Source organism: Mus caroli, unplaced genomic scaffold, assembly GCF_978045245.1.
Source record: "Mus caroli unplaced genomic scaffold, Mus_caroli_1 scaffold_10, whole genome shotgun sequence".
In the NCBI taxonomy this organism is placed as follows: Eukaryota; Metazoa; Chordata; class Mammalia; order Rodentia; family Muridae; genus Mus; species Mus caroli.
The window spans coordinates 4,391,332-4,531,805 of record NW_028227265.1 but is presented as its reverse complement, the minus strand read 5'-3'; the positions used below and the strand labels follow the sequence as shown (position 1 = coordinate 4,531,805).

The 140,474-nt window shown below is 49.0% G+C and overlaps 5 protein-coding genes, 2 long non-coding RNA genes and 2 pseudogenes across 9 annotated transcripts; 4 read left to right on the top strand and 5 right to left on the bottom strand.

Annotated features, from left to right (window-relative positions):
* Positions 1 to 7,682: 7,682 nt before the first annotated feature.
* Positions 7,683 to 9,420, bottom strand: LOC110300522 (muscleblind-like protein 3 pseudogene; annotated as a pseudogene).
* A 566-nt stretch (positions 9,421 to 9,986) lies between these two features.
* Positions 9,987 to 11,007, top strand: LOC110300925 (transcription initiation factor IIB pseudogene; annotated as a pseudogene).
* Positions 11,008 to 23,620: 12,613 nt separating this feature from the next.
* Positions 23,621 to 32,086, bottom strand: LOC147002186 (uncharacterized). The gene is made up of 3 exons (XR_015048707.1): positions 31,896 to 32,086; positions 31,625 to 31,741; positions 23,621 to 23,672 (listed from the first exon to the last, which is right to left on the bottom strand). It is a non-coding gene; the product is annotated as an uncharacterized LOC147002186 (long non-coding RNA).
* Positions 32,087 to 33,990: 1,904 nt separating this feature from the next.
* Positions 33,991 to 69,057, top strand: Trim67 (tripartite motif containing 67). The gene is made up of 10 exons (XM_021170322.2): positions 33,991 to 35,515; positions 54,564 to 54,659; positions 56,454 to 56,576; positions 58,198 to 58,308; positions 59,652 to 59,805; positions 62,726 to 62,871; positions 64,143 to 64,281; positions 65,360 to 65,663; positions 67,395 to 67,557; positions 68,350 to 69,057. The coding sequence occupies exons 1-10, from the start codon at positions 34,511 to 34,513 to the stop codon at positions 68,413 to 68,415; spliced, it is 2,307 nt and encodes a 768-aa protein (XP_021025981.1). The 5' UTR covers positions 33,991 to 34,510; the 3' UTR covers positions 68,416 to 69,057.
* A 78-nt stretch (positions 69,058 to 69,135) lies between these two features.
* On the bottom strand, positions 69,136 to 73,476 carry LOC115031738 (uncharacterized). Its single transcript, XR_003837394.2, has 4 exons — positions 72,791 to 73,476; positions 71,941 to 72,050; positions 71,695 to 71,827; positions 69,136 to 70,117 (listed from the first exon to the last, which is right to left on the bottom strand). It is a non-coding gene; the product is annotated as an uncharacterized LOC115031738 (long non-coding RNA).
* A 3,508-nt stretch (positions 73,477 to 76,984) lies between these two features.
* Positions 76,985 to 95,428, bottom strand: Fsaf1 (40S small subunit processome assembly factor 1). Its single transcript, XM_021169386.2, has 7 exons — positions 95,227 to 95,428; positions 93,228 to 93,553; positions 81,694 to 81,750; positions 81,005 to 81,100; positions 80,814 to 80,900; positions 79,933 to 79,991; positions 76,985 to 79,452 (listed from the first exon to the last, which is right to left on the bottom strand). Exons 1-7 carry the CDS (start codon positions 95,312 to 95,314, stop codon positions 79,320 to 79,322), a joined length of 846 nt encoding a protein of 281 aa, XP_021025045.1. The 5' UTR covers positions 95,315 to 95,428; the 3' UTR covers positions 76,985 to 79,319.
* On the top strand, positions 95,391 to 123,697 carry Gnpat (glyceronephosphate O-acyltransferase). Of its 2 annotated transcripts, none has more exons than XM_021169385.3 (16): positions 95,391 to 95,651; positions 103,625 to 103,807; positions 106,240 to 106,386; positions 107,128 to 107,257; positions 109,711 to 109,838; positions 110,669 to 110,744; positions 111,816 to 111,967; positions 112,088 to 112,218; positions 113,410 to 113,633; positions 116,874 to 117,116; positions 118,608 to 118,687; positions 119,455 to 119,595; positions 120,344 to 120,440; positions 120,516 to 120,609; positions 121,421 to 121,482; positions 122,918 to 123,697. In XM_021169385.3, the coding sequence occupies exons 1-16, from the start codon at positions 95,577 to 95,579 to the stop codon at positions 122,959 to 122,961; spliced, it is 2,007 nt and encodes a 668-aa protein (XP_021025044.1). In that variant the 5' UTR covers positions 95,391 to 95,576; the 3' UTR covers positions 122,962 to 123,697. The 2 variants fall into 2 exon arrangements, with proteins under 2 accessions (XP_021025044.1, XP_021025043.1); XM_021169384.2 differs by having other exon boundaries at positions 106,240 to 106,416.
* A 3,312-nt stretch (positions 123,698 to 127,009) lies between these two features.
* On the bottom strand, positions 127,010 to 131,603 carry Exoc8 (exocyst complex component 8). The gene has a single exon (XM_021169862.3). It carries the CDS (start codon positions 131,466 to 131,468, stop codon positions 129,318 to 129,320), a length of 2,151 nt encoding a protein of 716 aa, XP_021025521.1. The 5' UTR covers positions 131,469 to 131,603; the 3' UTR covers positions 127,010 to 129,317.
* Sprtn (SprT-like N-terminal domain) lies at positions 131,602 to 139,852 on the top strand. 2 transcript variants are annotated; one of them, XM_085843517.1, is made up of 5 exons: positions 131,602 to 132,224; positions 132,915 to 133,014; positions 134,025 to 134,153; positions 135,361 to 135,628; positions 136,426 to 139,852. In XM_085843517.1, the coding sequence occupies exons 1-5, from the start codon at positions 132,001 to 132,003 to the stop codon at positions 137,196 to 137,198; spliced, it is 1,494 nt and encodes a 497-aa protein (XP_085699643.1). In that variant the 5' UTR covers positions 131,602 to 132,000; the 3' UTR covers positions 137,199 to 139,852. The 2 variants fall into 2 exon arrangements, with proteins under 2 accessions (XP_085699643.1, XP_085699644.1); XM_085843518.1 differs by having other exon boundaries at positions 135,361 to 135,647; positions 136,431 to 136,802.
* Positions 139,853 to 140,474: the final 622 nt, after the last annotated feature.

The following is a 140,474-nucleotide window of genomic DNA, read 5'->3' as shown; positions in this document are numbered from 1 at the left end:
TGGCAAAGCAGAGGAAATGGTGCCCTGTGCAGTTCCACGGATTAGCCGGACTGGACTCTGCTGTCAATCCCCGGCCACAGCAAAGACCTGCGTGACTCGGCAAACAGGTCTCCGTCTTTTCTTCTCCCTAAAATCCCGTTAACCAGTGACCTGGCTAGTTTTATGTCGACTTGATACTAGAGTCATCAAAGAGGAGGAAACTTCAACAGAAAAAAATGCCTCGGGGCTGGAGAGATGGCTCAGCAGTCAAGAGCACTGGCTGCTCTTTCAGAGGATCCCTGGTTCAATTCCCAGCACCCACACAGCAGCTCACAGCTGTCTATAACTCCAGTTCCAGGGGATCTAATGCCCACCCCTGCACCAGTGCATCAAATAAAGTAATATAAATTGACACAGAGAGAGAGGGGGAGGGGGAGGGGAGGGATGGGGGAGGGACAGGGGGATGGGAAGGGAGAGGAGGGGGAGGGGGAGAGGGAGGGGGAGAGGGAGGGGAAGGGGGAGAGGGAGGGGGAGGGGGAGAGGGAGGAGGGGAAGAGGGAGGGAGAGGGAGAGAGAGAGAGGGAGGGGGATAGGGAGAGAATGCATCAATCAGACCAGGCTGCAGGCAAACCTGTGAGGCATTTTCTTAACTAGTAATCAATGGGGGAAGGCCCAGCCCATTGTGGGTGGTGCCATCCCTGGGCTGGTGGTCCTGGGTTCTTTATAAGAACCCAGCTTCAGGCTGAGCAAGCCATGAAGAACAATCAGTCAGCAGCACCCCTCTGTGACCTCTGTGACATCAGCTCCTGCCTCTAGCGTCCTGCCCTGCTTGAGTTCCTGCCCCAACTTCTTTGATGATGAACTGTTGTATGGAACTGTGAGTGAAATAAAGCTCACTATTTATAAACACACAAGTTGAATGTACATAATTGGTCCTTGTGATAGAAATAAGGGCAAATGTGTCCTGGTCCCTAGAGACAAAGGAAAGGCGTTGAACGTCAGCCAGGGAGCTCCGGGGTAGAGACAACCATGTCACCCACAGATTCCATACTTACAGGTTCTGCGTTTGTGAATTCACCTGCTTGCCGGTATTTGAGACCTAACAGTAGCCACATGCAGTGGCTTTTATCTGTGGACATGGATAGAGTGCTGGCCATTTTGAGTTTTCTGTTGCTCCTGTTCCCAGCCGAGCTCCTTTCCAGTGTTTTCATTCCCACATTTTCTGACTTTTGGGCTCTTTTGGTTGGTCCTTTTGCTGTTATTGTGTTCCCCAAGTGAAGGATTCATCGTCTGACGCTCCTGAGAGTCAGAACGCTGAGAGGATCCTTACAGAGAAGATGCATGCTGGAGATGTTCCTTCTTGGGCTGACTTGACCAAGCACTTGCCTCGTTTGCACAAAGCCCTGGGTTCAATTCCCACCACAGCATAACCTGCACAGTGCTTCATGGTTGAGCATTCACTGCTTCATGGTCCCAGCATTCAGGAGGCGAGAGCAGGAGGGCCGGGAGTCCGAGATCTTCCCCAGCTACATAGAGAGTTCAGTCCGCTGGGGCTACTTAAGACTGCCTTAAAGCACAAGTTTTGGACTGGAGAGATGGCTCAGGGGTTAAGAGACCTTAACTGTTCTTCTAGAAGACCTGAGATCAACTTCTAGCTTCCAGGTGGCAGCTGACAGCTATCTATAACCCCAGTTGCTACAGATCTGCTGCCCTCTTCTGGCCTCCTTGGGCACTGTATCCCCATGGTGCACAAACAGACATGCAAACCAAAACACTCAAACTCATAAAATAAAAATGAATAAGCCGAGAGGAGAGGAGGGAGGGGAAAGTATGGTCGGGATGTAAAGCAAATTAATTATTTAATTAATAAAATAACAAATGAATCTTTTTAAAAAACATGATCCTAAAAAAAAATTAAACTAGCAGTAAGTATTAAATAAGATATGTTTAGGGGCTGGAGAGATGGCTCAGAGGTGAAGAGCACTGACTGCTCTTCCGAAGGTCCAGAGTTCAAATCCCAGCAACCACATGGTGGCTCACAACCATCTGTAATGAGATCTGACGCCCTCTTATGGTGTGTCTGAAGACAGCGACAGTGTACTCACATACAATAATAAGTGAATCTTAAAAACAAAAAATATGTTTATACACATATTCAAAACAACGTTGTTACTGGAGTCTAATAGGAGGGAGCCTGGCCAAGGGATTATTCCCTAGAGCAACGGTCCTATATTCATGAATTCAGTGTTCACAGCAACTTTAGGGAATATGGCCGTCAGAGATGGCAGGGACAGAGACACAGCTCCACACTGTCCCCTGCAGTAGCCTGAGGCATTCCCTTAATTCTTTTCAGGACCTCAGCTCCAATAAAACCAGACCCTTGCCTTCAATACTGTAAAGAGTGTCAAACAAGTCACACCATTGCAGAGTTGAGGATTTACTGAAAGAGATTGTGAGGCAGATGTTCAGAACAAGGGTTAAGAGAAGGGAAGGCGCTCCAGAAGAAAGAAGACTTTCCCAAAGAAGAGCCAAGTCTCCACTGTCTCTATAGGAGTTGGACAGAGAATTTTGGTGGGTCTTGATGTTGTTATTCCCAATGGTTCTTAAGGAACCTAAATGCTATGACATGGGGTTCCTGAGGAGTACCTGACAGGTCTCCAGCTGATGTGGTCTAGACGGAGACGCTGGCAGGTGGGGGAATCCTCACAGTAAGTAAGGCTAACACTCTGGTCTGAGACTTCCAGAAAATGTCTAGGAGAAGGACGAGGCTCTACGCAAAGTCTTACACATTCAGACCTTAATCCTGGCTCATTGGTACTTTACCAAAAAATAGCCACATAGGGCTGGGCGTGGTGGCTCACACCTTTAATCCCAGCACTTGGGAGGCAGAGACAGGCGAATTTCTGAGTTCAAGGCCAGCCTGGTCTACGGAGTGAGTTCCAGGACAGCCAGGGGAACACAGAGAAACCCTGTCTCGAAAAATTAAAAAAAAAAAAATAGCCACATAGGAAAGGAATATTATATGTACGTCAGCAACTTTGGTGGTTTGGATGAGAATGGCCATGTATTTGAATGCTTGGCTCCCAGTTAGTGGAACTGTTTGGGAAGGACCTGGGAGGTATGGCCTTGTTGGAGGAGGTGTATCACTTTGGGTGAGCTTTTAGGTTTCAAAAGCTCATACCAGCCCCAGGCGCCCACTCCTCTCTGCTTGCTTCCTGCAGATCAGGGTGTGAGCTCTCAGCCCCATGCCTGCCTGCCTGCCTGCCTGCTGCCATGATGATCATGGACTAACGCTCTGAAGCTTTAACCAAGCCGTCAACTAAATGCTTTCTTTCCCACGAGTTGCCTTGGCCATGGTGTCTCTACACAGTAATAGAACAGTGACTAAGACAGCAGCCTTCACAGCAAGTGTTAACTGTGCTGCCATTCTTGTCTCTCAGCTGGTGAGAGGCTTCGATCATGGCCCAAGGGCGGGGCTTCTCTTTCACCCCATGTCCCCAAGATCTTCCCTGTTTATAATTTACCTCATGACTGTTTTAATTAATGTGTTCTGAGTATCACACCGAGGCCCATTGGGCAGAGCTGCTATCACTGGATGGTAGGACAGGTGTCATCAAATTCATGTAAACTATTGGTCAGTCCATGAGTGATGATGGAGCCTGACCAAGGTTGCAGCATGAGAACCTACCTGTGCATGCATACATTCCATGACCACCACCTAAGATACCTCAGGCTGTCGGAGGACAGGGCTCTCTACTAAGCGGGGCTGAGAACATGGGTTTCAACATGAGGGATGTTAACACTGAACTGACGGCCACTGGTGAGATGTGAGAGGGGAGAGGTCAAAGGTGAGCCCAGGCCTGGTTCAGGCAGCAGATGTCTGTGCTGATCCTCCATAGGTAACGGAACATAAGAGGAAGTGGATTAGTCAGGGTTCTCTAAAGGGACTGTAGGGATAATGTTTCTATGTGCTGTGTGAAGATGTGTCTCTGACCTTCCTTGCCTGCCTAGGGCACCCTGTGATTGGATAAAATAAAAAAGCTGAGGTCCTATGGCAAAGACAGGAAGTAGAAGATGGGAGTTCTGGGAGAGATAGGAACTCTTGGAAAAAAGTCAGATGTCAGATGTGGTGGAAGTTGGATGTGTGAAACTGAGGAGAGGTAACTAGCTATGCGGTAAAACTTAGAGTAACATAAACAGGTTAATATCCGTTAAGAGCTAGTCGGCAGCAAGCCTAAGCCAAGGCCGTAAGCATTGTGAATAAAAATAAGCCTCTGTGCCATTATTCAGGACACAGGGCAGACATAGAAAACCCCAAACACGATTAATAGAATGGCTACATCCGAGTGGCTTACAGGCTATTGTCGGAGTGGTCCAACAACAGCTACCTCCGGACAAAAAGGCCAGGAATATGGCAGCTGTGCAATCCATGAGACTGGATGTCTCAGTGGCCCCAATCTAGTGCTGGAACCCCGGAGGAGTCCCAGAGAGCTGCTGATCTTCAGTCTACATTGGAATCACATCGAAGTCAGTTCTAATGCCAGCAATGTCTCATCGACAGGATGGAGGAACTTGCCATTGAGAGGGAGGGCAAACGGGCAAAAAGCAAAAGCACCCGTCTTCCATGGCCGTTTATCAAGGCTGGTGCTGTAGCTCAGTGTACAGTGCTTACCTGTGATGTACCTACAAGTGAGAGCAAGACCCAGTGTTCTTTCCATAGAATAGAGGGAGGGAAGGAGGGAGGAGGTAGCAGGGAAGGGAGGGAAGAAGGGAGAGACAGAAACAGAGAGACAGACAGACAGGGAGGCGGAGGTGGGGGTGGGGGTGGAAGAGCGACGTGCACATGCTGTGCTGTGACAGGTGTAAAACTTTTGCCTTGGCCATGATGGGAACACCAGTGCTTCAGACTGGACAAAACATAGGAATTAAAGCCTTTCTATGGGAGATAAAAACCACAAGTGGCTGGGATCCCTGACAGGATAGGAACAGATAAAGTCCACCCCACCATCTGTGCTGACTTTTGGTCTGCTGACTCCCCCAGAATTCAGGCAGAGTTGGAGGGATCTTTACTGCACAAGCTGGGAGTGTCATTTGCGGGGCTGCCAGCCAGGGCCTGGAAGAGCATGGGAAGTCCAGATACCCATGGGACCCACACAGGGTGCCAGGCGAGGAACTGCTGAGGGGCAGCCTAAGCTCTCAGGGCAAGTAGCGTTCCCATCTCACATAGAAGAGGGGGAGATCTGGGCAAATAAATGCTCTATGAACCTTGGGAGAAGCCAGGCTCATTTCTTAGCAGGACCTAGCTGGCCCTGTTAAAGACCCATACTAAGTTTCCAGAAAATTTCTAGGCTTTCATGTCCACAAGAAGTCCCGCTACTATGTTACTATGTTTCCTACTTTTGAGTTCACAGCCCAGCAGCTCCTTTCCTTTCCTATTTTCTTTTTTGCCGCCCCCTCCTCCACTCCCAACCCCCCCAACACCCACCCCCTACCCACCCCCCACCCCCACCCCCAGCCCCCACCCCCGCCCCATACGGCCAAAGATGACTTTGAACTTCTGATCTTCCAGACTCTGTCTTCCCAGTGTTGGGGTTACAGGTGAGCTTTGTGACGCTAGGCATCAAACCCAGGCTTTCTGCATGCTAGGTAAACACTTTACCAACTGAGCTGCATCCCTGACCTCTAGACTGACTGTTTTCTCTGTGGTCAGATAGGCATTTTGACACCATCAGCTAGAGATATAAAATTAGCAACTTCTTGTATTTATTAGAAAAACTGATAAGATTAGGGCTTAACATAAAAATAAAACATTTACATATTTGTGTATTTATTTACTATTTATTTATTCATACACAGGGTCTACGTCTCTCTGGCTGATCTAGAAATGGCTTTGTTGGCTAGGCTGCCCTCAGCCTCGTGGAAGTTATCTCCTGCCTCTATTGCTCAGGAAAACAAGTCTGAGCCACCGTGCCCTGACAAAAGAAGATTTTAAAATGGCATCTGGGGGCTGGTGAGATGGCTCAGCAGGTAAGAGCACCCGACTGCTCTTCCAAAGGTCCTTAGTTCAAATCCCAGCAACCACATGGTGGTTCACAACCATCCATAACAAGATCTGACTCCCTCTTCTGGTGTGTCTGAAGACAGCTACAGTGTACTTACATATAATAAATAAATAAATCTTTTAAAAAAAAAATTAAAATGGCATCTGTTTGTTATTGCGTACATCCCTTTTAAAATATATGCCATTTTAAATTTTAAAATACTACACTTGCCAATTGTAGATAACACAGAGATGGAAAGCAAAGATGGCCGGCACGGTGTACTCGTAGATGACGGCTCCTTCTCAAGGCCCTCTCTAAGGGTGGCTTTCCCCGAGTTATCCTATTCGGCCATCACAGTAATGATTAACAAGGTGGAGCATGCTATTATCCACATCCCATAAGTGAAGTTATGTGGCCGTCTGAGGACACAAGATTTAATGGCTGGGAAACCAGATCTGGGGCCAGATACCCTGACTGCAGAAGCTTCCAGCCTCTGGCAGGCACAGTCCCCAGGGGAAGTAGCCTAGACTGTCTCCATTTAGCCATGCCCACGAGGCACAGAGAAGCCAAGAACCCTCCATCACAACAACTAGCAATGAAAACCTTCAAGGGCTCAGAGAGAATTCAGGATAATGAGAAGAGAACATTCTCAGGGAGCCATTGCTGGGGTTCGAGTCTGAAACAGACCCACAGGTGCATGTGTTGCTTCTTGGTCTCCAGCTGATGGTGCTTTTAGGGAAGGTTCTAGAAACTCCGGGGGGGGGGGGGACGTAGGTGAGTGGGGAGGGCTCCTGAGATCTCCCTGCTCACTTCCTGCCCTTTTTTTTCTGCGTCCTGACCCTCCCTGATGTGACTAACCTATCCCTCATGGTCCACATTGTGAACTGAACTGATATACTGTACTGCCCCCTCCACAACAGACTAAAGCCCTCTCAAAGTTCTGAGCCCAAATAAATATCCCCACCGTTCACTTAATTCAGTCACACGCTGTGGTCACAGTGACACAAAGGTAACTAGCACAGTCACATTTCTACAAGTTGAGGAGAGACTGAGACTCTATTCTGTACGGGAGATGCCCAAAAAGGCTGGAGGATGGTGAAGCTTTTTCTTTTTTTTTTTTTTTTTTACTTTTTTGTTTTGTTTTGTTTTTTGTTTTTGTTTTTTCGAGACAGGGTTTCTCTGTGTGTCCCTGGCAGTCCTGGAACTCACACTGTAGACCAGGCTGGCCTCGAACTCAGAAATCGCCCTGCCTCTGCCTCTGCCTCCCAAATTCTGGGATTAAAGGTGTGCGACACCACTGCCTGCCGAGGATGACGAAGCTTTTAGACCACTCAGGACAAAGCTGATTTCCAATCTGCAGAAAGCAAGGCTCTCCATGCCCTAAGAATTGCGCTAGGATGACCTGGGTGTAGCTCAGGGGAGAGTGCCTTCCAAGAAGGCCCTGAGTTGGGTCCCTTACACCCCAAAAATCTGAGATAATTTTGGGGGGGTGTAACAAGTTAAATGATAGAAGGTTCCTGATATGTAAATGAATTTTTAAAATCTAAGAGAACTAGAGAATCTCCCAAATTTCCAAAACAAAAACAAAAACAAACCTTTAAAAAACGTTTAAAACAATTTTCTTTTTTTTTTTTTTTATACATGCTAAGAAATTTATTGGAATGTGAACAATTGATTCTCAAATTATTTAAGAAGAATGGTTTGAGGTTAACATTTGAACTTTCCTATCACATGTAGGGAAGTTTTTTCTCTTTTAAAAATTTAGTATATTATTGACTATGCAAGGTCAGATCTACAGGTAAAATTCTATATATGAACAGATTTTGTGCACATTCAGAAGTGAGGCCTTTAAAATGTACGCCTCCAGAAACTTACAGAAATCTTTTAAAGAGGGCATATTACCATGAACCTGTCACATTTTTCAGTCACATATAGTTCTGTTCACCACTTATGACGCTTTAATTGAAATCAAATATCACATATAAACAAGAGAACACTATAGCATGAAAGAGCTAAGCAGAACCCAATTTAATACAATATACCAATGGAGGAAAATGGCGTGGGAAATATCAGTTACATTCTACATCAATCCTATAGACTATCTTGTAAACAAAACAGTAAGGTAACACTTCCAAAACAGAATTTATCCACCAAGAGTATACAGTAAGCCTGCCTACAGTACACTGTGGAAGTTCATTTACCATAAACCATTACTGGAAAGCAGTCACAACATCTTACGGTTATATTCAATATGGTAATTCATATCAGATGGAAAATTCATGTAATATGGATCTGATAATTCATATATATGACAAACTTGTATGGTTGTATTCTGTATGCTAATTCATATACAATGAATCCGTATAAGGTAACACATACTGGTTAATTTTCTATTTGCTTTAACATCCCCACAGATTTTTAAAATTTGAACTTGTCAACAGGTATATGCACTTGAGTATATTGACTGCACCATGCTTATTGTCGTGTTGGTACAAGAAGACATACGAGAATACATATAGAAAGGCCACACGGAGTTTCTTGTTGAGAGATTCGGATACTCTGTAACTCTGCTGCTCAATATTTCAACTGGTTGCCTGTAGTTGTTGGAACGTAGGGAACGTTGCTGGCAGGTGGTGTTGCTGTAGACACGGTGGAAGGTGTAGCACCGTGCATCATGGGCACTGTTGGGATAAAAGCCTGCTGTGGAATCTGCATGTTAGCCAGAGCCTGTTGGCAGTGGAAAACACTGGGGTTAAAGACTGGAGTGGCACCATTGGCCTTGTCAAGGGCTGACCTCTTTGGTATCAGTTGAAGTGCACCATGCGGCAGGGCCATTGCGTTGGCCGCAGAATGGTTCATCTGGTGATGAGCTGCCCTGAGTTTGGCCTGCAAGTGGGGAGGAGGATGAAAGTACTTGCATTTCTCCCGGGAGCATCGGCCTTTAATGTAATCCATGCAGATTGTCACAGAATTATCAGTGACTTCAATCATGGAAACATCCGTAGGGTGAGCATAGCGGCACTCGCTCTCCCCACGGGTACAATTTCCACGCTGAAATTCACGGCAAACCTCCAGTCTATCTGTACGAATTGGCTTTGGACCAGGAACTCCTGGCAGTGCAAGAGGAGGGTTTCCAGAAATCAGAACCGGACCATTTGGTAAAAGCTCAGCAGGAACCAGGCCCATGCCAGGATGAGTCATGTAAGGATTGAAAGCCATGGCAGGATTAGCTGCAAGTGATGGATTCATAGGAAAAGACGCAAGAGATGACATCTGAGCGTTCTGCAGCATGAGTTGCATGTGCTGGGCGAACATGGCTGCGGCAGTCTTCTGTTGAATCAGATTGTTTCTCCCATTAACTTCTAGCTGTGACTTTAAGTGGGGTGGAGGGTGGAGGTACTTGCAGTTCTCACGAGTGCACCGACCCTGACCAGCTGCAAGGATCTGAAGCTAAAACAATTTTCATGCACACCTGTAACATAATCTGGGCCTATTCTCTCACATTCTGTTACCCTCCCCCTCCCCTCCCCCTCCCCCTTTAGTCCCTCTGTTCCCCAGTCTCACGTCTACTTACAAATGCGGGTTTTTAAAGCTCTTCAAACTCTCTCTCTCCCCCCTCCTCCTTCTTCCTCTTTCTCTCTCTCTCTCTCTCTCTCTCTCTCTCTCTCTCTCTCTCTCTCTCTCTCTCTCTCTCTCTCTCTCTCTCTCTCTCCCTCCCTCCCCCCCCTCCTCCTGGATGTTCCGGAGCTCCCTGTGTAGCCCAGGCTTCCCCTAAAGTCACAGAGATCCTCCAGCCTCTGCCTCCTGAGATCAAAGGTGTGTGCTAACACTCCAGGCTTTGAAGTTTTGCCTACCAACCAGCAGCTGAGAGCCACTCAGCAAAGAAAACCAGGAAATACACAGCAGGCGTGGTCAAGGACCGAACAGTTTTTGGCCTTCCTCCCGACCCGTAGCCACGGAGTGGGCATGAGTGACTTGTGAGTAAAGACCCGGCTTGGGTATCTAAGAGCCAGTCCTGCTTCCTGCTTTGGGCTGAGCTGTTGGTGGAGGAGCCACGAAGATAACGTCGAGCAGCCTTTTGGATGCTCTCCCAACAGTTACGTGTCCGAATCATCCAGATGCAAATTTAGTCGAGGACTACAGAGCTGGCGATGTGATCTGTCCCGAATGGGGCCTAGTTGTAGGGGACCGAGTTATTGATGTGGGATCTGAATGGAGAACTTTCAGAATGACAACGCAACAAAAGACCCATCTCGAGTTGGAGACTCTCAGAATCCTCTTCTGAGCGATGGAGATTTGTCCACCATGATTGGCAAGGGTACAGGAGCTGTAAGCTTTGAGAGTTGGGCAGTTCTAAGTATCCGAACCAGAGAACAATGAGTAGTTCTGATAGAGCGTTGATGAACGCATTCAAGGAAATCACGACCATGGCGGACAGAATCAACCTCTCTCGCAATAGAGTTGATCGAACGGATAGTTTATTCAAGCAAGTGTATGAGCAGAAGAGCCTGAAGGGAAGAGCTGATGATATGATAGCTTCTGCTTGTCTGTACAGCACCTATAGAAAAGAAGGCGTTCCCAGGACATTTAAGAAATAATGTGCTGTGTCTTGAATCTCTAAGAAAGGAATTGGCCGCTGTTTTAAACAGATTTTGAAAGCTCTGGAAACCAGCGTGGATCTGATCACAACTGGGGACTTCATGTCCAGGTTCTGCTCCAACCTTTGCCTCCCCAAGCAAGTGCAGATGGCAGCTACACACATAGCCCGTAAGGCAGTGGAGCTGGACTTGGTTCCTGGCAGGAGCCCGATCTCTGTGGCCGCAGCGGCAGCTATTTACATGGCTTCCCAGGCTTCAGCTGAAAAGTGAACACAGGAGTCGAGGATATTGCTGGTGTTGATGATGTTACAACCAGACAGTCCTACAGACTGATCTACCCTCGGGCTCCAGATCTCTTCCCTTCAGTGGACAAATTACCCCAGCTTTAAGCTGAGGCAAGTGTCACACTCTTTTTTTTTTCTTTTTTTGGTTTTTTGAAACAGAGTTTCTCTGTGTAGCCCTGGCTGTCCTGGAACTCACTTTGTAGACCAGGCTGGCCTCCAACTTAGAAATCCACCTGCCTCTGCCTCCCGAGTGCTGGGATTGAAGGCGTGCGCCACCAAGCCCGGCTCAACTGTCACACTCTTTTTTTTTTTTTTAAGATTTATTTATTATATGTAAGTACACTGTAGCTGTCTTCAGACACTCCAGAAGAGGGAGTCAGATCTCATTACGGATGGTTGTGAGCCACCATGTGGTTGCTGGGATTTGAACTCTGGACCTTCGGAAGAGCAGTCGGGTGCTCTCACCCACTGAGCCATCTCACCAGCCCAACTGTCACACTCTAAATGTACATGGGATATGGAACTTTGTACATAGCCACACAGTGCTGGTTGAACCTTTAATGAGGCAAAAGGAGATGGTACACATTTCAGAGCTAAATATTATTGCTTAGTTTTCTGTATGTATATATTAATGCAACATATTTAATGACTTAAATTCCTTACTGAATCTGCTTTCTTTTTTAATGATTTAGGAAACAGTATTTTGGAAAATACTGAAATATGTAATTCTCAAAAATTAAAAAAAAACTCTTCAAGTATTTTTTGTTTGTTTGTGTTTGTTTGTATTTTTGTTTTTTCGAGATAGGGTTTTTCTGTGTATCCCTGGCTGTCCTGGAACTCACTTTGTAGACCAGGCTGGCCTCAAACTTAGAAATCAGCCTGCCTCTGCCTCCCAAGTGCTGGGATTAAAGGTGTGTGTCACCACTGCCTGGCTAAGTAGTTCTTTTAATAGTATTTTAAGTAGGAGTTTCATCTTGATGGCCTTTGTTTACAATATGGGGAATTCTGAACACCACAGGACCTTCCCAGGCTGTGGGTAACAACAACAAAAGATTTGTTTGTTTGCTTGTTAATTTATTTCAAGACAGGGTTTCTCTGTGAAGCTCTGACTGTCCTGGAACTTGCTCTGTAGACCAGGCTGACCTTAAACTCAGAGATCTGCCTACCTCTGCCCTTGAGTGCTGGGATTAAAGGCCTGTGCCTCTTCACTTGGAATATCCTGTGATATCTTAAACCCTCCCTGGCTAGCCCAAGCCAGACAGACACTGTGCAACAGATAGATATTTCTGGATGTATACTTCCTCCTGTTGATGGCAGGCTGTGTCTGAAGACCAGAACGGGAAGCTAGCCAGTCACAGACTGACTTTCTCTTTAGGACCTGAATCCAGACACAGCCAAGTCTGTCCAGAGGCTGAAAGTGGCTGTGATTGGCAGGATTTGTCTTCAGCTCAGAATGAGGATTAACATGGTAGATAGGAAGGGTGGAAGACGTGTTGGTTAATCTGTGGTTATAGAAGGTTGTGGGAATGAGGACAGCTCGTGTCCTGCCAAAAGCCTCTGTTAACAATGTTGAGCATATCAGGGAGGATAGAGGACTCTGGGATAACATGGAGACAGTGAACCCCAGCAGAGGGCCTATGTCGACTGTCCACCTCAGGCCTTTCTTTATGTGCAAATGTCAATCCTTATGTAAACCCCGGGGGGTATGAGATCCCTTGTTTATTATGCTTTGCTTCTAAAATATAATAGGAATAGGGGGGGGAAGAGACAGGAAATTTGAAACAGTTTGCTGAGAAACCAGAGTTGAGATTTCTGCTGCCTTTGTGAATCTGACTTACTCTGGCTGCCTGTGTGACCTCACCCGGTGAGAAAATAAATGTTCTAGGCTCTAAGTACTTATGAAGCCACACAGCCTGGAAACTGGAGAAATGGTTCCATAGTTGAGAATACTTAAGTACCAGAGTCCAGTTCCCAGCACCTGTCTAATGCCCTGATCTGGTCTCCACGTGCAACTGAACATGGCATACATTCACACAGATGTACACACACACTAATAAAAATGTATCATTTTTCATATTATAAAGGGCTAAGGTCAAAAGAAAGTTCAAACTTTCCTCAAGTTGGGGTTGGAATTCTACCTCCCCCATCAAATCCCTGCTGAGGTCATCGGCCTTTTCCTCAGCATGACACGGCGGCGTTGGGAGAAGGGATCTCCCAAGAGGTTATCAAGATGTGCACCGAGGGAGGGAACAAACGTCATCCAGTAGGACTAAATTCCTGTGAAGAGGAATTTGGATTTGAACTCAGGACCTCTGGAAGAGCAGTCAGTGCTCTTAACCACTGGGCTCATCTCTCCAGCCCAGACCATTTATTCTCAATGAATAAAAGGGAGACAGTGAGCTGAGCATCAGCTTTCATCTCCCTCTGCTTCCTGACTAAACATACAACGTAACCAGCTGTCTCCCGCCTCCGCTACCAGGATGGATTGCACAGGTAGAATCTGAACTGAAATAAACTTTCCTTCGCTTACATTGCTTCTGGCCAGGTGTTTGGTCACCATAACAGGAAAAATAGCTAACAAGGATTCTATCCCAGCCAGAGGCTGGAATGGGGGTGGGGTCTAGCCAGCTATGTTTTCACAGTGTGATCTATTCAAGGGGAGCCAGCTTGGAGATGGCTGCCTTCCATCCTTCTGTGCACAGGAAGTGGCTGCTTGGGTCAGGAGAAAGACAGAGCTGCCTTCAAGGACTGGCAGGCAGGCACCGTCATGTCATCTGTGGAAAGGCCCTGGACAGAGGAGGCTTGTGTTTGCAGTACACCTCTCCTCCTGCTCCAGTTCTCAGATTTCCTTCAGTGGAAGCTTGGTGACCTGTCACCTCAGAGTCTGAGCCTCAAGTAAACAGTGCATAGTGGTAGGGGAGGGTATGGAGTGGCCAGTGGGCAAGTGCCAACATATTTCCCATGTCTGCCCAGCCTGGAGGGAGACAGGGAATATCCAGCCTCTCTAATCAGTTTCTACTGAAAGCCGGCTCTGTCCATCATCCGACTGCTGTGATTAAGGCCCCTTCGGAAGCCGGAAGGAGCTTTAACTGCTGTTGCTGTCTTGAGTGTGTGTGTGCTGCAGGAAAACCCCGGAAGGAGCTTTAACTGCTGTTGCTGTCTTGAGTGTGTGTGTGCTGCAGGAAAACCCCGGGCTTTGATTTCCAAAGACTTGCACAGGTGTGGTGGTCTGGGAATGTAACATATTTTCTCCTCTGTATACTTCATGATTTTGGACTCCTTTCTCTTTCCCTTTTCCTTTCTTTTTCTATCTCCTTCCCTTCTCCCTTCTCCCTTCTCCCTTCTCCCTTCTCCCTTCTCCCTTCTCCCTTCTCCCTTCTCCCTTCTCCCTTCTCCCCACCCATTCCTTTTCCCTCTGGGCAATTACAACATTCTCATCCAGAGAAATAAAACACCCTCCTGCCTGGCTTCCTGCTACTCTGTCTGCTAATTCCCACATGCCCAGAGATGGAGCCCCTAAAGCAGCTTGAACCTGGTGAGGAGGGATCTTGGCATGTTGTCCCTTAACTAACCTGATGTCCCCAATTATTGACACAGCACCCTGAGATGCTAAGGGTGCTGGAAGGGGTGGCCACCAAGGGTCGATTGTCAAGTATTTCTTTCTGTGGTACTGGTCACTGGGTCACTTTGCTCTCTCTTCCTTTTCCTTTGATAGGAGTCTCACGTGGCCCAGACTGGCCTCAAACTCACTCTGTAGCCAAGAATGACTTTGAACTTCTGATCCTCCTGCCTCCACCTCCCAAGTGCTGGGATTGCAGACTGGGTTCAGACCCTGGACAAGGGACTGAGGTGCATATTTTATGTAAGCAGACCTGGCCTCCAGGTTCTCCCAGTATCCTTCAGTCCCTATCTGGTATATCCTTCCCCCCAGCCCTGAACTTTCCAGCACAGGGGCTGCTGCCCTTTCCCCGGAGGCTCTTCCCTATACAATCTAGACATTTGGGCTTCTCTCTCTCTCTCTCTCCTCTTCCTTCTTCTCCTTCTCTTTTTCCACCCTTTCTCTCCCCCCTACCCCCTCTCTCTATGGTTACTCCCCTGGCCTCAATCCAGCTTCTAGCGGGCCTGCTGCATGCTTCCCTGCTATGACGGTGATGGACTCTTATCCCCCCAGGAGCCATAAGCCCAAATAAACCCTTTTTGCTCAAAGTTCCCCTGGTCCTGGTGTTTTGTCACAGTAACCGAAAATCGACAAAGACAGCTTTGTTCTAGGTTTCAGGGGCTATGTGACCACCTTCTTTGGACTGTTGGAGAGCTGTGGTCTGCTATGATTATGATCGGCACAACAATATTAAGTCAGGCATAGGGATGGTGACTTTCAAAGGAACGAAAAATAGCCTCAGATGCTTTGGCTCTGGTTGGAAATATTGTAATCCCTGAAAATCCCTAAATTCAGTCATTTGGCCTTATAGAAACTTTGACACCAGTACAGCTCTTCTTCCCTTCTTTCCCTTCTTCCTACCTGTTTCTTCTGGACACTTCAGTTCATACTGTCCACTGAGCTAGATCCCTGGTCCAACTGTTTTCCTCTGATCTGGGCCAACACCCTTACCTGACTTCTGAAACTGAATGTCTGTTTACAGTAAGCCTTTTCCAGTATTTCCTGAACTATTCTTAAGGGCTTGTAGTAAAACTATGCAAAGGGACCAATTGTGGACCAAAAGCTCTCAGGAATGGGCCGCCACAAGCTCTTGGAGGAATGGCTATGCAAGATGAAACTTACCATAAGGGCATGCCCCACAGGACTCCAGGAGGAACCCAGGAGGGCAGGAATCTGGCCAGCCTCTGTACAGAGAAGAAGACCTCAGCTGCTCCTGCAGAAGCCCAGCCCAGCAGTCCCCGGAGCTTCCTAAGTCAATTATTGCTCTCTGCAAACACCTCCACAGCCGTACCCACACAACAGCTCGGATTCCTCTGCTGCTGGGCATGAGGAAGTCAGCCTTTCCCTGGAGATTGCTCAGTGGGTAAAGACACTTGCCACCAAGCAACACTACCTACGTTCAACCTCCAGACTCCGCAAGGTGGGAGAAAGAAAAACACTGAATCCTTAAAGATCTCTCGGACTTTATCCTTGCAGTGGCAAGCAGCCCCCTCCCGAACAAACAAACAAACAAACAAACAAACAAACGCCAGCCATTATCTCTGTCTCACAGCACTTAGTGACTATATAGAGTAGGGACAGACCTGTAGGGAGTCCAGGAACCCTCAGCATCCTGGTTGGAAAGGAAAGACCCTGGACAGTGCACACTTGCCCAGGCCAGTAGGCTAAAAACTTGGGCATAAACATCTTCCAAGCAGCTGCACATGTCCGGAATGTTGTGTTTATCAAAAGATAAGGAGGAATATGTTCTATGGAGGTGCCGTGAAGTATGGGGGAAGGGAGTGCTTCAGCGGGCCTATGCCAAGGCATCCCTTCCCCCTGAGAGACCAGCCACAGGACGGTATAGGATATAGTTTATTCAGAGCATGGGGAGGGTAGTCAAGAGGGTAGTAGAGGCAGAGAAAGGTAGAGAAGGAGAGGGAGAGGGAAGTAGAAGAATAGACGAGTAGAGGAGTAGAGGCAGGCCATGAACACATGGAGAGAGGATGGGGGAAGGGGTGAGGAGACAGAAAGGTAACAAGAAGACAAGAGGGCAAGAGAGGGAGGAGGGAGCAAGCAGTCCCTTTTTATAGTGGGTCAGGCCTACCAGGCTGTTGCCAGGTAACTGTGGGGCAGAGCATACCTGGCTGTTGCCAGGTAACTTTGGGGTGGAGTTTAGACAGAAGACACAGGAAAGTGACCTTCTCCCTATAGGATTTGAAAGTAACACTTGTGCTTGTGATTGGTGTCCAGGCACCCTGTTGGACAGCCCAGTGTTTTCTTGAGTCCAGGCAGTGCTGGGAGATTGGCCCTGAAGAGGTGAGGCAGACACAAAATCCTACACAGCGAAGAGCAGACGAGGCAAGGTCTTCAGGTCAACGCACAGTCCGAGCAACTGTCCTTGTCAGGCCGCGAGTCACCGTCACAAATGACCAGCACTTAACCCAAGGCAGCTGGCAGTTCATCAGATGGAGGAAGCCCTTGCTTTTCCGGTAGGTTGGTTGATCTTCCGCGTTGGAGTCAGTGAGGTCGGCTGGCTGCCTAGAGCTCGAGCAAGTGCTTGTGGGCGCCCCCTACTGGGCTCTTAGGAGGATGCTGCGCTCACAGCACAGATTCATAGCTCAGGGTCCCCAGATGCAAAATCTAGGTTTTCCCGTTGGAAAGTAAGAGAGGGGTTGAGATGGCTGTGTGTCTCCTCGCTATTTAGAAAGGCAGAGGGGCTTCATGTGAGCCAAAGCGTGTGCAGAAATGGGAAGTCAGACCTGGATGCTGTGTTGGTAAGAGAGGAAGAGGGTAGAGGGCAGGTAGGGACTGCCAGTTGACCTGGCTTCTCCGTAGCTCTATGAACCTAGGAGTTAACTCACTATAGCTTTACTGATCTGCCCTGCTTCCTCCAAATGTAAAACGGTGTCGGAAATGCTTAATTTATAGTTCTGAAAATTATCACCTGTAGGATTTGGGAATAACCAGGAAGATAATTGTCTCCATTGATTCCCCTGGAACTGGAGTCACAGACTGTTGGGGCCACACAACATGGATCCTGGGAACCAAACTCAGGTCCTTTACAAGAGCAGCAACCACTCTTAACCACTGACCATCTCTCTGGACCCAAAAGGGAATTTTTTTCATTCAATGTGATTCTTAAAGGATAAAGAGGCCGCAGTGGGACTTGGTGGTAGAGAACTTGCTTAGTGTGCAGAAAGCCCTAGGTTCCCTGTGGGGAGGTGCATTTTAAGTCACATGGTATGGATGAACATGCGGGCGTTCCCAGAAAGCTGGAATAGAATGGCCAGATATCCGGTGACCTCCCAGACAAAGGACCTTAAGTAAATCCTCCTATAGAACAATGTCACTGTGGCAGTTTGATTTAGAATGACCCCATAAGCTCATGTGTTCAAATACTTGGTCCCCAGTTGGTAAGGGTTAGAAGGTGTGGCCTTGTTGAAGGAAGTGTGTCACTGGGAGTGGGCTTGTAAGTTTCAGAAGTCCACACCAGGAGGACGCCCAGAGGCCTGCCCCCAACGTGGCCCACCCACCGTGGGAGCTACTGTGCAGCAGAGAGATGAGAGGAAGAGAAGTGAGGTTTGAGCACTATGAGGAGGGTCAGACTGGAGACACGGGGGTTGAGAGAATGCCTGAGGTGGTGAGTAGCTGGCCTTGCCACCTGGGGCCATAGTGAAGTCCTGGTTTGTGCTGCGGCTGCTGAGGGCCACGTCTGGGTCTGTGGTCATGCAGTGGCAGGGGTCTGTGTTGATGTCCATAGCTCATATTATCATCTAACGTCATGCAGACGTCCCTGGTCTGGGCTGTTGCCTGGGACTATGTTGCTGTTCAAAGGCTGTGCATAGCTGGCCCCTCCCATGCAGGCTCTACACTACACCTGGGCAGCACCGTAGATCTGGCCCTGGTGCTGAAGCTGAGGGTGTGCTAGCCAGAGGGAGCATGGGAGAGGTCTGCAGTGTGGTGGTAATGTGAGCAAGGGAGAGATGCCCTCACCCCTTCACTGCTTGCAGCAGGAAGGAGAGATGACCCGAAAGTCGTGAGAACAGGAGAGCTGGCCCTTCTCCTCACAGGCTGCAGCCCTTGAGAGAACAACCCATCACCTGGGTAGCTCAGTAAAGCCTGCCCTGGTAGCAAAGGCATGTGTGAGCTGGCCCTGTCCCTTGCAGGCTGCAGCAGTGGGTGAGCTAGCCAGCCAGGGCAATGCTGGAGAGCTCTTCATGGTTGTGTGGATGTAGGAAAGCTGACTGGCTGACCTCAGGCCCAGATTCAGGGTTTTGAGTTGATTTGCCTCAGTGTCTACCTCATCTGTGAACTGCCAGAGCACATGAAGGGGTGGGTCCTGCAGATCCAAAGCTGCAAGAGCTCCATGACACAGGGCAACAGCAGGACATCCAAGAGACATCCTGGTGAGGATCCAGTATTGATAGTGTAGCAAAAGCCAGAGACCTTGCAGCAGACCAGTGACTCTCAGAAGTGAACATATGCAAGTAAAAGACGTGGACAGAGTATTCCGCAAGGCACACTGTGACACACTACAGCTTCCATGATGAGATTTTTAAAAAAAGACTTATTTATTTATTTAATGTGAGTACACTGTCGCTGTCTTCAGACACACCAGAAGAGGGCATCAGATCCCATTACAGATGGTTGTGAGCCACTGTGTCATTGATGGGAATTGAACTCAGGACCTCTGGAAGAGCAGTCAGTGCTCTTAACTGCTTAGCCATCTCTCCAGCCCATGATGACATGATAAAATTGTTGCTTGTTTGTTTTCTTTTGTGGGAAGTTTCAAGGGCTGAGGGTATATACAACGGGACCTTGGTCATGGTGTCTCATCATAGCAAAAAAAGTAACATAGCATAGAAAAGTAACTAGTATTTTTTTTTTGTTAATTTATTTTCTCTCTCTCTCTCTCTCTCTCTCTGTGTGTGTGTGTGTGTGTGTGTGTGTGTGTGTGTGTGTGTAAGCCAGAGATCAAACTCATGTCATCTCTCACCAGCCGTTCACATAGGTTCTTTTTTGCTGGGACTCGGGACTTGTCAATTCCATTAGGCTGGATGGCCTGTGAGTCCCAGGGACCCTCCTATCTGCTGGGATGATCTCTGTCCAGTGCTGGGATTACAAGTGTACCTCACCATGCCCAACTTTTTATATCAGCGCTAGGGGCTGAGCTCAGGTCCTTGTGCCCTCATACAAGCTCTTTGCCAACTGATCCACTCCCCAGCCCTGCAGCTTAGTTTTGGGCAGTTCTAGAGATCAAAATCAAGATTCCAAAAATATGGGCAGGCATGCTTCCTGTGAGCCACACGCCCAGCCTGGGACAATTTTGCAGGATGCTGCTTTGCTGTAGCTCAATGCAGGGGTCACTTCTCACTGGTTTTCCCTCGTCCCAGAGGGGACTGCTACAGAAATGAAGTTGCTAAAAGCATCACATGGCTTCCTATACTTTTATCCCCAACTGGGTCATCTGACTCCCAGATCTAGGGGAAATGGTGGCCATTTTGTATCAGAGAGCCTTCCTCCAAGAACACCTTCACAGAAGACACAAAACATGCAAGAAGGGACACAAGAAGGGACAAGCTCCTCTCCACTGGCCAGAACTGGCTGCCATCTCCCAGGGGCTCTTCTAGGACAAGCTCAGCCAGTCCCTGCTCACTGCTCCTTCCTCTGCATGGTGACCCTTTGACAGAACCCTTTGGATCCTGAGGTTTCCTGAGATGCTGGGCAGGGAGGATAGGGCCTGGCTGGCAGGCACCATGCTGGCCTGAGGCTAGCTAGCATTCTGCAGCATGTTGATGGATCCCCAGATGGGAATATCAGACTCTAAAACTTAAAAACTGAGATTTCTTTGGAAAGGCAGTGGAGACAATCTGGTGGTGTGTGTATGCTGCTCAGTGTGCTGGACTAAGTGTGTGCGTGTGTATGGATGTACATGAGCATGGAGGAATGTGAGTGTGCATGTGAACATATATGTGTGTGCACATGCATTTGTGCAAGTGCTAATGTGCATGCACATGTGTGTGTGTTTGTGTGCACATATGTTCTTGCATGAGGGCTTTGCTCACACATGTGTAAGAATACATGCATATATATGTTTATGTGCTATGTGGGTATGTAAGTGCACACACATACATTGGTGTACATGTATGCTTCTGTGTATGAATGTGCATGACTGTGTGCCTTTGTGTGTGCACAACTATGTAAACATGTAAGCACCATGTTGTGCATGCTGGTGGTAAGCTGAGAGGACAACTCAGGGGAGCCAGTTCTCTCCTTCAACCTTGCTGGTCCTAGAATTGAACGTAGGTCATAAAGCTTCCCGCAAGAGACCTCAGAGGCTGCACTGGCTCCCAGACTCGGTCTTTTCTTTTGACCTTTGCAAGTGGCTCTTCAGAATTTCTCTTTTCCTATGGATATGGTATCAGTGGGTTTCAGTGAAGATAGGAGGTTGTTGAAAGTGATCCCTAAAGGAGAAGACACAGCTCGACAAGGGAACACCAAGGTTGGTGTGCATCTTGGAGCTCATGTGTGCATGTGTGCTTGCTTATGCGTGTGCGTGTGTGTGTTTAGCTAAGATGATATGCAGAGCCTTCTGTAGTCTCTCATCTCCATGTAACAACTACATCCCCTGGGTACTGTCTCAGGCAGAGAAGGGGAGTGGCTTGACAATCAAAGAGAGATTGGCTGCATATCTAGCCCCTGAATTGGGAAGCATGCTTGGCCTCCCTGGTGACACAGAGGCTGCGATTTGTCTCCCTGTCAGGAAGGTTCAGGCTCAGCTAAAAATAGCAGCCTGCCTCAGACAGCAGCTTCTCAATGAGGTCATTCCCCAGTCAGCAGCTTTCTACTCTTGGAGGCTCTGCCGCTCTCAATCCCGACTTGGTCCCTTTGTGATAATGAGGTTGCTCAGCGCAATCACCCAGACTTCTCCAGTCTGCCCCATCACTCTCCTGGGTTTGGCCTGCTGTCTCTAACTGTTTCTGCCTGCCTATGTATTTATCTCTTTGTCTACTTCTGTCTTTATCTTTGTCTCCATCTGCCTCTCTCTTTTTCTCTTTCTCTGTGTGTTTCTTTCTGTTTCTATGGCTTTGTAATGGAACTCAGACCCTTTGAGAGCTAGAGAAGTATCTAATGCTAGCCACACCTCGTCTCTTTCTAGTTCTCTCTTGGTTCCTCTCTCTTCGGTGTGTGCTTCTATTTCTGTCTTCACATTTATCTCCTTGTCTATATTTCTTTCTCTTTGCCTCTCTCTATTCTTCACTCTCTCCCTCTTTGTGTGTCTGTCTCATGGCCTCTGTGTGTCTGTCTCTCTCTGTCTCTGCTCCCCCCGACCCCCACTCCCCATCACCCTACCCTCTCATGCACTTTCTCTCCCTGTCTGCCTCTTTTCTTTGTCTTCATTTGTACATTTGCTCTCCAGTGATGTGGCCCTGAAGGTTTCCATCACGTGAGACCACAGATGGGGGGCCTTGCCTCAGGTTACAGGTACCTCAGGAGGAGCTGGCTTTCTGAGGACTTTGCACATCCTTCATGTACAAAGGTCAGGAGGACTGTGACAAGAACAGGGGGCAGCACAAAACAGTGTAGGAAACGCAGCTAAGCAGAGCGTGTGTGGCTTACATGGGGCAGTGCTCCAGCTCCACACTGGATCCCGAAGGCTCATGGGAGCCTTTTGATCTGTGTGACCTGTGTGGTTGGAGGAGGCTCCTCCCACCCCTTCCTCGTGCCCATCTTTTTGTTCTGTCTGTCTTTTTGCCAACACTCCTTTGTTTTGACTTACGTAGCTGTGTAGTAAGTTTCGAAGTTAGAAAATGTGAGACAGCAAGCTGTTCTTTTCCAAGATTGTTTTGACTGCTCAGAATTTCTTGAGATTTCATATGAATTTTAGATTATTTCTATTTATGTAAAAAATGCTGTTGGGCAGGGGGAGCCTGGAGAGATGACTCCATATGTAAGAGTGCTTTCAGCTCCTCTGAGGACCAGGTTCGCTTCCCAGTACTGAACTGGGCAGCTCACAACCATATGTAACTCTATTCCCACCCTCTTCTGGCCTCCAGGGACACTGTAGAGACACATGTGCGTACACATGCATGCTCTCTTCCTCTATAAATACATAAACAGATGCAAAAACAGTGTTTTAAAAAGTTGCCATCCCGTGCAACAATAAGGGAGCCCACTCAGTGGGTCTGATGTGCTGGATGCTGGCCAGGGAAGTACTCTGCACGTGAGGTACTATCTCCTTGAGCACCCATGGGAGGTTATGCCTGATCTTTACGTCTACAGAGACCCAGAGGAGATTGAGAAGGAGGAGCAGGCTGCTGCTGAGAAGGCTGTGGCCAGGGAGGAATTCCAGGTTGAATGGACCACACCAGCTCCTGAGTTCACTGCTGCTCAACCTGAGATGGCCGACTGGCCCGAGGGTGTGTGCCCATCCAGCAGTTCCCCAGGGAAGACTGGAGTGTGCAGTCAGTCACTGAAGATTGGTCAGCAGCTCCCACAGTGCAGGCAACTGAGTGGGTTGGAGCCATCACTGAGTGCTGAGTGGTCCTGAGCTGCTCTTCAGACATCTGAGAAAAGGGCAGGAGGGGGGGGGGGAGCGGGAAGGTGGAGAGAGAGAATGTTAACTGTGTTAGTTTGTATCTTGCATCTTTGGTTACTTTGTTTATTGGTTTTTACCCAGTTTTTAGTGGTTCTTTGGTGTTTTTGCATAGAGTGTATTTTCTTTGAGTGAAGAGAATTTTTTTTTTTTTGAGACAGGGTTTTTCTGTGTAGCCCTAGCTATCCTGGAACTCACTCTGTAGACCAGGCTGGCCTCAAACTCAGAAATCTGCCTGCCTCTGCCTCCCAAGTGCTGGGGTTAAAGGCGTGCGCCACCACTGCCCAGAGAGCAAAGAGAATCTTAACTTGGTCCTTTGCTGAGACAGGGAGGGAGCTACACTTAGCAGCTCTGAAGTCACACTTACAGACTCATCCAGGGCTCCAGGAGCTGAGGTTTGGCTGGTGTCCTCCGCCCAATGGTTAAAGCTAGAAGCCTTCACCCAAGCTGTAACCATAGACTCACATCAGTGATGAAATGTAGCTGGCTCTGACCTTGCTGAAACAGCCTTGAGCAGGGACACAGAATGCAACCCTGTGGGGAAAGACATCCTTGTAAGTTTGTCATTGAAGACCAAAGGAAATGTTGGGTGGAGTGTTTTCAAGTATTTAGAAGACATTATAGGCCGACTTGGGTAAACTGAAGGGTGGGGTTCTGAAGGACCAAGCTCCCATCTCTGCCTGGGTGTTGGCTTGAAGAGTCTCCCTTTGCCTGGTTCATGATGCAGGGGGATGTTATGCACCCCTGAATACCACTAGCCTTGGCATCTTCCTAAGTCCACCTTAATCTGTCTCTTGTGTTAAACAACTGCAGGGACCAGTGTTCCAGTCCCAAGCCGGGCCGGAGGGCGGAGCCTTCTCCTGACTTATCCACAGGAATGCCCTTGTTTACTTAGTCTCAGTGCCAAGGACCCACTCCTGTCCACACACTGCCTGAAACCACAGCCCAGCATAGCCTCTACTCTCCAAATGGCGTTTTCTTGTCAGGAGACAAATCACAGAAAAGCAAACCCTGGAAAGGCAGAACAGTGGGCTATGAAAAGTCCCTAAGGGATACAAGCATTTGCTGCTCCTCGCCTTATTAAGACAGCGAGAAAACAGCAGCAGGAGAAAGGAACTGAGCCCAGCACTCGGCTCCCACGGCGCATGCGGCAGGGCAGCAGTAGCACGAGGCAACTGAGGCAGCAGGTCACGTGACATCCACAGGCAGGAAGCAGTTGGTCACGTGACATCCACAGGGAGGAAGCGGAGATATGAATGCTGGTGCTCAGCCCACTGTCTCCTTTTTTATTTAGTCTAGAACTGAAGTGCATGTGATGGTGCTCCCACCTTTCGCCTCGGTCTTCCCTCCTCAGTTAAACCTCTCTGGACACTCTCTCTTACACATGCCTAGGTGTGTGTCTTCTAGATATTCCTAAATCCAGTCTCGATGGCTGAGCAGATTAGCCATCACAGTGTGAAGCACAGAAACAAAGGTAAGACGGGTGCTCAGGGAAGGCTGCTGCCCACCAGCCGGCACATGTCCTCACGGAGGTGGTAGAGGCTCTATGGACACGGAATTGTTGAGCCAAGGAACCTCAAGAATTAGGGCAGGTATTGGGAAAGTGCTTGGGTATCCTTGGAGTAGTAAGGTAGCCAGTGAGGCTGGACATCATGAGGAAGTGTGGTGTGTGTGTGTGTGTGTATATATATGTGTATGTGGCATGGTATGTGTGTGTGCACACATGTGCGTGCACACACACTGAGGTGGAATCAGGAAGGACTGAGGACCCTGGCGAGTATAACAAGAAAAGAGTCTGGGTTCAGTATAGACCCAGCTCTAGGGCAATGTTGTGCTGTCTAGGAAAACCCACTATGTGCAGAGCTCACCACTGCACTGTTTCAGTCCCACTGTGGGTCAAAATATGCCCCCATTAAATGAGGGATAATTATACCAAAATATTGTGTCATAAATAATACCATTTGTCAGTTTATAGAGAATAATTTAAGATTATTTAGGGCTGGTGGGATGGCTCAGCACATAGAGAGAGGTACTGGCTACCAACAACTTGAGTTGGATCCCTAGACTCACATGATGGAAGAAGAAAACTGGTTCCCTGAAGTTCCACACATGTGCAGCCACACACACACACACACACACACACACACACACAAATGCGCACACAACATGAATGTAATAATTTTTTAAGATATGCTAATCAGCCCCAGGGACCTAGGACAGGTAATTTTGTCCCCAGAGACCTCTCTAGGCAGGCGTGAGGAAAGGATCCCCATGCCCCTTCTCTCATGCACAGGAGACTGTCTTCTTCTCTGCACCAGAATTGTATTAAGCATGGGAAGGCTGGAAGCTGGATATTCACCCTCAAGTAGGGACCACTCTTGACCTCATGGCTGTCACCCACATTTCTGCGTCTCTTTCCTTTGTTGTTTTGGGGACAGAAATCCAGAGGTATCTGGCTTTGCATTCTGACCCTCCCCACAGCAATACGCATTGGATCTGTCCCTGGCTGGCTGGCTCCACTCCTCCCACATCCTGTAGATCAGCCGCCTCTGATGCTCCATATGTGTGAGATGTCTAGCATATGTCTGGTATGGCGGAGCCTTTCAAACTACGCTGGCCTGGTGCCTCCTCATTCCTGTGCCAATGTACAGCACAAAGCCACACTGCGCACACCCTTTGACAACAAGATATCTGGAACAGGTTTCGGTCCCAGTCCTCTCCACTTCCCAGAGCACTAGGGTTAGAGCTGTGCACCACCAAATCTGGCTTATGCCCAATCCAGGTATCGTCTGTGCTAAGAGAACACCCTGTTGTGAACTCCATCTCCAGCCTCTTCCTCTTCACCGGAGAGTTATATGAGGACTGGAATTGTTTCTGCCTCCATCAGAAACACACACATAGCTGGGCCACACACAGTTCCAGAGACAGAGAGGCGTGGAATCAGAGGTGTAGGTCACACTGCCTGCACTCAGGGTCACTTGCAGAAATCATGCAAATGTTCTTGACACTGAGGACCTACTGTCCCTCTGCTGGAGTGTGTGGTGGCGACTTCCTCACCATAAAGATGTGCTGTTGGCTAGTGGATTCTTCATAGACTCTACTATTCTAGCAGATGGCATAAGGGCTCTGTCCCTGTGGCAAAGCCTTGTAGAGGAAATGGCCGGGTAAAGTAGTTGCTCCACACTCTCGTCTGTTATCCCTACAAGAGAATGAGTAGCTGGCACCCTCCGGAATAGCCTCGACCCCCCCAGCTCACAGTCTCGGGGTTCGCTCTTTGCTTTAACGAAGGTGCCCAGATCCACAGACACTCCCAAATACATTCTAAGATCTCATTGATTTCCTGTCAACGAGGACACTGAGCAGAGGCCAGGGTATGATGAAGCCTGGCGCCTGGTATGGTCAGAGAGAGGAAGCCGGAAGCCAAGCAGAGCAAATGCTTTTCCATTAAAGTGAGAGGTCAGACGGGAGAAAAGGAGAGCCAGGAAGCTGTGGGCGGAAGACAGAGGTGTGCGGAAAGAGACAGGGCAAACCGTGCAAGAGTCAAAGTCAGAAACTAACAGACACAGCTTGAGCAGAGACATTCAGACCCAGGCAGCAAGCAGGGCACCCCTGGATTGCCTGAACAGGCAAGTGCACCACCAGGTATCCCTTCAAAAGACCTCGCCCTGGGTAGTTTTAGGAATGCAAGGGAAGAGAGGGAGAAGCAAGCGGGATAGAGGAGGCAAGCAGGGGACAGGGCAAGAGCCAAGGTGGGCACAGCAGAGGATAGATGAGCGTGGGGGGAGGCATCACAGAACCCGAGGACCCTTGATGGTTTCAGAGACCTTCAGGGAGAGGAAGCCCCTCCTTCCTCTCACTGACTTAGCTAGACTTGACTGGCCACTGAGCCCTGGGAATCTTCTAATCTTTGCTTCCAACATGCTTAGCTCACAGGCATGCTCTACCACGCTCTGCTTGTTACAAGAGTGCCCACAGATCTGAATGCAGACCCCCAGGCTCACACTTCCAACTATGCTGCCTCTCTAACCCCTCTGCTGTGCCTCTGTTGGCAAGGCTTGACACCGCAGCTCAGACCAGGCTAAAACGTGTGGCACTCCTCCCAGCTCAGCCATCCAAGTGCTGGGATTTTACAGCCATGCACCACCAAATCTGGACTTCTTCTGCATCCCGTCCCGACCCCAGACAGCAATTTTCTAACCCGGTGTGAGAGAGGATTCTGACCGGGCTACATGTTTCAGGTCCCTGCCCTTGACTGAAACCATCACCTTGCCTAGGTTGGTTGTCGGTTACATTTAGGTTGACTGGCAAGAACTTACCCAGGGTCAGGGCCCACCATCTCCCAGGCCAGGCTGTGTTGTGTGAAGATCAAACGAGAAATGAAGGAGCACCATGAAGACACAGGGGCTGCTGCAGCCCTTCCTGCCAACCTCTGAGGTTGGGAGAGCACTCAGAACCCAGACTATGCCAATACTCTGATGCTAGTAATGTTAGCTTTTATGCAGCAGAGAGATGCTCTGGGGGGGGGGGGGGGCATAAAGAGCCAGAAAACAGAAAATGTCCTTCTTTCCCCTGGCATATGGTTCCAGAGTGTCTCATTGCAGAAGATGCTGCAGGAGACTCAGGTGTCCTGAAGCCGGATCTCCAGGTTCACAAAGAATAAGGATCCCAGACTGGGGCATGGCTTAATAATGGATGGTCTGGGACTGGAGAGATGGCTCAATGGGTAAGAGCACTGACTGCTCTTCTGAAGGTCCTGAGTTCAAATCCCAGCAACCACATGGTGGCTCACAACCACCTGTAATGAGATCTGAAGCCCTCTTCTGGTGTCTGAAGTCAGCTACAGTGTAGTTTATGTATAATAATAAATAAATCTTTGGACTGGAGCAAATAGGGACTGAACGAACAGAGTTGACCGGAGCGAGTAGAGGTCCTAAAAATTCAATTGCCAACAACCACATCCATCTCACAACCATCTGTACAGCTACAGTGTCCTCACATACATAAAATAAATAAATCTAAAAAAAATTAATAAATGGTCGGAAGAGATGGTTGTATGGGTAAAACATTTTCCACATGAGCACGAGGACCTTAGTTTGATCCCCAGGACCCACATTTAAAAAGGAAAAAAAATCTAGGCATGATGACATGCTTATAACCCCACCACTGGGGAGGTAGAGACAGGAGGACCTCTGGAGCTAACTGCTCACAGGTGCCAGTGACTGATCTTGTCTAAAAAAAAAAAAAAAAAAATCAAGGTGAAGAACAACTGGAAAAGATACCTGTACTGGCTGGTTCTGTGTGTCAGCTTGACACAGATGGAGTTATCACAGAGAAAGGAGCCTCCCTTAAGGAAATGCCTCCAGGAGACCCAGCTGTAAGGCATTTTTTCAATTAGTGAACAAGGTGGGTGGGTGGTGCTATCTCTGGGCTGGTAGTCCTGGGTTCTATAAGAAAGCAAGCTAAGCAAGCCAGGGGAAGCAAGCCAGTAAGTAACATCCCTCCATGGCCTCTGCCTCAGCTCCTGCTTCCTGACCTGCTTGAGTTCCAGTCCTGACTTCCTTGGTGATGAACAGCAGTATGGAAGTGTAAGCTGAATAAACTCTTCCCTCCCCAACTTGCTGCTTGGTCTTGAAGTTTGTGCAGGAATAGAAACCCTGACTAAGATAATACCCGACTTAACCTCTGTCTCTGTGAGCACATCATGTGTCATCTCATACACTATGCACATGCATACACAAAATTAAACTATGGTTCTTGGGGCTAGAGGGATGGATCAGTGATTAAGAGTTATGTCTGCTCACCAACCCCAGCATTCAAGAGTCAGAGGCAGGTGACTATCTGTGAGTTTGAGAAGATCCTATTCTACAGAGTGAATCCCAGGACATCCAGGGCTACACAGAGAAACATTGTCTCAAAAAAAAAAAAAGCAGACAAACAAACAAACGGAATAGCTATTAAAAAAGAAAAGAGTGTGTTTATTCTTGTAGAGGAGTTGGGTTTGGTTCCCAGCATCAGGCAGCTCACAACTGTCTATAACTCCAGCTCCAGGGGAACCAATGGACTCCAGTGAGTACAGTTGCTGGCATCTACAAACAACCATATTCACCCAGGCAGAGACACACATGCATACACATAATTAGAAATTTAAAACTCTTAAAATACAATGCTTAGGCACTAGTCAACAATGTTTAGAGGTAGGTGGCTAAACTGTAAACTTACTAGAATCTGTTATCTGGAAAAGATGTTGGCTGCCCTCTGTGAAGCCAGTGTTGATGTAGGTCTGCTACATAGGAGCCGTTGTGACTTAAAAGGCACAAACAGGCACTCATGAAAAGCTTAGACGAACCACTGTAAGCCAGTGATTCCTGGGCTATCTAGGTCTCTAATTTACCTGAGTCCCCCCACTTTGCAACAAAACCAAACAATAACTGTAAAACTGAAATTCAAAAGAGTGAAACCACACATTTTCACTTAAAGTTTGTTTTGGAATTTAGTTGAGAATTTAGAGTCTATCGTTGAGGCCACAACATCAATTTCTACGAAGGAAGCCTTAAATTCTATCCAACTGCAACTTGAATTTGAAAAAATATTCTGAAGGCAACACAGCAGGACCACTTTATCTCTACCTGGCTGTGTTGGCTGGGGTACATTATTTAAGTTGTCTGTGCTATTTTTGTAGAGGAGGTAATGGGAACCTGTCTCTGGAGGGTTAGTGGGACACTTGAGAGTGAAAACTGTGCTATCGGAAGCGATCAGAGTCTACTTCCCTCTGCTGTGGTGGCCGTGGGTTGTGGAGTGTTAATTACTAATGTGATTTGCACAACCATTCACCGAGAAGTGCCCCAGATAAAGGTGGGAAGACAAGTGTGGGTCATTTGTTGAGTATTTCCTTTGTCAGCATCAATATGTAAAAATACACGAATCTGAATACTTTGGGAGGATGGAGGTGCCTACTCCCCATGTTGAAAGGACCAGACAGGGTTCTATGTGAGAATGCGGTTGAGAATTAGCCATGTGAATATTGTTACTTGCCCCAGCCGCTACAAAGCCCAGGTTTTAAAAACACACTAGAAAGATAGGTGGTGGCGGTTCACGCCTTTAACACCAGCACTCAGGAGGCAGAGGCAGGCAGATCTCCGAGTTTGAGGCCCTAGCCTGGTCTACAGAGTGAGTAACAGGATAGCCAGAGCTGGGCTGGAGAGATTGCTCAGTGACTTAGAGCACTGGCTACCCTTACAGAGGACCCAGGGTCAGTTCCCAGCTCCCACAAAGTGGCTCACAACCAACTCTAGCTTCAGTTCCAGGGCATCTGATATCCTTTTCTGGTCTCCATAGGCAGTGCATGCATATGGTAACACTTGAAGACATGCAGGAAAATCACTCATATGCATAAAATAAAAATCTTTTTAAAAACACACTGGTAGTGTAGTGACTTGGGAAATGGATTATAATACTAATACTGGGTGAAATTTCTTTGTAAAAGTAATTATTGTTGTTGGTATTTGAGATAGATTGGAATTCGTTGTGTAGACCAGACTGGCTTCGAATTCACAGCAACCCTACACCACCAGCCTCTTGCTTCCTGGGATTACAGGTGTGGTTAGCCTCTAACTTTGAGTTGAAAATAATTTTTTTCCCTCTCATTATGGATGGTTGTGAGCCACCATGTGGTTGCTGGTATTTGAACTCATGACCTCCGAAAGAGCAGTCAGTGCTCTTAACCACTGAGCCATCTCACCTGCCCTGAAAATAATTTTTAAAGCGGGACCAATCACTTTTTAAAAAAATATATGCATGGAGAGACTGGAGGTTCAGCTCTGTGAAGTTCTAGGCAGTTGTGAGCGATTCAGCCTGGGTGCTGGGAACTGAACCCGAGTCCCCTGCAGAAGCAGCAAATGCTTTTAACTCGTGTGTGTGTGCACATGTGTGTGCATGTGTGTGTGTCTGTGTCTGTGTGTGTAAGCACTTTCGTGGGAGTAAAAAGACAACTTTGTGGAGTTGGATCCCTCTGCCCATCTTTCCCTGGGTTCTAAGGCTCAAACTCGGGTTGCTAGGCTTACTCAGCAAAGGCTCCTCTCACTGGCCTCTAAAGTGCACTCTGAGTGTACACAGAGCACAGCTGCAGCAGATAGGACTTTTAATAGGTGACAGTGACAATCAACAGTGACTATGGCTATGTGTGAGAAGCACCAGAGCAGGTTGGAACAGAGACTCACAGGCTGAAGGGCAGGAAGCCTCCCTCCAAGAGGCAGAGCCCGGGTCCCAGCCGTTCACACAGCTGAGATGACTTGAGCTACAGAGCGGTGGGGACTGAGGATGTGGCGAGATGCCTGAGTGTTCTGTTTTGATGGAAAGCAAAAGAGGAGGTTTGCTTGTTTCTTTGTGGCTTGTCGTGGTTGGTTTGTTTGCTTGTGGAGCAAGGGTCCCACTTTGTGGCCCAGGCTGCCTTCTCATCACCACTTTGCAAGTCCTGAGATTTCACGTACCTGCTGCTTACTATAGGCCAAGCTAGGAGTGGTTTCACAGTATGTCTTGCTTGTGCAGAGACACACATGCTTGGCTAGAAGTGCCACCCTGTCCAAGCCTAAGTAGGCTACCTTGGTCTGAAAAAGACAAAGAGAAACAGAAGTCACTTACTGTGCTTGCTATAAAATCATGAGGTTTTTAAGAGATATGAATTCCAGTTGGTCCCAGGGAGGACTGAGCTGGGTAGCTGGGTTCAGCAGAAAGGATTTATTTATTTATTTACTTACTTACTTATTGAGATAGGGTTTCTCTGTATACCCTGGTTCTCCTGGAACTCGCTCTGTAGACCAGGCTGGCCTTGAACTCAGAGATTCACCTGCCTCTGACTCCTGAGTGCTTGGATTAAAGGCATGTACCACCACCTTCCAGCTTCTTGAAGAGCTTTCAATAATCCAAGCTGTGACTCTCCCAGACCTTAGGATCAATAGTGACTTTCTGAAGAATTTCTTTTTCTCAGTGTATTGCTGGCAGGACCAGGTGACTGAAGCCTCATCTACAGAGAGTGGATTAGGACAGTTGCTGCCTCCGTCCCCCCCCCACCCCCCTCACCCCTTGCAGCACTGCTTCCTGAAGCAGGGCTCATTGGGATGTCCGGTTTAGCAGGAGCCTACCTTTAAACATGTAGCCAGACTTCTGTAAGCCATTCAGCTGAACTGAGATGCTTAGAAAGTAGTCCAGAGCATTTACTGGAACAATTTGGCACGGACACACACATATATATTGTTATAGTATTTTCCAGACTGGACAGGTGGAAGCAAACTGCAGGACCCCAGGAGTCCTGTAAAGATATGGGCTTCACTGGGGTGCTTTGCCTTCCTGGTGACCTCCCTTCCGCCAGAGGTTCTATCCCTTAGGCACCAAGCCAGGCCAAGGCAGTAGCCTCATTAGTCTGTGGCTTCATTTCTCTCCTCCTACTAACTTTCCAAATGCTGACAGTGGCTGGGGCCCTGCATTCCTTCAGCAGGAGTCTGCGCCACGGTTGCTGTTTTTTGTTTGTTCAGGGGAGTCTTGCTATGTAACACCCAGACTAGCTTGGAAATTACTATGTAGCCCAAGCTGGCCTTGAACTCATAGCAGTCCTTCTGCCTCGGCCCCCCAAGCGCTAGAATTACAAGCATGAGCCAGCACGCTGGCTGACACATCCTTTCTAAATCGACAATTTCCGTGTCTGTTCCAAGCCAGCGTGAATCGAACAGGAAGAGAGGGCCGCGTGGTGCGCATTTCGCTCCACGCGCTCTTCCTTTCCAGGGCTCGCCCTTAGCTCTGTGCCCAGCGCGTACTTCCTTTCTCTGGGGCAGCCAGCACTACCCAGCACAGAACAGCCGGGCAGACGGCGGGAAGAGCCGGGCAGCCAGGCGCGCGGGCGGCGACGTTGCAGGAAGCTCCCATTCATAAAGCGAACACCTGCTCGCTGCCTCCCGCCTCTCCGCACTCGCGAGCAGCCTGGGGAGGTTGTATTTGGCAACCTTCACCGTGTCCTCGCCAAGTCCTCCGGCCCTCATCTTCCACGACTAGCCCCACTAGAACCAAGGAGACAAAAAAAAAAAAAAAAAAAAAGGCTTGTGAAAAGATGCGTAAATCAAACCTCGCCCTTTGGCGCGAGGCTGTCCGACATTTTGTGCCTTGAAAGCTTTTTGCGGGGAGGAAATAGATTTAGGAACCGACTGTCGCGCTGTGTTGCGAGGCCTTTTTCAAGCGACTGGCCTTTTAGGGACCGCTGTTTACGCTTTCATGGTGGCGGGGAGTGGGCAGGGCGGGAGCTGGCCAGGGTTGCTCTGGCAAGCGGGGCGGGGCGCCGTGCTAATTCACCGTGCAGTCTCCATCCGTATCGGAGCAGCTCTCCACAATGATCCTCCCCACGAAGCCCTCCGACCCGCCCCTGACTGCCAGCCGTGAGAGGCGAGCCCTCATTCGCTGAGCTGACGCCTGGCTCCCCGCCCCCCGCCCCGTTACTCTCGCTCTGGAAATTACAACTCCTGGGCGCGCGGCACGGCGGGCGGGCGGGCGGGCGGGCGGGCGCGGGAGGCGGCGGGGCCGGGAGGGGGAATTCCCGAGCCAGCGGGTGCTCGCCCCCCACCCGCCGCTGCAGCGTGGCGCGGCCAAGGTCAGGGGCGCTGCAGGAACCGGAGCCGGCGAGGCCAGCCTGGGACGCTGCTCAATACCGGCCTGCGAGGAGGCAGCTCCGAGAGCAGCGGTCCGAGCAGCGGTACGGCGACGGTCTCCGGGCCGGGGGATGCCGAGGTGGCCGCGGCGGCACAGCAGCCTGGCGGGGGATGCGCACGGGAGGGGGGGCGGGCGCGGACTCCCTGCACGTCCGCTCGCGGGCGCTGTCCGCCGTCTGGTGGTGCTGAACCAGCCCTGGCCCCGCCACTCGGGCACTGGCCAAGAGCTGGGTAGGGGCGGGGCGCTCGCAGAAAGAAGACTCGGGGCAGCGGCGCTGCGGAGTCGGGCTCAGTAGCCTTGCTGGCTCACAGCAGCGGGTCACTGGTACTTCGTGGAGTGGAGGCACGAGGTATCCCGGACGGTGCTGCTGCTGCCTATTCAACACCTGGACAACCTCGGAGGCCACCGCGAGGGCTCCCCGCCACCTTCAGACGGCTGACTCGGGTGAGGGAGCCTCGCCTTCAGGAGGTGAAGACCCCTCCTTTCTCTGGCGGCCAAGCGTCTTAGGGCGGTGGCCTGAGGACAGAGAGGGGGCGTGCCACCCTCGGGTGAAGACAGCATGCCCGTGTAATACCCCGGCCTCCTGACTCAAGAGCGCTGACATCGCCAGCCCAGCTGCGCTTGTCTTCGGAGCCTTGACCGTTCTTGGCTGGTCCCGAGCGGCTCCGGCCGCGGGCGCGGCGATGGAGGAGGAGCTGAAGTGCCCAGTGTGCGGATCCCTGTTCCGGGAACCCATCATCCTGCCCTGTTCTCACAATGTCTGCTTGCCGTGCGCCCGCACTATCGCGGTTCAGACCCCGGACGGCGAGCAGCACCTGCCCCCGCCGCTCCTTCTTTCGCGAGGTGCCGCCGCCGCCGCACCCCCTCCGGATCAGGACTCAGCCGCCGGCGCTACCAGCGGAGGCGCGGGAGCTAGCACAGCGGGAGGCCTAGGCGGCGGGGCGACCGGTGGCGGTGACCACGCGGACAAGCTGAGCTTGTACAGCGAGACTGACAGCGGCTATGGCTCCTACACCCCCAGCCTCAAGTCCCCCAATGGAGTTCGCGTGCTGCCCATGGTGCCTGCGCCCCCGGGCTCTTCGGCCGCCGCGGCCCGAGGCGCCGCCTGCTCCTCGCTCTGCTCGTCCTCCAGCTCCATCACCTGCCCGCAGTGCCACCGCAGCGCCTCCTTGGATCACCGCGGCCTGCGAGGCTTCCAGCGCAACCGGCTACTGGAGGGCATTGTGCAGCGGTACCAGCAGGGCCGTGGGGTTGTTGCGGGGGCGGCTGCAGCCCCAGCGGTGGCCATCTGCCAGCTGTGCGACCGCACCCCACCGGAGCCGGCAGCCACTCTCTGCGAGCAATGCGACGTGCTCTATTGCGCCACCTGCCAGCTCAAGTGCCACCCGTCCCGGGGCCCCTTCGCTAAGCATCGGCTAGTTCAGCCACCGCCGCCGCCCACACCCCCAGAGGCTACCCCTGCTGCTACAGGCACTTCCACTGCCTCCAGCGCAGGAGGATGCAGGAGCCCAGGGGGTGCCGGGGCCAGCGCGCCGCGAAAGTTCCCCACATGTCCCGAGCACGAGATGGAGAACTACAGCATGTACTGCGTGAGCTGTCGGAGCCCGGTGTGCTACATGTGCCTGGAGGAAGGCAGGCACAGCAAGCACGAGGTGAAGCCGCTGGGGGCAACGTGGAAGCAGCACAAGGTGAGCACCGGCTGTGCGGGAACGCCAGCCAGGGTGAAAGTCAGAGATTCTCTGAACCCCTTCTTGGTGGGCTTGAGGGCCAAACAGAAATCACTCCATCCATCCATCCATCCATCCATCCATCTGTTCGTCCATACACACACACACACACATCCGTCCTTCCATCTACCCACATGTTCATCATTCCATCGAGCTGTGTATGCATGCATCCATCTATCCATACACTGGGCATGGGTATCCACCCATGCTTCCATCCAATCCTTCGTGCATCTATACATTCATTCACCTATGCATGCATACATCTGTCTATCATGGATCTATATGTACATACATACATGCATGTATATATGCATGCATGCATCCATACATCCATACATCCATTCAAGGATCCCAGCAGTCACTATCTGACCAAGACTCAGTGGACCACGTGCTCTGCACTGGGTATCAGATTGGTGTGTTATGAAAACGACTTCTTAAGTTTCCTTTCTGAGGCAAAGGGTTGCCGAAGCACAGAGGCAGGGCTCTCACCCAAAGTCTAAGGCACACTGTCAGAGCTCCCTTCCCCCTTGTTAGTGAGAGACAGGTTTAAGAGTGAAACTGTTACCAGCTGGCCATAGGAACCCACCTGAAGTCTTCCTTAAATCCATTGCCAAGGCTGGGAGACAGCACCCCTGCTCAAGAACCCTAGAGCGTTGTCCTTCTTCCACCGTAGACTCCCATCAGCTTTGCCTCAATGAACAGATAAAGCTTTCCCCTTTTCAGCTTCCAGAGAACTGTCTCCTCTTTCACTTAGTCCCCAGCTAGTTCTATGCCCAGAATTCCTCTAAACCTGTAGATAAAGGCAGTGTCTCTTGGGCTGTGGAAGAGACTGGGGACATCAGGGGGTGTCCTTCCAGGAAAAGAGTGTGATTTTTCCCCAGAGCACTTCTCTTGCCTGAAGCTCTGCTACCGGAGCTGTGGAAGAGATGCAGACCAAAGAGACCAAGCACATCTGCCTACAGCCTACCCTCCTGGGCACTGGCTTCGGGTAGTGCTACAGTTAGCTACTTAGACCTAGTACTTTGCTGTCTTCTTCTTCCTCTTGAGCTGTGACAGTCTGCCTGGGCCCTTCACCAGCCCACAAGGCAAGGTCAGGGCAGTTCCTCACCTGACATTTTATCCAGCGCCCTTGTGCGACAGGCCTCGACGTCTCCTTAGACGAGCAGGTTAGAGTCACTTGTTCATGGTGCGTTTCACACACCCCTCCTTCAGAAACCCACCCTGGAAGGTGTAAGAGGTGCCAAGACTGCCCAACAAGAACTATTGCCTGCAGTTACACAGAGTAGAGCCGCAGGAAAATAAGGCAGCTTGCTAAGTGCATGCAAACAGCCCAGAGCAGCCAGATAGAGGTGTGGCTTTCCTGTGTTTACTTTATAGATTTTCATCTGCTACAATAAACATATGTTGCTATGATAATTTAATATTTAGGGGAGTTTTTGGTTTTTTTTTTTAAGATCCTCTTTTACTCACGGTATGGTTCGAGCTGGCATCGAACTCACTACCACCCTCCTTCTCAGCCGCTTGAGTGCTGAGGTTACAGATGTGAGCCGTAACACACGGCTATATTGTTCTAAATGAAAAGTATAGGGGGAAAAAGTAAGTAGAGAACTCTTTGCAACTCTATGTTGGAGAAGGAAACCTGTTCAATGTCCTAGTGTGGGGACTCTCAGCAGGGGTAATGTGCCTTCCACCCAGCTTCTCCCGGCACTCTGAAAGGTCTGGAGATTTGGCCGGCAACACTAGTGATCCTACAGTACAATTGAGAATCCATCTCCCTGCCATGAACTGCACCCCTGCAGAGAGGCTCTTCTGTAGGGTCCCATACCTCAGCCTTGCACCGTTACTAGCTGTGTGTGCTTAAGCTACTTTGAAAACTTTGAGCCCACCGTAAATAACATTGAACTTGGATTCTTGTGGGAAGGGGTAAGTATCGTCCTCTGCATAGTCCCCTGTGTGGGACTCAAGCCATTACGTGTTATTTACTGTTTTATGGTGTTTATGATTAACCCTTGGATTTGTGGAAGGCTACGGGGGCAGTGGGGGCAGCACCCTGTTCTTTCAAGCCTCGTTGACTTGGAGAAAGTAGTAGCTGGTGATTGTCAATATATTTTTCTGAATTTATTTCAGTTTAATTGGTATGCTTTTATAAGCTTACAGCTGTTATTCTGTGTGTGTGTGTGTGTGTGTGTGCACGTCTGTGTGCCATGGTGCGAGTGTGTTGGCATGAGAACAACTTTTAGGAGTTGATTCTCTCCTGCCATCTGGGTTCCTTGGATGGAGCTTAGTTAGGTCGTCAAGCTCGGCGGCAAATACCTTTACTCACCGAGCCAGTGGCCAGCATGCCGGCCTTCATGTGCTTCTTTTTGATTTTTGTTTCATTTGTTTTATTGAATGTACATGTGTGTGTGTGTGTGAGTGTGTGTGTTGTCCATGCATGTGCACATGTGTATGGGTGCATACCTCTGCATGCACTTGTAGAGGGCAAACGTTGATGTCCAGTGCTCTCCTCCCTAGAACTCCACCTCACATTCTGAGACAACGTCTTTTTTTTTTTTTTTTTGGTTTTTCGAGACAGGGTTTCTCTGTGTAGCCCTGGCTGTCCTGGCACTCACTTTGTAGACCAGGCTGGCCTCGAACTCAGAAATCCGCCTGCCTCTGCCTCCCAAGTGCTGGGATTAAAGGCGTGCGCCACCACGCCCGGCGAGACGACGTCTTTTACTGAATCTGGGGTTCACGGATGGGCCAAGATGGCTGGTCAGCGAGTCCCTGGGATCCTCCTGTCTCTGCCTGCCTAGCACTGGGATCACAGATGTGTAGTGACCTCGTACAGAGCCTGTAAAGGTTCTGGGGATTTACCTACTGAACCATCTCCTTAGCTCTTTGGGGTATTGTGTATACGTTAATGACTGAGAATATTTGCCCCAAATCACACCACATTCTATTGCACATTGCATGGTAGTTGTTGTTTCATCTCTTGAGTAGACATGATTGTATAAATTGAAAAAATCTGGGATGGACAGATGGTTCAGCTGTTTAGAACACCTGGTGCTCTTGCAGAGGCCCCAGAGATGGCTCAGCGGGTACGACTGTGGTGCTCTTGCAGAGGCCCCAGAGATGGCTCAGTGGGTGCGACTGTGGTGCTCTTGCAGAGGCCCCAGAGATGGCTCAGCGGGTACGACTGTGGTGCTCTTGCAGAGGCCCCAGAGTTAGGTTCCCAGCACCCACATCAGTCTCCAGCTCCTGGGAATCTAGAGCCCTCTTCTGGCTTTCTCTGCCACTAGCACTCACACACATATCCACATGCACCTGCCTGTGAGACACACATGCACCAATTTAAAAAATAAATAAATAAAAAGGAAGTTCAGACTTGAAATCTCCCATTCAGCTTCCATGAGCTGTTGTGGTCTCATGGACTAGAGGGCCAAGACTAATCTGGGGTCCTGTTACCCAAACATTTATAGTGTTAAAGATTGCAAACCAGAGAGCAGAGGTGAGAATTTGAATTCATGAGAGAGAAAGGAACGTCTTGCATACAAAAAAAAAAAAAAAAAAAAAAAAAAAGAAGTTTGATAATGGGCTAAGGTGTCAGGGTCCAAGGTCATGCAGGGAAAAATCAGCAGTCATCCCTGGCTTGGTGGCAACAGCAGTTTAATAAATGACTCTCTCGTCAACCTCAATGGCTCTGCTTGGTAATGAGAACACCAGAGAAACACACGGATCTCTGCCCTGCACCGTGGGCAGTGTCACCTGTGGGAATACAACTGTGCAGATCTTGAGTTTGAATCTTGTATCTAGTGCTCCAGCCTCTGGTAGCTAGGATATCCTCCTAAATCCAGAAGAGACAATGAGAGACAGAGACAGAGACAGAGACAGAGAGACAGACAGAGACAGATCGAGCAGGTTCTCCTTTCCAGCTTCAAGGGAAACTCGAGTGTGAAGCATCTCACTGGTGGAGCAAGAGTGACTGGAAAGATGGCTCAGTGGTCAAAGTGCTTGCCTTGAGACTATGAGGCCTGGATTTGATCCCTGGCATCCAACATAAAAAGCCAGGCATGGTGGTCCACACCTGTGATCCCAGCACTGGGGGAGAGGGAGGAAAGGTGGAAATAAGAAGAGCTTTGCAGCTCCCTGACCAACCAGCCTAGCATAAAACAGGGAGGAAGGCTCCTGAGAATGAAACCTGAGGTTGTCCTCTGGCCTCCAAGTACATGCACACACACATGTACATAGACCTCCACCTGCATGCACAAACACATGTACATCTATATCTCCTCTTCCACCTGCATGCCCACACATATGCATATATACCCCCCTTTCATGAACCTGTTAAAAAAAGAAAGATGCACAGCAGCAGACACCTGTATTCTCTGCACTAGGAAGGTAGAGATGGGAGGGTCCTAGGGCTGGATGGCCAGTTAACCTAGTCAAATCAGTTAATTCCAGACTATGTGGAGCATAGTCAAGGAAGACACCCAGTGTTGACCTCTGGCCTCCACACACTTTCACACACATCTGTATATACATGTATACACATTTGTCTGGAAACACGCACACTTCCAAATGAGAATCTTAATTTGGGCTGGGGGTGGGGAGGACTGAGAGAGACAGCTGAACCGTATGGTCCACCTTACTGAGACCACCAGGTGAACCGTTAAGAGGGCTGCTTTTGAAAGATAAACCAGGGCCTCCACTTCTGACTCCCACTGTGGTGTAAGTTTCCCAGTAAGCCTTTGCCACAGACCCTTTTTGGTCCCTGTCTGCGTAGAACGGGTCTCTAGTTGCAGGTGGACAAGGAGTCGGCAAATGACAGACAAAATCAACACAAGAGGTTGTGTAGAATGTGAATGTATTGTCACAAAGTGAACACCAGTTTTATATAATACAGAAAACAGAGAGGTAGGATGTCACAGCAGGCAAAGTACATTGAAGTTACCTGACACAAAACAAAGGAATGACTTCAAAAGGACTTACAGGAACCAGGTAATATTTACAGTAAAGATAAAACAGCTCTGCTTAGGGTCAGCTAATGACAGGTAAGGATTTCACACCCTAGTCACAATTTGTGCTACTCCTTTGAGCCTTGTGAAAGCTAGCACCAGGGGGTTCTGCTCTAGCAGACCTTCTCATGAATAATGCAATACCACAACCCCCCTATTTCCTAGGCCCTGATAAAGTCTTGTATGATTGTAACTTGGCTGTTCTTTTAAGAATCTGTGGAGAATCTCCATTTGTCAGAAGAATTCACCAACTTGCTTCTAATATGCAATGTAGCCTGATACACCTGGCAGTAGAGAAGATCTCTGTCTCGGTGGGATTCCCTAGCTCTATTTCATGGTAAACCCACCTATTCGCTAGGCCATTGTGTATTCCCTTGTTAGGGTGAGACTGGCTACTGTCCTAAGTAATCACTCTGCAGCTATTCTAGCTCCTTTCTTTGTAATGCCTAATTAGTTTCACCATCTCTACTAGAAGTAAATTTGAATGTTACTGAATAGGTAACATTCTTACTGAATTCCAAGTTTGTCAGCTTCAAGGATTTTCTGGGACATTGGTAGCTGTGTCAGAATTCAATCTTTAAAGGCACGTATAATAAAATAATACTAAAAGAGAGCACGTAGATCCATACACCAGACTAGCATGGGGATAGGGTATGAGTATATGGGTTATGAGAATGCCAAGGTTCCAGGAGGTTGAGTTTCCTTGAAACTCTTTGCCTCGTGAGTGCTTCCAGGCCTCTCGGCCTGCCAAGCAGACTTCACTAGAGTGTGCGTAGCAAGCCTTGGAGTCTAGGCTCTTTCCTGTTCTTGTCTAAACATCACAGAATCCATGTCCCAGCCTGGGTGGGCCGCCAAACATCACAGAATCCATATCCCAGACTGGGTGGGCCGCCAGAAATGTAACCCTGAGGTTCCGAGGCCAGAGATGCCTTCCGTGCAGCTGCGCTATTTTTTTCTGTGGCACCGCTGAAGCTTGTCATCTGATTAGTGATTCCCAAGGAAGGAGACTTTAGGTGACACTGAGATCTGCTGATTATCACCTTTTAAAAACAGCACGGGAACCTGTAGGTCTTGTCAAAACACATTTTTATATGGCTCTCCTGGGAGTCGATTAACCCTTTCAACGGACTTCTGTTGTGAAAGCATCCAACAGAGAGGGCTGTTGACCTTCAGTCTATTAGAGTAGAGCTTTACTCTGCACCACCATCCCACTTCAGCAAGAGGTGAAAGGTCGTTACGGGTCTCAATGCTTCCTAGCTGCATCTGAAATTCCTACTTCAAGGAGAACATTGTGCAGTGGGATGCAGGTGGTAAGCCCTGACTGAAAACACTGGATGGATGTGACAGGGTGCAGTGTCAGCCTAGGTTACATAGAGAGACCCTGGATAGAGATAGATAGATAAATAGATACATAGATACATAGACTTAGAGATAGATACATAGATAGATACATAGATACATAGATAGAGTTAGAGATAGATAGAGTTAGAGATAGATAGATAGATGATAGATAGATTAGGTAGGGTTAGAGATAGATAAAGACATATACAGACAGAGGCAGTGATAGAGACACAGAGCAGACTGGATCTATACTTCAGTCCATAGAGTTCTTGCTTACCACCCACAAGCCTCTGGGTTCCAGTCTGAGCACCACACAGCGGGTCATGTTAATGCAAGCCTGTAATCTCAGCATGTGGGAGGGGAGACAGAAGATCAGAAGTTCAAGGTCATCCTAGTATGTGAGACCTGTCTCAAAGGAGGAGGGAAAGGATAAATGTTGATTCCTGAGCTGAGATTGTAAGGCTGCAGGATGCTGGTGAGTCTGGTCAAGAGTTCTTGGATAGCCGCAGGACAGAATTGCAACAGGGAACACATTGGGATGCCCTCTGACCTGGCCCCCACAGAGCAAGGGACAGTGTGAGCTACAAACCTCAGGAAACACTAGACTTTATCCTCTCTGGCCTTGGGGCTCTTCCAAGGGCATGAGGTCTGATCAATGTAGTAAAAGAGATTAAAAGAGATTTACATACAGGGGAGGAGATGGCCAGCACTGTCAGGACAAGAAACAAAAGGCAAGCCCAGTCTGATTTTTCCAACTTGTGTCTATCCTCCTGCCTCAGCCTCTTGAGTGCTGAGATTATAGATGGATGCCACTACACCCAAGAACATTCTCTTACATTTCTGTCTGCGTGTTGATAATCCCCATTTGTTAAGATTATAAGCATGTGGCCACATGCTGTGTGTAATAATCTCTGCACTCTTATGGGCAAGAGGAGACACTTGAGACCCCGAGACCAACCAGTCTGGAGTGTGTAACACAGTGGCAGAAACAAGAGAGAGCTTACAAAAAAGCAATGGCCCTAGGGACCACCCCAGGCATTATGGGATATGGAACAATGACTCTGGAGACCACCCTTGGCATTATGGGATATGGAATAATGGCTCTGGGAACCACCCCAGGATCTTTGAGGTATGGAGCAATGGCTCTGGGGAGCACCCCAGGCATTATGGGGTGTGTAGCGATGGATCTGGGGGTCACCGCAGGCGTTATGGGGTGTGTAGCGATGGCTCTGGGGGCCACCCCAGGCATTATGGGGTGTGTAGCGATGGCTCTCGGGGCCACCCCAGGCATTATGGGGTGTGTAGCGATGGCTCTGGGGGCCACCCCAGGCATTATGGGGTGTGACCAGGCTTTTTGGAACAGCTATATACTTGTTGACCTTGACCTATGATCATTGGCTTTGGAAGGCTTGCATGGGGACAGTAGATGCCAGGTGGCCCAAGAAACTGGAAGTGGTCAGTGTGTGGGCTTTTCAGAAGAACACATCTCGACTTGCTATGGGTAATGCAGCCTGCAGCCCTGCACTGTTGTCTGTCTTGGAAACTTGATGGACACGCAAGGTTCTATTGAAGCCTGGCCCAGTCAGAACCCATGTTTCAGAAACCTCACTGGGACTTTAAAGTGTCTGATTTGTGACACTGTAATATGGGAAGTATGTCCTTTAGAAACTGGCTCCTTGGCAGCTGGGTTTCTGGGAGCTTTGACCCATTTTCAGCTGGCTCTGGGTGCTGGGAGACTGTAGGGAGTTCAGGGCCCCCTGGCTGGAGAGGGTGGGATGTGTCCCTGTGGGAGGGCACAGGGGAATCACTAATGGCCCAGTGACCTCTGCTGCCTTCCAGAGATCGAACGGAATCAGTTTGCTGTTGTGCTCGAATTTCCGTTCCCTTGTACCTCAGCTGTCTTAGAAAGCAACAGAGAAAGACTGCCCGTTCACCCTGAGAAGGCTTCCAAATGCTGGGAAATGCCTCAGAGGTCATAGCCTGGATCAGAAAAGAAGGTCGGAAAATTCTAACCGTGGAGAAGGGCACCTTGCTCTGCCCTACTTGGAAACCCTACCCGCACACAGACTTTACCACACAGACTGTGGACTGACAGCAGTGTGAGTGTCCCAGGCTGACCTCAAACTCGGTATATAGCTGAGCATGGCCTTGAACTCCTGACTCTCCCTCATCCACTTCCGAGTGCTGGAATAACAGGTCTGGGCTACCACACCTATTCTGGGGGATGCTAAGGCTTGAGCCCAGGTTTTTGTGTGCACTAGGCGAGCACTTTACCAACTAAGCTGCCTCTCTTTAGCAGTCTTCTCCAGTCAGCCCTTCCCAAACTCACAAGCCACAGCCTCTTCACTTTCAGACAAGGAAGCGCGAGGGGAAGGGGCTTAGCAAACTTGAATAGCAAATCATAAAACACGTTTATTTTAAAATGGCCCATTTTAACTGTTATAAATTATTTTTGATGACTTGAAAAAAATGTCAATGAGTTGTATATTTTAAAATAAATTTTGTTAGCTTAATAAAAAATAAAAATGGCCCATCAAGAAGCCAGGTGGTGGCAGCACACCCCTTTAATCGCAGAACCTGGAAGGCAGAGATGAGCCGATCTCTGTGAGTTTGAGGCCAGCCTGGTCTCCAGAGCTAGTTCCAGGACAGCCAGGGCTACTGGAGTAACAGCAACAGCAATGTAGATGTACTTGACAAGAAAATAGACATGTCTGATATCCCTGATGTCCCTGAATGGAGGAGAGGGATGAAGGACTAGCTGACAACCAACCTAACAAGTGGGAACAGGGATGAGCGCTCTCACCTTTATTCAGCAGAACAGGAGAGAGGAAGTGGTCATCACATACCTGTTCTCTGAAAGTCTGCCCAGATGGTGCATAGCTTTAAAAAAAAAAAAAAAAAAGGTCAAAGGGAATGGCTTAAAAAAATAGGTCAAAGGGCAGGAGATAGGGCTCAGAGATTAAGAGGTTCCCTCCCCCCCTCTGGCAGAGGAGCAGAGCTTGGTTCCCAGCATTTCCATTCAGTGGCTCACAAACATCTGTCAGTCGAGGACATCTGACAACTTCTTCTGGCCTCCTGGGCACCCACCCTCACACATAAACACATTCAGATACACATACTGCACATTAATAACAATAACCTCTTTAAAAAATAGGTCAAGGCTGTGCTAGGCAAATTCTTGGACTTAACCCAATCCTTCAATCTTTGATCCTAGTTGGTTAGGTAATGTCTACCAAGGTAAGAGATTAATGAAATATGATTCACCAGGAAGGGTTCCTAGCGCGAGATGGAAGCCTGCTTGTCACTCAGCAGATCCTCGACATCTAGAGGGTGACTTACTCACTGAGCTATCAGCCACTGCTGCCACTTCCTGTTTTAAGCCGAGCAGACTGTAGCTTTGCACCTCATGTCCTTCTCTGAGTTTATGCCTCTCAGGAGGTGCTATGCTACAATCTGCCTGTGAGAGAGTTGTGCCCTCCAGTGTCATGAGCACCAAGGCTTCAGGGGGAGTTGTTGGTCTCCCCTTGGCACACAGTCCAGAAGGTGGCTCAGTCAGTAAGGTGCTCACTTTGCAAGGGCAAGAACCTGAATTTAGTCTGCAGAATCCACAGTGCTAGCAGTTGTGAAGGGGGAGGCTGAGATAGGCAGGTCCCTTAGCCAGCCAGATGGGGACAAAGGTCCAGGCCAATAGGAGACTCTGTCTCAAATGAAGGAGTGGAAGGGAGGAAGGTACCTGAAGAATGACACTTGAGTTTGTCCTCTGATCTCTGTGTGCACACAAATGCACACACACACACACACAGAGACACACATACACACACATATACATATGCACACACACAGATACACATGCACACACATGCACATATGCACACTTACTCACATGCACATATGCACACACACATACACATAAACATACACATATACACATAAACATACACACATATACATATACACATTCATACAGACACACACATACACACAGATACACATACACACTCGGACAAACACATACACAGACACACATAACACACATAGACACAGACACATACACACATATACGTACACACACATACACACATACACATACATTTATACACACACACACACATCTATCACAACAAAAGCAAAATAAGCAGATAATCAAGTGGGTAAATACACGGGGCAGTTTTGGATGCATGACATGCCCTAAAGTGTGAATAAAATAATTCACCAACACCTCAGTGGACTTCTTCAGTGGAGAAGGTGGGGGAAAAAAATCATCCCAAGGATGCTGAATTTCAGGTAGGACCTGGGGTTTGAAGACAGAAGAAAAAGGAGTCCTGTCCACTAGGAAGCGGCAGGGATCTGGAAGCAAGAGCCAAACCAGAGGCAGGAAGATCAGGAAGATGTCTGCAGAGGATGTGAACAGGTAGCAGGGGCAGAGGGAGACAGGCAGGGGTCTGAAGCTGTGAGGTTGAGGGTCTGGCAGGTGAAGGACTCAGGTACAGGGTGATGGGGCTCACGGAAGCCGTTGGAGGGGCGTAAGCTGAGTAGTGATGTTTGCTTGTTTGTTTAGAACATTTATTTTATTCTCTGTCTCTCTGTCTCTGTCTCTCTGTCTCTCTGTCTCTCTGTCTCTCTCTCTGTGTGTGTGTGTGTGTGTGTGTGTGCCTGCGAGTGCACATGCAGGTGGGTGCCAGAAGAGGGCGTCAGGTTCCCTGAAGCAGGAGTTATAGATGTTTAGTAGCTACCAGAAGAGGGAGCTCCTAATAGAACAGGGTGGCGCACGCCTTTAATCCCAGCACTCGGGAGGCAGAGGCAGGCAGATTTCTGAGTTTGAGGCCAGCCTGGTCTACAGAGTGAGTTCCAGGACAGCCAGGGCTATACAGAGAAACCCTGTCTCGAAAAAAGAAAGGAAGGAAGGAAGGAAGGAAGGAAGAAAGAGAGAGAGAGAGAGAGAGAGAGAGAGAGAGAGAGAGAGAGAGAGAGAATAGCAAGTGCTCTTAACTGCTGAGCTCTCTCTCCAGCCCTGTGATGTTTATTAATAAGAAGGTCATTCTGATCTCTGGGGCTGTTGCAGTCATCGATGGAGCTGTAGGTGGGGGAGTGTGTCGGGAAAGGGCACAGATGGGGAAGCTTTTACATTTGCATTTGTTCCTGCTGGGGATGCCCTCGGCGTCTGGGGCTTGTGCTCTGGTGTCTAATTGTGTCGTAGTCCTGTTATCCACTACGTCTTCTGATTACTCTTCTACATTCTTATATTTCTGTCCCCACACCTCTCTCCTCCCTGTTGGATTCTTACGGCATCTGTATTAGATGGTTTGCTAGCGCCTTGTGTTCCTCAGATGCGCGCTTCTGTTTCTCCTGGTCTTTTGTTTGTTTGTTTGTTTGTTTTTCGAGACAGGGTTTCTCTGTGTAGCCCTGGCTGTCCTGGAACTCACTCTGTAGACCAGGCTGACCTCGAACTCAGAAATCCGCCTGCCTCTGCCTCCCAAGTGCTGGGATTAAAGGCGTGTGCCACCACCACGCCTGGCTGAGAGGTTGATTTTAAATAGCTGTTAGCTCTGGTCACTTAAGTGCCAAGAGGCTCATGTTACAGTGTGAACAAGAAATCAAGAACAGTAGCAAAACCAAGCAGGGTGGCACACGCCTTTAATCCAGCAATCTGTAGGCAGAGGCAGGCAGATCTCTGAGTTCAAGGCCAGCCTGGCCTACAGAGCAGTTCCAGGACAGTCAGGGCTACACAGAGAAACCCTGCCTCAACAAAACAAAAATAAATAAGTAAATAAGTAAGAATAATAGTAAGAAGAGGAGGAAGAAGGCGGAAAGAAAGATCCGCAGCATTCCACATACTACTGAGGAGGCATGGAGCCAGTGCTGGGGTAAAACAAGAGAGGAGGGGGGTAGGGGGGGAGGGGTTCAGTGGAGCAGGTGGTGAATTGTGAAGGATGGAGTTGTCTAGCAGATGCTATTTACTTATTTATTTATTTATTTATTTGGTTTTTCGAGACAGGGTTTCTCTGTATAGCCCTGGCTGTCCTGGAACTCACTCTGTAGACCAGGCTGGCCTCGAACTCAGAAATCCGCCTGCCTCTGCCTCCCAAGTGCTGGGATTAAAGGTGTGCGCCACCACGCCCGGCTTCTTTTTTTTTTTTTTTTTTTTTGGTACTTATTTATTTACCTAGGTAATTAGACCACAGCTATGAACTGCAACAAAGTCTCATTAGTCATTATTGTCACAGAAGCAATTCTATTACAGTTTCCAAGACTGGATCCAAGTGGGTATTTGGTTTTGGGATACCAAGACTTGAGCTAGCCCAACCACAGAGAGCTCATCTTGGTTTTAGAGCACTAAGACTATAACCTGCCTGGTCCTAGAGAAGGTGTTTTGGTTTGGGGGTGATGTGGACCCCACCTGACTCTGCTTGGTATGTGGTCTAGCTATGGCTAAGGTTGAGACTCTTATGGGGTTTGCACTAGGGCTGAGATTCTGGTATGTATGGAGTTTGTGCCGGATGCTCCCTCTCCAGGCTAGTTCTTGTTGCTGGTGGGGTATGACCTGAGCTACTCTCTGGTCTGCAAGTGTGACTTGCGTTCATTTTCACTTTGCTTTACCATCCATTGTTCGAATATTCTCAAGGTCTCCAGTGGGCATTTATTTTAACACTAGAACCAGCTTTAAAAATAGAATCCCATCTTAATTAGACTCTTATTATCCGCACCTGTTGATGATGCCACACAGTTAACAGAACCTGACATGATCTCTTCATTTCGGAGTCATCTTTATACACCGCACACGTAAATAACAGCGTAACTCAAGAATCCTGTGAGCAAGGATTCCGCCTTACTGTGTTTTCGTACTCCAGTACCCAGCAGGGCAGCCAGCCCTCGGGAGACCTCGAGAGCCTTTATTGAGTAGTGAATAAGATGTTACCCTGGAATGTATGCTAATGTCAATACCATAGATTATTATTTCAGAGCGGACGCTATTAGCTGCTCATTGACTCACAGAACAGAAAGACTTACAAAGGGAGTGTCATCACAGGCTGGGGTGTGGGAAGAAAAGGGGAACAGGGGAACATCTTTCCAGGTGCTAGTTTCAGTGTAGTGTGCACTCACTGCTGGCTTGCCCTCTCTCCCTGTTCCCTTCCCTCCCCTCCCCTTCCTCTGCCTCATATCCTCTTCTCCCCCCTCTCCTTCCCTCTTTCTACACCCTGCCCCTCTCTTTCTCCTCCTTCCTTTCCTGCCTGCCTGCCTCCCTCTGATTTTTTTTTTCCTGTGTCATAAGCAATCAGTTAATCTCACCAGAGGACAGGAGCCAGCTGGGAAATGCCGATGTGACTTTTCTGTCTTCTTGGCCCAGAGACTACACTGGGTGTAAGTTTGTGTACTGGAATGCCCCATGGATAGAGGAGGCTGGGGCAGGCAGAGGAAGCAGGTTACAGAGATGGTGATCCTGGAATGCAGTCACTTGCCATTTATATTAAACAAGATAATGTGCTTTTTCTTGCCTGCGCTTGTGCACCTGAGTACACTTTTATTGGGATGAGCAGAGAGACCAGAGGTCCACATCCTGTATCTTGCTCAACGGCTCTCCACTTTGTGTTTTTTGTTTTGTTTTGTTTTTATTTTTTGTTTGGTTGTTTGTTGAGACCACTGAGCCTGCAGCTTGTTGATGGGGCTGCTTGGCCAGTGAGATTCAGGGATCTGCCTTTCACTCCATAGATGCTGGGGGTCGAAACTCGAGGTCCCATGCTTGCACTGAGCCATCTCCCCAGCCCAGAGACAATGCACTTTCATGACTTAACACAATATCTGTCACAGGAAGGAAAGCCACGAAAGCCATGGCCACTGCCATTGTCACGATTATTATTACAAGTATAAAGGCTCAGATTGCTGGAGACTGCTTCCCTGCCCAGGTGCTGCAGGAGAGCACAATCTAGCCTCAGCACCCTCTGGTGGGGGGGCTTGGACTGGACATCTGTCATAACTGCCCTCTTGTGATGATTAGAAGCATGTTAGCTTGCCCTAGTTGTCCTGTCCCTCAGGCTGGCTAGGGGGGCCATTGTCACATTCAGTGAATATCTAGACCAGTGATTCTCAGATGACCCCCCCCCCCACCATGAACTTACTTTTGTTGCTACTCCGTTTTGCTACTGTTATGGATCGTAATGTAAGTATCTGTGTTTTCTGATGGTCTTCAGTGACCTCTGTGAAAACTGCTGGCCTAGAGAGAGCTGTTCCAACCTCAGGGTCTGCCACTGAACAATGTAATGGAAACAGTATCGGACCCAAAAGATCTGGTTCATTTGAAACTGTGTCTTCAAGTGAGTTTCTTAGCCTCCAGGTGCCTCAGGAAAGGCTAGTGTGTGTGGATTAATCAGAAAGAGTTGGCAGGGTGCCGTCAAAGGTGCTAGCACTTGGCCCACCTCTCCTCTGGAAAGCTCGATGTCTGTTTGTGTTATGAGGACAAAGTGTGTGTGTGTGTGTGTATGTGTGTGTGTGTGCGCACACACACACACACACACACACACACACACACACACGCGCGCTGTGATTCCATCTCATAAATATTCATGAAGGGCTAGTGCTAGAAGAAAAGACTGTACTTAGCAGGTTCATTGGCTGGAGTTGCCCTGATAAGTCAGTGCAAAATAGGTGGCTTAAAACAACAGATCCGTAGGCCACATAGAGACTACCCCACCTGGGGATCCATCCCATATATAGTCACCAAACCCGGATGCTATTGTGGATGCCAGAAAGTGCTTGCTGACGGGGGAACCTGATATGACTGTCTCCTGAGAGGCTCTGCCAGAGACTGACAAATACAGAGGCGGATGCTCACTCGCAGCCAACCATTGGACTGAACACAGGGTCCCCAATGGAGGAGTTAGAGAAGGGACTGAAGGAGTTGAGGGGGTTGCAGCCCCGTGTGTGTGGGGGAACAGTATCAAACAGTGTCAGAAGGCTAAGGACCACTCCAGACACATGGAACTCCCTGGGACTGGACCACCAACCAAAGAGTATACATGGAGGGACCATGGCTCTGGGCACATAGGTGACAGAGGATGGCTTTGTTGGACATCAGTAGGAGGAGTGACCCTTGGGCCTGAGGGGGATTTGATGCCCCGGTGTAGGGGAATACTGGGGCTAGAAGGTGGGAATAGGTGGATGGGTGGGGGAACACCCTCATAGAAGCAGGGGGGATAGGATAGGGGGTATCCAGAGGGGAAACCTGGAAAGGGGAAAACATTTGAAATGTAAAGAAAATATCCAATAATAATAAATACTAATAATAAAACAGATCCATCCTCCACAGTGCTGGGGCTGGAGGCCGAAACGGAGGTGTCAGCAGGGACGTGCCCCCTGAGGATCCAGGAAAGATCTGGTCCAGCAGTTCCGTGAATGATAGTTCTGCAACTCAGTCTTTACATGATTCCCCTGTGAGACTATGTCAGGCCTTTTTGTCACTGTGACAAATTCCTGAAAACAAAAAAAAAAAGGGAAAAGTTTGTGACTAGGGAGATGGCGGAGCAGGTGAAGCTCGCTGTGTGAGCAAGAGGACCTGAGCTGGAATCTCTGCCACCCAAGGAACAGCGTGGCCGCATGCATCTACGTTCTGGGCGGTTTTCTAGGCAGTTGGACTTTGCTTAAAATCTGTTTCTTTTGCTTCAGTGAAATGTGGCAAAGGCCTTTGGAGGCGAGTTCTCAGCCTGTGGGTCTCAACTCCTTTGGGGTCGAATGGCCCTTTCACAGGGTTAGCATATCGGATCTCCTGCATATCCGATATTCTACATTACAGTCATACCAGTAGCATAATTACAGTTATGAAGCAGCAATGAAGATAATTTTATGGTTGGGAGTCACCACCAAATGAGGACTGTACTAGAGGGTTGCAGCACTGGGAAGGCTAAGGACCACAGCTTTGAGCTATCAGCCCCTGTCAGGGCATATAGGCCTGATGATGGTTTCAGCAGGCTGAGGGCAAGTGAGGACCCTTGAGTAAGCTCCCTCAAACTGTCAAAAGTGCGACTCGGGGCCATCTTAATACTAATGCTGGCTGGAAAGCTGCTACAGAGCTCAGCTCCTTGCTGCTGGGTCTCTGTACAATTTAGAGACTTCCCTGACCTGTTGACCAAGCAAAATAAACCATTTGTTCAACAAACATTTCTTAGATGAGACAAGCAAGGTCTCCATCTCTCAAGACCAAACATTGTAGTCACAGGAAAAGTCAACACAGGACAGCGGAGTGAAGGTAAGAGCTGCGGAGATCAAAGTCCCCTCAATCAGGACAGAGGGAAAACCAGACCTAGAACCCAGAACAGGGAGAAAAGATGCTGTTTCAGGTAACAGCAGATCCTGGATACACATGGGCATATCAGACAGGGGCATGCAAAGCTGACTGTATTTGGTTGGTTTGTTGGTTGGTTGGTTGGTTGGTTGACTGTGTCTTATTCTATAGACCAGGCTGCCTGGAACTCATTATGTAACCTAGGCTAGCATTGAACTCACAGCTATTCTCCTGTCTCAGCTTCCTGAGTGGTAGGCTTACAGGTGTAAAGCTCTTTCCTGGGTCTTGGTTCCTATGGTGGCCCTCCAAAACACCTGTACTCAAACCTCAGAATTGGCCTCCCTCAAAGTCTGCCCTGTACCTGCCCAACCACTAACCCCTTGCAGTGGCCCAGTGGGTAACTAGTCTTGGGGCCACTGGACATGGGGTGGCTGCTCATGAGGACACAGTGTAAGGAAGGACACGGCAGACAGTTTTCAGACCAGATGTAGCTGATCTCAGTTAAATAACTAAAGAGCCATTTATCTCACTGATCATCAGTTTAGGGTGTTTGCCAAAGTTGTTCTACTTGGAGCCCTGGTCAGATGTTTTGCTTGTTTGTTTTTATCTTTGTTTTGTTTGAATGAACTTATGTTATTACTGAGACAGACTACCACAATATGGACCAGGCTTGCCTTGAAATTATCATCCTACTGAATACTAGGATTATAGGCATGGGTCACCATGTCCAGCTTGGTTTATATCTTGAAGGCAGCTTCCAGGATTCTCTGAGAAGGTCACAGCCCACACCTTCACTTGGCTTGAGCTCTTGTGACTAAGTGCTTCTGCTTTCTGTGCATTATCCTGTGTCTCTAGATCTGTTTCCAATGTTGCTTTATAAGAGGTTTCTTGAGGCCACAGCTGCATGGGCTGGTAAATCTCAGGCAGCAGCAGAAGTTGCTGAAGGGAGTGTTAGGCCCAGAATCTTGGGCTTCCCTCCAGTGTCTCTAGGGTGGAATCGAGGACTGTATTTCTAAGGAAGTTCCTGGATGCTGATCCTCTGTGCAGGGTCCTACATGGACTGCCCAAGTCACATTCATTGGCTTAGTTCTGCAGTGGATACTAATGTATCTCAATTCTGTATAGGAACTCAGCTGTGTGTCTCAGGCACCCTCGGAGGGAAACAGGGATGGCGAGCCTTCTAGGTTGGGCAGTTACAAAGGTGAAAGGTTATGAAGAACAGAGGAAGGAAGGGATGGGTTTGATTCCCTTGCCTTGACAAATAGGGTGGCTTTGGAGCTGACACAAGAATGGAGGGGGTGTGAAGAGGGGGTAGGTTCTAGCTTTTCTGGTTCAGTTTTGTTTTGTGTTCAATATTTTTACTTTGAAAAAATATGACACAAGTTAAATCATACATCTGGGCTTGTATGGGGGAGGGGTTTGTCCTGTCCTCAGTGACAGAAAAGGCAACTGTATGGGATGTAGGTAGGGGCTGGAGCCTGACTGGTGTCTGAAATATTCACAATACTACTGATTGGAGACAGATCTATGACAGGAAGAGAGGGGATTGGCCAGGCAAGGGCCCGTTTGCCTTCTCGTCCAGAGCACGGCAGCCATCAGGGGCCGGCTGTTAGTTTCCAACAATTAGCTCACTAGTCTTTAATGTAGCTTTGGGATCCACTGACAGAGTAGTCAACACTCAGGTGCTGGTTGGCTTTAAGTATCGACTTGACACACCTCGTATCACCCAGGAAGACAGTCTCTCAATGCGGGATTGCGGGATTGCTTATGTTGGGTTGGCTTCTGAGTATGTCTCTGTGTGTGTGATCGTGGTGGTGGTGATGTCATAACTTAACTAATTAATGTGGAGAGAGTTAGTCCACTGTGGGTGGCACCATTTCCTAGACAAGTCGTCCTGAGCTGTATAAAAGAGGAAGAAGCTAGCCAAAAGCAAGGGAGCACGGACCCATGCATTCATTACTCTGAGCTCCTAACTGTGGCCGTGCTGCTCTGAGTTCCTACCTAGTTCCCCAGAGTAACTAACAGGCTGTAACCTGGAATTGCCAAAGGCCATGCTTTCTTCCCATAAACTGCTTCCTGTCCGGTTATTTAATCACAGCAATAGAAATGAAACTAGAGTAACTCACCAGGGTCTGCTGGGAAACAGACACATGATGGTCAGGGCGTGTAACTCAAGGCTACAGAGTATCTACTAGCGGGTCTGAGGTCCCAGCTGCCCTCCCAATGTTGGTCAGGGCGTGTAGCTCTGAGATACAGAGTATCTACTAGCACATCTGAGGTCCCAGCGGCGTGTATTGTCTCCTCCTGAGTCAGTCCTGGCTGAGACCGTCTTGCTAGCTTGACTGAGGCAGGGGCATGCCTTCCACACTAACCAACATCTCCGCCATGTCTTTTCCAGGCGCAGCTGTCTCAGGCCTTAAACGGGGTTTCAGATAAGGCCAAAGAGGCCAAGGAGTTTCTGGTTCAGCTCAAGAACATATTGCAGCAGATCCAGGTGAGTGGGCTCTGGTGCTGGGCAGACAGTGTGGCTGTTTGTCTAACACAGAGAGACGGAGGGCAAGTCTTGGGACAAGTGGGTATCTGCTACGATTTCTTTTAGAGGGTTGACCTGTCTGGTTGTACCATTGTGGGCGCTGAAGGTGCCACTCTCAGCCTGTTTACATGCAGGTAACACTGGTGGTACTTAGGCAGGCCTGTGTATTCAAATCAAAATATAAACACCTCATTTCCTAAGTAAATGTGTTATCTGAGTGTCTACACGATGCCCCATGCTGAGCCCAACAAACACAGAAATCAGTGCATCTTGCTTCAGTGAGCCCGATGCAAGGGGTCGAGAATTCAAGCATGTGCACAAAGAGAGGATCCACCTGCACAGAGGGAGGCCCGGAGCATTTGCAGGCCTTGCTGGAGAAAAGAACTGAGAGCTCTGAACCTTTCTTCTTCTTTATCCTCTGTTCCTCCTGTACCTTTCCTCATCATATGTATACATGTGTATATATGTAATGTATACATACATATACATACACATATACATGGTCTCATTACAAAACCCAAGCTGGCCTCAGACTCTCGATCCCCCTGCCTCAGCCTCTCAAGGGCTAAGATGATAGCCATGTAATGCCCACCCACCCGATCCCCATGGGCAGTCTTAAGTCACAGGCTTGGACATCACTTAAGTCTGATGTTTCATGCACACAGATGTATCCATTTTCTCTGTATGCTACCACAAGAGATCCGAGATGGAGCAGAGGCAGCCACAGAAACGGATTCAGTTCAGAGGCTGCAAGCACAAGGTCACCGTCTGGCTCCTCCTGAGGCGCCTCTGCCTGGCTGGCAGATGGCAGTTCTCTGTGTCCTCGTGTGGTTGTCCCTCTGTGTGTATCTGTGCCCTGGTTTTTCTCTTCTTATAAGGACACCAGTCAGGTTGGACTGGAGCCACCCCGATGGCCTCATTTTAACTTCCAGATTCAGATGCAGTCACACTGTATGGTCCTGGGGCTTATGATTCAGAATGTATCCAGGGGGACAATTTAGCTCTTAACCAGAAGCCGTTATCTACCCAGATCCCATAGGCCTGGAAACTGAGGCAGGCAGGCAGACAGACAGACAGACACTACTTTGTTTGATTTGCCTTTTCTGATTACAAAAAGCAAAGTGTGTGCTACAGAGATTTTAGAGTCTGGAAGATAGAACTGAGAAGAAACCCACCAACGTCCCTCAGCTGAGGTGACCATGCTTGTCTCTCTCTCTCTCTCTCTCTCTCTCTCTCACACACACACACACACACACACACACACACATGCACACACATATACACACAGACACACATGCACACACATATACACAGACACTCATTTTATATGGGGTCATTCTGTGAACAATTTATGTCCTATTTTCTTTCTTTCTTCCTTTCTCTCTTCCTTCCTTCCTTCCTTCCTTCCTTCCTTCCTTCCTTCCTTTCTCTCCCTCCTCTTCCTCCTCCTTCTCCCCCTTCCTTTTCAAGACAAGATCTCTGGTCTAGCCTTCAGCTCATGATCCTCCTGCCTCAGGCTTTCGGGTGCTGGGATGACAGGTATGCCCAGCCTCACCCAGGCTTTTCCCTCATTATCCATCTCTCATGACTACTTTCCCATGGCATTCAGCATTCTATGAACAGACTGCAGACTGTCTCGCCATGTAGACGTGCCACGGTTCCTGGAAGCTTCCTTGGTATACAGTCATGGCTCACGCTGTCTCCTCTGGATCACAGAGGCTAGCAGCTGCTCATCATAGCCCTCTGCTTCCCTAGGAAAATGGACTGGACTATGAGGCTTGCCTGGTGGCTCAGTGTGACGCCCTGGTGGATGCCCTGACTCGGCAGAAAGCCAAGCTCCTCACCAAGGTGACCAAAGAGAGGGAGCACAAGCTGAAGGTGAGACCCAAGCGACCTCTTTCTCCATCCCTATAATGTCATTGGCGCCCAACATGGGATGGCACTGCCTTAAGCGCTGCTGCCTGGATGTGGCTCTGAGTTGGCTGGTCCAGTTACACTCAGGAGGCAGGGGAGCCTCAAGCAGTCTCCAAAGACAGGGGGCCTGCAGCTTCCTGCTGCCTTCAAATCAGCCTGTCCTCTCCCATTTGCTCTGACTCCTGGGTCTGTTGAGGGGTGGGATGGGAGGTTGGGGGAATCTTTGTTTGTCTTGCCTAATTCATGGGACAGTGACAGAAACAATCTGGCCTGGTTCGGGTCTCCACTCTGTCTCCTTCTTCAGACTCTGATATCTCATGCACCTATAGTTGGCAGTGAGTGTGGCCAGGTTCTGCCAAGGAACATTGAGTCCTGTTCTTTATCTGGCATTAAGTTACTGGCTCAGGCAAAGGCTCAGAATGCTCTGGAGTGGTTCCAAGGAGTTCTGTGCTAGAGGCATCTAACTCAATTAGCAAACACTATTTTTTTTTATTTTAGAGAGGGTCTCAGGTTGTCCGTGCTGGCCTCAAACAAGTATCCCAGGCTGGCTCAAACTGAGGATGACCTTGAACTGCTGAAACTGCTGCTCACACACACACATATACACGCACACAGACACACATACACACACACACATACATACATACACACACACAGACACACATACATACACAGACACACACACATACACACACACACACATACATACATACACACACATAGACACACAGACACACATACATACACAGACAGACACACACACACAGACACACACACAGACACACACACAGACACACATACATACATACACACACACACATACATACACACACACAGACACAGACACACAGACACATACAGATACCCAGACACACATACATACACACACAGATACACACATACACACACACACACTCACACACATATACACACACACAGACTCACACACAGACACACACTCACACACACAGACACATACACACACACACCCCACCCCCCAAGTGCTGGGATTCTAGGCACATACCATGGGTTTATTTGGTGCTTCGGACATGCTAAACTAAGCACTTCGCCAACTGAGCTACATCCCCATCTCAGAAAACACTATTTTAGTGTATCTGTCTTTTGAGGTGGGGACTTGCTGAAAACTATTAAACTCAGTATACATCCCAGCCTTCCTGAATACCACACCTGGCTCACAAAGCAGCACTTTAAAGAGAAAAGGTCGTATGTTGGAAAGGAACCGTGGGTACCGGGAAGGGGGTATAGACAACTCCCCAAGCTATTCCTGATCAGTGGTAAGTCTGAGACAGACAGGACACTGGCTGCATCATGGGGGCCACCATGCCCTTTGTGTGCCTGGCTGCTCAGAGCTCAGGAAGCTGAGTGGGCCTGGCTGGAAGTGGACCTGTTAATTCCCCAACGATGACTATAAAATGGAGGAGCAGAGTAGAGTGGCAGCTGTGCCTGGGGCAGCTCAACACTGCCCTTCCGAGCTCAGGCACCCACTCACGAGCTGTTGTAAGCTGGCAGTTTTTTCTCACAAGTGGACTCTTCAGTGCTCTCTTTCTCTCTGTCTCCATTGCAGATGGTTTGGGACCAGATCAATCACTGCACCCTGAAGCTACGCCAGTCCACGGGCCTAATGGAGTACTGCCTGGAGGTGATCAAGGAGGACGACCCCTCTGGGTTCCTGCAGGTGAGCATCCCCTGGGAGTCTACCACAGACCACGCCTCTTATTCCAACACTCCCTGTTCTTTCCAAACCAGCTCGTGCTCTAGGCTCTCTCTGTTCCTCCTAGGTTGGGACTTGAATCGCTTCTCCTCTGCTCTACGAGGACAGAAGGCTTGGGCTGTCATCATGGCTCTGACCTTCCCTAGAAGGAACCCTAATTTTGCATTAGCCATAAGGGAGAAGCAGACAGGCATCATCTCTGGGGACTAAGTGCCATGCTTCAGTATTCCTCCCAGGGGTGGGAATACAGTTTGTGCCTAATGAGCTGGGCAGACTGCAGAGAGGCAAGGGGCGGAATCCACTCTCCCACAGAGAGGGTGCAGCTTTGTTGGGGCCATTGCTCCAGCATTTAGGCTAACCTGAGGACATGCATTCCTAGAAACATGGTCATGTGTCAGTCTACCTGTGGGAGAGTGATGGGCCCCATTGCTTACTCTCTAGATGGGCACATGAGGGGCTGGAGAGACAGCTCGGCATTTGAGAAGACTTGTTGCCCTTGCAGAGGATCTGGGTTTGGTTCCTAGCATCCACATGGTGAAACACAAGGATCCATAACTCCATTTTCAGGAGACCTCATGCCCTTGGGCACTAGGCACACACTCGCTGCACAGACATACATGCAGGCAAAGCATCCATATGTGTAGAAAAAGTAAATCTAAAAAGAAAAGGAGGAATAGGAAGAGAAAAAGAAGCAGAAGATGCAGAGCACCATGGCTCTTTGGCGATACCTGTGCAGGTCTCAGAAGCAGGATTTCACAGCAAAGGAAGACAAAGCCACAGGTGTGACACAGGAAGTCAGGCAAGGACTTGCAGAGGGAGCTGTGGAATAGCTGAGGGGAGGAAAGACATGGGCTCCAGAACTTGGGGACGTGGGAAGGACTTCCTTCACACTCAGGAACAAATGACTAGCATATTTCACTTTGCAAAGTGAGAGCCTTGGCCAGACAGATGTATGATGGATATGTTTGCATGTCTGAAAAGCCACCATGACTTCATAATATAGCTTGCCAACTCTAACACACACACAGAGAGAGAGAGAGAGAGACAGACAGACAGACAGACACACACACACACACACACACACACACACACACACACACCATGCCTGTGTGGATGAACTGTGGCTGAAACAACCCAGCTTGTCTAGATGGTCAGGGTTTACTTAAACCTGGCTGTTGCTCAATGGTCCAGGCTCAGTTTGCCTCCTCTTCCCTTCACTGAGCCATAGACAAAGCTGAGCCCTTCCCCAAAAAGGCTGGCAGCTCTTCATCTGCAGACCCAACCCTTCTGTCTATGCTCCCTTTAAGATTTCAGATGCCCTGATCAAGCGCGTGCAGACCTCGCAAGAGCAGTGGGTCAAAGGTGCCCTGGAGCCCAAAGTATCTGCGGAATTTGACCTGACTCTGGACAGCGAGCCGCTGCTGCAAGCCATCCACCAGCTGGATTTCGTCCAGATGAAATGTAGGGGTGAGCCGTGATCGGACCCATTTAGTGGTGCTGCCTCCCCAAGGGGCACACAGGCTAAGGGCAGCTGGATGGTGGTGACAGAGGCCGGTCATGCAAGGCGGCAGAGGGAAGGATAAAGATCCTAGGTCCTAACCAGGCTGGGTGAGCGGCAGCTGAACTTGAGCTGCCTTTCAAAGACCAAGGATCAAGGATAGGAAGCAGAATGAACAGGAGCAGCATCCTCCTGTAGTCTGAGTAAGAGAAGAGAAAGAGGAGGGAGAAAAAGAGAAAGGGGGAGGAGAGGAGTAAAGAGGAGGGAGAAAAAAAGGAGAGGGGGGAGAGGAAGTAGGGGAGGAGGGGAGGGAGGAGGGAGGAAGAGGAGGAAGGAGAGGAGAGAAGAAGAGGAGGGAGGGGAGGAGAGGAGAGGAAGGAAGAGGGAAGGAGGAAAGAAGGGAGGGGAGGAGGAAAGAGGAGAGGAAGGAAGAGGGAGAGGGAAGGAGGAAAGAAGGGAGGGGAGGAGGAAAGAGGAGGGAGGGGAGGAGGGAAGAAGAAGGAAGAACAGGAGAGGGAAGGAGGAAAGAAGAGAGGGGAGGGGAGGAGGGAAGAAGAAGGAAGAACAGGAGAGGGAAGGAGGAAAGAAGAGAGGGGAGGGGAGGAGGGAAGAAGAAGGAAGAACAGGAGAGGGAAGGAGGAAAGAAGAGAGGGGAGGGGAGGAGGGAAGAGGAGGAAGGAGGGGAGAAGGGAGCAGGAAGGAAGCAAAGGATGAAGGGAAGAGGGTAGGAGAAGCTACAGGGAAGAGCTTTGCAGGTGGCAGAGGGCAGGGCTGCCAGGGCCCCAGGACAGGAAGAGACTTCTGTTCTGAGGTCAGGGAGAGCAGGGTGGACAAGTGGAGGACGGAGGTCGGGGAGAGCAGGGAGGACAAGTGGAGGACGGTGGGAACTGGGTTCTGGGAGCTGACAGTGACCCACAGTCAAGGTCATTGATGTTCCAGCAACTTGGCTAGTCTAGAGCTTACAACGGATGGCCAGAACTGGGCTCCTGTCCTAGGCACCATCTTCCCCAAGATGCCCAGGGCTGTTTCAGAAGGGAAGGCAGGCAGTGCTGTGTGTGGGAGCCATGTTGCCACATCCTGAGGCTCGCTCCCATTCTAGTTGCCCCTGGGTAAGGCTTGGAAGTTCCACCTGCCCAGGAGTAAATGAGACACAGTTGCAAGGGGCAGGTGCCTGGCATGGAGTGGGGGTGGGAGGGTGGGGTGGGGGTAAGGGGGGAGCTGTGGCTGGGGAAGGTAGTCCTGGGAACTGGGGGCTCCAAGGCAAGAAACTTGTGGGTGTAGGTCTGAATTTTAGGGTAGGAATAAGCGGGTGGCAAAAGTCTCCTTCAGCCCAAAGAGGGAGAGATAGGCTGAATCACTGACACAGACTCACCTTGCTGGGCATCAGCTAGCCCCGAAGAGAATAATAAGTTAATTCTGAGTGAAGAAGAGACTCGCAGGTTTATAGAACAAGTCTTGCCGTTTTTCCCTTCTAAATCAGGCTGGAGTGGTCTGTGTGTCCGTCTAGACCCCTTGAGCCTGAGCAGAGCCGGGAGTTGTTCAGGTTCTCCTGTTTGGCTTTAGAGAGCTCAGAGCATGCCCGATTCAGTTCCTCGGTCCATGGGTTGGCTACCCAGCCCTCTGAGGTCATACCTGGCGCTATGGTCTAGTCCCCTGCCCTTGCAAAGCAGGGCTCCAACCATCAAGGTTCCAACTGCCTGTGCACTTTATTTCTCTCCTGTATCACTGACACACCTGGTATTTCTGTCACACCTGAGAAGATCAACTTATACAAGATGAAAGATTTGGGGGGGAGGGGTTTGTCTGTGATTGGCCTGTTGTTTTGAACCTGTGGCAAGCATGTCACGGTAGAGCCCAACCCTGCACCGAAGAGGAAAGAGGAAAGAGCCAGGGTCTCACCATCTCCTTCATGTGCACACCACCAAGGTGACCATTTGTCCCCACCTCTTAAAGGCTTTACCATCTCCCTGTAGTACCATCCTGGGGAGCAAGCACAGGGGTGTAGCTGATTGTATTCTGGTGCTAATTGTTTCCTCCCAAAACTGTTTGCACCTAGCTTCTGGGAACCCGCCCCCAGCTAATTCTGATTGGTAAATAAAGACGCCAGCAGCCAGTAGCTGTAGAGGAGAGACAGAGGCATGATTTAGGGTTCCCAGGCTTGGGACAGAGAGGAAGAGGAGAGAGGAGACAACATGTCTTAGGAGTGTGTGCAGGATAGGAGAAGAGAGAGCGGCCATGGAAGGGTAAGAATGTGCAGGAGGGAGAGGCAGAGCCGCCATGTAAAGGGGCCAAGAGAACACAGCCCACAGGGCTGCTCAACTGGGTCAAGAGCAGCCAAGATGGAATGTGAGAATGAGTAAATAGTGACCCTGAGTTATCGGTGGGAGAGAGACTCTAACAGCTTGGCAGTTAGGTAATTGCCCAGCTGAAATATAAAGGCTGAGTGTGTGTCTTTCATCCAGGAACATAAATGGTCTAAGGCGGGCAGGAACCCACACCATTATAGAAATACCATACACACACACACACACACACACACACACACACACACGCCTTTGAGGGTCATTAAACTCGAGCCACAGCACCTCCGTTCCCAGCTCAAGTGTGAGTCACGGGCTGACTCTCACTTGGTTTCCTGCCATCTGCCATCTGAGCCCACACAGGTGACCATACAACATGTAACATGCGCGGTACGGACCGTGCTGAGGTCACTTGGTGTGCCACATGACTCGGGAGCCAACCCCGGAGCTCTTGGTGGGCAGACGGAAAAGAGGACTTCCTTCCTCGGGCCACAGGTCCCAAGGGTTTGCATGGGTCGGGGTGGCGCTGGCGCGGGGCCTGCAGGAGGGTTCTGTGTGCTGACCAGAATGATCCCCGTCACAGTGCCACCTGTACCCCTGCTGCAGCTGGAGAAGTGCTGCACCCGCAACAACAGCGTCACCCTGGCCTGGAGGACTCCACCCTTCACCCACAGCCCTGCCGACGGCTACATCCTGGAGCTGGATGACGGGGATGGAGGGCAGTTCCGGGTAAGCTAGCTGCTGCCAATCAAGGGCAGTTTCCAGGGAGGCCTGTGCTGTCTGAGAACTCTGCAGGACGGGCCTGTGAGGCCGCTGCCCTAAGACAAGCACCTTGACTACAAAGACAAAGAGAGTCTGCCAGCCTGGGCCCTTGGGAGAGAGCATTTCCTGGGGAGATAGCGGTGGTTGTGGCCACAGCCTCAGGGAGAAGTGTATGTCAGAGAATTCCAGAAGGATCCATACAGGTGTGGGCTGACAACTCAGAGAAAGCACTGCCTACACGTGCACTCTTTTGCACAGGCTAGCCCGCACCACACCAGCTTCCCACACAATTCTTGGCTGAGCTTTCTTTTCTTTTTTCTTTTTTGTAAAGATTTATTAATTATGTATACAGTGTTCTGCCTGCATGTATGCCTGCAGGCCAGAAGAGGGCACCAGATATCACTATAGATGGTTATGAGCCGCCATGTGGTTGCAGGGAATTGAACTTGGGACCTCTGGAAGAACAACCAGTGCTCTCAACCGCTGAGCCATCTCTCCAACCCCGGGCTTTCTTTTTTTTAATCTGCCTTTCTGGCTATGATATCAGGGTTTAGGCAGGTTCCTACCATGGCAGCATGTTTCTGCAATGGAAGGTGGTCTCTTTCAAAACATGGCAAGCTTCTGGTTCATGAAGACGCATGAAAAGGGACACTAGACAGGTGTGGTGGCTCCTGCCTGGAATCCAAGCTCTGAGAGGCTAAGGCAGGAGAATTGAGGGTCTGAGGCCAGCCTGGGCTGCAGAGTAACAATCTTGTTAAAACAAGTCCGCACATATTGAGGCTTAGTAGGACAGACAGAGTCCAGAAGTGAATGTGGAATGAAGTAAAACCCTAGAAAGTGAAAATCAAGATCTGGTGCAAGGAAGCTCACCATCTTAGAGCACCCGAACCCAGCAGAGGCAGGGTCACAGAGAAGAAGATGCTGATCTCAGGGGCAGGAAGCTTTGCAGGCATCCCCTTGGCTTCTAGCAGTCTGATAGTGGAGGCAGAGAGCAGTCTGATGGTGGAGGCAGAGCGCAGTCTGATGGTGGAGGCAGAGTGCTTTTGGGGACCATCCTAGGATAGTTTCACCCCTGCAGCCATGTCTTGCTGATGCCCTGAGACAGAGGGGCTAGCAATTTGAGAGGCCCCAATGAAGGTAAACAGCACAGGTTGGAACTTCTCTCATCTGGTACTCCAGTTGGTGTAAGGGGAACTTCTGGAAGCTCTGTGGCCGAGTGAATGTCCTTGCTCTTTCAGGAGGTGTATGTTGGCAAGGAAACCCTGTGCACCATTGACGGGCTGCACTTTAACAGCACCTACAATGCCAGAGTCAAAGCCTTCAACTCCTCTGGTGTTGGGCCCTACAGCAAGACTGTGGTCCTGCAGACCTCTGACGGTGAGCACCCCTCAGCCGTGCATTCTGCCTCACTGCCCATATCCTGGGGGTGGGGGCAGGGCAGGAGCAGGAAGAAGCCAGTGTCCCCATTTTAATGGGGCTTAAGAGTTTGACCTTGGCCACATCTTGTCTCCTCTTTGTGTTTCAATCTCCTACCTACAGGGTGGGCCATGGATAGACACTTCCTCTGTCACCTCTAACAGTGCCTGGGTCATTTGAGGAGATGATAGGAGTCAGAGCTCCAGGAAATAGACCTGGCTGTGGGGCCAATTGGCCTGCGTGTCTGTGCTGCCTAGTGAGGCTGGATCTGTGGAAGGGAAACTTGGGCAACACAGAGACACAGAGCAGGGAAGGGAGAGGGGTGGATTCTATTGCTGTGACAAAGTCTATGACCAAAATCAACCTGGGGAGGAGAGGATTTATTTCATCTTACAACTGTAGAAGTCAGGGCAGGAACTGAAACAGAGGCCATGGAGGGCTGCTGCTTGCTGGCTTGCTAAGCCTGCTTTCTAATATAGCTCCGAACCACCTGCCTAGGGGTGGCACCGCCCACAGTGGACTGGGCCCTCCCCTGTCAATTTTGAGTCAGGACAATACTCCCATAGACTTATTTATTTATTATATGTAAGTATAGTGTAGCTGTCTTCAGACACCCTAGAAGAGAGCATCAGATCTCATTAAGGATGGTTGTGAGCCACCACGTGGTTGCTGGGACTTGAACTCAGGACCTTTGGTAGAGCAGTCAGTGCTCTTAACCACTGAGCCATCTCTCCAGCCCCTGGGCAAATCTTATAGAGGCATTTTCTGAATCTAGGTTCCCTCTTCCCAGATAATCTAGATTTCTGTCAAGTTGACAAAAGCCAATCAGCACAGAGTGTGACTGTGAATGTGTGAGTGTGTATGCATCCCACATAGACCACTGGCGGCAATGAATCGACTCTGTTAGAAGCAAATAAGTCCATCAGTCACCTTGGCTGTACAGAAAAAATTTGTGTTGTGTTGGGGGAAAGATGGGGGGATAAGAGGGGCAGGAAACAGAGATTCTTGTGCCTGCTCTACCTGCCTTCTTCCTTTCCAGTGGCCTGGTTCACCTTTGACCCCAACTCTGGCCATCGGGACATCATCTTATCCAACGACAACCAGACGGCTACTTGCAGCAGCTATGATGACCGGGTGGTGCTAGGCACGGCTGCCTTCTCCAAAGGTGTGCACTACTGGGAGCTGCACGTGGACCGCTATGACAACCACCCAGACCCAGCCTTCGGGGTGGCCAGGGCCAGCGTGGTCAAGGATATGATGCTAGGCAAGGATGACAAGGCCTGGGCCATGTACGTGGACAACAACCGCAGCTGGTTCATGCACTGTAACTCCCACACCAACAGGTGCGTGCTCCCTGAACCCCCACCCAGCCCGCAGATTCAGGGGCGGGGACAAGGTTCTCTGATTGTCCCAGGTGTTGGGGGAGGAGCTGTCTTCTAAAAAGTTTTCTTTCTTTCTTTCTTTCTTTCTTTCTTTCTTTCTTTCTTTCTTTCTTTCATACATATGAGTACACTGTAGCTGTACAGATGGGTGAGCCATCATGTGGTTGCTGGGAACTGAATTCAGGACCTCTGCTCGCTCTGGTCGGTCAGCGGGAGGAGCCATTTTTATGCACTTTGTTCTGTAGTTCCAGGGGTTTGGAGAAAGACTGGGTGAAGTGTGAACCATTTGCCTGTGTCACAACTGAAAGTACTTGATGGTGTGGGGTAGAGGAGGCAGTTCTAGCTCAGTGGCTCTCCGTCCCCCAGCTGGCCTCACAGTGGTGCCTTTCCACTGAGAGCGTTAATTTGCGGTTTTCTTACTGGTCTTGCTCCAGTTTTTTTCTGCAACCATCTTGCTAAGCCTGAGTCACTGCGCAACACTAATGGGATACTTGTTTCCCGCAGAGGGAGGAGGAGTCATTGCCAGGGCTACTGCTTTGCCTGGAATGACCCTGACACTGCCGCAGGAAAAGCATAAAGAAGCCAATCCCAAGGAGCTGACCTCACTGGGCTCCTGGCAGGGTAGGGCTGCCACCAGGGCTCCTGGGTTCTCGCTGCTCTTCCAAGCAGCTCTGACCACTCTCTTCACAATGAGTAACCCAGCTTCTCTCCCAGGAAAACCAGGTCTAGTTTGGCCAGGAACTTGCCTGAGGACCCTCAGGCCCCCCTAGCTGATCACTATCTTTTCACTGGTAATGTCCTCTGCTCCAAAGGATTATGGGAAGGGCAGCAGCTAGACTCTCAAGCTGGGCCGTGGAACTTAACAGGCACTGCAGGTTAACCAAGTAAATCAGTCTGGCCCGATACTGCAGACTAAGCGATGAGGCCGACCAGGTGATATCGGTTTACCAGGTGACCTCCCTCCACCTCTAACCCACAAAGGGGCCAAGACCACCCTGGCCTACCAGTTCCATGCCTGTGTGCTTGAGCAATCCCAGTACCTAGACATTCTGATGGTGGCAGTAATGAATTCAAGCATGCATTGGGTGCTTTTGCGGGGTAAAAGCTTTCTCAGAAGCCAGACCCTGCTCCCAGACCTGACCTTGATCATAGGGGGTGGGTTCATGGAAAACTGACAGGTCAGACTTGTTACTACTGCCATCTGGTGGCCATAATTAGAATCGCACTGGCTGCCCAGTTGGACGCTTCTCCACCAGTCCCTAAGGCACCTCCAGGACACCTGCTCTTCCTACCAGGTCCTTGTAAAGAATTCATGTCAGGGTCTCTTCTCACTTCTCACTTCTGCCCCTGGCTCAATCCTAACCGAGGACTCAGTTTCCTCCCAGGGCTGAACAAGGTCATGTCAAGGGAACCCTTAGTTAATGAAGGGCGTGTCTGCTGAAGGGCACAGAGGGTTCTAGGCAAAGTCTTCCAGGTCTATTACTTAAAGTTCCTCCCTACTCAAAGGCGTGTAGGTCTCAGACGCTGTGGATAGGAAGGGGCTGAGTAGCTTTGGTCCCTTAGCGCTGTGTTCTCTTGTGGCTGACACACACACACACACTTGGTGGCTAGGTTTGAATGAAGCTGTCCTGAGTGTTACTGTCACATCGTGACCTAGGTGTGGTGACAGGTTTTCCTGGTTTATCTTCCCAGGACTGAAGGCGGTGTGTGCAAGGGGGCCACTGTGGGTGTGCTGCTGGACCTAAACAAACACACTCTGACCTTCTTCATCAATGGGCAACAGCAGGGCCCCACAGCCTTCAGCCACGTGGATGGGGTCTTCATGCCTGCCCTCAGCCTCAACCGAAACGTGCAGGTACCCTTAGAGACACAGCTGGCTCTCCCAGTCCAGCCCACTTCTCTGCTTCCTGAACAATGAGTACTGTGATGAGAATGGGCCACCTCGCTCATCAGATAGGCAGTCTTCTGCTAGCCTCTATGAGCATCGTTGGGGCTGGGGGTGGGGCCTAAGGACTGTACTTACGACCGAGCAAACAAGTTCCGTGGGGCTCCAGGAAAGAGCAGGGGCTCAGTGCCCCAGGGGATCGGGTGGTACAGGAGCTCCTAACACAGGTTAGATGGGGGCATCCTTTGCTTCTAACAGACTCCCTCTGTCCCTGGAGCTATCAAGGGACCTGCCATGTGTCTATTGCCCTGCAAGTGTTTCCACAACAGTCCGGTGTTGGTTACTTAAAGAGGCAATTTGAGGGTCACAGTGTGAGCTGGAAGAGACAGCAGCAGGCTCAAAGACTCAGCTGCGAGAAGCAGAGCCTCTTTGCCGCAGGGCTCTGCGACTCAAGCCAGTGAACCCATCTGCTCGTCACTGTAGCTCCAGTTATGAGGCAGGAAGCACAAAGTGGCATGGGCCTTAGCCATATGGGGAAGACAGATGAGTGATAAAATCCATAGCATGAGTTCTCAGGCACGTGGTCACAGTGCTACGTCAGGTGCTCCGTGCTACGGACAGCCTCTCCTGCCCCTCTTTCCACTCCTCTATCTCCTTTGTCTCCTGCCTTCCTCCTGTGTTAGGGCTAGGACCCAGGGTCTTGTACGTACTGTGCAAGTACTCTGCCACCCAACCAACTCCTGCTGGTTTCATCTCTTCCAGGTCACCCTGCACACAGGACTGGAGGTGCCAACAAACCTGGGACGGCCGAAGCTGCCAGGCAACTAGCCTGGTGGCCCCCGCTGCCTAGCTGGCCGTGATGGAGGGCTTCACGGAGGACCAGGGCATAACAGAAGGTCCTGGGTGCCAGCAGCCAGCGGACATCTGAAGACGCTTTTCTGGGGGAGCTGAGAATGAATCAGATGCGAGCCCCACGACCATACTGTGGCCGCCTATATCAGGAGTGGCCTTTCACCTCAATGCCACAGGGCTATGGCCCCCCAGGGTGCCCTCAAGATGGACACCTTTTTGTTTCCGGCTTTATGTTTTCTAACATCTGTTTTAAAACTTTGATTTCCTCTTAAGTTTTTGTTTTTGTTTTCCTGGAGGGAGAGAAGAAGGCAGACTCTGAGACTGGTATCCCAGGATGGATCAGCCCCGTGATGTTACTCCATGCCTGCGTGTAACCCATTGCTAGGACTCTGTTACTTCTGGAGTCCCAGGCTGACAGTTTGTCACCTCTACGGGAAGAAACTCACCATGAGCCTCTGGGATATGCAGTTTTCAATACACTGCAAACTAATTTGAAAGGGTCATTAGTCATTCACGAACTGCTAGGACCCTTCAGAAAGGCTTCCTTAGGGTCTGTATCATTACCCATGTGCTGTTGACTCTCTCTCTCTCTCTCTCTCTCTCTCACACACACACACATACACACACACACACCACACTCACACACACTCTCTCACACACACACACACACGTGTGTGTGTGTAACAATCTATTTTATTTTATTCATTCAGTTCTTAGTTATGAGTAGAAACACTGGAATCCAAGACAGTGACACGTCTTTGCACAGTGGTGGCTTTTTCTAGAACCTGCTTCCACAGAAATTGATGGACATTTATCTGCACCGCCTTCCTGGGCTGGGCCTTGAGCACAGAGGCAGCAGACCCTGGGAAGACAGACCGTGCATCGCAGTAAGCTCTTACGGCTTCACCCAGTGCCCTCTTTGAAGCATCATGAACTCTAGAAGCGACCCTGGTGGCGACAGGGGTGGCTCTGTCACGATGAGACAGATACGACCCCAGAGAAAGGCTGAAACTAGATGGCGACACCCTACAACTTCTCTTTTCACATGAGCCCGGGTTCCCTGGGATGCGGCCGAGTCTTCCTTCTTCCGAGGAGCACTACCCTTGCTGGGGAGTTCCACATGGAGTCATCCTGCCTTCCGGCCCTGTGTGCTCACTTCCTGTCTCTCTCCTGCAGTCACCAGCTCTGCCTGGTAGCAACCTTGCTCAATCCCTTGCAAAGAACTCATCTCATCATCTCATCGGGCGTCACATTCTACACAGAGAAATGACTTGCCTGTCAGCGGGGCTGTTTTTATCAGACGTACCTGCACGCCGACCCCAACTGTGCTTCCTCGCCGATTCTGTGCTCAGGCCCTGCGCCGGTTCCCAAGTACCCACTACTGGGCTGCACAGACCCGCCAGTCCTACCTCAGAATTCTTTCTCTTGGTCCTTCTTTCCTCAAACACTCCACCATCACCAGGAGCCCTTCAACACTGTCCAGCCTCCGCACTGGGCCCCGGGGCCATCTTCATTGCATAGGCATAGCCTTGGCCTCTCTGGACCCTCTTCCTGCTAAGTGGCTCACGGCTCCATCTCAAGCCCTCGGGGCAGCCGCAGGACCCCGGCCGCTGCGCATCCTCAGTTGCTCTGCAGCTTCCGTTGTCCCTTTCCTACAGCCTTGGCCACAGCCACAGCTCTGAAAGGGAGGCACAGATACTTCAAAGGGAAGAACATGGAGGAACCTCTGCCTTCCTGGCCCAGGAAGCTGTGGTCAGGGGTGATCCAGGGATTTGGGTGTCTTGTGGCAGAGAAACCAGAAACCCTGGAGTAAGAACGGGGCAGAAAGGCTGGCCACAGAGAATCTTTACAGTCTCAAAGCCTGGGCCAATCACCTTCCTGGGAAGCAGGAGTCACTTGAGCCTATCTGCACCTGTGGGTGGCTTTGGGGAGATGAGAAAGTGACCACAATCCCAGGTGACTTTTTCTTCTTCCTTTCTTTTCTTCCTTTCTTTCTTTCTTTCTTTCTTTCTTTCTTTCTTTCTTTCTTTCTTTCTTTCTTTCTTTCTTTTTTTTTGGTGCTGGAGAACCCAAGCCTTGGCCTTGCACTGAGCCTCCAACTCTTCAGGAGGCCACTTTCCTCCTCCTCCTCTTCCTCCCCCTCCTCCTCTTCCTCCCCCTCCCCCTCCTCCTCCTCCCCCTCCCCCTCCTCTTGTTCTTCTTTCACCTCCTCTTACTCCTCCTCTTCCTCTTCTTCCTCCTCCTCCCCTCCTTCTCTCCTCCGTCTTCCTTCTCCTCTTCCCCCTCCCCCTCCTCTTCCTCTTCCTCCTCTTTCCCCTTCTCCTCTTCCTCTTCTTCCTCCTCCTCCTTCTCTCTTCCTCTTCTACCTCTTCCTCTTCTTTCTCCTTCTCCTCTTTTTTCTTCTTGTTTTGTTTGAGACATGGTCTCACACTGTAGCCCAGGCTGGCCTGGAATTCACTATACAGCTCAGGCTAGCCTTGAACTCACAGCAATCCTCCTGCCTCAGCCTCCTGAGTACTGGGATTACAGAGGTGAGCACCACATCCAACTCAGGTGACCTCTTTAAGGAGGTTCCCTGGGGTTGACCACAGCAGAGCCAGCTCCCTGCCCCCCACAGGAGTATGAGTGGGCGGGGCTAGCTGCCTCCCACAGGAGTATAACTGGGCGGGGCTAGCTGCCTCCCACGGGAGTATAAGTGGGCGGGGCTAGTTGTCTCCCTTTGCTCACTGGAGCCCAGAAGCAATATGCTGGTGCCAGGGTCAGCCCAGGCAGCCCTGCACAGCCACCTCTCCCCTGCCTTCTGCACAGGGCTCCTTTCAGGGACAAGAACGCATGGAGGAGAGTAGGGTAAGACGGGGTCTCATGATTCGGGTTTGAGGCAACTGGAAAAGTGGCAAGGCCCTGGGATCATGGGGTTCTATCCCATGGAGTCCTTAGCAGCTGGCACTGAAGTTCCACTGCTATATATGAATGATACCAGTGTAAGGCCTTCCTTTGTGAGCCACTGGGAAGGACCTTGGGGTTAGTCTGTCAAAAGTCCGCGAGAAGGAACTTCAGCTCCTGAGCCTGTTCTCCGGGTGGGTCAGTGGACGCCAATTCCTTTTGAATGAGTGTCCTTGATGAGTACCCACTGGCACCCACCCTACACACAGCACCTCTTCCCTCTCAGCAGAACAGCAACGCCCACAGAGCAGGTTTTTCCTTCTCTGTCCTGGTCTGGGAACGCAGCCCCAGTTTTAGGAGACAGGCACCAACCTTGGCAGTCTCACACCGTGTGTGGTCCAGGTTGTACCTTCAGATCTTTATGTGGTTCCAAAATGTCCTTAGCTGCCCTGTGGCCCGAAAGAATCCAGAGCCAGGGAGCAATATGCTGATAGCAGGGTGGGCCCTGAAACATGGACAAGCTCTGTGAGAGAAGGGGTAGGGTGCCCACTTTACTGAGCCCTGTCTTCTGTGAAAGGTACCCTAACCCCTCTCAGGTCAGTGACCATGTGCACGTACCTTCCCCAGGAGCATCATGCCAGCCTTCATTCTGCGAGTGAAAGGCTTGCTCCTTGAGTCTGAGACATGATTCAGTGCTGCTGGCCCGGGTTTGCTTTTCATCCTGTGGCCTGTTGCAGAGGTGAAGGGGGTGGATGAAACCATTTGGGGGTCTCAAAGAAGAACACCATCACAGGACTGTGGGGGTGAACCCAGGGCTTTGTTTCTCTCCTGGTTTTGGGGATGGGACCTGGGTGCCGGAGAGCATTAAGCACCTTTTGTCTCTACTCTCCAGATGCCAAGAGCACCCCCAGTTAGTGTGACAACCCCCAATACCTAAGGGCATCCAGATGCCCCCTTGGGGCTGACCCGGATCTGGATCATGCTGATTCGTTGGATGTTGACATTCATAGCGTTGGTGGGTACCCCTTCCTGTGTCACATAGGTCTGTCCCAAAGCCATTGGCCTAGTGTTAACCCAACCTAAGAATTCTTCACAGGTCTTCAGTGAGGAACAAAGGGCTCACATTTCCCCCCAACTCCCATCTCCATTCTTGCAAAGGAAAACTTCCCTTTTCTTGGCCACAGTTTACTGGTAGGAGCAGGGACATCTTAATGGATCTAGGGCCCTCAAGGGGTTAAAGAATTCTTACCTATATTGTTAAAAGACTTTCAAAACCCACACTAGTCCTGGGAACTCTGGTAAACCCAGGAAAAGCCAGTTGTCACTGACAGTCTAGTATGAGCTCCTGGCTGAAGGGGGTCCTGACAGCTGAGGGGAAGAGGTGGGTGAAGGAAAGGGCAAGCTGAGGTAAACAGGAGGCTTGAGGCACCACCAAAGGCCAGAGCGCAGAGTATCCCTCACCGCTTACCTCTTAAGCTGGCTTTGGTGTTGGCTCATGGCATGTGTGGGATGAATCTCCTAACTGTTCTGGGCTTCGGTATCCCTCCCTCCCTGCAACAGGACTGGTCCTACCAACCTACCTCCTCTCTACTGTGTGGATCACGGGACAGTCTCAACAATAAGGTTTGGGCTAAAGGGCTCATTTAGTGGATGTAACCTGGGTGGTTGTTGTTATGTCCTCTAACCACAATATCTTCACGTTAGCGTCCCGTGACCAGGGCAGCACTTGTCACACGGCTGCCTGGCATTTCAGACAGCTCACATGACCACGGCAAGCACATTCCTTTAGTGGAGAGCCTGGGTTAGTGAAATGTTCCAGGGCCTTGACCAGGCCAAACCCTGAGTGCTAAAGACATCTGCATGTGCTATCCCCGAAGCCAAGAACATATATTAGCCAGACTTTTGCTTCCCGTTCCTTCAGTTCTGGTTTCTAGGACTCCCCCAACCCCATGGCATTTGGCTTTTGTTTTCCAACAGTGTCGGGATGACTTTGGAAGTCACCTGAGAGTGTTATACAGCTGAACTAGGACCTCGAGGGGATGGCTGGTTCCAAGTGAATTTTAGACAACTGACCGCTGCCAGGATTTCCTGGCATAAACTAAGAAGGGTGGGAGCCTGACCTTTTCCACGAACGAGCGGGGCTGAACTCGGTGGGAGGAGCTGGGACCCGACTCTAGGCGAAATGTCTCCCTCTAGTGGTGATGCTCACTGAGAACCCCGTTGTCAACTCGGCTATGGGAAAGTTCGCAGAGTGGGAGGGCTAGAACGGGGGCCCTGGGAACCATTGGGCACAGCTGTGTGCAGAGGCTACACAGGCTCCGAGACAGCTGCTGGAGATTCGGGAGTGGCCTGCGGTGGCCGTTCCAAGCCCCAGGAGACTGGACTTCCTAAGCACCCCGCCGTCTCAGCACCAGTGGAGAGTGGGGTGTAGACACAACCGAAAACGTGAATGCATGATATAGAACCGCCGCCTTTGCACTGCGCGGCGCACTGAGCATGAACGGTGTTTGTATAATGTTGGCGAAGGAATTTAACAGAAACAGAAAGCTGTGTACCGTTGTTTGGCCCCGTTTTCCCGCCTTTCCTTGCCTTCTCTTACCCCACTCTCCCTACTGATTCTGTCCCCAGTGGTTGGTATTTGGTGGCAGCTCTTGGTCCTGTGGCTGTTTATGTCTCACTGAAAACACGGAGGGGTGGGCAGTGGTAAGGAAAGTAATTGTTTTCTAATTTTGTATCCTTGCTATCCACAAGCGTTTGTATTTTTTGAATTGCAAACACTGTTTTCTGGTCCTTGGGAGTTGGTTAAACTTCCTGTATTACTTTTTGGAAAACTTGAGTTTTACCACATTCTTAAACAGATTTGAAATAAATTCTTTTGACACTGCCAACAACTGGAAGACGGGTGTGCTCTGTGGTCACTAGTGAGGGGTCACTTCCGAATTCCCACGGGCTGACCCTGGCTGAGTACTGGTCAGCGCCTAAGTCTCAAAGTAAAGGTGTAGTTTCAAATTACAAAGCACAACTTCTACAGTGAAATTATAGCTCCATTTAAAAATGTGTGTGTGCATGCGTGTGTGTGAGTGTGTGGTGTGTGTGTGAGTGTGTGGTGTGTATGACTGTGTGTGGTGTGTATGAGTGTGTGGTGTGTGTGTTGTATATATGTGTGTGTGTGTGGTGTATGTGTGAGTGTGATGTGTGTGGTATGTATGAGTGTGTGTTGTATATATGTGTGTGAGTGTGGTGTGTGTGAGTGTGTGGTGTGTGTGTGGTGTATGTGTGAGTGTGATGTGTGTGGTGTATGTGTGAGTGTGATGTGTGTGGTATGTATGAGTGTGTGTTGTATATATGTGAGTGTGGTGTGTGTGAGTGTGGTGTGTGTGCGTGTGTGTGCACATGAATATATGTGGAGGTTGCAGGTCACCTCAAGTGCTCTTCTGATGCTGTCCACTTTTCCTTTTCGAGACAGGTTCTTTTTAAAAAAATTTTTTTTTCCAAGACAGGGTTTCTCTGTGTAGCCCTGGGTGTCCTGGAACTCACTCTGTAGACCAGGCTGGCCTTGAGCTCACAGAGATCCGTCTGCTTCTGCCTCCCAAGAGTTGGAATTAAAGGCACGCACACACCACCACCGCCCAAGACAGGTTCTTTTATGGGCCTAGCACTTGCAAATCCAGCTAGACTGGCTGACCAGCAAGCCCCAAGACTACCTGCCTGTCTCCACGCTTCTGGAATCCTTAGTACATACACCTTGTTCTCTATGTAGGTCCCGTGGCTCACAGTAAGGTGTTCGTGCTTAAGTGGGAAGCTCTACCAACTGAGCCAGCTCTAATCACAGACTCATTTTTGCAGAAGGCAAGCAGACTGGGGATATGTAAGAGTCCAGATCGGGTTAAGCCAGGTGCAGTGGCTCACACTTGTAATCTCAGCACTAGGGAGGCTGACGCAGGAGCAAGCTCAAGACTGTTCTATATGGTGACACCCAGCCTTGGAAACAAGAGATAAATCCATGGGTTTCTGACCTGGACTCCAGGACAGCTCCGAGCAAGCATCCCAAACTGAGCATCAGGAATAACATATACCCCTTGGCAGTGTGGCCCAGAGCTTCACTTCTGTCCTTCCTTGAGCTATGATACTTTAAATTTTTACTTTTTTGAGACAAGGTCTCACTGTGTAGCCCTTGATGATCTGGAATCCACTGTGTACACTTGACTGGCTTTGAGCTCATGGCGATCTGCCTGCCTTGGCCTCCTGAGTGCTGGGATTAAAGGCCTGTACCACCTTTAAGTAGCTCTTCTCTGTCCAAGCTACATGCTAATTAAAAAAAATTTCCCTTTATCTCTAAGGGCTGAGATTTAATCATCGAGGAAAGCTGGACCCCCTCAACAAATTCAGTCTTTCAGCACTGCCGTGTCTTACTTACGTATGTCCACGTACTCACAGGGACTACTAGCTTTGGACACAGGGACACCGCCACATGCCTTCTGACTACTAAGAGGTGACCAGAAGAGGCTGAGGTAATAGCTCAGACAATGTGCGTGCGGTGCAAGAATAAGAACCACAGCTCTGCCGGGCGTGGTGGCGCACGCCTTTAATCCCAGCACTCGGGAGGCAGAGGCAGTCGGATTTCTGAGTTTGAGGCCAGCCTGGTCTACAGAGTGAGTTTCAGGACAGCCAGGGCTATACAGAGAAACCCTGTCTCGAAAAACCAGAAAAAAACAAAACAAACAAGCAAACAAACAAACAAAAACAAAAACCACAGTTCTAGTCCTTAAAACTCCCATTTAAAACCACGATGGGGCAGCTGCTTGGGGTTCTTCACTGTTTAGCTTGCCCCTTTGGGTTCTAACTCAAGAAATGTGATGCCAGTCAAAATCTTAAGCATGCTAAAACCCTCTGGGCTTTCTCACCCTCTGAAGGACCCACTACCCTGCCCCACGGGGCTGCCTGCTTTCTGGGACCCTAACTCAAAAGACATGGCTCTCTCTCCCCCTCTGATCCATAGCCCTGCTCCCAGCAGCAGCCAAGATTCTCAGTCTAGCTGCCCTACTGGTTTTCCTCTTAAACTCGTAATAAAGTGATCTTCCAGGAAGAGGAAGGGAAGCCAGTGGCCAGAGCTTGAATGCCGGTGCTGGAGAGCCACAGGTAGGTCCCTGGGCCTCTCACTAGCTTGCCGGCCTATTCTACTCCCTTAGCTCCAGGTCACCGAGAGACAGTCTCAAAATGCAAGGTGGCGAACGGGGGAGAACTCAGAGGTGAAAGCGCACTAGAGGCCGAGTTCCATTCTTGGCACCCACATAGCGGCTCACAACCATCTGTGTTCCATCACCCTCTTCTGCCCTCCCTGGACACCAGGCACTCAGGTGGTACACAGACATGTGGCAGGTAGGAACAGCTATACACAAATTTAAAACCAAACGGCAAGGTAGATAGCACCTAAGGGATGGCAGCTGAGGCTATCCTCTAGTCTCCTCCACACACGTGCACACAAACCTGAACACATATATGCACACGCACATACGTGAACATGCAATGGTGGTCATGAGCTGGTATAGGGCAGGATACAAGAGGAGTACTGTGGAGGGGTTTGTTATTCAAGGCTGTGGTGGACACAAAAACTTGCTTAGTGTTTTACTGCTGTCAACAGACACCATGACCAAGGCAACTCTTAAATGGACAATATTTAATTGGGTCTGGCTTATAGGTTCAGTCCATTATCATCAAGGTGAAGTTATGGCAGCATCCAGGCAGGCATGGTGCAGGAAGAGCTGAGTCCTACATCTTCATTTGAAGGCTGCCAACAGAGTACTCGCTTCCAGGCAGCTAGGATGAGAGTCTTATAGCCCACACACACCCAGTCCAACAGAGCCACACCTTCTAACAGTGCCACTCCCTGGGCCCAGCACATACAAACCATAACAGGGTGGATTATGGGGTTGGATAGTGGGATACGAGAGGGGTGTGGATTCCAGAAAAGACCTGAGCTGAGGAGACAGGTGGATTATGCAGAGAGGGAGGGAGAAGTCACAGCAGTTAAGGGGGCAGGCACAGGACTCCCACCAAGCACTGGGGCCAGGTGGCGTTAGGGCGGTGTCAGCTTCCCACCAATCTGAGGATTCAGTATCAGGGCTTCTTCGCTTCCTTGATCCAAGTCAGTGCTGGCTAAGACAGTATTAGCCGATGGCACCTGAGCTCTTCCTGGGGGCTCAGTCAGGACTCATGTTGCAGTCCTTTCCTGGCCACAGGGAGTTTCCTGTGCAGGCCACTTCCCTCCTAGCAAGCCCTGCTTGCGTCATGTGTCCTCCACAACTGCATGGGCCCGAGGCGACTGAAGCCAGGTCCTGTACCATGGCTAGAGCAAGAACTCAGGCATGACCCTGTTTCCCTAAGGATGGCTTTCCCATAGAGCAGTGGTTCTCAACCTTCCTAATGCTGTGACCCTTTAATACAGTTCCTCATGGCGTGCTGATCCCAGCCATAAAATTATTTCATTGTTATTTCATAACTGTAACTTTCCCATTGTTATAAACTGTGGTGTAAATATCTGGTAAGTGCCACCCACGGGCAGAGAACCAATGCTGTAGTTAATTTGCTGGAGGCCTCATCAGGATCTTCATCCAGAGCCGACTTTAGCTTGATCCCCTGTACTCAGAGCACAGAGCTGTTTTTTGTCCTCTGAAATGTTTTTAGAATACTTAGTGGTCGGTATACTGAGCTTCAGGTATTTACACAGTAGACTTCTCTGCCTTCCTTAAGGACTGAGCATAAACATTTACACAATACATCAAAAGGCAGAAACCAAAGCCAGTTATTTAGACTGGGACTCTGGTCCAAGCTGGCAGTCCTTAGCTGTCTAAGCCCTGATGGTTCCTGGCGGTGGTTACTCCTCGCTCCCCAGGTTCCCCTTGGGAAGATGGGATCAGCTGATGCAGTGACCTTCCATAGCTCCTGTCGCGCCCTGAGATTTCTCCCCCCAGTGCTGTCCTGTTAAGACCTTCTAAGTTGGGCTGGTGTGTGTGTGTGTGTGTGTGTGTGTGTGAGAGAGTGTGTGGTGAGCAAGTGAAAGTGCTTGCTGCCAAGCCAGACACTCAAATCCAATTCCTGGGACCCACACGCTGGGAGAACCAGACCCTGTGACTTCCACACAAACACTGTGGCACATGTGCCCTTACTTACAAATAAATAAACCTAAAAAAAATCATTTAAAATTATCTAGCACATTGGATTCCATCTTGTGAGGTGTTTCGCAATGCTCTCAGAGAATCCTTACATCCTAACAGCTGGCCACAGCCTGAAGGTTCTCAGGCCTGTCTACACTGCTTGCCAGACAAGGAACTCCCAGGGTGGGAAATGCCAGCATTGCCCCTGTCACTGGACACTTTCCTTCAATGCGCCTCAGTCTCTGAGGAGATGCTGACTTCGAGGCAGGGGTAACATCACTATAAAAGGGCCTTGTGAGGTTACAGTTCCAAGTAGGTGTGGGGAGCCAGTTAGAATTGCCTGTGTGCTACTTAACAGTCAGAAACTCATACTATAGAGGTGTATTTTTAGAAATCCTTACAAAGTGGATTTACACTCGTGGCAGGCTGACAACAGAACCGCTTTCCCACAGAACCAGTGGATAACAAGTGCGCTCAGTGTCTTCACGAATCCAAAAGGCACTTCAGTGTCATTCACAGACACTTAGAGACAATAACATTATGAAACAGTGGACTGTGACCAATGTGCTGACACCAGCAACCTGCAACAGGAGGGGAGCCCGCACAGCCCAGCACTCAGCAGGGCCACTGCCTGCTGTATGCACAGGTAGCCATGTGTGTGCATCCCCCTCTGCAGCACGGGGGAGGGGAGCCCAGCGCTCAGCAGGGCCACCGCCAGCCTCCAAACTCACTGTTCAAATGACAAAGACCCTGTGGAACAAGAAAGGGCAGGCACAGGGTTCACGGGTCCTGTGTCCCACGCACTGCCACTGTTCCTGCTCCTCTCTGGAGCTGACAAGGACTTCATTTAGCTACCCTGGAAGAGTTGATTTTCTTGATATCAGTGGGGCTTAGAATCAATGTTCCATTTCTGAATTTTCCAACTTGTCCAACTTGTCCACTTGACAAGATGCTGGGAGCCGACTTCTTGGATCTCCTGCATTGAAAGGGAGAGAAAGGTGCCAAGCGATTAGGCAAGGAGCAGGACCAGAGCCTGGAGCTTCCCCGCCTTGTGTGGGCCCCGCCACAGCTGCACAGGTCTCTTGCAGGCTCTTCCTCCCCTTGTATGAGCCCCACCACAGCCACACGGGTCTCTTGCTTCAGGAATGTGTGGAACACTATATCCAGGGTGACCCTTCCTCTGCACTCCGATCCTGACAGATGTCACTGCACTGAAATGGCCCCCGGCTCACCCCGCAGTGTTCTCCAAGCTCCTCTTGACAGGACTCCCCAGCACCCAACAGCAATCTGTTCTCACAGGTGGGGCCTCCCTCACTGCCCCTTGGGGACAAGGCTTCCTTGGGGTGACCACACCCGCTGGGCTGGGGGCTCTGGTGCTGCCCACACTCAAGGAACCGTGAGGGAACCAAGCACAAGGTGTGGCCAGTGACCACCCAGACACGGTGCCACTACTCACCTGTCCTCCTGCCCTCTCCCTTTCTTCTTCTTTTTCTTGAAAATGTCTGTCTCCCGGGCCTACAATTCAGGATAGTATGTCAGCAATGGATAGTGACTATTCAAAATCAGAGCAATGGGCTTGTGACAAAAAGTCATATGAGTGCCATGTATTTAAAACATTTCCAAGTTGGTATATTAAACATAAACCAGGGGCTGGAGAGATGGCTTACCAGTTAAGTACACTGGCTGCTCTTCTAGAGGTCCTGAATTCAATTCCCAGCACCCACACTGTGGCTCACAACCATCTGTAACTGTATTCCCATGGGATCTGTGTTCTTTTTTTTTTTTTTTTGTCTGATACCCTCTTCTGTCATGCAGGCTTATATGCAAATACAACACTCATATACATAAAATACATACATTAAAAAAAAGTCTCACCCTGAACCTTGTGACAGGGTTTGGTGGTACATACATGTGAACTCTACTCAGAAGGCAGAGGTACAAGACTGACAATTTTAAGCCAGCCAGGGCTACACAGACTCTTTTACAAAACCCAAGGACTTGGTTGTAGCATCCCTCACTGCCATGACCCCTAGACGACAGGGCTTCCTTAGGGCAGCCATAGCTCGGCGAGACACTGTGGCGATGCCAATGACTCACTGCCCCAAGATTGACAGACACTGTGGCGATGCCAATGACCTGAAGGCCAGCTTTGCCTTACCCATGACTGGGCCGGATGCCTCAGCAGGCCGGATGCCTCAGCAAGCTGGATGCAGCTTGCTGAGATAATGGGGGTGGGGAGGGCACCTATGGGGCAATGCTGGTATCCTGACTGCTCAGCAAGCTGTGAGGGAGTGCCAGCAAGCAGCCCCTGAGCTGAGGCAGCCAGGCCACACCTACCGCTCTCTTTTCTTCTTCCACTGCGATCTTCTTCTCTTTGATTTGTTTCTGCAAAACCTTGTAGTTCACATAAGTGTTCTTGGGAGGCTGAGAGGAAGGAATAAAGACACCATCAGTGTCTACTCTGCAATAAGGAGAGAGCAGTCCCAGCCCCACCCCTGCCTCGTCACAGCAGCAGCCCCCCTACTCACCTTAGCCCCCAGCATGATAGCCCGCTCTCGCTCCAGGACTCTTTCTTTTCCTTTGCCATAGCCCGTGATCCCAAAGCGGTGTACTTCCAGACGAGCCTGTGGATCACAGTGGTCAGACCCAGACTGTCAGTCAGCCCCGCAGCCTCTCAGCCACTCGGGCCCACAGAAACACAGCCAGGCTCTTGAACTGCCGCCGCTCAGTGCTGCCTCCTTGTTCCCTCTCACAGCTGAAGAAATGGACTATCTCTGCATGAGCTATGACAGAGCAAGGAGGCAGGCGGCATCCTGTACTCTGACCGGATGCTCCTGGATGCTCTCCACCAGCCCAGTGCCAGAGGGGCAGCCACTTGGAAGAAAGCACCTCTCTAAACGTGCTGCCCACAGCAGTTCCGACTCTCAGTGGCTGACACCCTCCTGCCCTTTTCTCAGACATCTTGATAACCTGGGGCACCGTGGACACATGTTCCCGCCTTTCTAACTTAACACTGTGTTACCGAATTGCACTGAATGACCCTGGAGCTGGGAAGTGAATAGCAGTCAGTCACATGAGCACTGCAAGACCAGGTTTGCCATTTCCCTAGCCTGGGGACAAGACTCTGCAGAAGGCTAGTGTTGCATTAAAGCTGTCAGCTCATAATGAACTCTAATGAAAGCCTTAAGAGGAACTAAATGCTACCTCAAATGCTTACCTTCTCTAGGTTAAACTCCTGAATATCCACCTCTTTTTCAAGGACCTTTGTTTTATTCTGCAAAGAAAACAAATTCATATTAGAAACTACCAATTACCCAGGAACAGGAGCACACGCCTGTAATCCCAGGAACAGGAGCACACGCCTGCAATCCCAGGAACAGGAGCACACGCCTGCAATCCCAGGAACAGGAGCACACGCCTGCAATCCCAGGAACAGGAGCACACGCCTGCAATCCCAGGAACAGGAGCACACGCCTGCAATCCCAGGAACAGGAGCACACGCCTGTAATCCCAGGAGAAAAGAGGCAGGGAACTGGCTTCTCCTTTGAGGCCAGTCTGGGCCACACCATGAAACTCTGTCTCAAAATAAACAACCCAACACCTATATGTGTATGTGTATGAAATAAAAAATAGAAAAAAAAATGCCCACCTCTCAAAAAACAAAACAGAAAATATTAAGTATTGGAGAAGATGCTGAGAAACTGAAGCACTTATACTATAGGCACAAGTGCTAAAAGGGCAGCCGCCATGAGCAAAGAGTGTCACCTCCTCAGAACAGCAAGGACAAAAAGTATGCACACAACTGAGCTGTTCACTCCACCAGGGGCTTGCACAGTTATCTGTACAGCTATGTTCACAACAGCTACGAGGGCAACCCAGATGTGCGCTGACCGATGAACAGGTTAAAATGTGGTTTACACCCAGCTTTAAGAGGGGAATCCCTGGGTTAAGGTGTAGTTCAGTGGCAGAGTGCTAACCTCATAAACATGAGGTCAGCACTAAATAAGGTGCTGACACACAATAAAGAAAACAGCAGACAGAACATGACATATACCGGGTCAGGAAGAACCCAAGGGCACTGGGAAAGAGACCAGTCACAGAGGGCAAGTAGTAGCCCCATCCACAGGGGAGTTGGCATTTAGGAGAAAGCACAAGACTCTCCAGATGTGTGAGACCAAGGAGACAACTGCTAAAGACAAAAACATTTGCCCAACAATAGCCACCATCTAGTCCCAGGGCCCATCTGCCAGAGCAGCAAGAGCTGCAAACTCCACGCAGCCTCTAGGAAAGATGTTGGCCCCTGTGGTGGACAATGGGGCCAGCCAAAGGGGCTGTCCTGCTTTCTCAGGGCACAGTCCCTGCCCTGCATAGGCAGGATATCCAATGACAATGCAAACCCCATGTTCCTTGCTTTCTTCTCCACATGGGAGCTGAGCTCCTGGCTCAATGAACCTGTCTGTGGCCCGCTGACTTGCCCCAGATCATTTTCTTCTGTGTGGCTTTGACTTTAAAAAGACAAAATTGCCAGCTGTAACTGCAAGCCTTTAATCCCAGCACTTGGGAGGCAGAGGCAGGAGGATCTCTGGGAGTTTAAGACTAGTTGGTCTATACAATGAGTTCTAAGATAGTCAGAGGTACATAGTGAGACTGCCTTGGAAACAACACAAAGCAAAACAACCCTCCAGTCCCCAAGAAAAAAGTATCAGTGGAGTAAAGAGCTGACTGGGCTTTGAGTAACGTACTTCCCACAGAGCCCAGTGACCTGGGTTTATTCCCCAGAGTCTGACACTGTGAAAGGGGAGAGCTGTCTCCTGAGTTGCCCTCTGACCTCCATATATGAGCACTGTAGTACCCACTACCACCTGCACAAATAAATAATACGTAATAAGAATCAGGATAAGACTTGCTCACATTGGCCAGTGCATCAATCAGGTGACTTCCTAAAATCTGACCCCAAGGAAGCTCAGAAGGAAGCGGGTGCATCGGATAAGCACTCTGCTGTCAGGACCTTTTAGCAATGACCTAGGGAGGTGTCTTCAGGTCTTGTGATGCCCCCGACTCCTCTCACTGGTCTTATCAAAGGCCAAAGAACCCATATAGCCTGTATTCCAACTCCCAAGTAGCAACCAAGTACACAGCCTGGAAGCCAGGGATCCTGGGGTCACATCTACAATCCTTTCTCTAAATAGCCAGGGTCAGGTTCTGCATACAGTGCTGTACACTGAGAAGCACAGGCCCCATGAGCACACACCTCCATGACTGCAGGGGCACATGCAGAGGGACATGCCTGGTGTGTGAAAGGGGGGCAGGGGGATTCAGTGAGGCAAGAGGGGTCTGGATGGGAGCAAGCACGGGCACGTGGGGAGCAATGCCAATAGCAGGGCAGCCCCTAGAGCAGAGTCTGGGAAAGCGCACACAACATGCCCCGCTTTGCCCGTTTCATCTAGGCCATCAAGGGGCCTCTAATTCCTAGGGGAGTAACGGGGGAAACCAAGCAGCTTGAGAGGAGTGTGGGGGACAACCTGGGGACAACCCCATGGACTCTGCCCTCCCTCTCAGGAAGCTGCACTCCCATTAAAGGACAGCTTTTTTCATTTTTCCTTAAGCTCCAGTCCAGGCCACTGACTGCTGAGTGGAACCCATCACTCACTTTGTGGGTTATATTCATTTGCCACCCAGGATCAGCATCCTAAAAACATGAATCACACCAACTCCTGCCTGGTCTTTGCTACTTTGTGGGTTCTTCTTTTTCCTACCCTTAACACCCTGGTTTTACCCTCTAACTCCTCTAAGAGATTGGAGAGAAAGAAATATAAAGGAGGGAGAGAGGGAGAGAGAGCGCGCAAAAGTGCTCTGAATCTAATTTATTTCCCAACTGTTCTTCCCAGTTTCCAGCCCAGGCCCTTCAAACTTTTCTCCCAACCATTCCTCCCTCAGTTCCCCAACAGTCCCTTCTCCCAGTTTTCCCAATACCAACAGCTCCAAACTATAACGTCTGTTGTAGCTCAGCTCAGCTTTCCTGGCTGAACCGTCTCCTAACAATATTTTCTGCACAGACTGCCTTCTCCTCTCACTTGGCTAATTCAACCCCCTTTCGAAACCTCGGCTCGCTTTTTTGAGGCAACCAACACTGTAGGTCATAGGGTCAAGCAGTTCTAAGAGCTAAGAACTCTTAAAGAGCCAGTTGGCTAGCAACTGGGGAACCTTAAAAAGCCCAGGCACACCAGATAAATCCCACTACACTCCCCATTTGCTGTGGCTTCTAAGTCTGCAGCCTTGAAGCTGCCCCGGGTGTCCCGGTAGCCCTGTTACTACCGTTGTCAGATTGCTACTCCATTCTTTCCAGGGTTCACAGATGTCTGCTGGGATCTTTCTGGTCTCTCAGGAGCATATTTACAACTGAGATAGAACCTAACAGCAACGCTTCTCTTCTTCCCTGTAATGTGAACCTTTTATATTTCCTCGATAAAGTTGCTTAATCTCTACCCCAGCTCTGTGCTTGTAGCCCCGACATGGGCATGCAGGATTCAGTATTTAACATGGTCTGTTTTACAAGTCCTGTTCAAAGGCCCACTGTCGCTCTGCACTGTGGATGGCTCAGTGTCACATGAGAACAAAGTCCTCCTCATAGGCCGGTTAGCGCTTAGGTGCTGTTTCTTGTCCAGGCTTTTGGGTTGGCAGAGGTCAGTGGCTGGTCCAATGTTTTCAGAAGACCTCTCCTGCTCAACTCTGAGCTTTATTAGTTTTGGTGGTATCCACACCTTTTCATTCCCCATGGAAATACAAACAAATCCACATGCCCAACACAAAACATTTGCCGACTTTCATTCTGATGTCAACACATCCTTATAGTAGACAAACTGATTTGATTCCAGTTTTTCTTTTACTCAGTGTCTCTCAGATGCTGCCGTTCCTTTCTTGTTAATGTTTAGAGAACTGAAAGTTAACAGAGCACTCCTGGTCTATTCTGGGGAAGGGGAGGTCTTTACTCTTTACTGAAAGTTAACATGGCACTATTAGTCTACCCTGGGGTCTTGACTCTTTATAGCTCACACCATCCTTCTTTAAAACCTATTCGGCCAACCCTTTAAAACCTTTTGGGTTTTTTCCAAAAGTAGCCAAATGAGGTCAGAAAAAGCAGGCTCTCTTGCTCTTATGATTAAGTCAGAAACCCTTTCTATATATCTTTAATTTTTTACTTTGTTTGTATGCTAATAAGATTCATTTTAAAATACTATCTTTCCTTTGCATAATGAGCCCAGTAGAAGAATGACTTGAAGGCAAAATAACCAAAATACAGTCTCCAATTTGGTTTCTATGCGATCCACACATGAATCCTGAAGTCTCTTTTCTACTGAAGTTGACTCTTTCTCTGCTTCCTTTGTTAGCTGTCTTGGACTGTCTAAGTCTGAATCTCCTTGTAATGTTTGAAACAAATTATTTAGCTCTTGAGTAATTAATCCAATGGTGGGCTGTAGCCAATTAACATCTCCCATTCTGTACCTTCTGTGGTTAAATTTTTTGTTAGACTTATTTTATAACCTAGATAGTGGATAGATCTCCTTTCTGTACTTTTTCAAAAGCAATCTGCAAACCCCAACAAGGCAAAATTCTTTGTTTTACCAAACATTTTCTCTCAAGCATCAGAACCAGCCAACAAAATATCATGTATGTAATGGTAAATGATGGTTTGAGGAAATTGCCTACAAATGATTCCTGGTGGTTGTTGCACAAAATATTGACTATTTAACATTCCTCGTGGAAGAAGTGTCCACTGATCCCCTTTACAGCTTGAACATTATTATATGTAGGCACTGTGAAGGCAATTTCTTCCTTATCCTGCTCTTGCAAAGGAATAGTAAAAAAGTAGTTTTTTAAATCAATTTTCATAGGCCATGTCATAGGTAATAGAGAAAGTAAAGGAATTCCAGGTTGCAATGGACTCATTGGTTGGAATACTCTATTCACAGCTCTCAAATCTGCTAACATTCTCCATTTCCTCAATTTATTTTTTCATAACAAATACAGAGGAATGCCACGGGCTGGTAAACTCTCCCATGTGCTCAGCCTCCAGCTGCACTTTGTACCAATTGCTCAAGTGCTGTAATCTCTCCTTTCCTCAGAGACACGTTCTGCCCACGCAGGCTCGTTAGTTTTAAATTGTATTTATCTGTGTTACTTCACGTATACGAATGCTCCGTCTCTGTGCACACTGGAAGATGGAATCAGATCCCATTACAGATGGTTGTGAGCTATCATGTGGTTGCTGGGAATTGAACTTAGGGCCTCCGGGAGAGCAGTCAAGTGCTATTAACCGCTGAGCCATTTCACCAACCCATTAGTCAACCATTTTAAGGATAAGGCTACTGGTATAATTTCAGCAATATCAGGCCCCCTTATAAATTTGAAAACTCAGTCCCTGTTGTGTCCTGTTTCTTGACCACCTGCACACTTTGTGTTTGTTCTGGGTGATATTTTTCAATACTGTTCCCAGAGCATCTTCCATTTCAACCCTTGTTTTAGGCTTTGTCACTGGTATTGAGGGCATGTTAATCTGAGTTCCCCACTGCTGTAATAAGTCTCATTTCCCATAAGTTAATGGCTATGTCAACCACATGAGGCCTCAATGTTCTCTCCTGGCCCCACATACTTGGCTCATCACAAACTTTGTTTTACTTGAGATAACTTTTTCAATTCCTAGAAACTGGGTATAAACTATGTGAAGTGGCCATTCTGAATTAATTCCAAGGTTTTTGTGAAATGATAATATAATACAGCTCATACCCACCCAACTTTCTATTTCAACGTTATTCACTTGCAATTTTAATTTTGGCCTTCCTATCATTAACAATTTTTCACCAAAATACACATTTTCCTGTATTTCCAAACCGTCTCGATCTTACCTCTGAGCAGCTTTGCCCTGATATAGGGAGACTAACAGCTGAGCAGCCCTACCACCTGTGTTAGCTAGCATCTCTCTTTTTACATAAGCCATTACTTCAATTTCTCCTTTGAAATCTTCATCTATAATTCCTGGATGCACAATGAATCCTTGTGAAGTTAAACTCTTCCTTCCCAAGATCATCCTTACTGTCCCTGAGGGCAAAGGACCATAAACTCCAGTGGCTATTTTATAACTCTGAATTTTTGGGGAGAGTGTTAAGATGTTTATTCTTGGCCAAGTCTAGAGCAGTGCTGTCTGCATCAGCATGCATTAGATCTGCAATACTTGGCTGAGGTGTTTTTCTTGGCTTGTACATTTTACTGTAGGACCTTGAGCTAGCCAACCCCTCCTCCCCCATTTTGTCCATTTTTCCCCCCAACAGCAATTAATTGCCTTGGCTATCTCTTATGGATTAACTGGTTCAATGGCAGCCCTTGCTACACCATCTGCACACCCCTGGAAGCCTAGGACTTCTTTTTGGTTTATATCTAGAAAAACTATTGCCCTTAGAGATGCCTTGTTCACAATTTTGTTGCAAATGATTCTATTTCCCACAACTAAAGCTCTGTACACTTTGAGATCTGAGACCTTTACCAGCTTGTTCATGATTTTGTTGTAAATGAATATATATCCCATAGTTAAAATACTGGATTTTGAGATCATGAACCTTTAGCTACAGCTTGCCCAGTCATGGTGGCATTATACACACTAGAATCAAGAGTGGTGGTCTCCTGGATCCACTCTTCCATAGGTGCTGCCCTCACCTTTAATGGCCCAACAATCTTTGTGAATTCTATATTTGCATTTTCCAATCCCAAGGCCTCAACCAGCACTTGTTTCACATCAGGGTCTGATATGGCTTTGTTCACAGCTGAAAGTAATCTTTGTTTAAAAAAAAAATCATTGAAGGCTTCCCTGAGCCTTGTATAATTTTTGTAAATGATATAGACTTCTTTCCTGGGTCCTCAACTTTGTCTTAAGCTTTTAAAGCTACTAAACGGCACTGTCCTATGACTGCGTATTCAAATCGAACCTGTTCTTGTATATCACCGGAGCAGTGTTCACCGATCAACTCGTCCCTCCCTCACTACAATGTGCTGTGCCCAATTCCTAGCATCTTCTTGTTGGGAGCCATCTAGAAGCTAAAACCTAGCAGGTGATTTTCCTGAGATGGTTCTGCCATGGACTGTAAAGCTGTGACTTTCACTTCTTTAGGCAAGGCCGAGAAGATTACATGTTAGGAAAGATTCCTGCTTAATAGTAATATGCTTTTCCTATATATATAACTTAAGTCACAAAAATTATGGTTTTTAACTTTCACTGAACCTGTTGAAGTAGTGACAGATAGTGAATGTTTAGCCAGGTAGTTACTCCTAGTGGATATGTAGGTACACAGTCTCTGTTGTAAACTTCTTACTCAATGTATGATTTCAATTTATGTTTGAACTTCTAGTGAACTTTTGTATTAAAAAAGGGGGGGGGGAATGCTTGGATAAACCATGTGATCTATTCTCCTTAAAAAGGTACAAAAGGAAGCCGGGCGTTGTGGCGCACGCCTTTAATTCCAACACTCTGGAGACAGAGGCAGGCAGATTTCTGAGTTTGAGGCCAGCCTGGTCTACAAAGTGAGTTCCAGGACAACCAGGTCTATACAGACAAACCCTGTCTCGAAAAAACCAAAAACCAAAAAAAAACAAAAAACAAAAGGTACAAAAGATTACATTGGCGGCCGCAGCATTGGCAGTAGGGCACTGAGAAGAAGAACATTCTACTGTTACATTAGAACAGGAGGAGAAAGCAAGATTAGAAGAAGAGAGCTGAGAGAACTTTTTAGAGAGAATTTTTGTAGAAACTTTTTGGAGAACTGAACTTAGAAATAAAGGCTAAAATCACTTTTCAAAGTGTCCCTTTTCTTCCTGTAGCTTCAACTAGCAGGCTATAAGTTAGAGCCATGCAGTTCCTGCAGACCGAACAAAGGCTACTTTACTTAATCCCCCACTGTTTTACTCTGAGGTACTAAACACCAGAGACTGAAGTTTTCTGGCCTTAGAGGAACTCAAACAGGTCAGCTACCAGAGCAAAGTGACTTAGACTTAAGATAGGTAAGTTTTATTATTAAACAGCAACCCCAAATATCTCTCAAGACCAAGTCTTACTCCCAACTACGCTCTTCCCCCTCAGCTACCTTCAAGAGAGAACCAGAAAGAAGGAGTGTCCGAGTTGGTGCCCCTGGCAACTTCTCTCCACCATGACAACTGCAACTGAGGACCAGCCTCTAGCACAGTTGTTACCAGTCTCCTCTGTCTTGTGGAATAATTCTATTTTGGGCAGCCCAATTATTTAGACTTTCTTTCCCAAAAGGGGGGGGGTGCACCCCATAAGACGTCATTGCCTCTTTAAGAAGTTTTCGGTCCCTCATTTCTGCAGGCCACCATCCTACTTCACCTTAACCTGTGGGTTATCTCCATTAGCGGGCATAGGCTGTGCAACTACGAGAAATGCTGTTGGTGAGTTTGTGAACCACGACTACCTGTTGTCTAACACTGTCCCCTGAAAAGGGCTATCTCATCTGACCACCCTCCTGCTTTTCCATCTCTGTGACTTGACTGCCCTTTGACACAGTTCCTTTTCTCTTTCTTTCCAGAAGAAACCCCATCTCTCTGGTTCAGTCACTGGAATGAACCCATTTGTTCTCCTATTTCTTGCCATTTTTTTCTTCCATTTTTTGATTCCCAAGCTTCTCCATTTCCATCCCTAATTTTTCCAGTTGCTCAACCTTTTAAAAAATGAAATAGCCCACAAATTCGGGAAAACAAAACACTGCTGCTGAAAACCACAGGGGTATATCCCAACAGCAGCCTCAGCAAACACCAAGCATCCATCCCTCCTTGACCTCCCTTTGCTCTAAGGAACCTGAAATCAAACCCCATTCTGCACAGCTCTACACCGAGCTCACTTGTAGCTGCTCTTTGCTACTTTGTGGGTTCTTTTCTTTTTCCCCCAAGCTTTTATTCCCCCAATCCCCAGCCCATTTCACCTAACATTAGAAAGGGGGATAGAGGATAGAGGAAGAGGGAGACAGAGAGAAAGAGAGAGAGACACCAGACTTATTTTTTTTCCCTATCTGTGCCTCCCAGTTTCCAGCCCAGCCCCTTCAAACATTTCTTCCAACCGTTCCTCCCTCAGTTTCCCAATAGTCTGCCGAAACAGCCCCCTTTCCCAGTTTCACCAACACTAACAGCTCCAGCTAAAATAATGATTATTAGCCTATCTATCTGCTTAGCTTAGCTTCTCCTGGCTCAACTGTCTTTAACAATCTTCCACACCAATCTTTGGGCCACCCCATTTTAAACCAGAACGCTGAACACTGGTTACAGTTCATTTGTCATCCAGGGTCAGTATCCTGAAAACGTGAATCAAATCACCTCCTGCCCCTGCTGGAATTCTGTCATAGTTTTCCACATGTTGGATTTGTACTGTGCTGTGCTTTGCTTTGGTTTGAAGGACCTCATCACGCAGTTAAGGCTGGCCTGGAATTCTTTTGATTTTGTTTGTAACCCTGGCTATTCTAGGCCTTGCTATGTAAGTAAGGCTGAATTCACTTCACGATGATCCTTCTGAGTTCAGGGAAGAGGGTGTAAGCTATCACACCTGGCTGTCTTCATGGACTTTATAAAGTACAAAGTCCCATGGCTGCCTCTAAGACCTGGGAAGGGAGGGCTTCCCAGCTTCTGTATGTCATCTCAGGTCACTGTCCCTCTGTCCTACTCCTGCTGGCCTTCCAGTTCTTTGAATCAGTCAGGCAGGCAACAGGGTTGGCAAGGCTGTTTCTTCACCTGCTTATGTGGCCCGCCTCTCCCCCTAAGCACCTTCAATACTGAGCATTACCTGCCTGGGCCTCACTTCCCTGACCTCAATACCCAGAGCAGGCTCTGCCTGTTCCCCTCAGCATCCTACCTGTTTTGTCTTTGTTCACAACTCTTTACCTTAATAACCACAGGAGACAGGATAGCATCCACACACTCCACTGCTGGTCTCTAGGGACAGTAGCAGGCACACAATCACTTGTGGGATAAGGGATTGCACATCTGAGTTTCCTGTGCAATGACTTCTGAAGTCACCATACCACAAGTAGGGAAGCCTGGGATGAGCATTGGAGGCTAAGACATGCAGAGCAGAGCAGCACTGAGATGGTGCCATGCACCCAAATAAGTCTCTTAGTCCTGTAAGGACGAACGGCACCGCTCATCATGGAATTCATGACTTCCGTCTAAGTTCTGGGGGGAATGGTCAGACAGCTGGACTACTGTCCAAAATGTACCATTGGCTCTTTGTTCTTCAAGTTCTCTAATTCCAGGACCGTGTAATGGAGTTCATTATCAGTCATCGTCTCTGCCACCATCAGCCAGGGGGTGCATAGAGCCTCCCTGGACAGAGGCAGGAAAGCTTCTCTAGTCCTAGAATCCTGGAAGGGAACACAGCCCCTGCCATGCCATGCTTGGGGTGGGATTTCTGGCCTCTACAACTGTAAGACTGGTGGTGATTCTCTGTTGCTTTGGAGCACTATGTGGTAATCTAACAGCTGCCTTAAGACAATGAGACAAATCCCCTTTTCTTTTCTTTTTATTTTCTCTTCTCCTCTCCCCTCCCCTCCCCTCCCCCTCCCCCTCCCTCTCTTTCTAAGGTTTTTTCGAGACAGGGTTTCTCTGTGTAGCCCTGGCTGTCCTGGAACTCACTCTGTAGACCAGGCTGGCCTCAAACTCAGAAATCACCATACCACAAGTAGGGTGGCTTGTGGTATGGTGATTTCTGAGTTTCCCAGGCTTCCCTACTTGTGGTATGGTGACTTCTGCCTCCCAAGTGCTAGGATTAAAGGCCTGCACCACCACCTCCCAGCTCTTTTTTTTTTTTTTTTCCTTCTTTTGATAAATAAAGGTTTATGGGACATGAAGGTTAAAGAATGGCTAAATCTCTGGATTTTTAGCAATGGATTTAAAATTTCCATTAGTATATTCTTGTTGCAAGGAAATGGGAGGCAGAGAAGCCCATTTGTGGGAGTAACCACCTCATCCTAACAAACTGAATTTGAGGTAAGATGTACAAGTTATCAGAAGGAGAGAGCTGCACAGGAAGTCAGATTGTGAGTTCATGGAGCAAGGGCTGGTGTACATTTTGGTCAGCACTGGTTCTGTCCTAGAATAGCTGTGACAATGCTATGTCCTAAAATAGCTGCTGGCACACAGCAGGAGTGGCAGAGAGAACTGGTTTTCTTCTGAGCACTGATAACCAAAGGCTTATTAGGTAGGAGGGTAGCTAAGCAGGCCTGGCTTTATCAAAGCCTGAAGCCTTTCCTTTTGGGGAGGTCAGGGTTTCACTAAGTAGACCAGGCTGGCCCTGAATTCATAGAGACCCATCTGCTTCTGTCTCCTCCCAAGTGCTGGGACCAGAACTGTAGTCATCTGCCTGGCAAGCCCTGCAACTGTTAAGACAGCCTTGGCTCCTTGATTTGCAGATGGCTATCTCCCAAGTCCTGAGCAATCAATACTAAGCTGATGAGAGTGTTTCCATATACCTATGGCCTGGAGGTATTAACATCATAAATTTATCTACTGAGCACAAACACTAACGAGATTTATAGTGCCCACTTTCCTCTGGGGAAGATTCGGGTTTGGCAACCTTAGTCAGTTGGCCCACATGATGGGAAAGAACCAGATGCTCAGTCCTGAAGGAAGCCCTGGGGCCCCAGGTTCAGTCTAAGGCCACTGAAGCACCCTTACCACACAGGCATAAGCCAGCTGATCCATTACCTTTGCCGGCTCATCTTCATCTGACTTTAGTTTTCTCTTCTTACTTTTGCTTTGAAACTCTACCACTTCCACTAGCTTGCTGCCGTTCTTTGGGGGAGAGAGGGAGACTGCAGTAGTGACAGGGACTTCTGAAGGGGCAGCGGGAGCAGACTGCAGTTCTTCTCTGAGCTTCTGGAAAAAGCTGGAAGCACTCTTCTTGTGGCCTGGTACAGGAGATCCAGGCAGGGGAAGCGGCTCTGCTGCCACATCTTCTATCGTCTCCGAGTCTCTCTTCTTTGCTTTCTTCTTTCTGATCCTTTTCTGCTCTGTTTCACTTTCCGTCTCTCCTGTTCGTTTCAACATTAAAAAAAAAAAAAAAATTAAAAATCATCTTAGTTTTAATTAATGCCAATACTGAAGGAATGCCACTTTGCATGGGGCCCAGACACAGGCATCCATTCATGTACACAAAGAAACGAAGTGCTTAGGGCCAGATCTCATGACTTCATGATCTCCAGGACCCACACGGTGGAAGGAGAGAACTCACTCCTGTAGGAGGTGTTTTCTCACTGCACATGGTGGGGTTGACACACACCCACACATACATAAATAAATAAAGTAACCGGAAAACACAAACACATGCAACACTTTTAGAAATCAAAATCCTGCCTTCCTTCCCAGATAGCTGTATACACCTCTGACCCTTAGTAATACAATTACGCTAGCCCTCACACCCGGTGCTGTCAACGTCATAGTTCCCAGGACCCTATTAAAAGCATCGGCCTCTATACTAGCATGTCTTTTTATCACACTGCAGGGTTACAGGTACACGTCCGGGTTCTTCCTATTTTCCTTCGGTTTTGGATTTAAAGGGAATCCAGCTAAACTTTAATTGCTTTAATTTGAATACTTTTACTTTCTACTCTATTTCTCAGCTTCAGTTTGTTTCTTCTGCTCAGACTCTCAACAGTGACCTGAAATTGTAACCAGGAGTCTAAGCCTCAGTACTGACTCAGTATGGGCACAGGAGCGTTCTGAATACTAGCTGTGTACTTGTGGCCAATGTAACTCTGCCAGAATAGATATAAAAATGAATAGGTAGAGTCCAGGTAGCTGGAAGTAACTACCGTAATGGATCCCTGCATGTGTGACTATCAACTGTATCTAGGATTTTAAAAATTAGTCTTAAAACTTGTAAAAGTCAGCCGGGCGGTGGTGGTGGTGCACGACTTTAATCCCAGAACTTGGGAGGCAGAGGCAGGCGGATTTCTGAGTACGAGGCCAGCCTGGTCTACAGAGTGAGTTCCAGGACAGCTAGGGCTATACAGAGAAACCCTGTCTCGGGAAAAAACAAAACAAAACTTGTGAAAGTCGGAGGCCAAGTGTTGTCTGTCCTCCACTCCGTGGACACAGAGAACCTAACACGGCACAGAATGTGACATCAGGCCCTAGACCTTGAGACTCGAGCTCTTAAGGAGGACCTTTATGAAGATGTGTGTGTGTATATATATATATACACACACTATATCTATCTATCTATCTATGTGTGTATACATACACACACACACACACACATACATATATGGGTTGCTCTGACAGTTAATGAGGGAAACACACAAAATGCATGTACATGTACACCTGGTACGTTCTTCCAAGTTCTAAGCTTGCTTTTGTTTTTTAATCGTGTAAGTGAGCTTGGAATTTTGAGCAACAGCTCCATAATAAACACAATACAGCGTTTGTTACGTGTCTGGTTCTAAAAGTCAGGCAATCAACGTGAGCTCTTCTGCCTGCCAGTGCCTGTCCTTCTGCGAGTGGCCTGCCTTTAGTAACCAGCTCTGATTTTATTTTCCTGCACAGTGAGAAGGAGAGCAAAAGGTCGGCCAACAAGTTGGGGAGAAGGTCCTGGAGAGGGTAGAGCCTGCCGGCACGGCTCCAAGAAATCACGTGGGCCGTGGTCCTATCACCTCGGGATGCGTTTCACTGCCTTTGGCCATCTCCTCCCAGGAGCTACGCTCACCCAGGTCGTAGAGGGTCCGTAGCACGGCGTCCAGGAGCGCCTCCGACTCAGGAGGCTCAACGGAGTCCGAATCGTGCTCCGCCGCCATGGGAATCAGCACGGACGCCCCAGATCCGGCCCACTGCCCACCACTTCCGCTTCCGGCGCGGCTTCTGCGCGTGCGTCACGGCCCCTGCGCGGCCTCGGGCCTGGTTAAGATGGCGGTGCCCGGGGTCCCGTGCAGTGGCTGTACGGAGTGCCACTGTCCTGGGCGAACGGGAGCCGCCCCGTGCGAAAGAACCGCCCCCAGCGGCTGCACCAGAGCCGCGTAGCAGACCAGCCCAGGCCCCGCCCGGGACGGCAGCCGCGCCATGGACGTTCCTAGCTCCTCCAGCTCCCGATTCTCGGTCGGCTCTGCCAGCCCTAGCAGTGTGCTCCTCTATGCGGTAGGCGCCTGGTGGACCAAGGCCCAGGGCGACGTCCCGGGAAGGACAATCCCTCCCCGATCCCTATGTCCCCAGCCCATGACCCTTGCTTGTCTCAAAGAGCGGGTCCTAACCCAGGAATGAACAGGGGTTGGGTACATGGTTTGGTATCCACGGCAACCATGTGTCTGCGCCTCGGTTAACGCGTCTGCTTTTACGAGTTTGTATCGATGGCGGTCCCTCTGTCCCTTCTCCCCGTCAGGCCGGGAACCCCCGCACACTACATGAGGGGAGCACAGTATTAGAGGCTCCCGAGTTCTGCCTGTTGAGTAGTAACCTTAAGTCCTGACCTAGCCCGAGAAGACTTTTGGGTCTCCACCTCCCGCCTTCCCCCCAGCCCCCTACCTTAAGTATTCCTGAGAGAGAAAAATATTCGGCTACAATATGCGCGTAGAGTTTTTTTTTTTAAACTCTAAATTTAGGAAGACTTGGAACCTCAGGAAATTACTGTCTTCTATTCGTTATGTTTGCACAAGTTTCTGAATAGGATCCCCATTGCCACTGGTTTCTGTCCAACTTGCCGTCTACACTCCCCCCTCCCGCCCCCCACTTCCTTCCTCTTCTGGTTTTAACTGGTGGTTTGCCCGGTTTGGTTTCCAACAGAGTGTTGGTCACTTACAATATTCACGAGCAGTTATCAAGGTGTGCTTTCACTCCGTGGGTTTGCACGATTACGGGTGGGGTGGGGTGAGAATTTGCCTATCTTTATGTGTATGAGTGTACCTGCATGTGTGTATGTGCACCACGTGGTGTGTGGTGCATCAGAGGCCAGCTCTGGGAATTGAATTACAAATTGTGAGCTGCCTCAATGTGGGTGCTGTAAGGAATGACCCTTAACCCTTACGGCATCTCTCCATCCTCAGGGGAGATTTTAAAAAAATCTTAATTACTTTTGAAGCAAGATCTTCTTGGTTTGTTCTCTGGCTTGGCACTAGCTGTGAAGCTCCAGGCTTTCTGGATCTTGCATTCCTCATGCCCTCACCTCCAGAAAGCCAGGATTATAGTCTACACCACCACTCTTGACAAATAGTGCCTTTCGAAGGGTATTTCCATGCTATGCCGGTTAACACCATTTTCTCTTCTCTTCTCTTCTTGTTTTTTTTTTTTTTTTTTTTTTAAAGATTTATTTATTTATTATATGTAAGTACACTGTAGCTGACTTCAGACACTCCAGAAGAGGGCGCCAGATCTCGTTATGGATGGTTGTGAGCCACCATGTGGTTGCTGGGATTTGAACTCTGGACCTTCGGAAGAGCAGTCGGGTGCTCTTACCCACTGAGCCATCTCACCAGTCCCCTCTTCTCTTCTTTTCTTTTCTTTCTTTCTGTGTAGCCCTGGCTGTCCTGAAACTCACTCTGTAGACCAGACTGGCCTGGAACTCGGAAATCGCCTGCCTCTGCCTCTGCCTCTGCCTCCCAAGTATGGGCATTAAAGGCATGCACTACTACTGCCCGGCTTTTGGTTTGGTTTGGTTTGGTTTGGTTTAACACCATTTTCTGATTTGAGTCCAGTGTAGCGTTAGCTTGTGTAGAAAGGTCAAAGAGGAAAAACCACAAGAGAGCAAATTAAACAACCCCCAAAGAGAGTATCCCTACCTTGAGATTAGCACAACAACATTTGGAATGTGGGCAAACTTCTTTTTTTTTTTTTTTTTTTAAGATTTATTTATTTATTATATGTAAGTACACTGTAGCTGTCTTCAGACACTCCAGGAGAGGGCACCAGATCTCGTTACGGATGGTTGTGAGCCACCATGTGGTTGCTGGGATTTGAACTCTGGACCTTCGGAAGAGCAGTCGGGTGCTCTTACCCACTGAGCCATCTCACCAGCCCCGAGGGCAAACTTCTTAAGTTCCATAAAAAATTTAGATTTATGATTAATCTGAACTGTAGCCTTAAAGCCTATGGCCGGAACCTCTCTCATTGACTTCACCACTCAGTCCTTCACCATCTTTAGCTTGTTATTCTAAAGCAGGCACATTGGAGAAGAAGAGTGTTCTGATAGCTCTAACTCAAGCTTCGTGGCCTTTAAATGGGTTTGTGCGTTGATTGGAACTTTCCTTGTATGTGTTTATAAAAGGAGTTGGTTTTTTTTTTTTTTTTTTTAAAGATTTATTTATTTATTATATGTAAGTACACTGTAGCTGTCCTCAGACACTCCAGAAGAGGGTGCCAGATCTCGTTACGGATGGTTGTGAGCCACCATGTGGTTGCTGGGATTTGAACTCTGGACCTTCGGAAGAGCAGTTGGGTGCTCTTACCCACTGAGCCATCTCACCAGCCCGGTTTTTTTTTTTTTTTATGATGAAATTGTTATCAGCTTTCTGTGTGAATATGTAAGGTGACTGGTCATGAACATTTCCACTTTGGAGGCTGGACAGCAGCTTTTTTTTTTCCCCTGAGACAGAGCTGAGGGTGCCTGGAACGTGCTCTGTACACCAGTTTGGCCTCAGACTCTGCTAAGAGATCTGCCTGCCTCTGAGGGCTGGGATTAAAGGTGTGTGCCACCATGTGGTGGTACACTCATGGCTCAGCAGCCCTTTACAGTGGGCCTGGCTAATGTTTGTGACTGCTCAGCTGGTGACCATGGTAGGTGACTTCAGGCTGCCTAACTTCCTCCACCACACTCTGTCTGTCTGTCTGTGCAATCTGTAGTTCTTCAGTGACCTTAAGGTATTGCTAATGTTGCAAACATGAGGAGTACCTGCAGTCTCCCAGGTTTTAATCTCAGTTCCTCTAAGCGCACAGGAAATAGTAAATGTCAGCACAAAGTCAAGTCAAGTGGGGTAAATCAGGGCAGTGATTAAAGCATGCACTAAATGTTGTTGGTGTCGAGGGAAGAGACATCTGGTTGGTTTGGGCACTGGGGAAGGCTCCTAAAAGATGACACCAAATCTGAGTTTCTGGGAGGTGAGGACTGCTGCAGTGTTAGGTAAGAAAATCACAGCCTTGTGTGCCGGGAAACTGATTAGAGAGTGATGAAGAAGGCAGGAGACAAAATCAAGAACATAAGCAAAAGGTATTGTCTAAAAGAATTTCATGCTGGCGGTGTTGCACGCCAGTAGGCTGAAGGAGGCAGAGGCAGGAGGATCATGAGTTTGAGGCCAGCCTGGGCTACACATTTTGGGGATAGAGAGATGACTCAGCAGTTAAGAGCATTGACCGCTCTTCCAGAGGACCTGAGTTCAGTTCCCAGCAACCATATGGCGGCTCACAACCATCTACAATGGGATCCCATACCCTCTTCTGGTATATTTGAAGACAACTACAGTTCTCAGATACATAAAATGAATAAGTCTTATTTCACATACCATGGGTATTCATGGATTTTATAGAGGACTAATTTTCTCTGCGTTTATGGTCTAGAAAGTCTAAGAAAACTACTGGGTTTCTGGCGCGATTGTCTGCATTAGTGAGATCTTTCACGCTAAAGAAACTCAGGGTGGGGAGGATGTGATCCATAGGCATAGGGGTCAGTCAGGACGAGCGTCTGGCCTAGGGCACAGAGTCTGGGAAGCACAAAGCATGAGGATTTTATGCACAGATATTTGGGGCAGAAGGCCTTGGCACGGGGAACCAGTCGTATCTAGGACCTAAGGAAAGTGGGGGCAGTCTGAAGTCTGGGTTCCTGTGGTTTGGCAACTGGGCAGATGCTGATCTCTCAATGATAGGAAATACAGGGGAGGAGCAGGTCTAGTCAGGTAGAAAAACAGTTTCGGTCTAGGATGTAAAATTGTCAGCTGTGGATTATCATGATCCGGATCAGTTACATCCTAAATGTCTGGGAGGCATCCAAGTAGAGTTAGGTATGTGGTACCCAAGCAAAAGAGGAGAGTGTGACTGAGAATGTGGATTCGCCAAGTCCTTGGCAGGTAGGATGCATCTGAAGCTAGCTAGGTGTGCACTCTTCCAAAGAGACTGTGTATGTGTAAACATGTGCGTGTGCGTCCATATCTGTGCCCTAAATGCACAATCCAGATCCATGGTCCCATGTTAAGACCGCCCAGTGAACGGCCCAGGCTCTTGTATATTCCATCTCAGACTGACCTGGCCTGGCAAGGGGTCCTGCTCTGATTCACTGTTCAGTCTTGCTTTATGTGTTTCACTACCATGGCTTTATATCTCACAGGAAGGAAGTGTGCTATCTCTTCAGAATGTTCATGGCCACCTCTGTGTGGCAGGACTTTGCATTGCTAACTCTTTTTTAATATCAAGGACCCAACGCAAACATTGCCTGAACCACTCAGTATGAAGTACTTCCTCATTAACAGCCTGCTTTATCTCCTCGAGTTCATTCTGTGGTGGATCACAGCAGTCATTGTACTGGCTGGCCAAGGCTGATGGTTAAAGGTTCATGGCATTTGTAAGTCTATTGGTAAGACAGCCATTAATAAAAACCAAAGTTTAAGTTACTTAAAATTACACTTACACATTTTCTACAAAATAAAGATAAGTATTACCAAGCACCATTTCCTAAGTATTTACTGAACACCACTGTTATCTCTTTTTGAGAGGTTGTTCTCTTAGAGAAAGGTTGTACTCCTCTATCATCTGGTCCTGCTGTGCATCTTGGCCAGTGCTGGAGAAGTATGAGCTGCCCTTGATGGGAGTACATTTGTCACAGAGTGCCAAAGCCTGGGCCCCACTGCAGGTCACTGACCAGCACACTGCCTCAGTGGAGTCCCTCCCAGCTGAGCTTGTCTGTCTTTGCTGAAGGGCATGTTTCTCTCTGTGCAGTGTCTGCTTGCCCTATTTTTGCTGCATTCCCAACTTATAGCAAAGGGCCTGGTGCAGAGAGCTCTGAGGGGCCACTTGTTGAAGGCAAGCAGTGGGGAGGGAGGCTCTGGGAGGGCACAAGGGACAACCTGAGGTGGGGAACACGCTTCAGCCAGACCTTCCTACTGGATTATCATTTGTACTGTGTTCTTGGTAAGTAGCCATTCAAATGTGTTTGCTTGCTGGCAGTAATTACGGCTCCTGCATGCTATAATCCTTTGCATAGGAGGGGCAGGTGGTAGGTGTCATGCTGACTTGAGTGCATAAAAAGATGTGCCTTGATATTACAGACTAGGGAACAAGGGGGTACGGGCAGAGGGATGGGAGAGTTGTCATACCTCCTTGTCAAGCCTGCCATCCATCCATCTATCAGTCATCATCTGCCTGCTCCCCTGGATTTGGGTTCATAGTTGTCCTGGATTCCACCCTCAACAAGTTTCCCAATAATGATGACATTGTCCTTTTACCTCCTAAGGTCAAGAGTAGGAAAGGAAGTTTCTAAGCTCTTCCTTGCCCTTACATTATGTAATAGTAGTTTCTTGAGTCCCAAGTTTGAGCGCTGTTACTTTATTAAGGAGAACTGTAAAGTTTAAGAAGGCTTTCGAGTCTAACAAGCAAAAAGCATGTGTTATGTTAGGATGGCTGCTGTGTCTTAAGAGACGGGGAGGGGTGGGGGGTGGCAGGCATAGCAGGCCCTACCCTGACTCTGAAAATGACCTTGGCCTTATTCTAAGTAGATGGAACTCATGTAAGTATTTTAAAAAGCAAAGAACAACCTGTGTTTTGAGTATGTGATGGCAGGCAGGAGGATGAACTAGGGCACCATTTAGGCAAGGATGTCCTTGTGTTTGTTGTGCAGGCTGTTGGGTAGCCTCACTGAGAGTGGGGCCTGTGGATGTTGAATAGATGCTCTACAGTCTCTAAGGCCACAGTAAGGAGGTTGGGAGGAATGATGCCTAAGGTGTAGGTGAGATGACAGTTGATAGCTAAGATTTCAAGAGAATAATCAGGTTGTAGAACCAAGCCAAACAGTGGGCAGGCTTTGGAGAAGTGTGGTGGGAGAAGCACCAGCCGTGGGGTTGGAAGTACGTGACCATTCTCAGCTGTGGCGGGGCAGGGGAGTGACCCAGGGGCGTGCGTTTGTCTAGCCTGCATGCAGTAGCACCACAAAACCAACCAAACCAAATGCCCAGCGTTTGTGGAAGGCCAAGAGGTGAGGACTGGAGGAGGTGAGCCAGTATAGTTTGTTTTTTGTTTTGGGTTTTTTTTTTGGGGGGGGGGGTTGGAGGGAACGTCTCAGTTTAAACGTCAGTGAATTGGAGGAAGGTGGTAGACTTGTTATTGCTGTTGATGAGAGAGCACTGAATTCAATACCAAAGTCAGGACATTTCAGAACCATTGGATGAGGGGAAAGAAGACTAGCAGATGCTGGCCCAGCCAAAGCAGGCTCACACTGAATCCTCTGTGGTTGTCTTTAAAAACAGTTGTGCCTTTTCATATAATTCCAAGTAGTGGAATACAACCCGAGTGTGCCACAGTGAGATTAATAAAATTAAAACAGAGGAAGACAAAATAATGGAAGAAGTGTAAATGACAAAAATCAGGTTGACAGCCTCAGTGTGCATCTGGTGGAGAGACAGGTCTCCGTGCTTAGGAACAAGCATTCCTTAGAGTAGTCTTCACTTTAGGGCATTACACATAAAATTAGATTTTTTTTGTTTTTGGTTTTTTGTTTGTACTTTGCCTGCATTTTCTGAATTTTTAAGCGAGCTCAAAGTCACTTTGGTAATTGAAAAAAAATGAAGATGTTATGAAACATGGTAATAATGTAACAAGTTGTTTTAGAACAGTATTTACTCTAAAGGGATAGGGAGAAACAGGAGAGAGAAATTACACATGGCATGACCCGTGTTTTTAATAAGACACACGTGTTTCGGTAGTGCTGTGGGTACCTCATGTTGACATGGTGCCATACACATGCATGGCAGTCAATGTGGAAGCCACAGGTCCCACTGAGCTGTGTCTCTGCTGCTTGGGAGCTGAGGGCCCGCCAGCAGGCAGGTGACCCTGCGTCTTGAGATTCCTGTGGATGGACAACAGCTGCTCAGAGTTTGCAGTGGAACTTGTTCTTCAGCATGTCAAGCTCTCAGAATAGCCCGGGCATTTAGCAGCTGGCCGAGCTCACTGTAGTCATCATACCTACCACTGTTAATTAGTTGGTCAGGAAAGCATTGTTGTAAGAGGACCCTGTACTCTCTGAAGGGAGAACAAGGATTTGGTGGATGGCAACGAGCTGGGCTCACAAATGTTGAACAGGGGGAGGTGGAGTAAACTCCTTGTTTTATTTGACTCTGTTTTTTCTTGTGTAGGCTGGGCTGGCCTTGAACCATGCCGGTTTTTACCCACCTCTGAAGGGCAGGGACTACAGAGGCTTGTACCAACACACCCAGCTTTGTTTGGGGTTTCTTTTTTTTTTTTTAGTTTGGGGTTTCTAATATGTGTTTTTATTTATTTATTTATTTTATTTTTTTTTTTTTTTTTGGTTTTTTTGGTTTTTTGAGACAGGGTTTCTCTGTGTTGCCTTGACTGTCCTGGAACTCACTCTGTAGACCAGGCTGGCCTCGAACTCAGAAATCCGCCTGCCTCTGCCTCCCGAGTGCTGGGATTAAAGGCATGCGCTACCACGCCCGGCGTGTTTTTATTTTTTTAAAGCTAAATAGAGGCAGACAAAATGAATTGTAGGTGTGGTACTGAGTTTACAGGACAGAAATACAGCGGTCAGTAGGCCGTCTGCTCAGTGCGGTGGTGCTTGTGAAGTCCTGAAAGGCCTTAGGTTCAATCCCTGGTCCAACAAAGCAAAACCACCAGCTCACCATTCGTGCTGGGTAAGATGCGGAGATGAAGATTGAGTTCAAGGTTGTCTTTTGGTACAGAGAGTTTGAGCCCAGGCGGGGCTACATAAAGCCCTGTCTAATAATAATTAGTAATAATAATTGAGTGCCAATTACAGATGGTGTTGGCGCCAACTTTCCTTTGTCTAAGCCTAGCATTAGAACACTTGTAGTTGTTGCTCAGGTGTCACGTTGGGGCAGAGGGAAGCCGTGGTAATTCTTCCTTTCCACTGGGCTCCTTACTTTCCTTCATTTCCTGCCTCACAGAAAGACCTCAAAAAGTGGGACGAGTTTGAAGATCTGTTAGAGGAGAGGAGACACATCAGTGACTTCAAATTTGCAATGAAGTGCTACACCCCGCCCTTGTATAGGGGGATCACCCCCTGCAAGCCAGGGGACATCAAGTCCATTGTCCTCGGTTCTGAAGAGATCAACTATGTCATTAAGCAGGTAAGAGCAGAGTTCTTCAGGCATAGCCAGCCGCCTCTAATATAAGTGGGTTCGTCCGCTGGTTCTCTGAATTTATTTTATCATCTCAAGTTTAGCTGCATGGCACGCAAACGCGTGCTATCATTTTGTTAAAACACTGGAAGGCCAGCAGAGAAGTAACATGGTGCCAAATGCATGGTATGTTATGAATCACAACTTGTACTGAAGAGCCCACAGCTTGAGGGGCCGGTTAGTTACAAGCAAAGCTAATTTGGTGTAGGGAGTGAGAGGTGGGGGGGGGGGGGGCAGTTAACTCTACCTGACAAAGATCCAGGTTTCCCTAGTGAAGAGGGTAAAGAGAGTTTCTAGCCGGATAGATCATGTCACACCTCCACATGAAAGCTGTATGAGAATCTCGGAGGAATCCTGTGCCTCTGTCTCACCCCTGTGTCAGCTGCATTCAAATGTTGGCTGTAGGATCTTGGATCGGTAGCTTTTCAAGAAGCCCGGAACTCTGGAGCTGCAGTTTATTTTCAGAACAGGAGGTCAGAGCGAAGGTTCACGTAGAATGCTGCATAGATTCAGTCTGACCAGTATGGAGGACAGAAACTGTGGGGAAATGCAGGGAACTCCAGGGCGAGTGGGGCTCAGTGGGGCTGGGAAGCTCTGATGCTCACTTGGGGTGTGCTGTGTAGATGGGGTGTAGGAGCACTGCTCAGGTTTTACTTTAATGTGGACCTTGACCCACGCCCTTAATCCCTGTGCTTTGCTCTGCCCTTATTACCATGGAAATGTTGTTCTCTGTGGTTAGGCCTGTTTCATGAAGAAAGACAAGTTTCCTCACCGCTGCATACTCAGGGACAGTACTAGAGCACCCAAGGCATGTTTTGCAGAAAGTTAACTCCAGTTGGGTGTGGCTGTTTTGGGATGGGGTGGGTTCCGAGAGACACATCATGATGTGGAAGCCCCATGGCATCCTGATGTGAAACTAGGAACCAGAGGGCTCCACAGGCCAGGGGTCTAGGCTAGGTGGTTGGTACGCACGTATAGTGGAACTATTGCTTCTTGATCCAAGGTGAACAAAATGTAAGATTAAAATCAGTGAGAAAGACAGTGATTCTGTCTGACCCTGAGAGTGTCCCTAGGGAAGCAGCGTACTGCATGTTTTGTTTTGATTGGGTTTCTTTGCCATGCTAGGAATGAAATTCAGGGTCCTGCACATGGTAGGCAGATGCCCTACAACCTTGCTGCATCTCCAGCAGCATGCACGTGGTGTTACAGTGATGGTGTTCCCTCTGCATGAGAAGGGGCTGCAGAGGCTCATGGGGCTCAGACAGGTCTCTAGTCCTCTTGTTTCCACTCCTCAGTGCTGAGATTACACGGGCGCACCCTAGTGGGACTTATAATAACCTTCTCCTCCATGCATAAGAAGGCATACACACACAGTACACACAGTATGTACATACGCCTTAGCATGGCGGTTCATCATTCTGAAGCATTGCATGCTGGGATGATTACCGGGTTCTGTCCTCACAGGCTGGTGATCCTGAGGGTTGCCACCCATTTGAATCAGGTGAGCTAGGAGTCCACGGCAGCTCTGGTGGCGCTGAGTGGTGGGAAGTTTTCAACACTGTTGTCATCGTGCAGAATCACTCTCGTCAGTGTATGTGGTCAGCCACTGACAAAAGCACTGTACACTATGTGACGCCTGGCTTCTGTGGTGCCCACAAGTCACTCATTGGTAGCTCAGGTTGGCCTCAAGGTCTGGCTGGGTTCTTCAAGTGTTGGGATTTCAGACTTGAAAGCGTTTTTTGTCGGTCGGTCAGTCGGTTGGTTTTTTGCTTGAACTTTCATCTCCCCATTGTTGTTCCTGCCTTGCAGTTACTCTGGCTTCTCTTTTTCCCTGGCTCCTGCTTACTTTTCCTTAGGTGGCTTGGGTTAATGTGGTTGGTTGCTGGGTCACTGTTTGAGATAAGCTGTGAGGAAATGAAGGAGTGCACTGAGAGGTAGTGCTATCCAGTCCTCCTTCCTGGATTAGGTTAGGGCAGATAAGTAGTAGATGAAGGGTCTGGCAACACTGCTCTCTGTGTGCATGAGTAATGTGCCAGAGGTCAACCTTGGTTGCCATTTCTCAAGAGCCACGTGGATTCTTTTTTAGTTTCTAGCCTTTAAACCTTCTTAAATTGAATCCTTTTTCACAGAACATGGTGCTGTGCCCTTATGGTCCTGGCAGTCAGTAGGCTGAGGTGGGGTGGGAGGACAGTGAGTTCAAGGTCAGCCTGTGCCACAGAGGACCTTTGCCTAACAAAGGAAAAGAAGTGCCATGCATCATTCACTGGGTTAGTGAATCAGGTCAGGCTTGTCCCAGAAAGCACGTGCTGTCTCAGACTTCCATCACAGGTCGCTTTGCAGTCTGTGTGTCAGAACTCATCTCCGCTTTGCCTTCTTTTCAGCTTTCTAGGGAGTCGCTGACAGGTGTGGATGTCCTCCGAGAGGAAGCCAGTGAGATCCTCGAGGAAATGAGCCACAAACTGCGCATAGGAGCCATTCGGTTCTTTGCCTTTGTTCTGAGCAAAATCTTTAAACAGATCTTCTCAAAGGTGTGTGTGAATGAAGAAGGCATTCAAAAGGTGAGGATGGCTGGTACTGACGTTCTTGGCTTATCCTGTGGTATAATCCATTCTAGGATGTTCCTTCCACTTGGACTGAATGTTGAGGGTGGGTTGTTAGGCACCCACTATGGCCCTAGGGGACATGTTGTCTGTGGCTTGTCCTTCTTAATGTCAGACTTACAGACTTACAGCTTAGTCAAGTAAGACTTACAGACACTTAGTGTCACACATTCACAGGTTACAAAGTGATAGAGGGATTTTCTCTGTGCTCATGCAGATTCCTAGCAAACGTTTCCGTTATCCATCGCCTATGCTGGTGTGATTTTTATGTAAGCATATTCTCTTAGGATTTGGTGGTCAAGGTCAGTTAACTTGGTTTATAACACAAGCAATAGACCTGATTGCCAGCTTTCCACTTGCCACAGCTATATCCTTATGTGTTGCTTCTCTGCTTTAGAGACAGGATCTCTAGCCTATACTGGCCTTGAACTACCCAAGTGACCAAGGAGGACCTTATTTCTGATTCTCCTGCCTTCATCCTCCCAAATGTCCCAAATGCTGAGCTGACAGGCATGAGCTCCCCCGGCCTCTCAGGTGTGAGCTCCCTCGGCCTCTCAGGTGTGAGCCTCCGTGCTCAGCCATAATTTACTTCTCTGTTTTCTGATTTAACTTGTGTCACTTCAGTGACGTGAGAACTGAAGTTTTTGAAAATCTGACTTTTTTTCCAAGCTACAACGCGCTGTCCAGGAGCACCCTGTGGTCCTGCTGCCCAGTCACCGCAGCTACATTGACTTCCTCATGCTGTCCTTCATTCTCTACAGCTATGACCTGCCTGTGCCGGTGATCGCAGCAGGAATGGGTAGGTGCATCGTCTTCATCTGTGCTTCTCCCTGTGCAGACTTAGCACGCACTGCAGTAATGATGCGAGTACTAGAGAATCTGAAGGGTCCCTATCTGCCATGCTGTGGTGGACCAGTTCCACTGTGAATGATGGCCTCAGTGTTGTAGCGACTGTGTCTGGATTCCCTTCCCTTTTAAAGCTCAGTGATAGTCCTGTGTGTGGATGGACCACACTCATTTTATCCTTCAACTTTCCTGTCTGTGAACACTTTGCCTGCTTCTGTCATTTGGTTGTTTCAGGTGGCACAGGGTCTCAGTCAGGTCACTGCTGGTGCGAATAGACGAGAGCAGCTAGGGAGGAAAGGGCTCTTGTCACTCAGAACGCTATGTAAGAGTTCACTGTCACAATCAGTGAGGGAGGGACCTGGAGCAGGAGCTGATGCAGGGGCTATGGAGGGTGCTGCTTACTGGCTTGCCCAAACCCTCTCCCCCAATGGCTTGTTCAGCCTGCTTTCTTACAGAACTCAGGACCACCAGCCCAGGGATGGCACCACCCATAATGTGTTGGGCCCTCCCACATCCATTATTAATCAAGAAAATGGCCCTACAGACCCGCCCACAGGCAATCTGATGGAAGTGTTTTCTCAACTCAATCTTCTCTTCCCAGAAGTCTCTTGTGTCAAGGTGACAGAAAACATCTGGGCAGTACCTGACCCTCAGCAAGCATGCCTCTGGTCTCACGGAAACCTAGCTTTACTTGTTTGAGGCCCATCATCCTGTTGTGTGTTGTGTCCACGCTGCTCTGCTCCCAGCAGTGGCGCAGAGGAGTGGGACTTACTTATGTCCCTGTGAGTGTTCGCAGTGCACATACTTTTCTTTCTTTAGTAGCAACTATCTCCGTGCTGTGACGTGGTTATTGTTTGGTTGTTTGAGTTTTGAGATGGGATCTATATGACCCTGGTTGGCCTTGACTTTCTCAGCTCTCCAGGTGTGGGGTATACTGGCCCCGGTGTCGATGTGTCTTTGTGGGTCTGTGTCCCATCTTTTGGGTTATTCACCTTTTTGCCATTGAGTTAATGGGAGTCCTCTGTGTCCTGGGCACTTACCTACAGATACAGGATCGGCCTGTTTATCTCTACCCTGCCGTTCTGTTGACTTTGTCCTTTGATACACGGACTCATATGTTTCCAGACAATCTGTTTGTCCTGGGTATTTACTGTCAAAACCAAGAAGCTGTTATCAAATTGGGTATCAGGAAGTTTTTCTCTGATACTCATTTGAGAGTTATAGATCGAGGCCTTCCACTTGGTTCTTTGAGCCACACAGTTGGCTTTTGTGCTATAGAATTCATGTGTCATGTTGCCTTGACACTGTGGGTGTAGACTGTGCAAGCATTGTCCCTCCAAGCCATGCTGCTTTGTTAGTGTGTCTGCTTTTATAGAATTCATCTGCAGAGTCTGTGTTGCACTGGTTCCCTTACAAGGTCTCCAGGGAAGTAGAGATTCTAGTATTTAAGAGTAGTGAATCAGTAGACAGCTGCAGGACTTACACTCCTTAAAATGTACATCCTTCTGCATAGACAGGTGAGGAAGTGACTTAAACGCTAGGGAAAACGAAACTATTTAAAACTGTTGGGAGAACCTTGCCTTTTCTTGTAGCCCTGCTTTATTTAATTCATTTCATTAAAAGTAGGTTGATATTTTTATCTGGTTGTGGAGAGATTCAAGTAGGTTATCATGGGTCTCTAGGTTAGGAATGGCACGTGCTGCCCTGTTTCAGAGCATGGCTGAGGATATTGACCTCTGACATTTTTGTCATGTTGCCTTGCCATTGCCTCTGTCCCTGGTGGCCTGAAAATACCATGGAGCCAAGAGAGATACAGGGTACTCTCCCAGAAGGGATCTGGCCACAGTCTCTTATAAAATTCCATTAGATGTCTTCTGTTTAGATGCTTCCTTTGTGAGTGTGTGTTTTATATGCATGTATGTACACGTGTGAGGATACATATTCATATGTGTGCACCTGTGTGTGTATGTGTGGTGTGTGTGTGGTGTGTGTGGTGTGTGTGTGTGTGTGTGTGTGTGTGTGTGTGTAGGCCAGAGGTTGGCACTGAGTATCTCTTTCTGTTGGTCAACACCTTATTTTAAGAGACAGGGTCTCACTGAACCTGGAGCTCATTGGCTCGGCTAAACTGACTGGCCAGTCAGCTCCAGACATCCCGCTGCCATTGCCTCCCACACAGCACTGCAGCACAGGTGTGTGCTTCCACCCTTGGTGTCACGTGGGTCCTCATGCTTGTGTGGTGGACACTCACACTGAGCCTTCTCTCTGGCTCTTTTCTGCTCTTTTTTTCTAGAGTTGATCTCAGAAGTGTAAGTATTGCTGTCACAGGGCACATGTCACATCCATGAACTTGTCAGTGGTGTTTACATTCAGGTCTTTGTTCACATACTGTCCCTCCCTGTGTTTTAGACTTCCTGGGAATGAGAGTGGTCAGTGAGCTGCTCAGGATGTCTGGGGCCTTCTTCATGCGACGCACTTTTGGAGGAAATAAACTCTACTGGGCCGTATTCTCTGAATATGTGAAGACCATGCTACGGGTAAGCAGGTGCTTCAGGGACCTGGAGCTGCCTTCACTCTGGATAGACCTCTGGCTGCCTTTCCCCTCAGGAAGCGCACCCGCTCCTTACCAGCGGCCCCTCATCTGAGATGTGCCCTTTTAAGTCTTGCTGTGAGCAAGGGGCAGGGGGCACTTGGAATAAGGATCAGAAGCCATTTATGTATAAGGTTGGGGATGTGGCTTGGTACAGTGCATGCCTAGGATATGGGAGGTTCTGGGTGTTTCTTCCCCCAACGCCCCACCCCCCCTTCTCTCACAGACACTCTCTCTCTCTCTCTCTCTCTCTCTCTCTCTCACACACACACACACACACACACACATACCATGGGACATGTGGAGGAAACAAAAGAGGCCTGTGTTATTTTGAGAGTAGGTGTACTAGCTATTTTTGTGTCAACTTGACACAGCTGAGTTATCACAGAGAAAGGCGCTTCAGTTGAGGAAATGCCTCCATGAGATCCAACTGTAAGGCATTTTCTCAATTAGTGATCAAGGGGGAAAGGCCCCTTGTGGGTGGGACCATCCCTGGGCTGGTAGTCTTGGGTTCTATAAGAGAGTAGGCTGAGCAAGCCAGGGGAGGCAAGCCAGTAAGAAACATCCCTCCATGGCCTCTGCATTAGCTCCTGCTTTCTGACCTGCTTGAGTTCCAGTCCTGACTTCCTTTGGTGATGAACAGCAGTATGGAAGTGTAAGCCGAATAAACCCTTTCCTCCCCAACTTGCTTCTTGGTCATGATGTTTGTGCAGGAATAGAAACCCTGACTAAAACAGTAGGCAATGGGTTTTGTGTATTTGTTGTGTTTTCTTTTAGTGTGGTTATGCTCCTGTTGAATTTTTCCTCGAAGGGACAAGGAGCCGAGCTGCCAAGACCCTGACTCCTAAGTTTGGTGAGTCTCTTATGTACTAGAAGCATCAGACCCCAGGCCTCAGGTGTGTACTGCTGTGACTGCCAAACAGAACTCAATGTTCTTTTACTTCTCTAAGAAGATTAGAACTGTTTCCTTAAGTGTAGCTGGTTTGGGGCACTTTGGAGGTCTTTTTTTCCCTCTGGCTGGGAATGGGATAGGGCAGAAGCTTAGAGAACCGAAGTACCAGGCACAAACAGTAAGAGAAGACACTGCACGTCATCACTAAAGGATTTGGGCTCCCTGGGAACATGGAACATGGACTGCTGTTGTAATCTTCATGTATAAACATGCACGTGTGAACATACACATATATACACACATGTATATATATACACACATGTATACACACACACATATACACACATATATACACACACGTGTATATACACACGTGTATGTATGTATGTATATACACACATATATATACACATATATACACACATATATACACACGTATATATACACACACACGCGTATATATACACACACACGCGTATATATACACACGTACATATATACACACACGTATATACACAGGCATATGCATACACACACACACACACACACACACACACACGGCGTGATTTGTTTCTGACTTAGAAGTGCAGGCTGGCCTGGAACTCACTGTTTAGCTTCCGCTGGCCTCAGACTTGGTGTCATCCTCCTCCTTCAGCTTCCAGAGTGCTGAGAAGATAAGTGTGAACTCTCATGCCGAGTTTGTGTTAGTTTGGGGTGAGTTAGGGAGAGGCAGCAGCTCAGCTGTGGGTGTGGAAGGCTGGCTGTGTAACTGCTGCTGGATTGACATCCACACCGGGCCATTTCTCCTTTCACTGCTGCCAGAACAGCCTGACTGGCTGGGCGGGGACAGAGATTATATTAATAGCCAACAATGGGAGATGCTGGACACAGACTTAGGATTCACTTTTCAGCTCTGAGTGTGGGAGGCTGTGGGTACAGAGAAGGAAAGAGGGAGGCTGGTGTATTATTTATGAGCCCTGTGTGCCCTGATCTTCAGTATACATGGTAAAACATTTCTCCCTGTGTTTACAGGTCTCCTGAATATTGTGATGGAACCATTTTTTAAAAGAGAAGTCTTTGATACCTACTTTGTCCCAATTAGCATCAGTTATGATAAAATATTGGAAGAAAGTCTTTATGCTTATGAGATCCTAGGAATTCCTAAGCCAAAGGAATCCACCACTGTACGTGAGGATAGTCAACTTTGATTTTCTTTGAGTATAGAGAATGCCTTGGCTTATACGTCCACTACTAACTTATAAATATACTCCTGGTTTTTTTTCCCCATCTCGTGATGCCACCAGGGGTTGTTGAAAGCTAGACGGATTCTCTCTGAGAACTTTGGAAGCATCCATGTGTACTTCGGAGACCCTGTATCACTGCGTTCTCTAGCTGCAGGACGGCTCAGTCGGAACACGTATAACTTGGTGCCAAGGTGCAAGGCCAGTGTTTTAATACCTGACACAGATGAGAAGTAAATTCCACAAGTGTGAATGGAGACTCTTGAGGTGACGGCCTCTGATCAAACCTTGGCTTGCCTGTGCTCTCCATCAACTGCTAGGGCAGCCCCGGCTTACACGTTCATCAGCGGAAAGCTTCAGTTACAGAGCCTCGTGTTTGAAGCCAGCATGGTGGGGCATGTCTGTAATCAGCCCTCAGCAGTTCTATTAGAGGCAGTAGGAGCAGGAATTCAAGGTTATCCTCAGCTACATAGTTTGAGACCAACCTGGTTTACACAAGGCCCTGTCTCAAAATAATAACAAGCAAATGTAAAGGATTATCTGCCCCCCCCCACCCCCAAAGTGCTTTCCCTAAAACAAAGATAAGCTGTGTGTTTTGGCATGTAGCCAGAAGATTTATCATCCTCCTCGGCCACCAGCTTAACAGCACCCTGGTTTAGAAGCACACACACAGAGACTGTGGATGTTATTTATGAGCAGGCGAGCTCCTGTCCAGAGCAGAGCCTTAGACCTTAGGAAGGAGAACAGAGTAGCAACGTTCAGGATAGTACTCTGTTCTCAGACACACTGGGGCCTTTAAGCGTTCAGGGCAAGCCCCTTTTCCTCGTGAGCCAGCCTAGCAGCCCAAGCAAGCATTTGTGTTTTCTTAACTTAGAAGAGTCCTCCTGGGGAAGAAAGGCAGACACAGCCAGCCCTCAAGTGGCACTGGAGTAGTGCTTCCCTGGCTGTGAGGTGCCTGGCATGCAACCTCACTTGTTACTCCAGAAGCCACAGAGTCCAGGGCTTCTTCCATAGCTGCTTGTGGAGCCCCTGTGCCCAGATGAGGCTGGGCTGGTCCTTAGAGTTGTGCAGAGGCAGCGTAGGAGGCAGCCACGTGGCTTTTTCAGTACAGACCCATGTCCAAGCTGCTCTGCTTGTGCCACTGATATGGTCTCCTTATAAAGCAAGGTGGGGGCTATGTTTGCTTTTTCCCCTCTGTTACCTAGAACAGGGAACACATGTTTACACCAAATGACTGCATGTTCTGGAGACTGAAGCTAGGGAATGCTGCCAGCATGTGCTCTGAGAGAATTTAGTGGCAGAACTGTGACAGGTCTTCATTTGGGGTCCTCTGCCATCCAGAGCGTGTGTGGCCAGCCTGTAACCTGCCGTGCCCCCTCTTTCAGATGCATCCCTCAGAAGCAGCCTGAGGACGTGCAAGCCTTTGTCACTGAGGTCGCCTATAAGATGCAGCTTCTGCAGATTGAAAACCTGGCTCTGAGCCCATGGCTCCTGGTGGTCACCATTTTACTTCAAAACCAGCTATCCATGGACTTTGACGCCCTGGTGGAGAAGACTCTGTGGCTGAAGGGCTTAACCCAGGTGTTTGGAGGGTTCCTGCTTTGGCCTGGTACGTATATGGGATGCACACCGTTCCTAGAGTAGTTTTTTCATTTCCTAGTTTGGGAATGTTCTTAGAGGTGAGACACCCATGGAGACTTTGAGCAAAGTCGAGGTGGCACTCACGCCCCTGCAGGATGTTGACCTCAGTGAGGGGGCCACTTGAGAGTAAATGCTTGTGTGCCGGTTCACTCTAGACTATAGTGTCATTGCCTTGGCAGCTACAGACCAGAGAATAATGACAGAAATTCCCCTCCTTAATCACTGTCATTTAATTAGAGTTGTGATGGGTTTTGTGTGTGCACTCATGTGTGTTGCACGTGAGCCTATGTGTTTTGTGTGTGCACTGGTGTGGGTTGCACATGAGCCTGAGGAGGCCAACAGTTGATGATGGAGGTGTTTGTTTTTGCTTTGTATTTTGAGGCAAAGTTCTTGCCTCCTGCCTCCACACTGAATGTGGAGCTTGCCAGGCTGGCTGGGCTGACTAGCCAGCAGCCTCCTGAGATGACCTGATCTCTGCCGCCTCTGTGGTCACAGCCGGGTCACAGGCGCGTGCCACTTCTTCGAATGCAGGCTCTCCTTGACCGAGCTGTCTCCGGAGCCTTGGATGTTATTCCTTGACCGAGCTGTCTCCGGAGCCTTGGATGTTATTCCTTGACCGAGCTGTCTCCGTACCCTTGGATATTATATCTTGACCGAGCTGTCTCCGTAGCCTTGGATATTATTCCTTGACCGAGCTGTCTCCGTAGCCTTGGATGTTATTCCTTGACCAAGCTGTCTCCGGAGCCTTGGATGTTATTCCTTGACCGAGCTGTCTCCGTAGCCTTGGATATTATTCCTTGACCGAGCTGTCTCCGTAGCCTTGGATATTATTCCTTGACCGAGCTGTCTCCGGAGCCTTGGATGTTATTCTTTTGAGGCTGGATGTCACTCCAGACTGGCCGAGAACTTACAGCCCAGGCTCATCTCAGACATGCTGCAGGCATCCTGTGTCAGGATTACAGACAGGAGCTGCCATACCCAGCAAGTTACACTACTTGCTACACTGTAGCAAGCACTTGCTACAGTGTAGTTACTTTTAAAATTGTTGTTGAGGTAACAGGAGTTGTTGAGGCTGGAGCACAACTTTGTGGAGTCTGTGTTCTCTGTTCTTCTTTATGTATGACCCAGGGATTGGGCTCAGGTTTACCGAGAATGCATGGCAAGAGCCTTTGCCACTGAACCATCTCACAAGCCCCAGGATTGTTTCTGGTTTGTTATTTTTCGTATAGGAAATTGAACCTAAGGCCTTGTGTGTGCTCTGTACCCCAAGCTCTATTCTGAGCCTCCTTGAGTCTCATGTGTGTGTAGACTGCTGTATAGTAAGAAGCTAAGGGCTTTCTCTAGCTCTCTGACACCAGTTCATTAAGCAAGCATAGTGCCTTCCCATCATCTCAGTACTCGGTGGAAGCAGGAGATCAAGAGTTCAAGACCAAGCCGGGTGTGGTGGCCCATGCCTTTAATCCCAACACTCGGGAGGCAGAAGCAGGTGGATTTCTGAGTTAGAGGCCAGCCTGGTCTACAGAGTGAATTCCAGGACAACCAGGGCTACACAGAGAAACCCTGTCTCGAAAAACCAAAAAAAGAAAGAGAGAGAGAGAGAGAGAGAGAGAGAGAGAGAGAGAGAGAGAGAGAGAGAGACGGGGGGAGGGAGGGAGGCAGGAAGGAAGGAAGGAAGGAAAAAAGGAAAAGAAAAGAAAAGAAAAGGAGAGAGAGAAGCTGGTTGGTGGTGGTGCACACCTTAATCCCAGCACTCAGGAGGAAGACTGCTCCCAGTGAGTTCCAGAGAAACCTTGTCTTGAAGAACCAAGGAGGAGGATAAGAAAGAAAGGGGAAGGAGAGAAAGGAAAAGGAGAGGGAAGAAGAAGGGAGGAAGGGGAGGAGGAAGAGAAAAAAGAGGAGGAGAAAGAGAAGAAAAAGAAACTGCTGCTGCCACAAGAGAAGCTGGTGTAGTGGTGTACACCTTTTAATCCCAGCATTCCAGAAGACAGGGGCAAGCATGTCTTTGTGAGTTCCAGTCAGCCTAATCTACATAGCAAGTTCCAGGATAGACGGTGCTACATGAAGAGATCCTGTCTCCTAAAGGGATTGGGAGCGGGCAGGGGGATGAAGAGGAACAGCTCAGTAAACACTTCACTGAGAGCCAGGGAGAGGGTTCAGTGGCCACACAAGTCTGGCATAACTTGGGTTAAATCCCCAGAACCAGGTAAACAACTCGGTATGGTTATGTGCATCCACCTATCCAGCAGATGGAAGGAGGGGGAGGCAGGAGACTTGCTAAGACGCTCCTGGGGCAGGCAGCTGGAGGGATGCTCAGCGTTCAGGAGCATCTGGAGTGCACAGTGCAGTCAGGCCAGAGGAAGCCCTGGGCTGGAGGGATGCTGAGTGTCAGGAGCGCCTGCTGCTTTCACAGAGGGCCCCATTCAGCCCGTAGCACCCATGTGGCAGGTAGCATACTCATCTGTAACTCTAGTTCAAGGGCTTGGGCCTCCTCTTTTGGCCTCCTCAGGTACTGCACTCATGTGGTATGCTTATATGCAGACAAAATACTCATATACATAAAATAAAAAATACATATTTTAAAAAAAGTAGACACTGCCTCAAAATAAATTTGGCAGACAGGAAGCAAGTCCCAAAAGCTGTCCCCTGACGTCTACACACAGTGTGTCACACACCCCACATTTGAACTCTGTATGCTGTGCTGAGGATTTGAAGGTAGGAGTCTGTGACAATAATTGGTGTAAGTTGAGAACCACATGGACAACAGCTTGAGTGTGATGATCACTGAGAGACCCAGTTGTGACATGCGGCCAACTTGAGAACCTCCCAGTTCTCAGAGGTGTTCAAGCTGATCTGGGGCTCTCCTGCCTCCTAGGGGAGAGGGCCCTGGCTGATGGTCAGATCGTGCTAGGGTCAAGGCCCAAGAGCTGTGGACAGATCACAGGTTATGGAGGATACCTTGGGGGTTTGAGTGTGGCTTTGAGGGGAAGGGGATTTTCAGGAAGGTGAGGACTGAGTGGGACTTGGCTTATGAGGGAGTAGTGGTTGGGCAGGAAGGGCCACTTGCCCTGCTCACGCAGTGACCTTCAGATCACTGGGCATCTTACAGAGAGAGAGGATGTGTTAGACCATGTATCCTGCCTTGGAGCATGTAGCTTCTGGGATGTGTGGCTGCCTTCTCATTGAGTTCACTCTGCTGTTCTCTCTGTAGATAACAAACTTCCTGAGGAAGTGGTCCAGTCCAGCATCCTCCTGCACTCTAACCTGGCCAGCCTTGTCAAAGACCAGGTGGTTCTGAAAATGAACTCTGGAAGCTCACAAGTGGTCAACGGGCTTGTGCCTGAACATATCGCCCTCCTCATGTGCTCTGCCTACAGGAACCAGCTGCTCAACATTTTTGCCCGTCCTTCCTTAGTCGCCCTGGCTTTGCACATGACACCTGGGCTCAGGAAAGGTAAATTCTAGGAGTGTGGCCTTCAATGTCAGAAGAGGCCCGGCTCTCTAGTCCCAGAAAGGAGTAGTGTAGCCACGTCTGTTCTCTACAAAAGGAGGCTGCCCTGCCCACTTAGCGGTCTAGAGTTGTATAGTAGCATGTGGCTTAGCCCCATCTAGTCAGGAGGTTGAAACAGTAAGAGCTTCAAGGAGTTTAGGGACAGCCTCGGGTAGATAGCAGACTACAGTTTCAAAACAACAACGAAAGAGATGGCTCAGTGGTTAAGAGTGTGCCTGCTCTTCCCGAGACACTGAGTTAGGTTCCAGCACCAGTGTCAGGAAGCTTACAACTGCCTACAGCTCTAGCTCCAGGGGATACAGCACCTTCTTCTGCCCTCCATTGGTTCCTGCACATGTGGGGCAGACATACACATATACATTGAATAAAATGAAAATAAATCTTTAGGAAAGAATGAAACTTGGGTACTGGAAAGACCTAATAATGACTTTGTCTGTACTGCATCTTTGGGATAGGAAAATGGCTTAGTGGGAAACACTAGCCAGGCAAACGTGATTAGCTGAGTTGAGATTCCTAGAACTGCTAAAAGGCTAGGTGTGTTGGCATGCATATGAAACCCCAGCATTCCTGTGGTGAGATAGGATGCAGAAACAGGAGACATGCCCCTAAATGTGTGTACCAGCTACACTTGAATGTGTAGCTTAGCAGCAGTCAAGAGTCTGTACCTTCACTAACGTGGAAATCAACCAACTCCTGAAAGCTGCTCTCTGATTTCTCACTCAATCATATGCGCAATAATCTAACATTCAGTGCCTTTTATAAATAAGGGTTGTTAGGTCCAGGGAGCCATGTAATTACTAGAGAGGCTCTGTATTGGGAATACCATTGCAGGGTCCTGGTACGATGATGTTTCTGTGGCGACAGCCCCTTAACCTAGCAGAGGCCAATAGCATACCAGTACCATCACTGTACAGTGCACGGAGCTGTCAGATCACAGCTGAAGTACTTTATCAGGCTGCATCCACACAGATCTGCCTGAGGATCGTGGGGCCTCACCTAGAGGATCTCCTTGGGTTGGTCTCGGGGCACACTTTGGCTTTTTCTTTTCTTGTTCTTTTCGGGTGCTGATGACTGACCCAGGCTTTCACATATTTTGGGCAAGCATCTAGCTGGTTTTGGTTTCTCAGAGTGACTTTTCAGCAGTGACTTCAGACAGAGTGCTGAGTTACTGTGAAGAAGTGGGAGACAGGAGAATGGTGGAGCTGGGAGGTGAGTCCCCTTCCTGCTCTGCTCAGAAGGAATCCCTTCTAAGGATGGTTGCATCATGCTCATTTCAGGACTGAGGGATTCGAGACTCTTAAACCCTGTTGGACTGTAGTCTGTCCTTCAGATAAACGTCAAGGACTCAGTTCTTCCCTTGTTAAATGCACACACACTTGACAGGCTGCAAGATCAAAAGACATGTCTTAATGTTGTGGAATGGCTTCTTTCTAGAGGATGTCTTCAGTTGCTTTTCCTTCCTCCGCAACGTGTTTTCAGATGAATTCATCTTCCTTCCAGGAAACACACTCAGGGTAAGTTCTGACTGCCAGAGCAGCCATGCCACATGCATGTTGCAGAGGTAACACATAAGGGTCCCTGGCATGTGTCAGGTCTCCAGTCATCGTTTTCTTTTTGGGCCTTCAATTAATCAGACAGCAGTTTGGCTCTTGATCAGGTTCCATCAGTGACTTAAGAGACCCTTTTGGGAGAGGAGGGTTCTTCTCGGAGCTGTCAGTGTAGCCTGTCACTGCTGTGAGTGGACTCTGTGCTCATAAACTTTGGAAGTCAGCATAGCTTTCCCTGTTGGGCTGTGTCAGAGAGGGTGGTGGTGGCCCTGCCTGGCAGTGGGGCAGCTGTGGTCAGGCTCCCGTAGCTGCTCTCTGGATTTGCTGGTGTGGGCAGAGGCACACAGACAGAAGGCACAACAGGTTTCTGTGTGTTGTCCTAAGGAGAGGGTTTTCCTGGGCTTGGTGGGAGTTGGGGCAGAGAAGTGAGGGCAGGCAGGGCTTGAGTCTAGGTCTACCTGTGGGTATTTCTGGACTTGCTATTAAATTTAAAGATGTGTATAATGCAGAAGAAGAACATCTGGGGTGTCTGTCTGTCTGTCTGTCTGTCTGTCTGAACATTGCAGGCCACAGTTTCACAAACTGTGTTTCTGTGTTTGAGCTTTGGCCCTGAAGTGTTAGAACAAATGCTCCCAGCTTCAGCGCACAGTCAGCTGGCTCTGAGGCACTGTGGGATGAGTGGTGTTTAGGGTGCACAGACAGTGTCCATATGTGGCCTCCTTTCCCCCTTCCAGGACTTTGAGGAAGGCTGTTACTTGCTGTGTAAAGCTGAGGCTATGCAGATGGCTGGGAAAGACATCATCCTTACAGACAAAGGGACTGCTGTGTTACAGTTCCTCACAAGCCTCTTTAAGCCTTTTGTGGAATCATATCAGGTACTTAAAACTTGCAAATGTTGTGTGCTCCCATTTCAATGCTGTAAGACTTTCTTCCTGAAATGATTTGTGGTGTGAAGGGCGAGTGTGTGCCAGTGAACAGTGGGCCCAGATAGAGAAGCTCCATGACCGCCCAGGGACAGCCCCGTCTTCTTTGTATGGCTGGTGCTGATACAGAGTGGTCACTAAGTGAGCACAAGGCGTAATGATCTCTGCGCTCCACTAATGGAGAGGACACAGAGCAGGAGCAGGGACGCTGTGCTGTAGGATTTTAAGGAGAGGGCATTTGAACTCCAATGGTAGGCTGTGCAGACGTCTCAGATGAGAGGAATGTGTCTCTCAAATCTTTGCTCTGATAGTGGCTGTGGTGATGCCATCGTGAAGGTGATCTCCACGTCCATCATGGATGGGTACTTGGTGACCTGGGAATCAGCCAGTGCTTGGGGACCTGCCCTCTGTGATTTAAAGGGAAAGCCAAAGAGACAGGAGGTCTTCTCCCCACCAGGCGGCGCTTAATATATAGAACTGGAAGTGTTTGTCCTGCCATTAGCTGAGATGAGAAATTAAACTCTTAACAGATGTCATTTCAAACTGCCCCTTTCTAATTGTAAACACTGCTGGACGCTGAAGAGCTGTGCTACTTGTGCGGATGGTGGAGAGTGTTTGTCTGGGGGGTGGGGCAGTGTGGCCACCGCGCTCCTTTGCCTACCCCCTTTTTCTGTGTTCTCATTCTCCCTCTTAAAACCAGTTACTTTCCAGATACCTCTTGCATGAAGAGGACTACTTCAGTGAGAAGGAATACTTGGTTGCAGCCAGGAAGTTCACCCGTCAGCTTCTGGATCAAGGTCAGTCATCTCTCTGTGTGTAGCAGTTTCTCAGCTGGCAATAGAAAGATCGCTTACCCTCTTCCCTCCTTACAGGCTCCTCTCAGTGTTACGATGCGCTGTCTTCTGAACTGCAGAAAAATGCCTTAGCAGCTTTTGTGAGACTGGGGGTGGTGGAAAAGAAGAAGATGTAAGTACTGGATGCTGATGAGTTCAAGATGAGGAGTAACACTGTGGCCCGAGAGCCAAGGCCCCAGAGTGCAGCACTGGGCTTCCCTTCTGGGAACCTACACTGCCCAAAATCAAGAACGTACTCTAGCCTATGTTTGGCTTGACCTCAGACTGAATTTCACAGATTAATTACAGAAATGAGTAATGTGGGCGTGCATGCACTATGGACAGAGACAGACAAATTCTCCTAACTGACAAGAGTTCCAGGGATAAAGCTGAAGCCAAACTCTTACAGTTGTAGCTTGTGTGTCAAGAGTGTGTGTGTGTGCGGGTGCGTGCGTGCGTCTGTAGAACAGTGGTCTCAGCTTCTTAATGCTGTGACCCTTTAATACAGTTCCTCCTATTGTGGTGACCCCCAACTGTAAAGCTATTTTTGTTGCTACTTCATAACTATAATTTTGATAGTATTGTGAAATATCTGAAAATGCGACCCCTGTTAGGGTCCTTTGACGCCCAAAGAGGTCACCACACGATGAGAACCACTGGGCTAGAGTCTCCTGAATGAACAAGCATTTTGAAGCTAAACTCTCATAGTTGTGTATCACATATATTCAAAACAGGAGCCAGTAGCCTTTCAGCTACCTGAGCTCAGGGCTGTGGTGGTGCCTCTGCAGTAGAGCCTAGCATGTTGAGGGCCTGGATTTAATCCCCAAGCCTGAAGGATAAAAAGCAAGCTCCATGCTTGCCATAGGCTTGTAGCAGCCTGGGGCTGTAGTGAGTGGCTGTCTCTGCCGCGGGCTACACAGTAACACAGCTTTTCTTCTCTTTAGAGATAGTAAGTATGTGTATTATGTGAACGGGCCTGCCACAAGCAAGTTAGAAGAAATGCTCGGTAAGTGCGCTGGGACAGACTCAGACCTGTTCCCCTGCTGTGCAAGCATCAGGGTATTCTTAGCAGGAGGAACAGCTGTAGATTCTAATAGAAATAAGCTGAGCATAGGCCAGAGTTTCCGTAAGGAAAAATGCCAGTTATAGTACTTAGGAGATGAGGCAGGAGGACTGCCCCGAGTTCAAGGCCAGCTTTGGGCTACATAATGAATATCATGCCTGCCAAAGCAAGAGCCTGTCTTAAAAAGGGAAAGAAATGGGGTAGAGGAGGGGTAAAAACCGGTGTGCAGGTGGAAGAGGGGAGGCGTGAGAAAAATGGTGAAGGAGAGATTTAAGAAGGGTATCAAGCAGCCGGGCGTGGTGGCACACGCCTTTAATCCCAGCATCCGGGAGGCAGAGGCAGGCAGATTTCTGAGTTCGAGGCCAGCCTGGTCTACAAAGTGAGTTCCAGGACAGCCAGAGCTATACAGAGAAACTGTCTCAAAAAAAAAAAAAAAAAAAAAAAAAGGAAGAAAAGAAAGAAGGGTATCAAGCAGGAAGACCCAGCAGACAGAGTGAGCGGTCCTGACAGTGCAGCCGCCACACAGGCCCGCCTGAACCCACATGCAGGGTTTGTGCTTAGCTGGGCTGAAGAGGGTCTGTTCTGGCTGATTTTTTCTTCTTTTTTTTCTTTGTTTATTTATAAAAGATTTCCTTTTTCTGTATGTGTATTTTTGCCTGCATGTAATTATATACACTACTGTGTGCAATGTCCACTGAAGCCAGCAGAGGGCATTGGATCCCCTAGAACTGGAGAGCTGTCATGTGGGTAGTGGCCCCAGTCCTCTGCAAGGGCGACAGGCGTTCTTAACCACTGCACTATCTCTCCAGCACCCCTCTTCTTTCTTTCCTTCCTTCCTTCCTTCCTTCCTTCCTTCCTTCCTTCCTTCCTTCCTTCCTTCCTTCCTTCCTTCGATACATGGTTTCTCTATGTAGCCTTGACTGGTCTAAAACTCACAGATATCCACCTGCCTCTGATCCCTCCTCCTAGTGCTGTCACATCTGGCCTTGTTTTCATTTTCTGGACTCTTACTTACACTGTGTCCCAGATTGATCTAGCCTGGCACTCGCCACACTCAGCAGGGTTGGAGGTGGGTGAGCTTCAAACTCACAGCCTTCTTGTCTCAGCCACACCCAGCTGTGGTGATATTTACCCTCCCTCTGGATGAGAACTTATGGTGGATTCTTAATCACAATTTCCTAGTACATGATGGGGGTAAGAGCTGCCTGGATGCTATAGGCTCAGAAAGAGGAACATCTAGATGAGGTGGCCACTGACTTTGTCCAGGCCAATAGAGCCCACTGGAGCCAGCTAAGTGATCAGTGGGTGGACCACAGCCCACTACAGAACTATGGCAATGCTCAAGACCATGTTATCTCATGAGCTGTCTCTGTCTTAGGATGTAAGAAGCCAATAGGAAAACCAGCCACTGCAAAACTATAACAATAATGGAGCAGTTGTAAAAAACACAGTTCCATAGTGACAGTCACAAAGGACTTACTCTGCCACAAATGGGCACTGAGAGGAAGATGTGACGTCTGTCTCCTTGAGACCTCTGAGCCATGCTTCTGCCAGGAGGAGGAGAGCATGGGAGTGTCGGTGTGACCTTCCCACCGTGATGGCTGCTGGCCGGCATTCGTGGCACTGTGTTGTCAAATAAAGCAGTCTTGAAAACATTCTTGGACAGCAGAGCTCAGGCCCCTCCCCGTTTACTGCCACTCAGTTTCCCACACCTACTCCACTCTCAGGCTGACTACGAGGTTTAGTACAGCAGCAGCATTGACCACTTATCTGTGCACTGAAGAAGGGACACTGGTGAGTGTTCCCAACCACAGTTCCATGAGGGTCCCAATCAAAACACCGGGGCACTAAGAACACTATGTGTTGGGTGTGTATAAAACCAAGGACGTTCATGTCTAGATTAGCTCAAGTCTCCAGGACATTTTGTTCTGGATAAGTACACCTTCCGAACCTGAAACACAGTCCATCTCACTGTTCTCTGTCAGTGTTTTCAATAAACTGTTCTTACTAAACAAACAAAAGCTTTAAATCTGACACACTTCCATCATAACTGTTTTGTATAAGGGACTCAACCTATATCTTTTTACTTCAATTACGTTGTCTCAACCAAGAGCAAATTTGACAGAAGTGTGTAATAAATTATTTAGTTTACTTTAAACTTTACACCCAATGGTCTTATTAACAAATTGAACTAAACAGAGTGTGTGCAACAAAAAGATGCCTGCGTGATGTGCCGTGAGTGTACCTGGAGGGAAGTGAAGTCACTCGTGACCTGTGACCCCAGTGTCAGTGGACGTATGCCATAGGATGGGGCTAGGTGATAGAGGAAAGTGTCAAGAGAATTGTCTCAGATAGGTTCTTGGGGTCACCAGAGAAAAAAAGCCATAAATGAATGGCCTCAACACAGCTTTTTATTTTTTTGTGTCCTGAAAGCTGAAGTCCAGAATGAAGGCTCTCACAGAGGTTCACCTTAGGTTTGGATGGGCACTGAGTCCATGCGCACTCAGGACCACAGAAAGTGGACAGGCACTGATCCTTTCTGATCTTTTCAGTATATCCTGCATCCCCCCAAAAAAACCAAAATAATGACTAATCTCATCCTGAGGGGTTCATTCTCTCATCAGTCTATGCATCTAGGGTGCCATTCAGTCACTTGGGACAGGCATTTGAGTCTAAGAACCAAGCAAAGTCACTGAAACACTGTGTGGTTCTGTCTCCAAATTCCCCAGGTTGTGCATGCAACTATTCCCAGGGCCTAGGGCAGCCGCTGCACTAGGCCACAAATGACACACAGGTCCTCTGACAGCATCTGCTGCTTTGGGAAGCTAGAGGGGATTCCTGCATGTTGAAATAAGCAGTCCCATTTAACAGAGCCCCTGGCTGTGGACTGGTGGGCAGGTTACAGCCCTATCAGCTGCAGGCACGTGTCAACACGCCCATGCTGCTTACCTGAGTCCTGGGAATTGAACCTGCCCTCAAGAGCAGCAAATGTTCTTAATCACCCAACAACACAGGCTGCAACCAGTCAGGTGTTGGCCTTGAACTCACCAGGTAGCTGAGGATGAGCGAGCTTCAGATCCTCCTGCCTCTACCTCAGTGCTGAGATTACAGGCATGCACTATCATGCCGTGTGTATAGTGCTAGGGATTGATCAGGGCTTTGTGCATGCTAGGCAAGCACTGTACTATGATTCAAAGTGTGTATAAATGTGGAGCTGCAGAGATGCGCAAAGGGAAGGGCGCTTGTGCACTTCCATTGGACCTGAGTCCACATCCTTCCACCCACGTTAGGTGACCCAGAACATCTGCGACTCCAGCTCCAGGGCTTTTAACACCTGCTTCCCAGCACCAAGACACACGGTCACATAACTGAGTGAATAAGCATGGTGTGGTGACACCTTTTCTCTACATGTGAGGCAGCAGCAGTGGGGTCCTACAGCTCAAAACCAACCTGATCTAAATAGGCTTCCAAGGAGGTTGGAGGCTACACAGGCCCTATCTCACAAACAAACAAACAAACAAGGTTGTTTTAAGTCTTACCACGTGGGGAGTTTACATTTACCACAGAATGAGTAATTATGAGGATTAGTGGAAACAATGTTCCTGTCGTTTGGGGAGACTACACACTTTCCTGCTGGTCAAGTTTGGCAGTGTTTATCTAAATTAAGAGAGGATAGTTTGGTTCTCTGGGATTAGGTCTGTGTCACAGCAAATGCACCAAGAAGGCATCGTGGGTAACTCCAGGAAAATGGTGAGTAAAGGTGAAATCAGCCAGCATACCAAGTTTACTGCTCCTGTGGCCAAGAAGTGGCCCATGGACATCTGACATGGTGGTTCCTGCATCAGAACAGTGACAAGAGGGACCTGCATGCACAAGACAATTCCTTCTGCCACAGTCAGGTCTGACACCAGAGGAGCTAAAAGACCAGGAGAAACGCCACCGTTGGAGATAACTCAGCACACAGTAGATTGGTTAATGTATGTAACAACAAAAAGGGCCTGGTTTGGCATAGCAGCACCTAGCTAGACATGAACTTTATACATGTATTCCCATAAACAAGATAAGCAAGGAAAGGCTTTTATTACACACACAATCTATCCATACGTATAACTTTTACTGCAAGTTTTCAAAGATTTTTTACATTGTGTGTGTGTGTGTGTGTGTGTATGAACACATGTGTGCAGTACCCAAGGCCAGAAGGTTTCATTTGCTGAAGGTGGACTAATGATTTTGCGTACTAACCCTGAACCTGCCCTCGAGAGCAGCAAATGTTATTTTTTGTTTGCTTGTTTTCTTTTTCTTTTCTTTTTCGAAACAGGGTTTGTCTGTATAGCCCTGGCTGTCCTGGAACTCACTTTGTAGACCAGGCTGGCCTCGAACTCAGAAATCCGCCTGCCTCTGCCTCTCAAGTGCTGGGATTAAAGGTGTGTGCCACCACGCCCAGCTGAGAGGAGCAAATGTTCTTAATCACCCAGCTACCTGTCCCTCCTCATCATCTTCCTTTTTTTTCTTCTAGATTTATTTACTTATATAAGTAGCAGTCTTCAGATATACCACAAGAGGGCATCAGATCTCATTACAAATGTTTGTGAGCCACCATGTGGTTGCTGGGAATTGAACTCAGGACCTCTAGAACAGCCAGTGCTCTTAACCACTGAGCCATCTCTCCAATTCTCTGGTTTTTTGTTTTTTTGTGACAGCATCTATGTAGTCCTAGTGTCCTGGAATTCATTATGTAGACAAGGCTGGCCTCAAACTCAGATCTGCCTGCCTCTTCTTGCCAAGTGCTGGGGATTAAAGGGTGTGCCAAGAGACCTGGCTCTCTTTTTCAGACAGGGTCTGTCTCACTAGGTAACCCTGGCTACTGAAAGATCCTCTTGCTTCTGCCTCTTCAATTCTGGAATAAAAAATGTGTGTCACCACACCTAGCTGCGCATGTCTTTAATCCCAGCACTCGGGAAGCAGAGGCAGAGGACTAGAGTGAGACCCATCTCAAAACAAGTAAATAAAATGTTATAGAATTCAGTTCTATCCAGTGAGAATGCTATAAAGCTTTATCAGTTTAAAGGTTGTTTCTCACAGTACATCTAAGTGCAGTGTCCAGCAATGCTTTCATCTTCTGCAGCAAGCCCCAGCTTCTTAGCCCTAATACCAGGTGCAGGATGAATGTGCTGGCAATCACAGTAATATCAAAGTCACAGCAATGACTTTGAGCACTTCGTGACAGGAGGCTCTCATCAGAGGCTGAATTCTCTAACCGAAATTAACCCAGTCTGTGATTCCTGGTCTGTGCAGTTAGTTTTAAAGCAAACTAAAGGTGATTAATGTTGTCACAGCATGTCAGCATGTGTGGAACTACCACTGCTAGACAATCCTTCAAGCTTCCCGCAGATTTCCCAGACTGCATTCCCTCAGCTACACAGAGGAACACATTAGCCCGTTCTTAGCAGAATAAAGTTCTCTACTTCCATTTCCATAAAGATACAGACATTTATTATATGGGGAAACATGTTACCCTCCTTACACCTCGAGGCCTTCTGCACGGTTTATATATTAAACTTCAGCGGCACCAAATAAGCATTGCAACCACACAATTCGATCAAATTCAAGTCCAGTGATATTAAGTGATTATATTTATTTGGCTGGGGCATCCAATTATGGTCATGTAGAAAATTCTAACTTAGCAAGGCATAGTGGAGCATAATTTAATCCCAGCACTCAGGAGGCAGAGGCAGGATGACCTCTGAGTTCAAGGCCAGCTTGGTCTTCATAGAGAAACCCTGTCATTTAAAACAACAAACCCTAACATGGGAAAGTGGAAGGCTGCAGTGGTGACCTCTGCAATCTTTCTAGGCATGGAGAGCTAGAAAAAGAGACAGAGAAACTGCTAGCCTGACGAGTTAATTAAGCTGAGGAGTCTTAACCACCCTGAATCACTGCAGAAGCCATGTAGGGTTTTACATCATTTTATGGCTTACTACTACCTCTTTTATTCAAGAGACAAATAGCCTTTAGAACCAATGGACATAAAAACATGGCATCGTGGACAAAACCCACAGCTACAAACTAGTGGGAAAATGGGTTTCAGCACCCACATTCTAACAGGACATTAAGTGATCAGAGCAGAGCTCACTTTAGAAATCAGGGGCAAGCTGGGCGTGGTGGCACACACCTTTAATCCCAGCACCTGGGAGACAGAGGCAGGAGGATTTCTGAGTTTGAGGACAGCCTGGTCTACAGAGTGAGTTCCAGGACAGCCAGGGCTATACAGAGAAACCCTTGGGAAAAAAAAAAAAAAGAAAAAAAAAATCTTAGGGGCTCCCACTACCCACCTTTCCCTACTCAACAACCAGAAATAAGTATTACAATCTGGAATTCTCTTAAAAGTTGTTTTTAAGGCAGGGTCTCTCTACAGAGCCCTGGCTGTCCTGAAATTCACCTTGTTGATCAGGCTGGCCTTGAACTCAGAGATCTGCTTGCCCCTGCCTCCCAGTGCTCTGTTTAAAAGTGTGCACCAGCATGCCAGGCTCTTGTTTTTTAAAATGCAGCACAGCATTTGAAGAGTCACAGAAGGTCCCTTTCCTGTGCTTGAGGTATGTGCATCTCTACTTAGTTACTAAGTTTCAAAAACCATCAGGGCAGCAGGTGTAGCAGTGGGTAGGGTGCTTGCCTAGTATGAGAAAGTCAGGGTTTTTTCTCCAACACAGCGTAAATAGCATTGTGGCACATACCTGTAATCCCAGCCCTTGGGATGTGGAGTCAGGATTAGAAATTCAAGGTCATCCTTGGCTACAACACCAGCCCAAAACAGTCTGGGCTGAAACTTATCTCAAGAAAACAAAACAACCAAAACCAAATCTCTGGCATTCTTAAGGAGTGACATTGCATTTTTTTTTTTTTTTACTCCTAACCTACACACAGCCTGAACTCTTCCCAAATAGGGAGTTCTGCATTTGCCGGAAGTCTCAGTGGCTCCAAACCCAGGCTGGTGGTAAAGTGTCTGCAGGGGCTGGAGTCACTTACCTGCCTACTGCTAGGATCCTTGGTGTGGCTTTTCAGCAAGACTCACTTCCTGAACATGGCAAAACATGATGCAGCAGCAAATCCATTCAGTTCTGGAATACGTTAAAAATTCAACGTAGTCCTTGGGATTCTCCCCACGTCCCCCCAAAAGATGCATCCAATTAGCCATGGAACATGCTACTTTTCAGTGACTTTTGGATGCCTGCAAAGTTTTATGAAGGCTTGCTTCCACATGCTACAAATACTGACAGACCTGAGGCCCACTTACTGAAGTTTATCCTGAACCAGCTTTCCCACCTCTTTCCATGTTGTCTCAGTACATGACACAGGTGTGTTACACAGCGCTGACTGACCATTAAGAAGCCGTTTTGTTGCCTTGGAATGTTTTACAACATACTTAAACCCTGTGGACTTACAGATTTTTCTAGGCAGCATGGAAGTGCAATGCTCCTGGATGTGCTAATGTGAGAAGTGTCTTTCAAGTTAAAGAGTAACCTGAAATGCTCTGGTGTGACCATATACTCTACTTAAAGAGTTACTAAAAAACAAAACATGGTATGTGCTCTGACAGTCCCAGTATTGGGGGGTTGTATGTGACGTTTAACACATTATCTTTCTCCTTTTGACTGCATTTTTCAGAGGGCATGTTTATATGTTGTCTGTGTCTCTGAGGAATGCGCTGACATTGTGTAATGTAAATACAAATGATGCATCTGTAGCACGTGTACACGTACACAGACACAGAGAGCAGAGCCTCAGACCACAGAAGTTGTGCTCTCGGGATTCACCCGCAGGAGCCGGGATGCGTTCCGGAGGTCCTGCAGCTGCTTGGCGGGCTTCCCCACACCTTCCTCAAACCTCCTCTCCACCACCGGGAGGACAGTTTCATAGAGAAAGGATGCGTTCTGCCTAATGAAGGCCTTCTTCTCGGGGTCCTGCTCACAGCGCAGGCTGTAGTCCACATGCTGCACAGCCACCAGGATGACTTCCACCAGGCTCTCCAGAAGCACCATGTGGAGCTCGGGGAAGTACAGTTTCAATGCCTCCTCCAGGAAGCCCATGGTCTGCTTGGTGAAGGCTACCACCGTGTAGCTCAAGTTCACCCAGCAGTCATCTCCTGTGTACTGCTCAAAGTTACTGACCCCGCAACTTCTCATCTCCTCCTTGAGCTTGCCCAGGGCCTCAGGAGTCATCAGGTTCATGCGGCGCCACATCTCCTCCGAGTTTCGGTGCTTGGTGGCTTCAATAATAATCTCCTTGTAACTGTGCAGGGCCCCCTGGATGTCCTTCACCAGCAGGGCGTGGATGATGAAGGTGAGGTCCAGCCCAATCTCTCCCAGCTGCTGGCAGTGCTCCTTGGCCACCTTCACACACTCAGCAGCGGTGGACAGGCTCTCCTTGCTGTCAAAAACCTGCTTGCTGAAAGCATCCACGAACATGCCCATGGCCGACCTTGCCCAGACCACAAAGGCAGAGTAGCAGCCACTGTCGGTGCCTGCAAAGTCCGTCTCAAACTCTCTCGCGGTCTCTAGGAGGCTGGTAAAGAAGACGTGGCACAGCTTGTGAATGTAGAGCAGCGTGGCGCCCTCAATCCGGAGCTGGCGGATGGCAGTGTGCACGGCTGCCGCCCTGTTCCTCAGAAACAGCTCGCAAGCCTTCGTGCACTGGCCCAGCCGGATCAGCTGAGACACGGCCCTTCGAGTAGCCTTGGGGCCGCCTCTCAGAGAGCGATCCGGGGAGAGCTCAAACACAAGCACCTCGGTGAGCTGTCGCACTCGTTCGTCCACTTTGGCCCTCAGCTCTTTCACAGGAGGTGGGCTGGGCTTATCTTCCAGGTAGTGATTTAATTTGTCCAGCAAGTCCACGGCACCCTCAAAGTCCCTCTGTGCAATACAAACATCCAGGTCTTCCGGCAGCTCCTGGATCCACTCCATGGAAAGGTCAACCTTTTCCTCCTCCGCCTCGGGGGTGGCCAGCTCTTCATCATCCTCGTCCTCAAACGGGTTGCTGCCCTTGGAAGTGACCGGTGGTGGCGCACGCGGGGCTGCTGCTTCCTCCTGCTCCCGCCTCCTCTTGTCGCTGAGGGCCCTCTTGGTTTCCTCCAGCACTTCCAGCCACTCGCGCTTGATCTTGGCATTTTCCGCCTGGAAGATTCGGCTCTCGGGGAACATGAGCAGCTTGAACATGTCTTTCATGGGCGGATTGTCCTTGACGTTGACCACCGCCAGGCGGTCCAGGGGGTAGAGCGCATTGTAGCGGTACATGCCTCGCCGTTGTGGCAGCCAGGTGGCCACCAGCAGACAGTCGTTCATGAGGAAGCCGTGCACGCGCTGAAGCTGGGCCATGTGGTCCGCGTCGTATTCCACCAGGTCCCCGTTGTACACCAGGTACTGACCTGGCGTCTCCAACAGGTCCCGGCAGCCCTCCACCTTCTCCAGCAGCGTGGTGAGCGTTCGCTGCTTGCCCTCCTCGCCCGTCCCGGGACCCTCTCGAGGGACGCCCGCCGGCCCGGGCAGGAAGCCCGCCTGGGCCGCCCCGCGCTCCCGCGGCCCCGCGCCGGCCGTGTCCTCACCCGCGGAGGCGCCCGCGGCGGCGGCGGGCAGCAGTGCCAGCGGGATGCTCTCCAGGCTGCTCTTCTGCTCCGTCAGCAGGTGGCTCAGCTGGTACATTTCGCTCTCCAGGTAGGAGATCTCCCGCGCCGTCTCGATGAACTGCCGGTAGTTCTGGTAGACGTTGCGCTTCAGGTTCTGCGCCGTCTCCTCCGCCAGCGCCTGCACCCGCTGCCGGTGCTCCTGCAGGTCGCGGTCGCCGTCCGACTGCTGCGACAGTTGCTTCACGTACAGCCGCGCCTCGAAGCCCCCCGACTCCAGCTGCCTCCGCAGGCGGCTCGCACCGCTGTCCGACATGGCTGCCACTCGTCCTGCTCCCGCGGCCCGCAGTGGCTGTCACTCGCCGCCTCCGGGCCCCACCCGAGCCCGGTGGAGAAGGCAGCTGAGGAAGCGGGGCGGGAGCAACACCCAAACGCCTGCGCTGGAGCGGAGCGCTGCATTGCGCCTGTGCCAGAGTGGAGCCGCCCTCACTGCGCCTGCGCCCGGGGCGGAGTGCGGACAACGCGCCTGCGCGGAAACGGCAGCGTCTTAAGGCGCGTGCGCGGACGAGCCAGCACGGAAGTCAGAGGAGGGTCGGGCACGGACCAGACTTGACGTGTGACGCCGGACCTCAGCGGCGGTCAGGAGACAACCGGCTGCCTAAAGCGGTCCCCAGCCCGAGCCCAGCGTTCCTAAGCCTGTGCCCGCGGGGCAGCGCCGAGACACCTTCGGTTAGGCGTTCGAGGCGAGCCCCGCGCGCCCTGACAGCGGGGCCTGGAGGCCTCGCGAGATCCGTGCGCCGCACGAGCCCGACCGGCCTCTTGGGAGCGGCCGAGGTGGGAGTATCGGGATGGACGAGGATCTGGTGGTCGCGCTGCGACTGCAGGAGGAGTGGGACGTGCAGATGGCACGGCGCGCGGCGGCGGCGCGGGAGCCTGTGTCGTTGGTGGACGCGTCCTGGGAGCTGGTGGACCCCACCCCGGACCTGCAGGCGCTCTTCCTGCAGTTTAACGATCGCTTCTTCTGGGGTCAGCTGGAGGCGGTGGAGGTGAAGTGGAGTGTGCGCATGACCCTGTGAGTGCGCCCGCGAACGGCTCGGAACGTCGGGAAGGGCCAGGCCGCAGAGTTGTCGTTGGTGTCCCCGCCTCGCGGCGCAGGGAGAGGTCGCCAGGAGACGTGCCCACTCCCCAGTCCCGGGCCCAACGTCCCTCAGTGATGAACCAGCAGGATCCCTTATCAAAGTTTGGGAAATCCTATTTGAGATAGTAATCTGCCCCGCACATACACTGTCACATAGCAGCCTGAGGAAAAGCAGGCTAAGGCGTAGTGTACTTCTAGCCTCATACCAGCCCTGTGACTGTTTTGGGAGAAGTGTCCTTGTATGCCTGTGCGGAGAGGAGAAGGTGACAGTGGGTGAGGGTTAGCAAGTGTTAACTCTGAAGCCGAGTGTCCCACTCAGGAAAGCCATCCTCCAATCAGGGACGTTTTCTTGTGAAACAGTTCTTGCCCAAGAACTGTTAGGGATTTGCTGCCCCCTCCCCCCTTTTGGGGGGAAGAGGGGAGAGGGCCTCACTATGTATCTGTGGCTGTCCTGGTACTTACTTTGTAGACCAGGCTGGCCTGGAACTCGGAGATCCTCCTGCATCTGCCTCCCACGTGCTGGGATTAAAGGCCTGCACCACCATGCCAGGCTAAGGTTTGCTTTTTGTTCTGTCTCCTCTGTGCATTTGTTGACCGTAATCCATTGTTGTGACTGTTTTCCAGGTGTGCTGGGATCTGCACCTATGAAGGGAGAGGAGGCATGTGCTCCATCCGTCTCAGTGAGCCCCTGTTAAAACTGAGACCAAGAAAGGACCTTGTAGAGGTATTCTTTGAATAAGCCTGGTTCTCAACAAGTCGATTTGCAGGATTTATTTATTTATTTTTAAGAGATGGGTTCTTTGTTTGTTTTTCGAGACAAGGTTTCTCTGTGTAGTCCTGGCTGTCCTGGAACTCACTCTGTAGACTGGGCTGGCCTCGAACTCAGAAATCCCCCTGCCTCCCAAGTGCTGGGATTAAAGGCGTGTGCCACCACCACCCGGCTAGAGATGGGTTCTTGATAGCAGCCCATGCTGGCTTCAACTGAACACAAGATCCTCTTGCCTCTACCCAAGGGTTTACAGCTATGCACCACCATTCCTGACCAGGATATTTTGTTGATTTTAAGAGACAAGAGTCTCTGTTCCTTAGGTTGGCCCTGGTCTTTATGCTTCTCTTGCTTCAGCCTCCCCAGAGAGCTGTCATTCACATACCCAGCTATTTTTAGAGGGGTTGATGGTGAACTGATCTCAAACACCTGAGCTTTCTGCCTCCATCTTGAGATTTGGGACCACGGGTACGCTCCAGGCTGTCGGCTCTTTCAGTGTTGGCATTTCCGTATCAGCATCTGGAGTCTGTATTGTAGTTTTCACTGTCAGGATTTTGAAGTTTTTGTGTGGTTGGATTCATTGACCTTTTGGGTTTGGGTTGGTTAGTTAAGTTAAATGGGCCTTTGTGAACAATGTTAATTCTGTGAAGAGGATTGTTGACTGGGTTCTGCAGAGCTTGGAATATTATATGTAAAGGTTTGTACTTGGGTCTGCAGAAGGATAAGACTACAGGTTAAGAAAGAGAATTCATGCCGGGCAGTGGTGGCGCACGCCTTTGATCCCAGCACTTGTAGGCAGAGGCAGGCAGATTTCTGAGTTCAAGGCCAGCCTGGTCTACAGAGTGAGTTCCAGGATAGCCAGGGCTACACAGAGAAACCCTGTCACAAAAAAAAAAAAAAAAAAAAAGCGAATTCATTTTATCTTTAGACATGCCCTAGAACATTAATACTCTGGTTTTCTGTTTCAGACTCTTTTGCATGAAATGATACATGCCTACTTATTTGTCACTAATAATGATAAAGACCGGGAAGGACACGGCCCAGAGTTCTGTAAACATATGCATCGAATCAACCAACTGACAGGAGCCAACATAACGGTATACTGAGCCACACAGGTGTGGGGAGCAAGCAAGATCAGGGTTTTACTGTCTAGCCCAGTCTGGCCTCAAACTCAAAATTCTCAGTCCAAGTGGTGGGATTATGGGTATGTGCTACCAAACCCAGTAGCCATTCATTCAGTAAAAGGGAACTAGGTGGAAACAGGTATTTTTAGCCTTGAGCAAAAGCCCAACCATCTAGGCTCTAGGTGGAGTGGCTAAGGAGCCAGCAAGCCTCTTTGCTGGGGCTTCCATCAACTGCAGGTCAGCATCTTAGGCATACATTATACTCCTCTGGGCCTTCAGGGGCAGCTCCAGCTCATCCTAAATTCTCCCACATCTGTCATAGTCCCTCATCGTCCCGACAGTGACAGTGTTGGAGGAGATATCACAGCCAGGGCTGAGGTGTGCTGTCCCTACACTAGGGGTCATGCGTATATCCAGAACTATCTGTTGCTATGCAATGATGTAACAGAAGTGCCTGCGTTTTGAGCTCTTGACCGTAAGGATGTACAGTGTCTCAGCACCCTGAGCACTGACTAGATGTTAATTATGGGGTTTTGTTTGTTTCCTTGGGAAGGATCTGGCTGTTGGTTCAGCCCTTTAGCAGTTTTTATCATTTCTAGGAACTTAAGGAAATATATGTGCTTTCTAACATTTCCCTTTTTACTTAGTTTTATTTTCTATGTGCATTGATGCTTTGCTTGCATGTGTGTCTATGGGAGTTACAGCTGTGAGCTATATTGTGGGTGCTGGCAATTGAACCCAGAGCCCTCTGGAAGAGTAGCCAGAGCTCTTAACCAATGAGCCATCTGTCCAGCCCCATGGTCTCAGCCCTTTCTCCCTGTTGGCAGCTTATTAAGGTGCTGTGGTCAACCTCTTTGGGTCTAGCTTTTAGTGGTGGTGGTGTTCGCTCTCTGCAATGTTTGCTTTCATGGAGGTGTTTTCTGGTTGTGGGTTTTCCCCCACCAAAATCTTATATATATATATATCTGCTTCTATCTTTATACAGTAGGAAGTTTTAAATTGCCTGATGTTTCCCATTATAGTGAACTTCTGAAAAGAAACTAATATAGTAGCTGTCACCAAATGGACCTTTTTAGAAATGTCTGAGAAATGGAATATCTCAAAACAAAAAGACTCCTTGGGTAAAATGCCTCGTTAGATTGTCTACCTTTTCCTGACTGCTGGCCACTCCTCTGCCCAGGTCTACCACACTTTCCACGATGAGGTGGATGAGTATCGCCGGCACTGGTGGCGCTGCAATGGACCCTGCCAGCACAGACAGCCCTACTACGGCTATGTGAAGCGTGCCACCAACAGGGCCCCTTCTGTTCATGACTACTGGTGGGCTGACCACCAGAAAACTTGTGGAGGCACTTACATAAAAATCAAGGAGCCAGAGAACTATGCGAAGAAAGGCAGAGGGAAGACAAAAGCAGACAAGCAGCCAGCATCGGCAGTGGAGAATAAAGGTACCTACCTCTTCATCTTGTCTCTTGGGGTGTGAGCCTGGCCGTGTGTCAGCAAATCCGAGGGAGTTACTACTGCAGGGGCTGCTCTGCTCCACTGCGGGCGTTTCCAGCAGTAAGGAGCACATTGCATCCACAAGGTGACCGTAGTCAAGTGTGCTCTGCTGTGTGGAAGGGAGAGAAGGTGAAGACATCTCCATTGGCTATATCTGAGGGAGTGTCTGAGGCAAATGAGTGTCCAAGTGAGGTAACAGCACCAGGGTGTGTCAGGCTGGTGACCTGCTGAGGTGGCTTGGGAGGATGGGAAAGGAGTGCAGCCTTCATTTGTCCCATGTCATCCTTAGGATCTGCTCCCTTCCTCAGAAGCTCCTGTGGAGGAAGCAGTTACTTGAGGTGACACTTGCCCTTGCAAAGTTGTCAGTTGGGTAGGGTCGGCCTTGGGAGTCAAACCCTAGTTCCTAATGTGAAATGCAGAGAAGGCGGGGGACTGGAGAATTGGTTGGTGAAGAAGGACTGAATCTCTAGGAAGCCAGGCGTGGAGCAGGCAGGTGAGAGGAATCGGTACTTTCCTGGGAACCTTTCTTGCTCAGTGTTGGATTCTTTTATCTATGATTTCTTCCATTCTTCCTGTTCTTTCAGTACAGAGCTCTGACTACTGAAAGTTGCCTTCTCTTGTCAGTAGGTGACTACTGCACAGATCTCAGTTAGAACAGAACAGTACTTCATTTTTGATAACCACCGTGCTCTGGGTTTGTCTGGGTGGCAATGTGTTGAGGAAGTCTTGTCTGTCTCCTTTGCAGACAAGCTGTGCCGAGGGGAGGCCCAGCTGCTCATCCCATTCAGTGGAAAAGGGTATGTTCTTGGAGACGCAAGCACTTGCCCTTCAGCTGGGAAGCTGAACACCTCATACACGGTTAATGAAGCCAAAGGTCTCTCAAGCCAAGACCATTCAGTGAGTGGCCTGAGGCTCAATTCCAATGCTGAGGTGAAATGTGAACAGAACGGTCTCCCAAAGAAACCTCATCTTGTCACCCCTCTTCCCACTGCTAGTCACCAAAGTGTCCTGAGCACCTATTTCCCCAGAGTCTCTGTTGCCAACCAAAAGGCTTTCAGAAATGTGAATGGATCCCCAGTAAAGAATGGGACCACTGGGGATGGCACCAAGCATCCTGCCTCAGCTGGCTCTCAGAGAAAGGTCCCACCTTCCAGGGCATCCCTGAGAAATGCCTCCAAAGTCACGGCACCAGCGTCAGCAACCGTGACATCTGCAGCTGGGACATCCGCAACCATATCCCGAGAGGAGAGTGGGTCTGAAGACCAATTCCTGAACAAGCGGCCCAGGTTGGAGGACAGGACTGCTTTGGATAATATCAAGGAACAAGCACAGAGTGGTGCTGACCTTCAGAGTAGCTTGCAGCCCACAGCCGCCAGCGCTCCTCAGAGCTCGAGCAGTCAACGGCGGCTGGTCAGCTGTCCAGTGTGTCAGGGCGTGGTGGTGGAGTCACAGATTAACGAGCACTTGGACCGCTGCCTGGAAGGTAACAAAACCAACCTGCGACCTCGAAGAGTGTGAGGTGGAGTGGGTCCCACGCTGCCCGTTGGCTCATGGTGGTGCCACCTGGCAGGTAGCAGGTGAGGGACCTGTGGCTTACAGTCTGACTGACTGCGCCAGCACAGTGTTGTTTTATAGACACCCAGTGAGCAACTGTAGTTTAAGTCTGCATCTCCATGGGGGGAGTGTACCTGTAATTCCAGATGCTCAGGAAGATGAGGTGGGAGCCTCACTACAGCCCATGACCCTGAGTAATGTAGGGAGCCTCTGTCTCAGGAGCTTCCGTGTCAGCGTGCTGTGTTCATCCACACCTTACCAGGACATGGCTCCCTTTGTCCTGTGACCGCATATGGCTTTATGTACTTTTGGGTCATTTTGTTTTGTTCATGCAGGTTTAGAATACTTCTATTTTTATGCTCAGGATAGTCTTATCTGGAGTCCCTGACAGCTGAATACTGTTAATATGAAGCCCCATTCTCTAAGCCTATGTTCATCGTTTTGAGGTCTGACACTTTGTTCAGATAGTATGAAACTGTAGTTGTCCTAAAAGGACTCAAGAGTTCTTTCTCTTTAAATCCTAACAACTTTCTGTATTTTAAAAGATTTGACTTTCTACATAAAGGTGGCACCAAATTTTAAAGACTTCTATATTCTTAGTAATTTATAATTTTAAATAGAATATATTTATGTATATAATTTGTCCTACTTTTACTAAAAAGTGGCAGCAGATTTTAAAGACTCATATATTTAAAAGAATTTTTCTAGTTCATGACAACTCATGTTTAAAATCCCAGTACTTGGGAAACTGAGGCAGGGAGATGGCTGTGGGGTTTGAAGCCAGCCTAGGCTTAAGCTCCAGTGTGGGCTATGATGAGACCATGTCTCAAAGTTTTTGTTTGGGCTTTTTTCCTTTTTCTTTTTCTTTCTTTCTTTTTTTTTTCCCTCTGTCCCATCTTTATTTACCAAGCAGTGGTTGCAGAATTGAGAGTAAAGTGGATACCGAATGTACAGTGCAGTTGTTTTGGAATGTTAAAGCAGTTACTTGGTTCTGCTGGCCAGATTTGATGGGATCGTAAGTGAATGGTTTAAACTTGGTGCTAAAATGTAACTGATGTATAACATCTCACCAAGCTGCCTGATTCCTTGGAGAGCAGAAAATGCCTAGGCAGCACTGTGAACTCTACACCAAAGTGCGAGCAAAGATGACCATCTGAGCTCTGGGAGGTTGTGTCTGTCCGCATCCGGGTAGGGGACGCAGACACATGGCTCAGTTTATCTTGTCTCCTGTCTGTTCCTCCACCTTGCTGACTTTGCTACATGGTGCATAAATCTTGTGCGTGTTGGGTTGAACCTGGTTTGTCTGGTGTTCCCCTATATAACTTCCTCCATTATGTCCCCCAGGGGAGCTGGGGGAGTCCTGCTGTAGTTGACTCTTCACAGGGCCAGCCCTCTCCATCCCCAGAGGTCACCGTTAGTTACCAGAGAGTGTGAAGTAGTTTCTTTGTTAGTGTGTAGGCTTATTTTCATTCCTTTGTAGAATTTAAAGATAGCTAGAGGTTTCCTCCCTCACCCCAGTATTATTGAACCATTGGAAGTGTCCAGTGCAGGGCTAAGCAGTGCTGACAACAGCCACTCAGGAGTAGATGTCACAGGGCGTTCTTTCCTCCCACAAGTGGGCACTGTGGCCTTCAGCGTCCCTGACAGGGTCTTTAGGTATAGGATTGGGTAACAAGTTTTGATATTTCTTAAAGCATGAAGTTAATAGTATTTAATGTTTATAGGTAAATAGCTAGTAAAGGTTTTTTGGATATATGCCATATTTTCACTAATTTAACAGGTTATAGACAAATATTTTTGTGCCAAACTACCTAAGTTCTAGGGCTATGAAGTAAATTAGGTGGTAGTTCACGCCTTTCAGGAGCTACATCCTCAGTGAGGGAAACATGCAGATTAATATTGGTGCCTTGTGATGGTGCTGGGTCAGGGTTTTACTCTGGCACTGGTTTTTAGTGAGTTGAGTTAGCTTGTTAAGGAAGGGGAAGGGCCTCAGGCTGGGAGAGAACTGGGCACATCCTGTAGAAACACAAGATGGCGAGCTGGATGGAATGTGAGATCTGAGCCGAGGGCAGGAGGGAGGGAGGGGGAGTGTAGACAGGTTGAGGGTGGGACTGCGCTTGCTGTGTCCACTAACCACCTATGTAGTGACAGAGAGGACAAACTGGGTGTGCATGGTGAGAATGCTAGAAAGTGGGAATGTAATGAGCCTGTAGTTGTTACAGAAGATTTGCCCCTAAGAGTAGTTATCCTTTTATCTGTCATTTTATCAGTGAAATGTGGATTTTGTTTGTATTTTCCCTCTGGAAGGAAATTTCTAACCTCACAGTGGAGCTGAAGTTGGTTCAACTCCACACTTTAGGGCCACAGCTGTAGGTCCTGTTTTATAGAATTTGTGCTTACATCCCAGTTCCATGCTAGTAAAAAGCAGTGTGAGAAACCTTTGCTTGGCTTTGCCCAACTGAGTCCACATCCTAACTGGGACCTCTGAAGAAAACGGGAAAACATTAAAAACCCCATTCTGTCTTGTTCCAAAGCTCTAAGATTGTATTTTTTTCAAAGCTTTACAGATTTTAAAAATAAACAGTGTTTTGATGTAAAGTGGTTGATGTGTCTTTCTGGTTTGATTTTTTGTGGTGCTGATGGGCCCTGACTCCTCATAAACTGAGTTCACAAACTCACATCTGCATTACAGACAGCAAACATAAGGCCAAGAGTGCAACAGCAGGAGCAGGCTAAATGCGCTACCACTGAACTGCATGCCCAGGGTGGGCTGCCTGACAGCTGTGGTGGTTCTCATCATGGTTAGTAGAGCTGAGGCTCTTCCCTCCCCTTACCTTGATATAGAACATTAGACCACACTTAGTTTGGCTCAGAATCTCCATAGAATAAAGGTGGCCGTGGTCAGTAAAAGGCAAAATAAGTGGGAAGATGTCTACAAGTATATGGCCCTGTGTGGTGCACTCCAACAGAGTAGACACTAGAGGCTCCTGATGTCATCTCAGACTCAAACCAGGATGTGGGGCACAGGAATCAGGTCACATTTGCTATCCTGTTTCTCAGTCCTCCAGTAGCAACACCAACTCCTTGCCATAGACCATCAGCCAAGGGTGTTTAGGTGGAATTCTTTCCAAAGCTGCCTAGGAAGCCGTAGAAACTTAGTTTCAACCCTTAATCTCTACTGACCCTACCCCCCCCCCCCCCCCCGATCTCACAGTTCCTACATGTATGTGTGCTCAGAGT

Coding starts and splice junctions, on each gene's coding strand:
- Trim67 (XM_021170322.2), top strand. CDS start 34,511: ATGGAGGAGGAGCTGAAGTGCCCAGTGTGCGGATCCCTGTTCCGGGAA. Junction 54,660..56,453: donor ACATATTGCAGCAGATCCAG/GTGAGTGGGCTC, acceptor CTGCTTCCCTAG/GAAAATGGACTGGACTATGA. Junction 59,806..62,725: donor GGATTTCGTCCAGATGAAAT/GTAGGGGTGAGC, acceptor TCCCCGTCACAG/TGCCACCTGTACCCCTGCTG.
- Fsaf1 (XM_021169386.2), bottom strand. CDS start 95,314: ATGGCGGCGGAGCACGATTCGGACTCCGTTGAGCCTCCTGAGTCGGAG. Junction 81,101..81,693: donor AGGAGTTTAACCTAGAGAAG/GTAAGCATTTGA, acceptor TGTGATCCACAG/GCTCGTCTGGAAGTACACCG. Junction 80,901..81,004: donor CTATCATGCTGGGGGCTAAG/GTGAGTAGGGGG, acceptor CCTTCCTCTCAG/CCTCCCAAGAACACTTATGT.
- Gnpat (XM_021169384.2), top strand. CDS start 95,577: ATGGACGTTCCTAGCTCCTCCAGCTCCCGATTCTCGGTCGGCTCTGCC. Junction 112,219..113,409: donor ACGTATAACTTGGTGCCAAG/GTGCAAGGCCAG, acceptor CCCCTCTTTCAG/ATGCATCCCTCAGAAGCAGC. Junction 120,610..121,420: donor GTGGTGGAAAAGAAGAAGAT/GTAAGTACTGGA, acceptor TCTTCTCTTTAG/AGATAGTAAGTATGTGTATT.
- Exoc8 (XM_021169862.3), bottom strand. CDS start 131,468: ATGTCGGACAGCGGTGCGAGCCGCCTGCGGAGGCAGCTGGAGTCGGGG.
- Sprtn (XM_085843517.1), top strand. CDS start 132,001: ATGGACGAGGATCTGGTGGTCGCGCTGCGACTGCAGGAGGAGTGGGAC. Junction 132,225..132,914: donor TGGAGTGTGCGCATGACCCT/GTGAGTGCGCCC, acceptor ACTGTTTTCCAG/GTGTGCTGGGATCTGCACCT. Junction 134,154..135,360: donor TGACAGGAGCCAACATAACG/GTATACTGAGCC, acceptor TCCTCTGCCCAG/GTCTACCACACTTTCCACGA.